The sequence below is a fragment of the Dama dama genome, chromosome 9, assembly GCF_033118175.1.
Source record: "Dama dama isolate Ldn47 chromosome 9, ASM3311817v1, whole genome shotgun sequence".
Classification (NCBI taxonomy): Eukaryota; Metazoa; Chordata; class Mammalia; order Artiodactyla; family Cervidae; genus Dama; species Dama dama.
The window spans coordinates 18,045,163-18,158,191 of record NC_083689.1 but is presented as its reverse complement, the minus strand read 5'-3'; the positions used below and the strand labels follow the sequence as shown (position 1 = coordinate 18,158,191).

Here is a 113,029-nt window from a genome sequence, read left to right as displayed (position 1 = left end):
TCGTCTGTGTCTGTCAACTGATGCTCTCTTGGGGTCTGGCTTTTGTCTCACCCAAGGCATCTTGCCATCACTTGTCTTAATTAATTGTGCCTTTTGATAGAGGTAGCTTTGGGGATTCACGTGCATGCTCAATTGTGGTTGATTCTTTGCGACCTCATGGACTGAAGCCCACCAGGCTCCTCTGTCTATGGAATTCTCCAGGCAAGAATACTGGAGTGGGTTGCCATTTCCTCCTCCAGGGGATCTTCTCAACCCAGAGATTGAAGCCACACCTCCTGTGTCTCCTGCATTGCAGGTAGATTCTTTATCCCCTGAGCCATCAGGGAGGTGGGTTAAAGATGAGTCGGGTTGGAGGGTAGTTTGGAGTGAGTTGAGTCGGTCTGGGGATCCGTTGAGTTGGAGGTTGAAATGACGAGAGGATTGAGTTAAGGGCTTTAAATTGGATACTGGATTGAATCGAATTAGGGTTGACTTAAGAAGTAGATGGGCTTCCCTGATGGCTCAGAGGTTAAAGCGTCTGCCTGGAATGAGAGAGACCCTGGTTCGATCCCTGAGTTGGGAAGATCCCCTGGAGAAGGAAATGGCAACCCACTCCAGTGGATTGGGTTCTGGAGGATCCCATGGAGGGAAGAGCCTGGTAGGCTACAGTCCATGGGGTTGCAAAGAGTCGGACATGACTGAGCGACTTCACTTCAAAGAAGTAGATTGAGTTGAGTGAAGGTGAGTAGGGCTTAGTGTGAATTTGAGGTGGGGGATTACCTATTTGGTAAGTCAGAATGGGATCAGTTAAGATGAGTTGGCTGTGGGATGACTTGTGTTGGGGATTGGATGTTGGGCTGAGGATTTTAACTTTGTTTTTGACGCGTACACCCTGCTTTATGTTTGTTTATTTTTGGCTGTACTGGGGGTTTGTTGCTGCACGCAGGTTTTCCCTCATTTCAGAGAGCAGGGGCTACTCTAGTTGCAGCGTGCAGGCTCCTCCTTGCAGTGGCTTCTCTTGTGGAGCAAAGGCTCTGGGACACACAGTCTTCAGTAGTTGTGGCACAGGGGGACTCTTGAGTTCTGGCTGTCGGGCCCTAGGGCATCCAGGCTTTTGTATTTGGAGCATGTGGGCTCAGTATTTGGGCCTCACAGGCCTTAGAGAACCGGCTCCATAGTTGTGGCTCCGTGGCATGTGGAATTGTCCCAGACCAGGGATTGCACCTATGTCCCCTGCATTGGCGGGCAGATTTTTATCCATTGCGCCACCAGGGAAGTCCCTGGGTTGAGGGTTTTGAAAAACAGATTGATTGGGAATTCCCTGGTGATTAAGTGGTTAGGACTTGGTGCTCTCACTGCTGTGGCTGAGGTTCAATCCCTGGAGGCGGAACTAAGATCCCACAAGCCACTGGCTTGAGTTGAGATGTAATTCACGTACCATCTAATCCACCCACTTAAAGTACATAATTAAATGGTTTTTAGGGTATTCACAGACTTGTGCAACCATCACCACAATCAATTTTGAAACATTTTCATCACCTCGGAGAGAAATCCCATATCCATTAGCAGTCACTCATCATCTCCTCCAACCCTTTGAGTGGTAGAAAACCACTAATCTTCCTGTCCCTGTGGATTTGCCTGTTCTTGACATTTCCCATAAATGGAATCATACAACATGTGGTCCTTTGTGTCTGGCTTCTTTCATTTAGCATAATTTCACAGTTCAAGTTGCAGCATGTATTAGAACTTCATTTCTTTTTGTTGTTGAATAATAATTTACTGCATTTTGTTTATCCATTCATCAGCTGATAGACATTATTGAGTTAGGAGTGATGGAGGGCTGGTGTGCATTAAGTTGGATCAGGTGGGATTGGGTGGGCAGAAGTAACAGGTTGGAGTAAGTTGCCTCTTCCAAACTAGGGCTTGCATGCATGCATGCTCAGTCATGTCTGACTCTTTGCCAGCCCATGGACTCTAGCCTCCCAGGCTCCTCTGTCCGTGGGATTTCCCAGGCAAGAATACTGGAGTAGGTTGCCATTTCCTTCTCTGGGGGATCTTCCTGACCCAAGGATCAAACATGAGTCTTCTGCGTCTCCTGCATTGGCAGGTGGATTCTTTACCACTGAGCCATGTGGGAAACCCAAACCAGGGCTTACTCTACTATTTCTGTCAGCAGGCTCTCTAAGGCCACCTGGATTCATTTATTCATTCAATAAATGTTACTAAGAGTTCAAATTCTATGAAGAATGTTGATGCCCAGAGGTCATCCATTTGTTTACTTATTCATTCATTTGTTTATTTCTGTGGCAGTATTATTACTCAGCACTAGGCATGTTTTTAGATGATGGGGATGAAAGAAAGATGTGGTATCTGCCCTTAAGATCTCACTCCTGCAGAAAACAGATTATACACAAATAGCTGTGTAATATGATTTCAGGTGGTAGTGATTGTGGTGAGGGCTTCCCTGGTGGCTCAGATGGTAAAGAGTCCGCTGGGAAGATCCCCTGGAGAAGAGCATGGCAACCCTCTCCTGTATTTTTGCCTGGAGAATCCCATGGACTGTAGCCCGCCAGGCTCCTCTGTCCATGGGATCACAGAGTTGGACACGACTGAGTCACTAACACTTTCACTTTCAATTGTTGTGAAGGAAAATCAAACAAGTTGCATGGATAGAGACTGATGGAGTGATGGCTTGTTTGAAATTGGTTGGTCAGATGAGGCTTTGCTGAGGAGCTGGTATTTCAGCAGAGATCCGAAGGATGTGGGAGAAGAGCTATATGGAGGTTTTTTGGCCACGTGGCTTTTGGGATCTCAGTTCCACGACCAGGGATTGAACCCAGGCCATGGCACTGAAAGCCCGAATCCTAACCATTAGGCCACCAGGGAGTTCATCATGTGCAGTCTTAAGGAAGTATCTGACACACAGTGTAAGAACCCAGAAATCATCAAATACCCACGAGGGCTCTTGAGAGGATGGTGTTTCTCCCAGTCACCTCTTCTCTGGTTGTGTGGCTTTGCTGATTTCTTCATCCTAACTTCTATCAGTCCAAACATTGACTTGGCCCCCCCTTCTTTTAGTTCCTCTCTCAAACATCTTTGACTCAGGAATGCATATGGTGGGCTTCCCTGGTGGTCCAGTGGTTAAGAATCTGCCTTGCAATGCAGGGGGATGCAGGTTCAATTCCTGTTCTGGGGAAATCCCACATGCTGCAGAGCGACTAAGCCCATGCACCACAAATACTGAGCCTGTCTGAGCCTGTGCTCTAGAGGCTGAGAGCTGCAACTACTGAAGCCCACGAACCTAGGGCCGGTGCTCCACAACAAGAGAAGACACGGCAGAGAAGTGCACGCACTGCAACTAGAGAGTAGCCTCTGCTTGCTGCAAAGAGAAAGTCTGCATGCAGCAACAAAGACCCACCACAGCTAAATTAAATAAATAAATGCATCTTTTAAGAAAAAAAAAGAAGGCCTATAATGGGAACTTCCCTGGTGGTCCAGTGGTTAAGACTCCAAGCTCTTAATGGAGGGGACTCAGGTTCCATCCCTGGTCAGGGAACTAGATTATACATGTAGCAACCAAAATCCTGTGTGCTGCAGTTAAGACCCAACATAGCACCCCCAAAAGAATGCTTAATAGTGTCACCAATGCTGTACGTTATTTTCCTCTTCCTGGGCACACGTAATTGAGATCACATCTCCCAGCTCCCCTTGTAGTCAGGTTGGGGACAATTGGGTCTTGGCCAATAGGATGTGTGTAGCCATAAAACCTCCCACACAGCCCTCCTTGCTCTTTCTCTCCATTCCATGAAGACCTTGGAGATCACATGTGTCAGAAGAGAGTATCACATGTGGAACTAGAAAGGCTGCTTCCATTAGTTATTTACAGCTGACCCTTGAACCAAGGCTGGGTTTAGGAAAGCCAACCCCTGCATAGTCAAAAACCTGCACGTAACTTTATAGTCAGGCCTCTGCATCCATAATTATGAATCCATGGGTTCAACCAACCTCGGATCATTGTAGTACTGTGTGAGCATACTAAGTCACTTCAATCATGTCCAACTCTTTGCGACCCTGTGTACTGTAGGAGTCCACCAGGCTCCTCTGTCCATGGGATTCTCCAGGCAAGAATACTGGAGTGGTTTGCCATGCCTTCCTCCAGGGGATCTTCCTGACCCAGGGATCGAACCCACATCTCCTGTGGCTCCTGCTTTGCAGGCAGATTCTTTAGTGCTGAGCCAACAGGGAAGCCTGTGGTACTGTATATATTTTTTTTATTGGAAAAAAAAATCTACATATAAAAGAACCTATGAGTTTAAACTCATGTTCAAGGGTCAATTGCACTTGGAAGAATGCTGTCAGGGAGAACTCCATTAGATGTGATCAAGAAATTACTTGTTTTAAGCCCTTGAAATTTTCAAGAGTTGCTTGTTACAGCAGCTATCATTAATTATCCTAATACAGTGAATAAATCCAAGTTTTACTGAAGGTCAGCATGTAAGCATGTGTGCAAACCAGGAGGTCTCATTGCAGGAAAATCAAACTAAAATTTACTATTGAATATCATTATCTTCAAATGTGTCCACCACTGTGAATTTGTCACTGGAAGTGTGCTCTTCCCAAGCCCAGATTTCCTACCATTCTCTCGCCCCCTACCATCTTTCCCTCTCTGATAGCTCTCCTTACCTAAGTCTTTACTTCTTCCCTCTAAGTCTTTCTGCTCTTTTTTTTTTTTTTTTTTAAATTTTTGGCCACGCAGTGTGGCTTGTAAGATCTTAGTGCCCTGACCAGGGATTGAAACCACACCCCTGCAGTAGAAGCACAGAGCCCTCAACTACTGGAACACCAGGGAATTCCCTGGATCAAATTTATCTTGCTAGATAGAATTTATCTCACTTTCCTATGAAGAGCAATCCCCTCAACCCTTCTTTCAGACCCTGTCTCCATGCCCACATGATCCATGATTAGTTCAACTCACACTATTAATAATGATAATAAAGATCGTTGATTGTCTCCATGCCAGACACTGTTCATCAAATGTCTTCCCTGAATGCTTTTATTTATTTCTCATCACCATCTTTGAGGAAGGTTCTGTTGTGCTCAATTGCTCCAGTCGTGTCTGACTTTGCAACCCTATCGACTGTAGCCTGCCTGGCTCCTCTGTCCATGGAATTCTCTAGGCAAGAATACTGGAGTGGTTAGCCATTCCCTTCTCCAGAGGATGGCAGATTCTTTACTGTCTGAGCCACTAGGTTCTCTTACTACCTCCTTTTTGCAGATAAGGGAGCTGAGAAACAGAGGTAGAGAGTAACTTGCCCAGAGTCTACAGCTAAAGATTTTGCTAAGCAAAAAGTCATCTTCTCCCTAAAGGGAATTATTTCCAACATAATCTTAAAAATTACACCCAATAACAGCCCAGGGTTTGAATGCAGGTCAGCCAGCATCTGCTTTGGCAACGGCAATCCCATGCTGGTACAGGTATTTTGGAGAGGAGGACCAATTAATAGTGTAATGAGGACTCTTTAATTAGGTAAAAGCTCATTAAAGAATTAGAAATCTGCCCTGCTAAATTAAAGGGTAATTGACAAAGATGTAAGGAGGGAATTCTAGGCCTGGCTCGCCTCTGCTCTGTGTATTTACTCAGCATCATCACCAGCACCCAGGCGGCTGCTAGGAAACCCCCAGCTGATTTGCATATTCAGCAGCCATAAGTAATCACACCACTAGTGCTTCTTGAGTAATTACTCTCGAGGTGGTGGTGGAGGTGGGGGCATGGGACGGCCAACAGGGAGGCCTGCCTGTGGCTTTAAACAGGGCTGTAGAGGGGGGCTGGAGCAGGGGAATTTACACATACTCACTGACAACATTGTCAGAGATACAAACAATGACATACACAGACCAAAGGCAGGTGGAATCAGACCCTCATCTTGTCACCTCCTCCCCTCCCCTTCTGCCACCAAGAACTGCAAGTCTGCACCCACAAGCAGACTCAGAGAGGCAGACCTGCCTTACACACACCCCTACATCCTTAGCCAGATGCAGATATGCTGAAATGCATAACCGGCCACAGACACAGTTATGTCTGGTTGCACACCCAGAGCCCCCCAGACAACCATGTTCACAAACCCACACTCAGAGATGGAGCCACCTCTGGAGGGAGATCCTCATTGTCACACACAGAAGTACCACATCCTGGGGCCTGGCAGATGCTAGATACACAGATGGACGCACAGTCCCACACACAGACTTGCCACCAACACAAAGCCACAGATGTGGGTCCAGGTAAACTCCATCATGGTTGTTTCAGAGACAACCCTTGCTCTGCCCACACATTCATTCATTCAATCCACCAATGTTTTTTTTAATATTTAATTTATTTATTTTGCTGCACTAGGTCCTAGCTGCAGCATGCTGAATCTTTCATTGCAGGGGTCCACAGTTTCTAGTTTTGGCATGGTTGTGACGCACGGGCTTAGCTGCCCTGCGGCATGTGGAATCCTAGTTGCCTGACCAGGGACCTAATCTGCATTGTCCCAGGCATTGCAAGACGGATTCTTAACCACTGCACCACCTTGGAAGTCCCAACAAATCTGTATTAAGTACCTATCATGTGCCAGGCACTGTTTTAGGCTCCAGGGACCCAGCCGTGAACAAAACAAAGATTCCCTGCCCTTGTGGAGTTAACACTCTAGTGGGGCTGATGGGCAGTAAGCAGATATATATACATGATGTGTCAGGTGGCACTATGAAAATAAGGCAGGGAGGAGGACTAGAGGGGTGTTCTTTAAGACAGGGTAGTCAGGGAAGTCTTCCTGGAGAAGGCATCTTTGAAGTGGAGGCTAATACAGAGAGACAGAGAGGGAGCCAAGTGACACATCACACAGCCAGGCCCAGAGGCAGTGAACCACTCAGAACCACGCCGATCCCCACCTGGTCACACAAAGAGGTCCTGACCCCACAAGAGCAGACGTGTGGCCTTCCGTGGTTAGTGTCCCAGACATATCAGAAGTTCCTTTCGAGAGGACTGGCCCTGACCCTGAAGATGACTGTGTAGCACAGGAGAGATGGGAGGCTGAGCCGACGAAAGACCAGATTGACATCAAGAGATTGTCTTGTCCCTCCGTGATGTTGGTCTCATCTCCCTTATGTACGCTTTTCCTTCCTTGCTATATTTATTTTACAGTATTTTTGTGTTGAAAAACTACATAACATAAAATTTACCATCTACCATTTTTAATTGTACAGATCAGTAGTGGTAAGTATGTTCACACTGCTGGGCAACAACTTTTTCATCTTGCAAAGCCGAAAACCTATACTCATTAAACAACTCTTTATTCCCCCCCACCTCAAACCCTGGTGCTCACCTTCTATTTTGTTGTTATTGTTTGTTTGTTTTTGGCTGTGCTGGGTCTTGGTTGCTGTGCCCAGGCTTTCTCTAGTTGCAGCGATGAGGGACTCCTCTCGAGTTGTGGTGAGAGGGCTTCTCATTGCAGTGGCTTCTTTTGTTGCGGAGCACAGTCTCCAGGATGCCTGGGCTCAGCGGTTGTGGCACACAGGCTGAGTTGCCCCATGGCATGTGGAATCTTCCTGGATTAGGGAATGAGCCCATGTCCTCTGCATTGGCAGGTGAATTCTTAAGCACTGGGTTACCTAGAAAGTCCTGCCCCTAGGAATTTGACTCCTCTAGGGACCTCATATAAGTAGAATCATGCAATATCTGTCTTTCTGTGACTGGCTTATTTCACTTAACCTAATATCCTCCATGTTCATCTGTGTTATAGCCTGTGTCAGAATTTCCTTGCTTTTTCAGGGTGAGTAATGATCCTTTGGGTGGTTGGCCCACATTTTGTTTATCCATTCATCTGTTGATGGACACTTGCATTGCTTCCAGATCTTGGCTACTGTGAATAATGCTGCTATAAATATAAAAGTGCAAGTATCTCTTTGAGACCCTGCTTTTGATTTTTTTGGATCTATACCCAGAAGTGGAATTGCTGGATTGGGTATTATTTCTTTTTAGAAGTTGTTTTCATTCAGACACACATTATGTACAATAAAATGCATTGATCTTACGTGTTCTTGTGGAGGAATTTTGACAATTGTCTATACACCCTAAACAAGATATAGACTGTTTGCAACACCCAGAAAATTCCTCATGTCCTTTCCCATGCCTCCCCCAAGACACACCCTCTTCTCAGATCCATTCCATGTGTGACAAAACCTATGAATGAAACATGGAAGTTGTGCAGAGGCTGTGTGGCATAATGTTTAGAGCCAAGTCACACGGTGCAATTGTCAGATCCTTTGCTATAACAGATGTGACCTTCACCACACTGAGTCTCAGTCTCCAGAGCTGTAAAATGGGGTGAATAATAGCACCTACAGCATCAGATTTGTGTGAGGATTGAATCAGTTAAAAGAGATCACACACTTGGAACAATGTCTGCCATGAGGTAAATGCTCTACAAATGTTGTATTTAAGTGTTGCATATATAAAAATATGCATATATATGAGACACTTAAATGCAACATATATATCCACATATGGAGAGAGAAAAAGAGAAATTTTATAATGAACACACATATGCCTACCACCCAAACTAAGAATAAAGCATCATAACCACAATCGAGATCCATGGGTTGGGAAGGAGCAGGGCACGGCAACCCACTCCAATGTTCTTGCCTGGAGAATCCTATGGACAGAGGATACAGTCCATAGGGTAGCAAAGAATTAGACAAGACTTAGCATACATGCACACAAGAGTATATTTCCGCTATGGCATTTCCCTTCCTTCTCCACGAAGGGTAGATGATTTCAGTGAAGAACATGGGTTTAATTGTGGTTGAAAGTATATACTATAAAATTTAAACCATTTACCCATTTTAAATATCTGGTTCAGTGTCCCATCCCCTCCATCATCTCCACCACTCACTTTCAGAACTTTTTCATCTTCCCCAGCTGAAGCTCTGTCTCCGTGAAACCCTAACTCCCTATTTTTTCCTTTCCCTAGGTTGTGGGAATTTTTGACCTCATTATTTCTCCATGTTTACCTCATTCAGGAAGTTGTATCCAGGGGTGATGCACAACATGATTTGGCAAGTTTCTAAACTGTCTCGCATGGGTACAATATTGAACACGCTCTTTTGCGACTTGCTTCGTTAGCTCAGCCAGAGATTTTTTTTTTCCCTCTTCTCCATGTAGACACAAGTATTTCTAATCTTGTCTTTTTAATTGCTTTGAAAAGGTTTACCGCAACAGAGTTAGCTGTTTTCTTACTCACAAACTTTTAGGTGTTTCCCATTTTCTTCCTCTGCAAACATCCAGGCATGTGTGCACATGGATAAGAGTATCCAGGGCGTGCGTGCTAAGTCACTTCAGTCGTGTCTGATGCTTTGCAACGCTGTGGACCGTGGCTGACCAGGCTCCTCCATCCATGGGGTTCTCCAGGCAAGAATACTGGAGTAGCGTTGCCATGCCCTCCTCCAGGGGATCTTCCCCTTCTAGGGTGTATAAATATATAATAAAACAGGAAATTCTAGGTCAGGGAGAAAGTACATGTTCATCTATCCTGAGTATGATCTTCATGCTGGTTGTCCAAACTTCACTGTGTACGTTTCAGCTCACCACCCTTCTGAGGCTCCCTGTTGGCCCTGAGACAAAGTCCAAGTTCTTCTACCTGCCCCTCTGGTCTCACTTGTCACCATACCTCACCAGAAGACATAGCCTCCTGCAGCCCATGGCCTCAGGTCCTTTGTACCTGCACTTATTTCTGCCCAACACACCCCGTCAGCTCTCACCCAACCTTCAGGTTGCAACTCTTGTGTCACTCTGATGCTGACACCCCCAGTCAGCAAATCCCGCCCCACTCCTAACTCTCAATTATTTGAAAATGGGGTTGCCTCAAATCCAGTGCAGGCTGGGCCCAGATTGAGTGCCCGGTCTCTGCTGCTGGCTAAACGGAGGAGTCCTTGCATCTGCCTTGGGGCTAGGGCGGCAGCTGCAGAAACACCTGGGCTCCAATTCCAGTTCCAGTTTCCTGGCTGTGTGACCTCAGGCAAGTGTCTTAACCCCTCTGAGTTCCTCACGCTTCTCTTCTGTGAAACCCTTCCCAGGGCTGTTGCAGGGGTTCAGATGAGCCCCAGCCAGACCTGGCTCAGTATAGACCCCTCTTGGTAGGAGCTGCTGTGGTTCAGAGCCAAGTTCCAGCCCCACAACCTTGGACTAGGACTTCACTCCTTCCTGGCTTGGCAGGGCTGGGAAGCAATGCTGGGTCTCCTTGTCCCGCCAACTCAACCCTCAATTCCCAAGCCTTTAATGAGAACCATATGCGCTGGACGCCTGCCCACCCACCCGCCTGCCCTCCTCAGCCTCCTCCCCCAGAGAGGCCTCCTGAGTCATCTGGTCCACTTCCCCCCTCCCAGCTTCTCACAGCCTCATTCCCACGCTGCCCCGGCCTGGGGTTCGCGTGTCCAGGATGTTTGTTGTCGTGTCATGGGTCCCTGTGGATCTGTATGTGTGTCTGAGCTGTCTGCCTGTACTGTTTGTGTGTGTGACCATGTCTGAATTGTGGGCCTGTGGGTAGGCTTTAAACAATGTGCCTCTTTTTGTGTGTCCTTGTGCTGCATGCAGTCTACCTGTCCTGTTTTGTGTGATTGTCTTGTGGGTTTGTGCATGTTACTGTATTTTAAAAAAATGTTTACTTATTTATTTGACTTAGTTGCGACATGCAAACTTATAGTTGCAGCATATGGGATCTAGTTCCCTGACTAGGGATCAAACCTGGGCCCCCTGCATTGGGAGTGCAGTCTTAGCCACTGGACCACCAAGGAAGTCCTGCATGTTAATGTGGTAACAATCTGTTTTACAAATCTCTATGTGTGTGAATCTGTGTGCATGAGCTGTGTGCCGGAGCTGTGGGGTTTGTGTATTTTTTGTGTTGGGGGTCTGTGTGTGTGTTGGGTCAGCTGTGTGAGTGCTGGTTCCTGGGTAACTGGCTGGTTCACCTCTGATGCTCTTCCTCCCTTTGATGGGTGTGTGTTTGTGCCGAGGGTGGGGGGTGGTTTCTGTGGGCTCTTGTGCCTGGAACATGTATCTGGCTGTATGTCGATGGTGGTTGTGTGTACTGGTTCGGGGTGACACTGTTCGGTCTGAGCATGGCGTTGTGCCTGGACCACTCATGGGGGTGTAGTGTCCCTGGGTGACTGTACGCTCATGCTGTGCACTTGTGTGTCAGTTGACTTGAGGCCAGTCCTGTGCAACTGGGGGACAAATTCCTATTTTCAAGTGATCATTCAGTGTGTGTGTGTGTGTGTGTGTGTGTGTGTGTGTGAGATACCTGGGGAGGAGGGATTTCCTGGGGTGGCTACAGTCCCCCGCTGAGAAAGGCCCACAAGAAGGAAAGAATGGGGCTGGATGGTGGGAACAGCCTGTGGGGAACCCCAAGTTCAAGGGCTCAACCTTGGAGCCTTTTCCAGGACACGGAAAGAGAGGTGGGCTCCATTCTGGGTGAGCAGTGGGAGGGGCGGGATTGGGAGCCCTGGACCGGAAGGGCCCTGGAATGATTGCCATGGAGATGCGGAAGCTGGGGATGGGAAGAGATGAGGCCTCTCTGAGCCTCAGACTTTTTGATCTTAACATGGGGATAATACTTCCTACCTCAAGGGTTGTTGGAGGAATTCAGAAAAGCAATGGAAAAGACTTCACCTGGTGTTGAGTCCCAAGTGGGAGCTTGATGAGTGGGGTGGTTGTTATTAAAGAGATGTAGGAAATTCCCTGGTGGCTCAGTGGTTAAAACTCCACACTTCCATTGCTGGGGGCATGGGGTTGGTCCCTGGTCAGGGGCCCACAAACTGTGAGGCATGGCCAAAAATTAAAATTAAAAAAAAAAGAGAGAGAGATGTAGACCTGAGTGGGTAGTCTCACATAGCCTGGAGTATTAGAGCTTCATGAATGATGAGGTTTTCTCCATACAAAGAAGAGGAATGCATGTTCCAAGCACATGTCAATCAGGGATTAGCTGTGGGAAATAAGAACCAAAATCAGGGAACTTTGTGCTCCTAGGAGCTTCTGCCTCTATTATTCACAGGAAGGTGGGGAATAACATACTGGGAACCACTGACTTCAAGAATACACTGTATTGCATAAATAAAATCTGGTCCAGTCATACAGTGGAATACTGTGTGCTAAGCTGCTTTGGTTGTGTCCAACTCTTTGCGACCCTATGGACTGTAGCCCTCCAGGCTCCTGTGTCCCTGGGGCTTCTCCAGGCAAGAATACTGGAGTGGGTTGCCATGCATTCCCCCAGGGGATCTTCCCCACCAAGGGGTCGAACCCACATCTCTTTGTCTCCTGTGTTGTTAGGCAGGTTCTTTACCACTATCTCCACCTGGGGAGTCCACAATGGAATATTACTCAGCCATAAAAAGGAATAAAGTTCTCACACATGCTATACCATGGATGAACCTCGAAAACATTATGCTCAGTGAAGAGGCCAGACAAAAAAGGACAAATAGTGTATGATTCTACCTATATGGAACATCTAACATTTTGGGAAGATGAAAAAGTTCTGAAAACAGTCTCATGGGGGAGGGATAATTGGGAGGTTGGGATCGACAAATACATATTACTGCATATAAAATCGATAACTCAGAAGGACCTACTCTATAGCACAAGGAACTACTCAATACTCTGTAATGACAGATATGGGGATAGAATATAAAAAAGAGTGGATATGTGTATATGTATAATTGATTCACTGTGAAGTACACCTGAAACTAATACAACATTGTAAATCAACTCTACTCCAATAAAAATGAATGAAAAATAAATAAATAAAAACTAAAAATTGAAAAAAATAGTGTTGATAGTTTTACAACACCACAGAGGTAATTAATACCACTGAATTGACCCTTAAAAATGGTTTAAATGGCAAATTCTATGATACATGTATTTTACTACAACTTAAAAAAATTAATACTGCAATGTACCATACTCCACTGAATTGTACATTTTAAAGAGCAAATTATATGGTATGTGAATTATATCTCAATAAAAGTTATATATATATATATATATATATATATATACACACACAAACACACATATATATATACACACACACACATATATATATATACACACATACATATATCTCTCCCTGGTTTTAACTTAGAGATTTGGAAGCTTCCATCATTGTCACTTGCAACTGCCTCTCAACAAAAGTGAGTGCCACTGGTAACTGTAGGCAGTAATATTCCTACAGGACAACCTAGTTTCTCGACAAACTGTGCTTGTGAGACATCACTGCAACACAATAGAAAGATGACGTCTACCCACCTTCACTCACTTCCTCACCCACATCTCATGCTTCTAATTGATAGCATCTCATTGCCATATGGAAATCTAGCTGCAAGAGAGTCTGGAAAACACAGTTTTTAGCTTTGAAGCTTCTGTAGTATAGGAAGGCACACTAGAGGTTTGGGATGGTGCTGAGACAGTTCATTGTCTCTTGGTTTTGATACACAGAATTTTTTCCCTCTTTCAAAGGTAAAAGTTTCATATCCTCCACCCCTACCCCCTTGTTTTCTATCCAATATAGTTTAAATGAGGCTAACTCCTCTTTCTGGTTCCAGAGGGGTGATCTATGAACCAGAGGTCTGGTCAGGCTACACAGTCAAGTCCTCTGAAATATGATTGGCTCAGAGATAGGCACGTAACTTGAGATGGGCCAATGAGAGTCATTATTTTGCAAGCTCTCTTTTTGCTAAAGCTGCTGAGCTTGGAAGATGAAAGCTTCTGGGAAGTATCTACGTCATCTCCTGGCTAAAAGAGATCCCTTATAGAGAATAGGGATTAAAAAGCAGAGACATCACTTTGCTGACAAAGGTCTGTTTAGTCAAAGCTAAGGTTCTTCTAGTAGTCATGTATGGATGTGAGAGTTGGACTATAAAGAAGGCTGAGTGCCAAAGAATTGATGCATTCAAACTGTGGTGCTAGAGAAGGCTCTTGAGAGTGCCCTGGACAGCAAGGATATCCAACCAGTCAATCCTAAAGGAAATAAATCCTGAATATTCATTGGAAGGACTTATGCTGAAGTTGAAGTTCCAATACTTTGGCCACCTGATGCAAAGAGCCAACTAATTGGAAAAGACCCTGGTGATGGGAAAGATTGAGAGCAGGAGGAGAAGGGGGCAACAGAGGATGAGATGGTTGGATGGCATCACTGACTCAGTGGACAGGAGTTTGAGCGAACTCTGGGAGATAGTGAAGGACAGGGGTCCTGATGTGCTGCAGTCCAAGGGATCACAAAGAGTCGGACATGACTGAGTGGCTGAACAACAATAACATAGAGAATAGCAGAGATGATACATGGGGAGAGACAGAATTCTGATGATAGAACAGAGTCCCTGGATCCACCCATGCCTGCATTCCATTACCTCTGGATTTTTTTTTTTTCAGTTATGTGAGATAATAGATAGTCTTTACTGTTTAAGACAGTTCAAGTTGTCTTTCTGCTACTTGCTATCAAAGGAGCACTGAATAATATATGGTGGGATTAGCAAGAGCAAAGGCATGGATAGACATGCATGGCTTAAGTTCATTTACTCATTAAATTATTCTTGATCATCTTGTCCATGTCAGGCCCTGTGCAGAGTGAAGGAAAACAAAGACCTGGACTGTTTCTTCTTCTAGCTGGACACATAGAGGGGTCATAGGTGAGGAAAGCTAATGGACCCAACAACACCTGATGAGAGTTGGCAGGGATCCACTGCTCACCTACTCTACCTCTGCACACTGTGTCGAGCCGACTGCCGGTGCCAGACCCCAAGCCACCTGGCCCCACAGTTTTGTCGTACAGGGTCCTTGAGAAGCTGATCTCTTTTCAACGCTGGGGCTCAGTTCTGACCACTACACTAACCACAGAGGAAGGCAGACACCACGCTCATCATAGCGTTGACCATGGTGCTGATCTCGAAGCTGACGACGGTACAGCCAGGACGCTGAGCATGACCCTGACCACAGTAAAACCTGATCATGATTTTGATGGTAGCATGGCCAGGGTGTCCCAAGCTAGGTCAGAACCCTGACCACAGCATGACCAGGACAGTGATCGTGACTCTGAGCACAACACAGCCAGGAAGCTGACCACCACACTGACCACAGCACAGTTAAGACCAGTAGCGACCACAGTACTGACTGCAATGCTGACCCCAGTAGAACCAGGATGCTGACGGCAGCACAGATCACAGTTTAACAGGACACTGACTACAGCGTGATCAGGACACTGAAATTGGCCACCGACCACAGCTGTTGAATGTATTGGTCAGGGTCCAGTCAGAAAAACAGAGCTCACACACCAGATAGTTCAAGAGCAGGGATTTAATATGGGGATTTAGTCACAGAGATGGCAGTTAAGCTTTAAGAGTAAACACGAGAAAGTGAATCTACTCAAGAGTAGCAAGCTACCACCTCCAAGGGCTGAAGCAGCAAAGGAAGGAGGGGGTTACCAGGGTGATGGCCACCTGCAGGAGCTGAATGAACCATGGTGAGGACTCCCAATGGCGCTGATGTCCAAACTGACAAGTACAATCAGGACACCGACTATGACCCTGACCACAGTATGACCTGATCATAATTTTAATATATCCTTCATTGTAGTAATGCCCTCTGGGAATTGAGCGCTGACGAGGTGCTTTCTTTATGCATGAATCACAAAGTCCCCAACAACTCAAGAGGAAACAGTTCTCCCAAGAGAATGAAAGCTCTTTGCCTGGCACTGCATGGCCGAGAAGGGACAGACCAGGGTGGAACCCAGGTCTTATCATATAACAAGCTCTTTCTCCTTGCTTTAGGGGCTTCCCTGGTGGCTCAGAGGTTAAAGCGTCTGCCTCCAATGCCGGAGACCCAGGTTCGATCCCTGGGTTGGGAAGATCCCCTGGAGAAGGAAATGGCAACTCACTCCAGTATTCTTGCCTGGAGAATCCCATGGTTGGAGGAGCCTGGTAGGCTACAGTCCACAGGGTCACAAAGAGTCGGACAAGACTGAGCGACTTCACTTCTCCTTGCTTGACAAAAACATCCATAACTTGTTATCTGTCCCACACAGTAGGATCAGCAAAATTCCATGCTTCCCCATTCCCAGTATTTATGATTGATTCCTCTATAATCTGATGGGCTTGCTCCCTCACTACCCCTTCCCCCCAAAAAAGCCATAGAGGGACTTTGGAGAGAGAAGATGATTGGGGAAGCCGATGAGGGGGGAGGCAGAGAAAGGATGGAGGCAGGACAAGGACGCCCTTCATATGCAAATAGCTTCGTGTGGAGGTGGCGTTAACACCGATTCTCTTAGGATTCTAGTCTTCTGTCTTGGGCCATTGAAATGAGAGGGAGAGACTGTCCCAGGTGTGGTGGGGGAAGGGAGACTGAGCCCGAGGACCCCTGGAGAAGAGGAGGAGGTGAAAACAAGGTTCCCACCAGCTGGACACCCGCTTCGGCCTAGTCTAACGATCTCCCGCCCCCTGTATCTGTCTTCCTTTTTGTCCCCATCTTCCACCCCACCCCTCGCCCGCCTTGTCATGGCCGTGACCCCTTCCTGCAAAGAAGAGTTTCACAGACCCTGCCTCAGTTTCTCTGTTCACTCCTGACTTCTTTAAACATGAGGCCTCTCAAAGTCTCTTTGGCTACCAGGCCTTCCTCCTACTACTCCGTCCCTAGATCCCTCTCCCACCCCCCACTGACAACGTAGGAAATGTCCTGGGAGGGGGAAACTGACAGCCACGTGATGGAACCTCACTCCCCACCCCCATCTCCATGACCACTCCCTCCATGGCCTTGGGGTTCTGGGTCGCGTCCCCAGCTACCCTCCCCTTCTTCCTTCCATCTTCCATCTTCCTTCCCCCTCCTCCCCACCCCCAGACCCAGCAAGATCCGCTCCCGAAAACGAGCTGGGGGTTGGGCGGGGGGGCGGAGCCCGCAACAAAGACTCTGAGCGCGCGCGGGGGGCGGGGGTGGGGCGGGATCCCAGCCGCCGGCGAGGCGGGGGAGGCGGCGGCGGCGGAGGGTCGCCCTGGCCGGCGGGCGGGCGGGGTCGCGCCTGGTGGCGGTCCCCGGGCCGAGGCGCCGCTAGGGCGGGCGGGGGACGGGACGCCGGGCCGGGGGCACGTCATGTGGCCGCTTGCGGTCCCGCCGCCGCCGCCGCTGCTGCTGCTGCTACTGTGTTCAGGCCTCGCCGGACAGGTAGGGGCCCGGCGGGCAGGTGCGGGCTGGAGGGCTCCAGGAGGGGAGGGGGCTCAGGGGGACCCGCAGAAACGGGGCTGGGGGCTCCATGCCCCGCCCCGGGGCGGTGAGGCAAGGGGGGGTCGCCGCGGGGGAGGGGCTGGGCCATCCACCCTGGCTTTGGGAATAAGAAGGGAAGCTTTAAATTCAGCTTCAAAGCATCCTAGGTTGGGGGGACCACCTGGCTCCAGTTTCGGGGTTCTCAACCTCTCGGTGACCCGGAGCCCACACCCGCCATCTCGCTCGAGCTTAGTGGGGTTGTGGGAGGGGACTTCAGGGGGGTTTGGGCATTACTTGTCCTTCACTCCCCCCACCACAGCCCCCCACTCCTCACCAGCACCCCAGTGTGGGCAGGGGGTGGGACTCACCTGTGTGTGACTGATGGGGATGTGTGTGAGGTGCTGGAGGGGTGCTGGGTAAACGTGGGTGCCTTTGTGTACGCTTGGGTGTGACTGAGAGTTTGTGTGTGTGGCTGTGCAGGTGTGGGGCTGGCTGTGCGTGAGTCGGGGCAGGATTGGGAGAGGGTGTGTGTACGTGAGGCAGAGTCTGAGTGTCACAGCTGGAAGCGGTGACTTGAAGGGCTGTTGTGACAGTGCGAGGCTTGTGAGTCTGTGACCCGGAGTTGTGTATCTGTGCGTGACTGGCAGAGTGACAGCAAGTGAGGTCTGTGTTAATCCCAGTGGTATTTGGGCAGCTGCGACCGTGTGTAAAGGACTGTGTGTGTCAGTGTCCCCATGACTCTGTCCATCTGCCTGGGTGTTCTACAAAACGTGTGTGACCAGGTGTGTGGCTGTGTGGGAGCTTTGGGTAACTGTGTCATTCTGTGCCCAAGTCATTCTAAAAGGGGGGGTGTGTGGGGCAAGGACTGTGTGTGCGGACGTGTATATCCATGTGTGTGTCTGCACTGCACACTCCATGCTTTCATGGAAGCATGTCTCGTCTCCATGCTCCCTCACCTCTTGAGCAGGCTTTGCAAAATGAGGGGTGGTCCCAGCTTTCTAATGCTATTGGGAAACCTTTTTCCTCCCCCATCTTGGGGGTGGGAGCCCCCTAAGTTCTCATCTTTAGAAGCTCAGAAGGAAGCTGGAATCCAAAATAATAGAATAATAATTAGGATAACAGCTAACACTTATTAAATGCTTATTATGTGCTGGGCACTGTTTCAAGCACACAGAATGAACTAAGGCATTTAATCAGCAATTAATGGGTGCTCATGTTACCTCACTTTACAGATGGGGAAACCAAGGCACTGGAAAGTTAGGGCACTTGCTTAAGCTCAGACAGTTAGGGTGTGGCAGAGCTAGGACTGAACCAAGGCTGTCTGGCTCCTGAACCCACACATTTACCATCCTGTTAAATAATCCACTCCATGGGTGTGGACAGTGCCTGTGTAGACACTAGAAGAGTTTCTAGGTAGAAACTCGGAGGAAGAACAGTCCTGATACCGTCTCCTTTGTGGTCAAGAGAAGAAAGAGGGACTTCCCTGACAGTCCAGCGGTTAGGACTCTGTACTGTCACTACTGAGGGCCCAGCTTCAATCCCTGGTGGGGGAACTAAGATCCCACAAGATGCGTGGTGTGGCAAAAAAAAAAAAAAAGAGAGGGAAGAAGGAAATCAGACTCCTGTGCCCACCCGGGGGCCTGGGGACTTTGGGAGGGATGGAGATCAGACTCTAGGTAGAAGGATTTCTGGGCCACAGAGGACCTCAGGAGGCCCGCTCCTTCACTGTTTCCCCATCACAGTATCCAAGTACTGGCTGGGATGGGGAGTATGCCTAGTGCCATGCATCAGGCTGCACTCTATAGGTGCTCGATTGATATATGAATCCCAAAGAAGTAAAGAAAGTCAGCTGAGGGAGAGACAAGAAACCAAAAGATGCCTACACTCAAGAGAAGGGTGGATAAAAATGCACCAGGAGGGAAGTTGAATTGGGTTTCCAAGAAGGATCCTTGGAACCACCATCTGGGGACTCTTCCCACACCCCTGCTAACCTTTAGGAAACTCTAGATTTTCTGTCCTATGGCCAAGATTGTCTAGGGGTGCGGGAGAGTGCAGTGAGAGGTGCTGTTGGGTGACCCCAGAGGAGGGTGGGAGATGCTTGGGGGCGGGGCTCACATGAAGATTCGTGGAGGAGGAGCTAAATGAGGCTGTTTGGGGGCGGGACTAAACTGAGTCCGTGGAGGCGGGGCTAAATGGTGAATGGGGCGGAGCTTAGCTGGGGTAGTCAGTTGGGGTTGCTGGTCGGGTTCTACCACTAGCTACAGTGGGCGCTACTGTGTTGTGTATCCCAGCTTGCCCACCCAGCCTAGCGCCCCGGGGAAGAGAGAGGTCTGGAAAATGGACACTCTGTCCCCTCTGAGTCTCCTCCATTGTTTCCCAGAACCTCCTCCTCCATCATTGATGGGCCCTGGGCTCCACCAGGGGTCCTTTCTGGAAATCATGCATTTGTCCATTCAGTCAACAGATATGATGAAGCACTGGAGATGCAGCCCTGAACCAAGTCATCAAGTCCCTGCCCTCCTGGGGCTGACCTTGTAGTAGGAGAGACAGACGAAAACCGAATAAATATATGATACAGTGTGAACAACTAAATCAATATATAATACAGTGCAAGTGGTATGAAGAATAATTAAACAGGGTAAAGGGGGTTAAGGGCTTCCCTTGTGGCTTAGTGGTAAAGAATCCACCTGCCAAGCAGGAGATGCAGGTTCTATCCCTGGGTGGGGAAGATCTCCCGGAGAAGGAAATGGCAACCCACTCCAGTATTCTTGCCTGGAGAATCCCATGGATAGAGGAGCCTGATGGGCTATAGTCCATGGCGTCACAAAAGAGTCAGACATTACTTAGTGACTAAACAACAAAGGAGGTTAAAGAATGATGGGGGGGGGGGGGCCAGCTGTTTTAGCAGGTGTGATAGAGACAGTGTCTCTAAGGAGGTAGTATTTGAGGCTCCCTGAGAAGGTGAGAGAGATGCCTTCTGTGTCCAGGGGGGAAGCTTTCAAAGCAGGAACAGCAAGTGCAAAGGCCCTGAGGTAGGAATAAGCTTGGAGTGTTTGAGGAGCAGCAAGAAGGCTGGTGTGGCTAGAGAGAAGTGAGTGAAGGGGAAGTTAAGGGGGAGATGAGGCCAGGGAAGCCAAGAAGGACCAGACCAAGTGGAAACTTGTGGGGTGTGGATGGGAGCTTGGATTTTACCCTGAGAATAGGAACGTAACATGTCAGAGGAGTTGTCCATCCATCCAGGGTCTGGAGCTACCAGAGAGTTTGATAGCTTCAAGGTGCACCATCTTTACTATTAGAAAGATGCTCCCTTCCTGACCACTGGGAAGTCCTCTTTCAGATCTAGCTACATTGGGATTTCCCAGGTATTCTAGTGGTTGAGAATGTACCTGCCAATGCAGGGGACACCGGTTCAATCCCTGGGCTGGGAAGCTGCCACATGCCATGGAGGGCTACTAAGCCTCAGTGTGCCTCGGTTACTGAGCCTGCATTCCCTAGAGCCTGTTCTCTGCAACAAGAGAAGCCACCGTAATGAGAAGCCATTGCAGTTTATACTGCATGCCTCAGGGCCTTTGCACATGTCATTCCCTCTGCCTGGGACACTGTTTCCCTAGGTAGCTACACCTCCTCTGAGCTACACCTCCTCTGTGCTGTTTTTCTTGATAGGCTTTGTCACTAGATTTCCAGGATTTGTTTATTCACTTATTGGGCTTCCTAGGTGGCTCCGTGGTAAAGAATCTGCCTGCCATGCAGAAGACATGGGTTCAGTCCCTGGGTCAGGAGGATCCCCTGGAGAAGGAAATGGCAACCCACTCCAGTGTTCTTGCTTGGGGAATCCCGTGGACAGAGGAGCCTGTCCGGCTACAGTCCATGAGGTCACAAAAGAGTCGGCCATGACTTAGAGACTAAACAACAACAAATTATTGTTTCTCTCCCCCTAGAGGGGCAACTTATCGGGTCTGATGATCTGTTGTATCAGTGTTTACAGCAGAGCCTGACACGCAGTAGGATCTCAAAAACTATCTGTGGAATGAATGGATCAGCCCCTCCTCCTCCTCCCCCCACAGAGTCTCTTTCTTTCTCAAACAGTGGGACTCTTGTGCCAAGGGAAGGTCAGGGAAACAACCCTCCCCTTGGGCTATCCCATACCCATTTTAAGTCAACCGTTTGCTCCTGGATCGCAGGCATTAGGAAAACTCATCTTCATCTGTGCCTAAAAATTCCAGCACTCCAGGGCACCACTATTTAGGATTAAGATGCTGTTCCCCCAGGGCTCCATTAGAAAATGTAAATGTTTCGGGTGGAGGGAAGTAAAAGGAAATCTCGAGGACTCCCAGATAATTAAGTGAATTGGACGTTTTCTTCCTAAGGGGTTGCTGCTGAGCTCAAGCTGAAGGAGCTGGGGCGACATCTAGTGGTAGAATGAGGCTTGCGCAGAGACTGTGTGTGTCCCGTTGACTCTGGTGAGGATGTGCAGGCAGATGCCCTTGGCGGGGGTGTGTCAATCAGAGTCCTGGCTAGGGTGTGAGAACGGTGAGGCACCCGCCTTGAGTGCAAAATTGAAGGAGGTGCCAATAGCTTCAGAAACCAATGTTTTTTGAAAAATATTTATTTTTATTTTTTGGCTGGGGTGGGTCTTCACTGCTGCACGCAGGCTTTCTCTAGTTGAGGCAAGAGGGGGTCTACTCTTCGTTGGGGTGCTCGGGCTTCTCATTGTGGTGGCTTCTCTTGTTGTGGAGCACAGGCGGGCTTCAGTAGTTGAAGCCTGTGGGTTCAGTAGTTGTGGCGCAAGGACTTAGTTGCTCCGTGGTATGTGTGGGATCTTCTTGCACCAGGGATCGAACCAGTGTTCCTTGCATTGCAAGGCAGATTCTTAACCACTGGGATACCTGGGAAGCCCCCAAGATAAATATGTTAATGCAATATTTTAAGAAAATCAAAATCAATGCAAAAAAAAAAAAAAAAAGAAACCATGATAAACAGAATAACAAAATTTTAAATAAAGGCAGAATCCAACACTGCTTTTGCATGACTCACTTCACTCTAACCCTGCCCCAATAGTAGTGTGTCTGTAGTATCCATGCACATATGTGTGTATGTTTAGGAAGCATGTACTTGGCATTGGTCCAACTGGGCACCAGGACACACATGTGCCATATTGACACCTATGGGTATATAGACACAGTGATTCTGTGTCCATACAGGCTGACCACATGGATGTGTGTAGATTTCTCATGATCTCAGCAGCTGGTGTTAGCAATGACTCTGTGTCCCCAGAATTTGGTGGCCAGTGCTTGGGAAACAGTGACTGGCTGTTTTCATTTATTCATGCATTCATGTATTCATTTAGAAAGCATGCATTGTGAGTCTTCCATATTTCGAGCCTTATACCAGACACTGAGGCTGGGTGACTGTTTGAGCTCTCAAGGAGTGAGATGGAAGATTTAACTTCTTTCAAGTTGAGTCTGGCTGTGTTGGGGAGAAGGGCATTGTGGCAGGGGCAGGAGACTTGGTTCGCATTTTTCCAGGAATTCATGTCTGAGAACATTGACTTATCTTCACTTCCAGAACAGAAGCCTGGTCTGTTTCACAACCCCATCCGTTTAGAGTGATAGTTGCTCAGTTGTGTTCAACTCTTTGCGACCCCATGGACTGTAGCTCTGTCTCTGGGGCTTCCCAGGCAAGAATACTGGAATGGGTAACCATTCCCTTCTCCAGGGAATCTTCCTGATCCCTGGACCAAACCCAGGTCCCCTGCATTGCAGGCAGATTCTTTACCATCTGAGCCACTGGGGAAGGCCTCATCCATTCAGAGCTCAGTCACAAATCAAGGAGAAACCAGAAGGAGCAGAGAGGAGTCAGAATAGGTTCCATGAAGTCTGTGCAGAGAAATTGACTTGTGTTGCTTCTGGGAAATCCAGTAGGTTCTCAGTGCTGGTTTACTCTTAAAAAAAAAAAAAAAAAAAAAAAGTGTTACTATTTTTAAAAAATAAACTTTATTTATTTTTAGTTAATTTATTTATTTTTGGTTGTGCTGGGTCTTTGTTGCTCTGGGGCTTTTATATAGTTGCGATGAACGGGGGCTACTCTCGAGTTGCGGTGTGCAGGCTTCTCATTGCGGTGGCTTCTCTTGTTGCAGAACCCGGGCTCTAGGGCGCTTGGGCATCCGTACTTGCAGCATACCAGCTCAGTAGTTGTGGCTCCTGGGCTCTCATTTTAAGGTGTGTAAGGCAGTTCTTCATTGTGGCCTCAATTTGCATTTCATTAAGTGATGTTGGAAAAAGAAGAATTAGTGATGTTGAGCATCTTTTCATGTGTTTGTTTGCCATTTGTATATCTTCTTTGGAGAAATGTCTAGTCAAGATTTTTGTCCATTTTCAAAATTGGGATGTCTGCTCTTTTTGTTGTTTAAATACAAGGTTTTTAAAGCCAGGAATGAGACATGGTTGGATTCGTAAGAGGGAGGGATCCTCTGGTTGTAACTTGGAAGACAGGCCAGTATAGGGAGAGTAAAGGTATGAAAACAGAATTATCACAAGAGCTAACAAAACCGGAGGCAAGTTGGTGGCAGCCATGCGTAGGGCAGGACCAACATTTAGGGGGCAGGGGGAATGTACCTCTCATTGTATAGTGTCCAAAGTCCTCAGCCAGGCCTACTGGATCTTTTGGAGTCTTCTCTTGGAATTCTGAACCAGGCAGGAAAGCAGAGATGGCAAGACAGAGAATTCCAGGGAGAAAATGCTTCAACACCATTTCTAAACACTTGCTGTAACCAAGCAAATAAAACAAAAAACAACTCAAGGCAGGCACAGGCTGGAAGATTAACACCATGTGTGTTCTGAGGAATGCAAAGCTGTGTACGTGTGGACAGAAATTCATGCCTTTCCTCTGTGTGAATGAAATATGGAAGCCAACACGGTCCCTTCAACAGAGGCCACTTGGCTTCTTGTAAAGGACACTGAGTTTTGCTTGGTTTATGTTTTCTAGCTTTTCTACTGGACATTCTAGCATTTTTACCTGCTGCACATCAAACAGAAATGACATTTACGTTTTATACTTGGTTGTTGTTAAGTTGCTAAGTCGTGACCGACTCTTCTAGGACTCTATGGACTATAGCCCGCCAGGCTCCTCTGTCCACGGGATTCCCCAGGCAAGAAAACTGGAGTGGGTTGTCTTCTTTCTCCAGGGGATCTTCCCAGATCAGAGACTGAACCCGGCTCTCCCGCACTGGCAGACAGATTCTTTGCCACTGAGCCACCTGGGAAACCTCTTTATGCTTGGTACTTTAGTTCATATTTTTGAGTGAACTTCCTTCTTGACATAAAACATATCTACAAAGAGGTATGCAAATCATAACAGTGCTCTTTAGAAATTGTCTTAAAATGACATAATGTGACCGGTACCGGGTTGAGAGACAGAACTTGGTAAGAATCCGGAGCCCCCCGATGCCTCTTTTAGTTGCTATCTGCACTTTCACATTCCCCATCCACCTAGTGTAACCACTGAGCCGGCGTCTCTCACTATGCACTGGTTTGACCTGCTCTTCAACTTAATGAAGTCACTAAATATATAGTTTTTGGTGCCTAGTTTCTTTTGCTCAGCATAATGCTTGTCAGATTCCTCCATATTATTGTTTTATGGTAGATTGCTTTTTTCTATTGCTTTGTGGTGTTCCATTGTGTGAATACATCGAGTGTGATATATCCATTCTAATGTTTCTCGGCATTTGGGTTGGTGAAGTTTGTGGCTGACACGAACATTCTTCAATAAACACTCTGACGCATACCTTTAGTGATGCTTGTTTGTATTTCTGTTGGGTGTACATATACAGTAGATTCTCTTTTTTCAAAGTGATTATGTTCTATAAAGAATTAGTGAAGACTGAATGCTGAGAATACTGAGTCACCACGGGATTCGATTCCTGCAAGGCTCTGGTCACATTTTTGTTTACCAAACAATATGCAAACCCCTTTTATGAATGTTGGTGTTGAAAAATGCTTTATTTAATATATGTTGCTGATTCACTGGCATCAGACTCATGGCCAAAGGCATTCTTTTTTGAAAACTTAGTTAAATTAATTTATTTGGTCTTAGCTGTGGCTCGCGGGATCTTGTGTCATGTGGGATCTTTCCTTGCGGTGCATGGACTTTCTCTAGCTGTGTCTCTAGGGTTCAGTAGTTGCGGCAAGGGGGCTCTCTCATTCTGGCGCACAGGCTCCGGAGCATGCAGGCTTATCAGTTGCAACACTCAGGCTTAGTTACTCCTCAGCATATGCGATCTTAGTTCCCCCAACCAGGGCTCAAACCTGCATCCCCTGCATTGCAAGGCAGATTCTTAACCACTGGACCACCAACTGAGTCCCCCAAAGACACTCTTGAGCAAAGCTTGTCAATGAGCCCTATTTTCTCTCGAAGACACTTTACAACCTTCTTTTGCCTAGAACCTAGACAGAACTTAGCAATGTGCATGTGGTCCCTTAAAACAGCAAGATCACCAATAAAATACACGAGAATGTGAAAATTTCAGCATCAAGTAGACTGTGAGAAAGAACGTTGTTTGCAGTTATGAGAACTGAAACAAGAGGCCCACAGCATGGCTGCACTGGATCTCCATTGGGAACCTGCATGTCAGTGACTCATTTTTGCTACCCTGTGAACATCCATGGATCACCACAAAAGTTCCAGGAGGATTGATTTTGGGGTTATGGATAAATTGTAGTGAGTAGGTGAGTTTGACAACTTGGAACCCACAAATAGTGAGACTCAAGTATATATACCTAGGAGAAGGACTGCTGGGTCATAGGGGAGGAATATGGGCTTCCCAGGTGGTTCAGTGGTAAAGAAGCTGCCTGCCAATACAGGAGATGCAGGAGACACAAGTTTGATCCCTGGATCAGTAAGATCCCCTGGAATAGAAAATGGCAACCTACTCCAGTATTTTTGCCTGGAGAATCCCATGGACAGAAGAGCCTGGTGGTGTACAGTCCCTGGGATCACAGAGAGTCAGATATGACTTAGTAACTGAACACATACACAGGGGAGGAATATATTGAACTTGAGGAGGTAAGTGCCAAACAGTCTTCCGAAGTTTCAAAGACTCTTCAAAGAGTTTACCAATTTACTGTCCCACTGGTAGTGTCTAGGCATTCCAGTTGCTCTTCATCATTACCAACACTTGGTGTTGTCTTTCCGTTTCACTTTAGACATTCTGAGGACTTCCCTGGTGGCTCAGATGGTAAAGCATCTGTCTACAATGTGGGAGACCTGGGTTCAGTCCCTGGGTCGGGAAGATCCCCTGGAGAAGGAAATGGCAACCCACTCCAGTACTACTGCCTGGAAAATCCCATGGATGGCAGAGCCTGGTAGGCTACAGTCCATGGAGTCGCAAAGAGTCAGACACGACTGAATGATTGAACTGAACTTAGCCATTCTGATGGGTGTATAGTGGTTTCACATTTTGGGTTTAATTTACATTTCATGATGACTAATAATATTTAAATACCTTTTCACATGTTTATTGACCACTTGAGTATTCCTTTTTGTGAAATGCCTTTTTAAGTCTTTTGCCCATTTTGCTATTAGGCTGTCTGCCTTTTTCTTATTAATTTGTAAGAATATGTGCTTTGTATACATCCAAATGTTGTATCTGTATTTCTGTTTCTCATATCAATTAAAATTAGGATATCAGTTCTTTGCTGGACATAGGATTGCAAATATCTTCTCCTACTGTGTAGCTTGTCTTTTCATTCTCTTAATGTCTTTGATAAATAGAATTTAATTTGAATGTAGTTTATTTCTTACTATGGTATGTTCTTTTTTTTTTTTTTTTTAACAAATGAACTTCAATTATTCTTGGCTGTGCTGGGTCCTCGTTGTGCTGCTTCTCTGGTTGCAGCTTGCAGGCTTAGTTGCCCCTCAGTATGTGGGATCTTAGTTCCTTGACTAAGGACCAAATCCACATCCCATGCTTCGGAAGGATAATTCTTAACCACTGGACTAACCAGGGAAGTCCCTGAATGTAGTTTAAATAATAATGTTTTCCCTTCAAGGTTAGTGCTTGTTGGTGTCCTGTTTTAGAAATCTTTGCCCACCCCACAGTAATGAAGATATTCTTCTATATTTACTTAAAATACTCATTGTTAATCTCTCACATTTAGATGTAAAATCCACCTGGAATTGATTTTTGTATATGACGTGAGGTACAGATCCACGTTTATTCTTTCCCCTTTGAATAGGGCCGAATGACCCAGGAACAGGCCCCAGAGTCTGGGCCAGATTCCAGGGGGTCTTGGAAAAATTTCTTTGCATCTCTGTGCCACTATTTCCTCATTTAAAAAATTGGAATTGTAACCCTGTCTACTTCATATTGGTATTCTGAGGGTAAATGAGTTATCACACATACACTGCTACAAACGGTGCCTAGCTCATGATGTTGTTGTTGTTGTTCAGCTGCTAAATTGTGTCCAGCTCTTTGCAACTCCATGGACTGCGGCACGCCAGGCTTCCCTGTCCTTCACTATCTCTCAGAGTTTGCTCAAATTCATGTCCATTGGTTGGTGATGCTATCTAACCATCTTAGCCTCTTCTCTCCCCTTCTCCTCTTGCCTTCAATCTTCCCCCAGCATCAGAGTCTTTTCCAATGAGTTGGCTATTCGCATCAGGTGGCCAAAGTACTGGAGATTCAGCATCAGTCCTTCCAATGAATATCCAGAGTGGATTTCCTTTAGGGTCAAGTGGTTTGATCTCCTTGCTGTCCAAAGGACTCTCACAAGTCTTCTCCAGCATGATGGTTTGAAAGCATCAATTCTTCAGTGCTCAGCCTCCTTTATGGTCCAACTCTCACATACATACATGACTACTGGAAAAACCATAGCTTTGACTATATGAACCTCTGTTGGCAAAATAATGTCTCTGCTTTTTAATACACTGTCTAGGTTTGTCATAGCGTTCCTTCCAAGGAAAGCTCATGCTGCTGCTGCTGCTGCTGCTAAGTCGCTTCAGTCATGTCCGACTCTGTGCGACCCCACAGACAGCAGCCCATCAGGCTCCCCCCATCCCTGGGATTCTCCAGGCAAGAACACTGGAGTGGGCCGCCATTTCCTCCTCCAGTGTATGAAATTGAAAAGTGAAAGTGAAGTCACTCAGTCGTGTCTGACGCTTCGCGACCCCATGGACTGCAGCCTACCAGGCTCCTCCATCCATGGGATTTTCCAGGAAAGAGTACTGGAGTGGGGTGCCATCGCCTTCTCATGATAAGTACTCAATAAACCTTAGCAGTTATTGTTGCTGTTTCTGACAGTTACAAACTTTTTTTCCTCCTGATAATTTTCAGGTCAGGGAAAAAAGATTTCTCCTCATGGCTCTGGTATGTTCAGGTTGCTGTAATAGAATAACATAGACTAGGTGGCTTACAGACAACAGAAATCTATTTCAGTTCTGGAGTTGGGGAAGTCCCGGATCAAAGTGAAAGTGCTGGTAGGTTTGGTGTCTGGTGAGGACCAGTTTCTTGGTGTCTTCTCACTGTGTCCTCATGTTGGAAGGGAGAGGGAGCTCTCTGGGGTCTCTGTATAAGGGCGCTAATCCCATACAGGAGGGCTCCACCCTCAGGACCTAATCACCTCCCAAAGACTTCACCTCCAGACACTACCACATTGAAGGTTAGCTTTCAGCATGTGAATTTGGAAGGAGTAGGGGGCTACTGACATTCAATCTGTAGCACTCCCCAGCACGATGTTTAGAGAGGTGATGGTGACAGTGAAAAAGGGACACTTTCTGGAGATTTTTCTACATCAATTTCAGCTGGCATTGGTGACAATATGAATGGAGGAGTAGGGACAGAGAAAGAACACAAGAGGGGCGTAATTGATAGTTTCTGACTGTGGGTACATCTGGGCCGGGACCAGGGCAAGCAAGAAATCTAGGATGTAGAATTTAAGGAAGGGACTTCCTTGGTGGCCCAGTGTAAGACTCCGTGCTTCCACTGCAGGGGTTGTGGGTTCAGTTCCTGGTTGGGGAATTAAGACCTCACATGCTGCAAAAAAAAAAAAAAAAAAAAATTAAGGAAGAACTCATTCTCATATGTCAGTACAGGGTTCCTTGCGGGAGGAAGCTTTCAGGGAAAGTTTAGGGATGGTCCCCCTTTTAAACAGTTTTTTTGAGGTATAATTTACATATCATTGGTCTTTGGTAGCTCAGACAGTAAAGAATCCACCTGCAATGCAGAAGACTTGGGTTTGATCCCTGGGTCGGGAAGATCCCCTGGAGAGGGAAATGGCAACCCACTCCACTATTCTTGCCTGGAGAATCCCATGGACAGAGGAGCCCAGTGGGCTACAGTCCATGGGGTTGCAAAGAGTCTGACACAATTGAGCGACTTTCATTTTCACTTTGTATACCGTTACATCCACCTAACTGTGCAACTCAATGACTTTTAGTAAATTTTCAAAGTTGTGCAAACATCATCCCAATCTAGTTTGAGGACATTTATATCACTTGCAAAAGATCCCTCACACCTGTTCGCAGTTCATTCCCACCCATCCCATTTCAGACAATCACTACTCTAATTTCTTTGTCTCTATATTGGCCTTTTCTGGACATTTTGTGTAAATAGAAGTCATACAAAATGTGGCCTTTTGTATCTGATTTCTTTCACTTAGCAAAATATGTTTAAGGTTCACCCATGTTGAAGCATAGATCAGTCGTTTGTTCCTTATTATTGTTTTTAAACATGTATTTAGTTTTGGTTGTGCTGTGAGGTCTTTTCTCTAGCTGCATTGAATGGGGGCTACCCTTTGTTGCTGTGTGCAGGCTTTCACTGAAGTGGCTTCTCTTGTTGTGAAGTGCTGACTCTAGGGTGCTCAGGGCCTGTGGGCTCAGTAGTCGAGGCTCTAGAGCACAGATGCAATAGTTGTGACACACAGGCTTAATTGTTCTGCCACATGTGGGAACTTCCTGGATCAAAGGATCGAAGCCGTGTCTCTTGCATTGGCAGGCGGATTCTTGACTCCTGAGCCACAGTGGTATGGATGTATTCACCAGTTGATGGATGTACCACAGTGTATGGTACCACAGTACCACCAGTGATGAGCGTTTGAATTGTTTCATTGTGAGCAATGCTGTTATGAATATTCATATGCAAGTCTTTCCGTGGACATATACTTTCATTTCTCTTGAGTGGATGGAATTGTTGAGTCTTATGGTCAGTTTCTGTTCAACATTTTAAGAAACTGCTAAATTGCTTCTCAAAGTAGTTGCAACAGTTTTTTATTTTTTAAATTAATTTTTGGCTCGCTGCACTGGGTCTTTGTTGCTACGCATGGGTTTTCTGTAGCTGCAGTGAGCAGAGGCTACTCTTGGTTGCGGTGCAGGGGCTTCTCACTGAGGTAGCTTCTCTTGTTGAGGAGCAGGGACTCTAGAGCGCAGCTTCAAGTTGTGGCGCATGGGCTTAGTTGCTCTGCGGCATATAGGATCTTCCTGGATCAGGGATAGAACCCATGTTCCCTGCATTGGCAGGTGGATTCTTACCCACTGGGCCATCAGAGAAGTCTGCAACATTTTATGTTTCCACTAGCAAGAGGATTTGGTCTCTTCACATCATCACCAGCACCTGCTTCTTCCTGTCTTTTTGATTGAGGTTTTTTCTGGTGGATGTCATATGTGATTAGTCCTGTGAAAGACACAGGTGGAGATGTGCACGGAGGAGATGGGCATAGGAATTTGAGCTGTAGGTGGAGATATGGCCTATAGAAATACCTTTGGGAGTCTCAGTTGTAGATTCAGTCAGTTCAATCATTCTTGAGCACCTGTGCATGCGTGCGTGTGTGCTCAGTCGCTTTAGTCGTGTCCAACTTTTTGTGACACTTTGGATTGTAGCCCACCAGGCTCCTCTGACCATGGGATTTCCCAGGCACGAATACTGGAGTGGGTTGCCGTGCCTTCCTCCAGGGCATCTTCCTGACCCAGGGATTGAACTCGTGTCTCCTGCATTGCAGGCAGATTCTTTATCTACTGAGCCACCCAGGAAGCCCCTTGAGCACCTACTATATGCCAAGCACTATCCTAAGCTGTAAGGATGCAGCTGTGGAAAACACAGGCATGTAGGCGCCCTTGTGAAGCTGAAAGTCTAGTGGAAGAGACAGACCAGAAACAAATAAAAGTACAATACAATGTCACATGGTGATAGATATTGTTAAAAAAAAAGTAGAGCAGAGTAAGTGACAGACAGGTGGTAGTGGTTCTGGTGGGTGCTGTCGGAGATGAGGTGGCCAGGGGAGGTCTTTGAGGATACAATGGTCAGATCATTCAGAGTCCAGGCAGGGAAACAAACCACTCCAGGTGTTTCAAAGAGAGGAAATGTATTAATAATATAGAGAATTAGTTTGTCGCGAAATGGAAGAGTTGAGAAGCCACACTGATGGAATGATCAGGGAATCCAGGAATAAGCCACAGCACAAAGCTACTGGAGGGACAAGACAAAAGGCGGGTGTGATGAGGAAGAGGCTCGTGTGTGGGAGCTGGGATCATGGGATCATAAGAGAAGGTATGGCCACTGTCAGAATACACACTCCCACCCTAAGCAGAGAGAGAAAGAAGAAATACCCTGGCCTCTCCCTTCCTCCTCACTCTCCAGTCTCCCTCCAGTGCCTCTCATCGGGTGGGACTAACAGGAAGCCAGGGTACCAGAGAACCTGGGAAATGGAGTTTTCTGGAGAAAGGTAGGGTATGGCTCTGACCTACACAGTGATAGCCCAGAAATATAAGTGAAATAAAGGAATAAACCTTGGACATCCAGTGGTTATGACTCTGCGCTTCCACTGTAGAGGGTGTAGATTCAATCACTGGTCAGGAAACTAAGATCCCTCATGCCACATGGCATGGCCAAATAAATAAATAAATACAGTTAGGGATGTCCCTGGCAGTCCAGTGCTGATAAAACTCTGACTTCCAATGTAGTAAGCCCGGGTTCAATCCCTGGTTGGGGAACTAAGGTCCCACATGCCATTTGTCCCACATGTTTAGTCATTCAGTCATGTCCAACTCATTGTGACCCCATGGACTGTAGCCCGCCTGGCACCTCTGTGCATGGGGAATTCCCAGGCAAGAATACTGGAATGGGTTGCCATTTCCTTTTCCAGGGGATCTTCCCAACCCAGGGATCGAACCTGGGTCTTGAACATTGCAGGCAGACTCTACCATCTGAGCCAACAGGGAAGCTCTCACATATCATGGTACAGCCAAAATAAATAAATACAGTAAAAAAAAAACAAAAAAAAAGAACAAAGAACATGCCTATCTCTGTCAATAGTGAAGACAGCAAGTGCAAAGGTCCTGAGGTGGGAGTGTGCTGAATGGAACCAAAACCCTAGGAGTGAGTATGATGGATGGGCCTAGCACAGAATACAGAATGATAGGGGCTAGGAACCTAGGACAAAGCCCCAGGAGACATTTAGGAAGAAGGCAGGAGACAGTGATGGTGCAGCATTGAATTCAAAGGACAAATGACTTCCAAGAAGAAGGGGATGATCCATGAGGGCTTACCTGTGAGAGTGACTAAATGAGGCTGTGGGATGAACAAATTGTAGGGTCACTGGTCCTTTAGTGAGAGGACTGTGGGAAGCACACAGGAAATGGGAGGTGAGGGAGCAGAGACAGCAAGTGTAGATATAAGTGTGGCCCACTCCTTCAAGGAGTTTGGCTGGGAGGAGCTAGTGCAGTTTCCTATATCACCAACAGTTAGCGAATGCGAGTGTCATCCTGTTCCAAATTCCCTAAACCCGGAGGGCTTGGAGCCTAGTGGCTTGGGGATCTGAAATCAGACCCACCTAGGTCTCAAATTTATCTCCTGGCTCCTCTCTGAGTGGTTTCCTCTCTTGTAAATAGGGAAGATGCTGTGCTTTTCATGGGAGAATTCACCCAGTACTCAGCAAGTGTATTTGCAAAGTGTTCAGCACTCCTAAAATGCAAGCTGTAGTACAAGTAGGCAAAGAGACATCTCATTTTTCTAAAGCTCATTATCAGTCGCAGATAATAACAATGTCAGCTATTTATGAAACACGATGTCCCAGACACACAGCAAAGTGCTTTACAAGCACCATCTCTGCCCAACCTACTCTGCCGCAACCTGCACACTGGTGTCTTTCCTGTTCCTTGAACACTTGCTTCTGTCTCAGGGCCTTTGCACTTGCTCTGCTTCCTGCCTGGAGCTCTTCCTTCAGATATCCAAATGGCTCCCTCCTTCACTTTCTTCAGGTCTCTGCTCAAATGTCACTTTTCCCAACCACCTCGATTAAAGTTTTACTCCCCTACTTAGTCCATATGCCCCTTCCTCTCCACCCCCATTTGTTGTCTGTCTGATCCTATTGTTGTTCAGTCACTCAGTCTTGTCCAGCTTCCTGTGACCCCATGGACTGCAGCACACCAGGCTTACCTGTCCATCACCAACTCCGGGAGCTTGCTCAAACTCATGTCCATTGAGTCGGTGATGCCATCCAACCATCTCATCCTCTATCATCCTCTTCTCCTCCTGCCTTCAGTCTTTCCCAGCATCAGGGTCTTTTCCAATGAGTCAACTCTTCGCATCAGGTGGCCAAAAGTATGGGAGCTTCAGCTTCAGCATCAGTCCTTCCAATGAATATTCAGGGTTGATCTCCTTTAAGATTGACTGGTTTGCTCTCCTTGCAGTCCAAGGGACTCTCAAGAATCTTCTCCAGCACCACAGTTCGAAGGCTTTAGCTCTTTGGCGCTCAGCCTTCTTTATGGTCCAGCATGTGTACATGTGTACATGACTACTGGAAAAACCATAGCTTTGACTAGAAGGACCTTTGTCTGCTACAGAATGTTCATCTCCACAAAGGCAGGGCTTTTTAAATCTGTTGTTCATGGTGCTTGGGACATAGTAGATACTCAATAAATCTTTTGCTTGATTGTCAGGACAGCGGAGCCATTTACAGGCGCTAGGTCCCCAGGTCCTTACAACCATCCACGTTGCAGATGAGGTAACTGAGGCAGAGAGAGGTCATTGCTGGAGGTCAGATAGGGGCAGAACCTGCCTCTCCGGATCGTTAAGCTCAGAAAAAAAGGATTGTTCAAGACCCCCACCGTCCCTACCCCCCATGCCCAGCGCTTCTCCCGAGGGCGGTGAGCGGCCACTACCCAGGAAAGGCCTGAGTCATCGCCGCCTCCAGACGGCGGCGGCCGCGGGCTGAAGGCGACGGTGGCGGCGGCCACGCGAGGTGATGCGGGGACGCCAGGAGGGGGCGTGAGTGCAGGGAAAACAGAGGAAATTAAAACCGGCCGGGCTCTCCTCCTGGCGGCCTGGCCGCCCCCGCCGCCGACTGGTGCGTGGGTGGAAAGTGGGGGGCACCGCTTTCCCCCCTCCTTCGATGGGGCGGGCCCGGGAGCTGGTCTCTGGGGTCTGGAGGAGGGTCCGAAGCATCAGTTCCCCGCCCCCACCTTAAGTTCAAGTTGTGAGTGGAGACCCGCCTGGGACTTGTCTGCAAAAGGCTAGTTCCTGTCTCAGCCGTCGGGGGTGGCCATGCCGCCCCTTGGAGTCATGTGGGGGGGGGGCGTGTCCTCCTGCTGCAAAAGTGACCCCATTCCCGAACCTTCATCCGAGTAATCACATCTATTGGTCTCGGACGCGCCACTCTAGGCTTCCCTCGTCCGAAAACGACCAAGTGGTCCGCAGAGTGGTCCTGGTACCGAGGTGCCCCTTCCCCAAGGAAAGGAGACCCTTGGCCTTCCCATTCAAGGGAGCGCACCAGAGTACCCCCACTCCATGCCTGGGCTCCCAGTTTTTAGGGAGCCGGGGTCGGTGTCCTAGCACTAGGTGGATGGGGACTTGTGACTCCGGCCCTCCCTTCCACCCGCCAGCTTTGGATGGTCGGGGTGGGGCACCCGGGGGTCTAAGAGAGGGGCTGTTCGTGGAGAGTGGCCCGGGAATACCTCACTGGGGTTGGCGGGGCTGCGGGGGGGGGCTGGGGGCGGGGACACCGCTGGGGGCGGGGCCGGGATGCCGCGGCAGTGGGGGTGGGGCAGGTGGGGAAGGCCGCCGAAGGGGGCCCCTCGCGGGATGGGTGGGTCCCGCGCAGAGCGGGGTGGCCAGGCGCAGGGCGGTGTAGTCCGGGCGCCCCCCGCCCCCTGCCGGGCTCCGGGCCGGAGCCGTGACGTCACGGCGGCTGGAAGTGCCCGGCGCGGAGGCGCGGGAGGGGGTGCGGGGGGGGCCGAGGCGGCGCTTTATAAGCGGAGCCCCGCCGGGCGCGCAGAGCCGCAGCCCGCGTCCCCGAGCCCCCCGGCCGGCCTGGCCCCGGCCCGGCCCCCAGCTCGCGCTCGCGTCCCCTGGGGCGACTGGGCTGCGAGGGACCGAGCGCCAGGCGGCGGGCGGCCGCGGGGCATGAGGCGAGGGCGCGATGTCGGTGCCGCTGCTGAAGATCGGGGCCGTGCTCAGCACCATGGCCATGGTCACTAACTGGATGTCGCAGACGCTGCCCTCGCTCGTGGGGCTCAACGGCACCGTGTCCCGCGCGGGCGCCTCCGAGAAAATCGTGAGTGGCCGCCGCGCAGGGGGCGCTCCCGAGGGGGGGCGTGGTGCCCGAGCCGCCGCCGCAGCCCCCAGGGGCCCCCGCCCCCCTGCTTTCCCCGCGCGCCCGACCCCGGGGGCGCCCTCCCCGGGCTAGGGGCTGGACGCCGAGGCGGAGGCGCCCTGGGACCCCCGGCCACCTCCGCGGCGCCTTTATTATTGTTATGATTATTTCTTAGGCTTAATGTGCAGTGTCCGAGTGGCAACAAGGTACTAGGCTCGCTCCGGCCCCGGGGCACAGGCGGCAAGGGCTGCGGAATTGAGCCTGGTCCGGGCTGATTGGGGCAAAGAGGGAGGGTAGATTCGGGGTCTGGGAGGAACCCAGCCTCTGAATGGGGAAGTCTCGGGGTCTCAGAGCGTCTCCACTGTCACAATCTCTCCCTGCTCCTGTCTTGATGTCTCTGAGTAGTCCCGTCTGTCTGTCCGTCTGTCTGTCTCGCTCCCTCTCTTCTAGCTTTGTCTCTCTCTGTTTCCCTGTCTCTCTCTGTCTCCTTGATTTCTTTTTCCTCTGGTTTGTCTCTGTTTCCCCTCTCCGTGTGTCTCTGTTGAGCTGTCTCTGACTTGGTGTTTCTTTTTTTCTGCCTCTCCTTTCCTCTCCCCTGTGCAACCCCGCCCCGCCCCCCCAGCCTCTCCCTTCTAATTACCTGTCTCACCGAGTGCTGAAACCCTAGGAGGCAGATGGGGGTCTCAGACTCCCAGGGAGGGGAGTGCGGGGAGCAGGGCCTGGGGCTCTGTGCTGCCTCCAGAAAGTCCAGGTTTGCTGCCTTCCCCATACCATCCTATCCCCCTCTATCATCTTCATCCTCTAGCTTCCCAAGTCATAGAATTTGGCTGGGGCGGGGGGGCGCGACGGGAGAGGGCAGGATGTGTGTGTGTGTGTGTGGGGGGGCTCCTTCAGGGTTAAGAATGGTGGTCTTGGTATCCTGGGAAGACATTCTCCTGGACAAATTTCCCTCAGGCTCCTCTAGGTATGCCCCATACCCCTCATTCCTTGTCCTCTTCAGTCTGGTTTTGGGACTCCTCCCAGTATCTGGATCTGGGATTCATGGGGTCTCCCTCTCCTGCTTGACAGCCCCCCAGCTTCATCAACTCCCTTCTTGAGCTGTCAATGGCCACCACCCTGAAAGGAAAGAGGTCTTTGCTCCCAAGGGTTGCATGCAAGTAGAGGCAAGGTGCCATGTCTTGCGCTCAGGCTTCATCAGCCCCTGGAGGGAATTGTCACTCGGCTTGGCCCAGGTGAGGGCTTTCAGTCTGAATCCTCAGAAAGTCAGTGTGTGAAACGATGTCTTTCTGTGTGTCAGTCACATCAAGCAATGTCCTGGTGTATCTATCTATGCGTGGGTTTTGGTGTGTGTATGGGGGCGTGAGTGGAGGTTATGAGAAAGTTCATGTGCTTTGCTGGCATTAGGGCACAGATGTGTCTGCCTGTATGTAAGGGTGCATTCCAGACTGAGTGGGTGTGTCCCTGGGTACTCACTGTGTCTGGGTGTGGATGTGTCTAAGCGTGTATCTGCAGTTGCATGTCCCTGACTGTGGGTTTGCATGTATGTAATTGCATGTGTGCATATGTTTGCCTACATGACTCTCAGACAGACTTCTTGCTGTTGCCTTTGGGGTTGGGGTGGCGGGGGGAGATGCTGTCGCATTGAAATCCGAAGCCGGATTATTCCACTCCCTTACCATCTAAAAAGTGTGAGTCAGTGTAAATGTGTGCTTGTATCATGTACAGCATATGGGTAATGTCTGGGGAATGTGTACATAAGTGTGTAACAGCATGTCTCTGAATTATGACTGTGTGTGTGTAAATATGTCTTTGCAGATATGTACATGTGCATATAAATGTGAACATGTCTGTCTTTAGAAGTGCATGCATATATGTTCAAGTGTTTATCTACGAATGGTGTGTGTGTCTAGTTTGTATGTGTGTGGGTGGATTCCTGTGTGTGTTAATTTTTCTGTAAGTGTGAGGGCATGTGTGGTCTGATGTGGTTTCCACTCTGGCCTATCTGTAGCTGACAGGACCTTGATCCAATGCTTCCATGAAGTTACCTGCTAAAAGCTAATCCCACCCTTGATCCCCACCCCCATCCCTCAGTCTCACTCAGCCTTGCTCGAAGAGCTCTATGGAATGAGATGCCGAGGAACTCAGGGTAGGACCTAGATGGGGACTGTGACATGAGAGTGCTCTAGAAAGGGTCTTGGGAATCTGTAGACATAGGTTGAAATGCAGACTTTCCCCCCAACTTGCTCTGTGACTTGCACTCCGGGCCAGTGACATGACCATTGTAGGCAGAAATTTCCTCATCTATAAAATGGGAATGATAATTTCTACCTCACAGAACTGTTGTGGGTAAGAGGTCTATCATCCAGGTCTTCATTCATCCACCCTTTCATCTATCTATCCACCCAACTATCTTTATACTCATCGGTTCATCTACCCATACATCTGTCCACGCACCTATCCATCCATTCATTCATCCAGCCAACCATCCTCCCACCCATTCATCTCTTCATCTTTCCATTTGTCTCTCCATCCACCTCTCCTTCCATCTATCTTTCCAGTCACCTATTATTCATTATCTGTCTCTTAATCAATTCTTCCATCCATCCATCTCTTTTGTTTATTCGGTAAAATTATCGAGTACTTCCTTTATGTCAAGTGTGTGTATGCTTGAAAATCCCAGTTCAGTCCCTGACATAGTAGATGCTCAGTGGTAGGACTCTGAGTCAGATGAATCTGGGTTTGAATTCTGGTCCTACAAGTTACCAGTCTGATGTCCTTGGGGAAAATTATTTAATCTCTCTAAGCTCCAATATCCTTATTTATCAAGGAGGGTCCCCACTAAACCACAGGATCCATGAGGACATCTGTGTTTTACTCATTATTGAAACCTAAGACCTGATGTATAGTAAGCCTACAACAAGTATTTGTCAAGTGGCTGAATCAACAATTGCATCTTCATAAGGATTCCACCTTCAAATAAAAACAAATGGCTAGGTTCAGTAAGGAGAGGTTTCTCTGTTTGCCATTACAGCCAAGCACATAATAGACATGGAAGAAATATTTGTCAAGTGTCTGAATCATTAATCCACCTTCATAAGGATTGAGGAACAATGAAAGGCACAGAGTAGGTGTTTAATAAGGAAGAGTTGTAGGAAGGTACACAGCAGCAGCATGGTTAAGCTGAGGGGTTCAGGAACCCGGGTAGTGAGAATTCCTGGTCCTGAAGCAGACAATTGGATGCTGGTGCTTGACTTTAAAAAGGGTCTCTTGGAGGACGAGATGAGCGCAGATCCTCTGGCCATTCTTCACCTCCCTGATCTGATCCAGAGAAACAGCTTAGCATTCGAAGAGATTCTGAGAGATACTGTTACAAACCATCTCTGGAAGAGAGGGGGAGGGGGAACTGCCTCTGCTACTACCTTTGGCCAACTCCCAGCCATAAACCATCCCTGCGGAATGGGAGCCTTCAGCGGAAATGGTTTCTCACCTGGGGGTCATAAATTCAGAACCAGACTAAGCATTGTCAGCCCCACTGCCAGCGGCTGCCGTCATTACGGGGCCTGAAGTGAGTTACCTGCATCTTATATGTTATGCCCTTGTCCATCCCCTCCTCCTTGAGGGATGGAGGGAAGGAAGGGGAGATGAAGGAGGAATATTCTGTTTGGGGAGGACCCTTTTCCTCCTGGGAGAAACAGGGACGGTCTGGCAATTTCAGCAAGAGGCTTTCTGAGGACTTCCTAGTAAGAACCAAAGTTCGGAATCCTTGTCTTTTCTTGATGGTTTTCAGTGGGGAAAGGACCCTAATACTCAGTCAGTTGAGGCAAGGAAGGACTGTAGCAAGTGGCCTCACTACTCCGTGGTTTAACAGGGCATTGGTTTATTCTGTGCTTGCCCTGTGCATCCATGTTGTCTGGTGAGCTCTGTCCGTGGTAGGGACCTGGAATGAGGGAGGCTCTATGGTGACAGGATCGTTGAAACAGGGACAGCAAGGCACAGCATAGCCCCCCTCTCTGCCTCCTGAAGCTTTCCCCTGGAAACCCCGTGTTACTTCTGCTCACAGTTCATTGGCCAGCACAAGTCACATGGCATGCTTAACTCCAAAGTGGGTGAGACAGGAGGTCCTACTATGACCTGGAACAGAGAGAAATGGCCAAATATTTATGAACAACCCTAAATATGGCTGTATACTACTGATCCCTCCTCCTCTTATTCTATATCAAGAATTCTCTTGGAGATTCTCTCCATTCATTCAATCATTCAACAAATATTTATTGAGCATCTATTACGTGCCAGGCACTCTTCCAAGTGGCAGGGATATGACCATGAACAAAACAGATATCTTGTCCTGGTGGAACTGACATTCTAGGGCAGGAAGAGGGACAAAAAGATAAGTGCACAGATAAATTGATAATACATACATAGTGATACAGGGCTTCCCCCATAACTCAGTGGTAAAGAATCTGACTGCAATGCAGGAGATGCCGGGTTCAATCCCTGGGTTGGGAAGATCTCCTGAAGGATGGCATGGCAACCGGTATTCTTGCCTGGAGAATCCCTTGGACAGAAGAGCCTGGTGGGCTACAGCCTGTGGGGTCCAAAAGAGTTGGACACAACTAAAGTGACTGAGCTCACACACACACACACACACACACACACACACACACACACACACAGAGTGATAAATGTGTTGTGAAGAAGCACAGAGCAGTATAAGAGGAGTGGAGAGTCTTGGGGAGACTATTTTAGATTCAGTAGATGTCTCTGAGGAGGTGACATTTGAACAGAGATCTGAAGGAAGTAAGTGGAGGTAACAGCAAATGCAAAGGCCCTGAGGTGGGGATATGTTGGAAATTTTGGAGTGACGGTGAGGAAACCAGTGTGGCTGAAGCAGAGTGAGTGAAGGGGGAAGCGAGAAGAAATGAGGGCAGGGAGGTGGTGGGAGCCACATCATGTTTGGGGGAGAGAGACTTGTAAGGATTTTAGATTTAACTTGCAACTTGTTGCACATTATCCGTCTTCCTTTCATGCTTTCCTTTTCAGCATTGCACTTTTTAAAAACAATTTATTTATTTATTTTTGGCTGTGCCTTGGTCTCCATTGCTGCACTTGGGCTTTCTTTAGTTGCGGCAAGAGGGGGCTGTTCTTTGTTGCAGTGCTCGAAATTCTTATGGTGGTGGTTTCTCTTGTGTCGTACGGGCTATAGGCACACAGGCTTCAGTAGTTGCAGCACACAGGCTTCATTGCTCCACTGCATGTGGGATCTTCCCGGGCCAGGGATCGAACCCTTGTCCCCTGAATTGGCAGGCGGAGTCTTAACCACTAGACCACCCAGGAAGCCCTCAGCATTGCACTTTTAACCTTCTGTTGCTCACAGTGTGGTTGATTTATTTATTTTGTTGTCTGATCCTCCCCCCTGAAATGCCAGCTCCATGAGGGCAGAGATTTTTTAAAATCCATTTTTGTTGACTGTTTTAGCCCCTGTGCCCTAGCACTGGGGCTGGCACACAGTTGGTGTTCAGGAAACAGTTGTTAAGTGAATAAATGAGATGCCGGGGGGTTGCTGAGCACAAGCCGGATGGTGACTCAGGTGTTCACAGTTTTTCTCTGGCCCCTGTAGGATGGACAGACTGTGGGAGGTAAGGGCAGGAGCCAGGAGACTGGCGAAGAGGCCACAGCCCTGGTCCGGGTGAGTGATGATGGAAACTGGACCAGGGTGGGAACCAAGGAGGTAAAGTATTGTGGATTTCACCCACACCTGCCTATTCACCTGCTCCTAATTGTGGACTTATGGCTTCTCAAATGTCAAAATGTCAGGAAATAATTGAGTACCTGTTTTGTACTGGGAAGGGTCCTGGACTGTGGAGTATAGAGATGAATAAAGCCCTGAGTTCAATCAGATCACTGTCTCATCCACAGGACTTGTGACACGTCATGGTATGCATGGAGACAGGGATATTTCTAGAGTGTTATGGGGACATAGGAGAGGGGCGCTGAAATCAGCTGGGGTGCGATGGAGGTTTCCTGGAGGTGGTTATGTCCAACTGAGTCTTAAAGTGGAGAAGGAATTGACCAGGTGAAAGCAGAGCAGGGGGACTCCAGACAGAAGGAACAGCACGGAAAAAGACTCGGAGGTGAGGAGCATCCTGTTGAGGACAGAGAGACGCAAGCAGTTCAGAAAAACTGAACACCTGAGTCACCATCCCTCTTGTGCTCAGCGCCCTCCCTGGCATCCCATTTATTCACTTAACAGCTTTTTATTAAACACCAATATGTACCAGGATAGGAAAAGTGTGGAAGTGGCCTGAGTGGCCAGTGGGGACCATGTCATGATGGGATTTGGCCTGAGGTGCCTATATTTCATTCTTTTAAATTTTTTATTCATTTTTATTTTTGGTTGCACCGGGTCTTCCTTGCTGGTGAGGGCTTTCGCTAGTGGAATTGAGTGGGGGCTACTCTCTGTTGCGGTGTGAGGGCTTCTCATTGCGGTGGCTCCTCTTGTGGAACAGAGGCTCTAGGCTTATGGGCTTCAGTAGATGCAGCATGTGAGCTCAATAGTTGTGGCTTGTGGGCTTTGGAGGTCGAGCTCAATACTCGTGGTGCATAGGCTTAGTTGCTCCATGGCATGTGGAATCCTCCCAGACCAGGGATCAAACCCATGTCCTCTGCATTGGCGGGCGGATCCCTGCACCACCAGGGAAGCCTGCCTTTACTTCATTCTGAGTGTCAAAGAATGGGAGACCTGGAGGACTTTGGAGGAGGAAAGGAATATGAGGCTGCCTGTTGCATTTTTCTAGAGACCTAATTGTTAGCATATCCTTCTAGACTGTGAGTGTGAAATTTGTCTCATTTTAAATTTTCCCCATCTCACTTGCGCCAAATCTAAACTCCTTACCTGGCCCAATTCAGTAAACCTCAATTTCTTCATTCATAAAATGGGGACAATAGAATATAGACCATATAGCATTGTGTTTAAAAATGTGCCCGGCATGTGGAAGGAGCCTCTGAATATTAGCTATTATTTTTTTTTTTTTGGTTAGCTATTATTGTTATCACAAATCCCTACCTGCCTGAGTTTCAGATCTAGGAAGGACCACTTTTCCATCCCATGCTAGTCTTGTTCCTGCCTCTAGAACTTGTTCCCATCTTCTGGGAACATCCTTCCTTTAGTCAGCTCCTTCTCACCCCTCTGAGCTCCCCTGGCCTCCCCAGCTAAAACACTCCCGCTTTATTATTTGAACCTGTTCTGTTATTTTCCCAGTACTCATACTGATCTGAAATCATGTTGGTAACTGTTTTCCACCAACAGAATGGTACTGCCATGCAAGCAAAAACTTTTGTCCCTCTTGTTTATTACTGGAATTGTCTCATTTGGGGCAGTAGGTATTTCCTGAATGTTCTGCCCCATGACACTACTGCCCCTTCTTTCTGCTAGTGAAACTTCTGAGCCTTGATTGTGTCTTTCTGTGACTATATGAGTTTGAGCAAACTCCAGGAGATAGTGAAGGACAGGGAAGCCAGACACACTGCAGTCCATGGGGCCGTAAAGAGTCAGACATGATTTAGCAACTGAATAACAACAACTCAATCTTCTCCCGTGGCTCAGAAGTGCCTGTTTCTTTCACTTTTCTATTTAATTAATTAATTAATTTGGCACAGTGGCTCGTAGGATCTTAGTTCCCCAATGGGGGATTGAACCCTCACCCTCAGCAGTGAATGTACAGAGTCCTAACCACTGGACTGCTGGAGAATTCCTCAGAAATGTCTGTTTCTTAAAAGTTTTTTCCCCCTTGTGTCTTTGTTTCTCAACTCTTCTCTGTTTGAATGGATGTCCAACAAACGGGCACATTGCCAGCAGCCCCCATAAAAATATGAAGTGATCTTGCTACCAGAAAGCAATCGTCCCCGACTAGCAATCTCTGAGCTCTTCTGTGCCAAGTCCTGTGCTGGGGACTGGGGATACAGCAGTGAACAAGGAAGACTTGGTCTCTTTCCTCACAAAGCTTTGTAGGGAGACAGTTAACCCGGAATTGTGCAAATAGCCATTTGCACACTTCTAGATAGTTAAAAATTAGTGGGGGCTGTGAAGGAGAAGATGTGGAACTGTGAGGACAGGAAGTTGGGAGGGACTGGTCACCTTTCCTGAGGAGGTGATGTTTGCCGTGAGACGTGAAGGATGAGTAAGAACTGGGTAAAGACAGCTGGTAACTTGGGGGGAGAGAGGCCAAGAGAACAGGGCATGTAAAGGTGCTGGGATGGAATGGCAGGTGTTCTGTTTGAGGATCTGGTGAGATAGGCAGGGACCATAGCATCGGGTGCTGCTGACTACCACCCGAGCTTGAGGCGACACATAGAAATGGCTTGAAATGCTGCCTTTGCCCATCCAGTAGGCACCACTAACAGCACCATGGACAGCTACCAAGGGAGGGTAGTCTGGACCTTGGGGCTGCTTGAGTGCAGTTAAAACCGGCTTCCTTCTCTTCCAGAGTGAAGCTCTGGTTTTTGGCTCTTGGTGTCTGCATTCCCCCCAGCATCCTTCTCACCTCTGGCCCTGGGTGGCTAACGCTTCTTTGTGAAGCTCCAGTGAGGAGCAGCCGCGAAGCTGGGCGAGGAAGAAAAGCAGCCTTCCGGGGGAGGTTCAGGCGCTTGGAGAGAGTTTGATGTGGGGTTGGGTGTCTTTGTGTGTGGGAGTGAAGAAGTTGCCACTGAGAGATCTGAGGGACCAGGCTGGTTCTCAGTCCTCTCTTGTCTCAGCCTTGATGCTTCTCTATTTTTAAACATTGTCTTTTAAGTCTCTCTCTGTGTCTCTCTCTCTGTCTCTCATATCTTTGTCTCATTAGCTATCTTTATTCCTCTTTCTTTGTCTTCACTGTGTATCGCCATCACATAATAGAAAGTGAAAAAGTGAAAGTCACTCAGTCGTGTCCGACTCTTTGCAACCCCATGGACTGTACAGTCCATGGAATTCTCCAGGTCAGAATACTGGAGTGGATAGCCTATCCCTTCTCCAGGGGATCTTCCCAATGCGGGGATTGAACCCAGGTCTCCCACATTGCAGGCAGATTCTTTACAAGCTGAGCCACAAGGGAAGCCCATCACATAATAGACATTTAATAAATGGAGGCTTTTTTCCTTTGTTTATTATTGGTATTTATTTGGTTGCACTGAGTCTGAGTTGCAGCATGCAGGATCTTTTATTAATAGTTGCCACCTGTGAACTCTTGGTTGCAGCATGTGGGATCTAGTTCCCTGGCCAGGGATCGAGCCCAGGCCCCTTCGCATTGGGAGTGTGGAATCATAGCCACTAGGCCACCAGGGAAGTCCCCTCAAAAAGTGTTTGTTGAGTGAATATTGATGGTTATCTGTCTGCCTGTGTCTGATGTCTGCCTCTCGTTGTCCCTGTCCCACTGTCTTCTCTCCATCTCTCTCATGTCTCTATCTCTGTCTGTAAGTCTCCTTCCTCCTTCCTGGGTGTCTCTGTCTTTATGTGTCTCTTTCGTCTCTGGTTCTGTCATCTCTGCCTCTTAGTGTATTTGCCACTATATCTCTTCCATGTCTAGCTCTTGTACCATGCCCTGTGTGCGTGCTTAGTCATGTCCGACTCTTTGTGACCCCGTGGACTATAGTCCACCAGGCTCCTCTGTCCATGAAATTCTCCAGGCAAGAGTACTGGAGTGGGCTGTCATTCCTTTCTCCAGGGGATCTTCCCAACCCAGGTATCAAGCCCTCATCTCTTGCATCTCCTGCGTTGGCAGATAGATTCTTTACCGCTGTGCCACATGGGAAGCCACGTCTGTCTCAGTCTCTGTCTATCTATGTCTCTCTCTAGGATTCTGTTTCCATTATTGCCATAGTTGCTGTATCACAGTCCAGGACCCTGACAGGGGTTAGGAGTGAGGCTCAAATTCTCAGACCTGAAAGGGCTCCTGAGACAGGACAGAGCCGGAACCTGTGTTGGGCAGGATTCAGTGAGTGGGACGGGACAGGCCAGGCCATCATCAGCCCTTGAAGGCCCTGGAGGGACAAGTGGGGAGTGTCTGTACCCCCGGTGATGCTGGGGATGCGGGCCATGCTTTAATGGGAGTCTGGGGTGAAGGGTGGGTGGGTGCCCAAGCTCTCGGCAAGCCTGAACCCTCCCCCCCCCCCCCCACCACCCACTCTGCTGCCCAGGAGGGTGTCCCTCTAGGACCCAGGCACCAGGACCCAGCACTGGCTCCAAGATGGGACAGCTGTCTGGCCTACAGCTGTGGAAGCTCATTTTGAACAAGGAAGATGATTGCAGGAGTGATTGGGGGAGGGAGAGCGAAGGGGAGGGGAGCAAGGGCCAAAGAGGAATCAGGCTTGATGGTTGCCGCTGCCGCAGTGGGTAGTTTGCCTGGGAGATGGGGAGACCGGGCGAGGCGGGAAAAGGCAGAGGAAGGTCTGTCGGCCCAGCCGCGGTCCATCTGTCCCCACTTCTGGTCCTCCCTGGTGTGAAGCTTCTCCGCCCATCTCTCGCTGTCTCTCCCTCTGCCTGTATTTCAGAGCCTGAATTTCTTGACTCCCCCTGTGTCGCTTGGTCTCCCTATTGCTTGTTGCCGCCACCTGCCCAGTATTTCAGTTTCCCTGTGTCTCCCTGCCTGCATCTCTCTGTCTCTCGGCCTGCCACTCCGCCTGGGTCTCTGTGTATCTCTGAGCTTCCTCGCCCAACCCCTCAGTGCTGCTGCCATCATCAGAAGCACAGCTAAATCTCCAGCAGTCTTTTGGATTGCTCTTTCTTTTGTTGTCATTTCTGCGATGCTCAGGGGCTGCGGACAAATAGAGATGGCAAATTCCCAGGAAATGATGGGATCGTGTCCTTCCATAAAGGGATATTTACAAAGATATCTCAATTAGGACTAATTAATTAAGCGAGCCACTTCCCCTGGCCTCTCCCCCACCCTGCGGTCCCGCAGCCTCCTGGGAGAGAACCAGCCAATGAGGTGACGGCAGTCTGGTGCTCAGACGGCGTCTCAATGTTTAATTTATAACAGCCTTCTCCCTGCTGCCCTATCCATCCATCCAGAAGAGCAAGGTGGCCTCGGGTGCATAGACTCAGGCAGAGGCTGGAGACCTACTGGTCCCCCCAGAGCTGCACTGGGTCTTTGTGAGATCTAGTTCCCTGACCAGGGATTGAACCCGAGGCCCCTGCATTGGGAGCTTGGAGTCTTAACCACTGGACCACCAGGGAAGTCCCCGAGTGCCAAGTCTTGATCCCCTATTTGCTCCTCTGTAGCTTCCCTCCCCCAGGGCATAGCGCCAGGGTCCCCATTTCTTCCATTGCTCTAGTCCCACCAGGTCCCTTGGGATTACTTCTTATCTCTGCCTGTCCCTTCCCACTGCACACAGTCTATTGAGGCAGCCTTCAGCATAGCGTCCACCAGCGATGCTGCCTTCAGTATAATGGCAAAGACGATGATGCCCCCCTTAATGTGATGCCAGAGTAGCATCAGGGCGATAAACATACCTTGAAATGTGACTTCAGTTCTGCAGACAGGCACTGGCTGGGGCATTTGGTGCAGTGAGAAGGAAGAGAAATTTGCTCATTCTGGTGAGCACATTCTCTGGCTATTCTGGGAGACCAGGAATCCCCAGCCCTGCTGGCCAAAGCTGGCTCCATTAGCCCTTGTAAAGTGCCATGTGACCTCAGCAGGACACTGGGCTTATTAGTAAAGCACAAATTCTGCAGGAATATTTTAGGACTGACTGCCATGCTAATGAATTGGTTGAGGAGACCTAAGAGTACAACTGACAGAACATATACAGATGTCAGTTCCTGCTGAGAGGAGTGTGGAAATATTCGCTGTTACAGGCAGCTGGACACAAGTGAACATGGAGAGTTATATATTAATACATGGAAGGGCAGGGATCTTCTTGAATGGACACAAATGTGTAACATGTTTGTGGCTCCCGATTAGACATACATATATGTACATGGCTGTGCAGGATGGCACACAGAGGGTCATGGTGTTTGTAAGGGGGCGTTCACTGTGGCAGTGCAGCTTCTGGATTAAGCAGTGTGCATTTATGTACGTGGCTACACAGTACCACGTGAACTTGACTCAAGAAGAGAGGTATATAGATACACATGTATGCAGTGTACATCTGATGTATATAAAGATATGTTGTGGTTGTTTAGTTGCTAAGTCATGACAACTCTTTTGTGACTTCATGGACTGAAGCCTGCCAGGCTGCTCTGTCCATGGGATTCTCCAGGCAAGAATATTGGAGTGGGTTACCTTTTCCTTCTCCAGGGGATCTTCCCAACCCAAGGATTGAACCCACGTCTCCTGCATTGGCAGGTGGATTCTTTAGTGCCAAGCCACGTGGGAAGCCCATATATGGGCCTTATATATGTATAATACGTATATATATATTTAAGAGTCCTTATGCAGGCTGACTTGTCGGCTCACAAATTGCATATAGGAATAGACGCTCGTGAATACATCTAAATGAAGGAAATGTTCACATTTCCTTCTATGGACAACAGTGCAAGAGGCATGTATATTTGCACTCACCCGGTGATGCTCACCAGCATTCCTCTCGATTTATATTCATATGCACCCATCCACATGACTCGTCACAGACATGTCCAGATGTTCCATGTGTGTCCAGAATGCAGATGCTCACAGGTGCCTGTGGATGAACACTGATGTCCACAGTCACAGAGCCCCCTGATTTACCCCAGTACCCACATGTCATTGTTTGGGATGCAAATGACTGATCCCCGCCCCCACCCCCAAATTCCCCAGGGTTCCTGGCAAAATGAGATCTCAAAGCCAGCATGAGTGACCTTTTCGGACCCTATTTAGAGAACCATGGAGGAGAAGACCCGAGTTACATGAGTGCAAATACAGAGCCCCGAGCCAGCCTCACTCAGGCTGTCTTAGCTGAGATGCTCCCCTGTTTGACACCCCCCTCCCATCAGGGCCAGTTATGGCCGCCAATGCTCAGATATTGGCTTAGAGTGGCGCCCAGCACAGGTAGAACTCAGCGTGTGTTAGGGACTATATCACTGACTAGAATCATCATTATGAATATTCTTTTTAAAAAACAATTATTTATTTATTTAGCTGTACCAGGTCTTAGTGGCAGCACAGGGATCTTTAGCTGCAGCATGCCCACTCTTAGTTGTGGCATGTGGGGTCTAGTCCCCTGACCAGGAATGGAACCCAGGCCCCCTGCATTGGGAGCACAGAGTCTTAGCCACTGGACTACTAGGGAAGTCCCCTATTATGAATATTTTTGAAACGCAAAGAGCTTCTTTATCCTCTGCATTTCGGTCCTGGCATTACCATGGTGTTCCAGTAGCCTTCCAGCGTCGTCTGTTTCTCTCCCACTCCGAGAGTCAGTCCTTTAAAGCCATGGTTTCCTCTCCCACAGTGCACTCTTTCCTGACATCTCTCTTCATTCTCATTTGCCTCCAAACATCACAGTTCCTGTCTGTCTGCCTGGGGATGGGTGGATGTCGGAGCATCTGTTTGGAATAAAAAGCCCCCTAATATGGCCCCATGAAGTAAGAGTTTTAGATAAAGAACACAGGGAGTCTCAGAAAACCCAATAACTGGGGCTTCAGGGACTCGGGAAGCTGTCATTCACTCACTCATTTAGCAATTCAGTTAGCAAATATTTATTCTCCACCTACTAGGCACCAGGTAGACAAGAAAGACAGGGTGTTTGCTCTCATGGAGCTGATATTTTAGTGGAAAGAGACCAGTAACAGGGCTTCCATGGTGCCTCAGCGGTAAAGAATCTTGACTGCTAATGCAGGAGACACAGGTTTGATCCCTGGTCGGGGAAGATCCCACGTGCCATTTAACAACTAAGTCCATGCATCACAACTGTTGAGCCTGTGCTCTAGAGCCCAGGAGCCACAACTAATGAAGCCTGCGTGCCCTAGAGTCTGTGCTTGGCAACAAGAGAAACCACCACAATGAGAAGCCTGAGCACTGCAATTAGAGAGTCGCCCCCCCACTTGCTTTAATTAGAGAAAAGCTTGTGCAGCAGCGAAGACCCAGCACAACCAAAAATAAAAATAAGTAAATAATAAAATTACACATAAGAAAAGAGACTGGTAATAAATGAGGGATTATCAGCCGGTAACAGCTCTGTGCAGATGTAAACCAGGGTGAAGGATGTGGTGGAGGTGGGGCTCCTATGGATTCAGGCGGAAACCCTCTTTTCTGTCCCACCCTCTACTCTGAGGAGTCTTCATTTCTGCACTCCTCACTCCAGCCTCCACTCATGGCTTTGGTTTCTGCACCCCCTGATCCACCATGCATCTCCAGCTCCAGGGCCCCACTGGCCCCCATACCTTTTAATTGCCTTGACCTCCATGTTCCAATTCCATCTCCCTGGACTAGAGAATTTGTCTCTTTCAACTTGTATCAGGAATCCACTTGTTGTCCAATTTGTCAGACATCCTGGGTTCCTGGGGACATGTGGTTTGGAGGTCTCCCACTCAGTAAGGATTTATAAGTAGGAGTTTTCTCTTGGAAGGGTCACTGGGAAGGGAGGCAGTGCTAGGCATCATCACTCATTCACTCATGAATGCATTCACTCCACAAACTCTGACTGAATGCCTAGAGTCTCAGGCACTGTTGTAGGTGCTGAGACGGAACTGTGAATATGATGGGTCTACCTCAGTCTTGTGATGTGTGTATCATATGGAGACGCAACAAACACATAAGCAGATATACAAACAAGTTTGTTTTAGAGAGATAAGTGCTGTAATGAAATGAACAGGTAAAAGAAAGTGACCAGAGAACTTTATTTTTCAAGATACCAGGATAGGGCTCTTTGGGGAGGTGACTTTTTTTCCAGCTTTATTGAGATATAATGAACATATAACATTGTGTAACTTTAAGGTGTACAAGAAGATGATTTGATACACACATGTATTACAAAATGGTTTTCACCATAGAGTTAGTTAACACCTCCATCACCTCACATCATTACCATTTTTGTGTGTGTGAGGTGAGAACATTTAAGATTTCTCTCTTAGCAACTTTCAAGTATATAATACAGTGTTGGTAACTATTGTCACCATGCTGTACATTAGATCCCCAGAACTTATTCATCTTAGAAGTTTGAAGAGGTGACATGTCAACAGACACCTGACAGATGACAAGGAGCCAGCCATGGAAAGAACTGGGAGAGGGAAGACCATTCTGGGAGAAGGAAGAGCATTCTGGCAGAAGAGTGTTCTGGGAAAGGGAAAGAACTGGGAGAGCAGCATTCTGGGAGAGGGAAGGAACTGGGAGAGGAGCATTCTGGGAGAGGGAAAGAACTGGGACAGGAGCATTCTGGGAGAGGGAAAGAACTGGGACAGGAGCATTCTGGGAGAGGGAAAGAACTGGGAGAGGAGCATTCTGGGAGAGGGAAAGAACTGGGAGAAGAGCATTCTAGGAGAGGGAAAGAACTGAGACAGGAGCATTCTGGGAGAGGGAAAGAACTGAGACAGGAGCATTCTGGGAGAGGGAAAGAACTGGGACAGGAGCATTCTGGGAGAGGGAAAGAACTGGGAGAAGAGCATTCTAGGAGAGGGAACCTCAGTGCAAATGCTCTGACATGGGAATGAGTTTCATGCCTTCTGGAAAGAGGAGAGGGCTGGGTGACTTCAGAGGAGGAGAGGACTAAGGTCTTACAGGTTGGCAGGGGACACTTCATGCAGGGCCTCACGGGCCAAAGTGAGTTGTTGGGTTTTATTCTATTCTAAATACAACAAGAAACTGCTGGACAAGTTGCAGTGGAGAGGGGAGCCATGATCTGATGCACATTGTTTAAAGATCCATCTAACTTCTGTGATGGGGAAAGGATACCATTGAGTGAGCGTGGAAGCAGGGAGATCAGGGAGGAGGTGACTGCAATGGTCCAAGCAAAAGCCAGAGGTGGCTGGGCTGGGAAAGAAGCACCTGGAAAAGTGACCAGTGGGCAGATTGGTGTGTTTCTTAGGAGAGAGCCATCAGGACTTGCTGATGGACCCGATTGATGTCTGGGAGGAGAAAGCGAGGAACAGAGAAATAGGGTGATGTTTGGAGAGAACCAGAGACCTAGGGACCATTTCTAAAGGTCAGGGTTGTTGGGGGGGGGGCGCGGTGTGAATAGAGCAGACCAAATACAAGCTGGGTCACCCTGCCATTAATAACCAGGAAGATATAATGGCCTGAATTTCCCTTCTAAGTTCTGTGGAGGGCATTTCATTCCCCAAGATTTACCCTCCACACTCCTTGGAGGGCCTGTTTTCTCTTGGTCATCCCTGCCTCTATCTTCCCACTTCTACAGAATTATTATTCTCCACTTTGCGTCTTGTGTCTTTTGGTCTCTGTTCTGACCTTTACCTGGATTGAGAGCTCAGTCCTTGAGGTCATGGAGATTCTCAAATGCCAGAGCACATCACTCTAACCTGATCCTAAAAGCAGTGTGGCCATTTATCCAATCATTAATTTATTCAACAAATAACCATTGAGGACCTACTATATGCCTTTCTTGGGAGATAAGATGGTGAGCCAAGCAGTGCATGGAGCCTCCTTCAAAACAGAAAGACAGGTGATGACCAAATTTTACAAGTAAATATATATAAATGGCATCTGTGATAACAGCTTGAAGAAAGATTCTTGGTGTCAAAAGAGCCTCTAAGAAGAGGATTTGATCTAATTTGGAAAGTCAGAGGAAGTAAGAGTTGAAATCTGAAGCAGAGAACAAAGGGTATTCCAGGCAGAGAGAATTGCTTATGCCAAGGCTCTGGGATGAGGCAAACTATATGACAGACCAAAGATGGCCTTGGAAGGGAGAGACAATGTAGCATGAAAGCAGAGAAGTAAATACATGGCAGGCCTGCAGGGCCTCGTGGCTGTGTTAAGGGGTTTTATCTGTATTCTAAGAATAAAAGAAACCTGCCAGTGAGGTTTTGGTTGGGAGAATGATATCATCAGTATGCATTATAAAAGTTCCCTACCCTCCTACACTGTTGGTGAGAATGTAAATTGGTACAGCCACTGTGGAAAACAGTATGGAGGTTCCTCAAAAAACTAAAAATAGAGTTACCATATGATCCAGCAACTTCACTCCTGGGCATATATCCAGACAAAACTATAATTCAAAAAGATACATGCATCTCTGTGTTCATAGCAGCACTATATGCAATAGCCAAGACATGGAAACAACCTTAATAATCATTGACAGATGAATGCATAAAGATGTGGTACATATACACAATGGAATATTATTCAGCCATAAAAAGGAGTGAAATAATGCCATTTGCAGCCATGTAGATGGATCTAGAGATTATCATAGTAAGTGAAGTCAGTCATAAAAAGAAAGACAAATACTATATGATATCACTTATATGGGGAATCTAAAAATATGACACAAACAAATTTATCTGCAAAACAGAAACAGATTCATAGATACAGAGAACAGATATATGGTTGCCAAAGGGGAGGGGCATGGGGGAAGGATGGATTGGGAGTTTGGGATTAGCGGATACAAGCTATTTTATACAGAAGGGATAAACAACAAGGTCCTACTGTATATTACAGGAAAACTATATTCAGTATCCTGTAATAAACCATAATGGAGTAAGGAATATAAAAAAAAGGTTCCTGAGGCTCTCATGTGTGGGGTGAACTGGTAAGAGAAAGGGTAGATCAAGACTGATCAGATAGACTTTTTTAATTGTGAGGGTGGCTTGGACCATTGAGTGATGATACAGCGTGGAGAACCCTGCATGAGTTGTAAAAGTATCTAGGCTTCCCCGCTGGCTCAGAGGGTAAAGTGTCTCCCTACAATGCAGGAGACCTGGGTTCGATCCCTGGGATGGGAAAAATCCCCTGGAGAAGGAAATGGCAACCCACTCCAGTATACTTGCCTGGAAAATCCCATGGATGGAGAAGCCTGGTAGGCCACAGTCCATGGGGTCGCAAAGAGTTGGACACGACTGAGCAACTTCACTTTCAGACCAAGTGAGAGTAGAAATGGGGGTGGGGATAATGCCTGGGTATCTGAACCACTGGTCAGGGGTAGGGAAGGGGATAGAGGAGGTAACATAGGAATATGGATCTAAACTAGGTTCAGGAGAGAAGATTGCATTTCATTTTGAGCATTTTGGGACTGAGATGCTTTTGAGATGTCCAAGGGTCTTGGGTGAGGGAGAGGGGATCAAGGGGCCAGATATATATATGTATTTGGAGTTCTGAGGATGTACATACATGCAACTGATGATAGGAGATTTGGTAAGAGTAAGTACCCTCAGAGAAAGATCGAGGGAACAAGAGAGCATAAGACTGAGTCTGGAGCACTAATTCTCAACTTGGAGATGATTCTGCACCCAGGGAGACATTTGGCATTGTCTGGGGACATTTTGTTGTCACAGCTGAAAGGGGATACTACTGGTGTCTAGCGGGTAGAAGCCTGACATACTGCTGAATATCCTACAATGCACAGAATTGTTATCTGGCCACAATATCTGTCATGCTAAGGCTGACTTATCCTGATCTTGAGTAACATTTAATGTCCAGGTGGAGGAAGGTGAATCTGCAAAGGAGATGCACTAGGGTGGGAAGAAACCATGCAAACATGTGTGATGGCAGCCAGGGAAGGAAATGTATCAAGAAAGAGAGAAAAGTCAACAGAGTTGAACCCTGATGAGAGGTCAAGAGAGATGGCAGGCTGAAAAATGGCCGTTGTGTTTAGAAACATGGAAGCCATGGGTGGACTTGGCAAAATCTGTGTCGGTGGTATGATGGGGTCAGAAACTAGACAGGAGCAGTGGAGGTGCTAGTTCAGGAAGTGAGGAGACGGAGGCAGTTAGTGTAGGCAACTAAAAAGAGGAGGAGAGGAGTTGGAGACAGATGGAAGGAGGAGTCAAGTAAGGGGTTTTGTTTTTTCATAGGAGAGACTTGAGTTTATTTAAAAACCAATGAGAAAGTTCTTTACTTACAAAACAGAAACGGATTCACAGACTTAGAGAACAAACTTATGGTTGCTGGGGGGAAGAATGGGAGGGAGGAAGAGATAGTTAGGGAGTTAGGGATCGACATGTACACATTGCTATATTTAAAATGGATAACCAACAGGGACCTATTGTACAGCAAGGGAACTCTGCTCAGTATTATGTGGCAGCCTGGATGGGAGTGGGGCTTGGGGAGAATGGATGCATGTATATGTATGGCTGCATCCCTTCACTCTTCACCTGAAGCTATCACAATATTGTAAATCAGCTATACTCCAATACAAAATAAAAAGTTTAAAATGAATAAGATAAGTAGATAAATATAGATAAAAGAGATCGTATAAGAAGGCAGAAGACTCTTGAGAGTCCCTTGGACAGCAAAGAGATCAAACCAGTCAATCCTAAGGGAAATCAACCCTGAATATTCATTGGAAGGACTGATGCTAAAGCTGAAGCTCTAGTACTTTGGCCATCTGATGCGAAAAGCTGACTCATTAGAAAAGACCCTGCTGCTGGGAAAGATTGAGGGCGGGAGGAGAAGGGGACGACAGAGGATGAGATGGTTCACTGATTCAATGGACATGAGTTTGAGCAAACTCTGGGAGATAGTGGAGGACAGGGGAGCCTGGCATGCTGCAGTCCATGGGGTTGCAAAGAGTCAGACACAACTTAGCGACTGAACAACAACATAAGAAGGCAGAAGAGGACCAAAGCAAGAAGAGCTGCATGATCTTTGAAATGAAGGGCAACTCCTCTATTGTAACGGAGGGAGGGGCCAGAATGGAGCAAATGTTTGTAAAATATGTCAGGGGAGAAGAGAGGTTCTACTTTATGGCTGTTATTTCCCCTGGGAGATCAGGGAACATTGGAGGAAAATGGAGAACAGTTTGAGCCTCCCAGTTTAGCTCAAGTTGCCCCATGACAGTGTGCAGGTGTTCGTTCCCATTGTACCCACTCATGAAGAAGGCCCTCTTCAAAGTCTGCTACTGAGCTCCTGGCCTCAGATTGGGCCTCTGAGCCTAGAGAGAGATCAGATGGGGAGGGGGCGTCCAACTCCAGTGTTTGAGTTAAGACTCTTGATGGATTCTCGTAAACTCCCCAACTCTTGAAGATTAATGCTGCTTGTAATAGCTTATCAAGAAAGCCTTGCAATAATCCTTGAAAGACCCATAAAATCCACACTGGTGAATTTTAGATAATGGCATTGGAGAGATAAAATCCCCCTACCCTCATTAATCATGGGACACACCAATCATTTGAAGTGGACATTCATTCAAGAGGCCTAAGCACTTGTTGGGGGAAGTGATCCATGAGTAAGGAGATGCTCAGAAAGAGGAAATGTCAGCTGTGGGTTTACCACCGATTGTTGAAAGTTGAGCTTGGGTAAGGGGACTCAGATCCTGAGACAGACCTCGGGGAAGCTGGGTTCTGAGTCAGAACAGGCTTAACTCAGGTTCTGAGACTGGAGATTAATTCAAGTCCTGCAGAGCAGAGATATACCCATGAGGTCTTAAGATACTCCACTGTTGACTCTGAGACAGTCTAGGGTCAAGCCCAAGCCCTGGATCAGCAAAGACTGAACTTCAGTCTAGGGATAGACCAAAGATAAACCTGGTCCTAGGAGACCTAGGAGCCCAGGAATGAACCCAAGTCCTGGATGAATCGAGGCCACAATTCAAGCTTGAGATAGGCAAGGTCAAATCCAGGTCCTCAGATGGACCAGAGTTGAACCTAAGTCCCGAGATGGACCAAAGGCTTCCCTGGTGGCTCAGATGGTAAAGAATCTTCCTGCAGTGTAGGAGACCCGGGCTCTACCCTTGGGTCAGGAAGATCCCCTGGAGAAGGGAATGGCAGCCCGCTCCACTATTCTTGCCTGAAGAATTCCATGGACAGTGGAACCTAGCGGGCTCCAGTCCATGGGGTTGTAAAGAGTCAGACAGGACTGAGCAACTTAACACTTTCACTTTCTTTCACTTCCCTGAGATGGACCAGTGCTGACCCCATATCCTGACACCAGAGAAGAGGTTATGAGGGTAGAAAAAGAAAATGTGCTTCTCTTGGTGGGGCGGGGGGATGAGGAGAGCAGGGATCTCCCTACCTATTGAGCCACTTTGCTCAAACCGTTGAGTACCGCTGACTAATGTCCATTGTAAATGACATAGCATGTCCCAGGACTAATGAGGGGAAGTGATTTTTATTTTCCAATGCCAGGTCATCCTAGGACGTAAAGTTGAAGCTAGCTCAGGGCCTTGAGCCCAGAAACATATTCAGCAGAGCTGACAGCTTGGGAATGCCCAAGGTGGCCATGCCTCCCTCCATGTTGACTGTGACCACTGATGGAGACTAGAGGGGTGCTTTCACTTCACGCAGACTCATCACACACAAGGGGTCAATTCACACTACAGCACACAGACACACAGCATCCAAACCCATACATGTTCCTCAAACCCACAGCAACACGCTGTGCACACACATGCACATTGGTACAGTAGCTGTATATAAATCCTTGCACACACACACATGGGCACAGAATGAATCACAAACACACTGCCAGCCAGCCAAGGCAGCGCATTCAGACACAGCCTCATGTTTACCGCAATGCCACGACTCTAGGGGATGTGGTGTTCTCAGAGAACAGTGCCCCCCGGAGTTGTGCAGTGCAGTGCAATGCAGTGCCTGGCCATTCACATTCACGTTTTTTTTACCCACCTACAGAGCCTTGCACACTCTTACTGAGTCCCTGTTTTATACACTGGTGTGTGTAGTTCCATACACTTGCTGATGCTTGCACTTAGGCCTGTACCTGGCTACACACTCACGTGGGTTCTTGGCCGCACAGACACAGATGTGCCACTCATCCATCTCACACACTCAGGCTCTGTGCCAGTCAGCGCAGGCCAGGCTGTCCTGCATAACACACAGCCCCCAGATCTCAGGGGTTTAGCACAACCAAATGAGCAGTTGCTCATGCTACATGCTGGTTGGCAGGGGTTTCTGCTTCATGTGGCCAACTGCTGGAGGCTTCTCATCCACAGGCACTTCCCCAGTTACTGAGGCAAGAATGTGGCAAATCATGCACTGGCTGTTACAGCTCTTCCCCGGAGGTCACTTCCACCCACATGGCATTGGCTAAAGGCAGTCTCAGGGCCACACTGGGGAAGTAGAGTCTTATCCTGAGCCCAAAAGAGAACTGGAAACTTTGTGAACACTTCTACCAGCTGCCACAGTCTCTTTCACATTTGAAGAGATACTCACAGATGCAGGTCCACACACACACACACACACACACACTTTATTTCTTCCCTTACGGACTAGTCTTTGGGATCTAATCCCCTCCATGGGACGGGACAGGAGGGGTTTGCCTCCAGAGCTCCTTTGTCTCATTGTATGTCTGAGGGGGTCTCCCAGTCCCTTCAGAGCTGGGGGGGGGGGGTCCCAGGGTAACAAGTTTCAAAGCCAGAGCTATTGTCAGAGCTGAGAGAACAGTACACACGCCTTCTCTGCCCCCAGAGTGGGCGGTATTTTTCCACAGACACAGGGGAAGAATAGTAATAGGCATTGAGAGATCTCCATATTGGCCGAGAACCTTCCTCATCTCAGCAGCTGCATTAGAAGAGGAGCCCCGAAGGGAGAAGGCAATTCCAGAGAGAGCCCAGTCCTCTCCACCCGCGCGTCCTCTCGTTGCCACCAGGACCCTCTCTTTCCCCTCTCACGGCCCACCCCACTCCTCCTCTGACTACTTGAATATTCCGAGGCAGGAAACTCATGAATATTTATAAGGGCCTGGCAGTGAGGGAGATAAAAAAAAAAAAAACATTTGGAATTTATGAACCAGGATCCGTCTATAAATAACAGGCCTGTGACTGGTGGGGCTCTTCCCTCACCCACCACATTCCTTCGACTTCAGCTCCAGCCCCATCCAAGCCTCCCCGAGCGGTCCCTCCCCCCTTCACACACACACACGCACACACACACACACGCACATGCACACACACAGAGCTTGGCTGTGGATGCGTGAATCCTCGTTGGCCTGTGCGCTGTCAAACACACACTTTCCCACACAGCTGAGCACACACACATTCCCACCTGTCTGGGATCAGGTCCGCTGCCTCCCTTCCACACACAGGCACTCACATGCAAAATTTGCCTGAACATGTCCAGGCAGCCTCCTCTGGTGTTGGCATCCGGACAGATCCAGGCATTCAGGCTCAGACCAGCAGAAACAACTCAGAATCCCATACGGTCACACATACACCCAAAGAGATGCTTGTGGGCCACTCTCGGACCCACCGAGCGTGGCACTTCCCTTGGCGGGTCTCCGTGTCCTCATCTCTGTGGGAAGTTGCTGAGAGTCCCTGCCTCATAGGGTGTTGGGCAAATTTTTTTTTTTTTTGGCCATCCCATATGGCATGTGGGATCTTAGTTCCCTGAGCAGGGATCAAACCCGCACTCCCTCCATTGGAATCATAGAGTCGAAGCTCCAGTGGCGCAATCGGTTAGCGCGCGGTACTTATATGGAATCATAGAGTCTTAATCACTGGACCTCCAGAGAAGTCCTGCTATGCAATTTTTTTTTTTTTTTTTGGGATAGGAAAGTAGCACTTATTGTGTATGAGTAGGTGGCTCAGTGGTAAAGAATTCACCTGCAGTGCAGGAGACGTGGGTTCCAGCCTGAGATGAGGCTGACCCTGCTTAATCTCCTCTCCCTGACCTGCCACCTGCAGTGCATGGAAAAAGAAGGCATTGATGCTACCAGAGGGGCTTCCCCAATGGCTCAGCAGTAAAGAACCTGCCCTCAATGTAGGAGACACAAGAGATGCGGGTTCAGTCACTGGGCTAGGAAGATCCCCTGGAGGAGGGCATGGCAACCCGCTCCAGTATTCTTGCCTGGAGAATCCCATGGACAGAGGGACCTGACAGGCATAGGGTCGCAAAGAGTTGGACACGACTGAAGCGACTTAGCACACACTCATGAGTAAGGTGGGGACAGCAGCCAGGCTCTCGTGAGCACAGGGCCCACCATTTGTCCAGGGGGCCATGATTAAGGATGCATTTGACCCCGCAGCCATCTGGAATGAGCCACTTTTCTGCCACCTTGTTTCTAAGTTCATCCACGTTAAACTTAGTAAATCCTCACTTCTTGGAGATGTAGATCTTCTGGCGGCCAGGGAACTTGAACTTGGCCCTGCGGAGGGCCTCCATCAAACACTCCTTGTTCTGCAGCTCGGTGCGGGGGGACATTATGACCTGCCCAGTGTGGACCCTGGCCACTGTGCCCTGGGGCTTTCAAAGGCACTTCACACCCCTGTCTGGAGGCTAGACTGGGGCTAGCATGCCATTCATGAATGTCTACTGGAAAGGACTGTCTCCAAGGTCCCTTAGGGCAACCTGTATAGACAACAGGATGCCTACACTACCAAGGGGGCTGCTGTTTGCCCCCCTTGCACACTGGGCCCCCATGGGGAAAAGGGCACAGCTGGATTAATTGGCAGCAAATATGCACATTTTTTAAAGTAACCAATGAATACCTGTGGTATGCAAGGTACTATCCTAGGCACTGGTGATACCGCAGTGAACAAAAACAGGTGAAGACCGCTGCCTGACATTCCAGAAAAGAAGGATAACACACAAAATTAATGCGTAAATGATGTAGTGTGTTGGAAGCTGATAAAGCAAAGAAGGAAATGAGTGGTGCTGAAACATTTGTTGTTCTGACAGGGGTGAGGTGGGGGGACCGTCAAGGAGGTCTCTTGAAAGAATGACATTAAATAAAGGAAATGGAAGGACATTTTCCAGGCAGGGGGAATAGTGGTTGCAAAACTTGATGTGGAAGAAGTGTGCCTGGGGTGTTGTAGGAACAGTGAGGAAGCCTGTGAGGCTGGAACAGTGAGTGGGGGGGAGCATAGAGTAGGTGAGGGCAGAGGGGTGACAGGGGCAGATTATGCAAGGCCTTGTGGGCTGTGGGAGAGCTTTGCTATTTACAAGTGAGGGTGGGAGTCATAGAGGCTTCTGGTCAAGAGGGAGAATATGATCTGACTTATGCTTGTAGGCGGCCTCTAGCTGCTGCAGGGGGGAACGCTCTGTGGGTGGCGAGATGGGATCCAGGGGACCAGGGCAGAGGTGACTACACTATGTCCATCCAAAGAGCAAAAAGTGCACAGATTCTGAGTGTAGAGAGGTAAAAAAAGATCGGTTTCCCAGGTGGCGCTAGTGATCAAGAACCTGCCTGCCAATGCAGGAGATGCAAGAGACGAGGGTTCGATCCCTGGGTTGGGAAGATCCCCTGGAGGAGGGCATGACAACCCACTCCAGTATTCTTGCCTGGAGAATCCCAGGGCAGAGGAGCCTTGAGGTCCGGGCTACAGTCCATAGGGTTGCATAGAGTCAGATATGACTGAAGCCACTTAGCACACACACACGTAAGAAAAAGAGACATTTAAAGTTGTTTCTAAATGAATGCATTCAAAGGATTCGTTCTTTAATTCCAGAAATGTTTATTGCGCACCTACTGGGTGCCAGGCCCCATTCTGGCTTGCAGATACAGCAACACACAAAGCGATAAGCATCCTTTGGATGCTGCCCTTGGAACGCTGACAGCATCACAGGGGAGACAGACAAGAAACAAGATAAATTTTAATGTAGGGTCAGGGGGCAGTACATTTTATGCAATAAAATGCAGCAGAGCAAGCCTTGGAAAGTGATAAGGGCTGCACATTGTAGGCTGGGTGGACCGGGCAGAATTGGGGATGCATTTTGAAGCGAGAGCTGTTCTCGGGATTAGCTGATGGATGGCATGTGTAGGTAGAAATGACAGAACCTGGTGCCTGGGTGTGAAGATGAGCTTTGAAGGGACACTCACATAAATGCCCTCTCCTGTTGGAATGTTCATTGTTTCTCCCCATCTTAGGTTGGGTTTGTGAGAAGCAGAACCCAAGACGGGGGTTTGGAGCACATGACTAATTGTGAGTACGGGGAGGGGTAAAGAGAAGTGGGACCAGGAAAGGGGACTCAGGTACACTGGCCTGATCCACAAGGATGGGGGGAGCTCTGGAATGTAAATTGCATTGCCGAGGGGTGGGCTTTGGCATCAATCAACCATTGGCTGCTCCTGGGGGTGGAGGAAGCCTCTGAGGCATCTCAGGCATGTGGTAGCTCCCAAAAGCCAAGGGCAGGTCTCCAGAGAAGGTCAGCAATGCTAGCTCTGAGCTTCCACTCTCAGCATCTGTGGGGCGGGTGTGCCCCATTATAAGAAGATCTGGGCAGAGCCCCAAGAACATCTACACCCCCAGGCTCTAACAAAGAGGGTCACGGGAACACCAGGCATTTATGCCAATCACAGCGCAGATGTCTGACACCAGAACCCGTTCTTAGCTCTCTTGGGATGAAAATCAGGCCAACTTGGCACCGGGGCTCCCTCGACACAGCTGAGATCCTTTCTGGATTCATTAACTGCCGGAGGCTCAGCCCTCTGCTTCCCAGACTTGCCTGGGAATTGCAGAAGGGAGCTGTGAGGAAGAGATACAGCCCGGAAGCAGTTCTGAATAGCTCACCTCATTCTCCCATGGTCCTAGAGGACAGCACTGCCATCACACCCATTTGGCAGATGTGGAAACGGTTGCACAGAGAAGTTGAATCACTTGCCACGGTCACATAGCTAGAAACTGGAGGAGCCTGAATTGGAACTCAAGTCTTCATGGTCTGGGATCTTTGTGCTTCTGAGACACATTCAACTGCCTTAGACCCCATGTGTGTTAGTCACTCAGTCTCCAGGCAAGAATACTGGAGTGGATTGCCGTCCCCTTCTTCAGGGGATCTTCCTGACCATGGGATCAAACCCAGGTCTCTTGCACTGCGGGCAGATTCTTTACCATCTGAGCCACCAGGGAAGCCCACCTTATACCGCGTGAGTGTGTGCTAAGTCGCTTCAGTCATGTCCGACTCTTTGCAATCCCAAGGACTGTAGCCCGCCAGGCTCCTCTGTCCATAGGATTATCCAGACAGGAATACTAGAGTGGGTTGCCATTTCCTTCTCCAGGGACTCTTCCTGACCCAGGGATCGAACTCATGTCTTTGGCATCTCCTGCATTGGCAGGTGGGTTCTTTACCACTAGCGCCACCTGGGAAGCCCTTAGACCCCATGACCCCTTTGAAACCTGAAACCCCTGCCTTCACCTGAGAAGGGATGGGAAGAAGGGAGGAAATCCCTGAGAGAATAGAACAGAGTGTGTGGAGGGTGGGAGAGAAGGAGGTCACCTGGAGGACTCAAGAGTAGGTAGGAGGCATTCATTTGTTCATTCATTCATTCATGTCCTGGTGATGCCTGCCTATTCTGTCCAGCATGTGCTGGTGTTGGGGCCACAGCAGGAAAGAGCACCTAGTTCTGCCCTTTCAGAGCTCATAGCCTGAAAGAGCACGCAGACACTCACCCAGGCAAGAAAAGCTATGAGATGTAAGAACCTCGTAAGAAGGGAAGGGTGGGGACTTTGGAGACACACACATAGGGGACCTTGACCTATCTGCAGAGATGGGAAGGCTTTTCAGGGGCAGTAATGTTTCAGAGGTGGCCTTCCCAGGTGGCTCGATGGTAAAGAATCTGCCTGCTAATGCAGGGGATTCGGGTTCAATCCCTGAGTCAGGAAGATCCCCTGGAGAAGCAAAGAGCAGCCACTCCAGTATTACTGCCTGGGAAATTCCAGACAGAGGAGCCTGGTGGGCTACAGTCCATGGGGCCGAAAAAGTCAGACATGACTCAGAGACTAAACAACAACAATGTTTACTCTGAACGCTGAAGAATGCAGAGTTTGGACAGTCCTGGGGTAGCTGGTAGATGGCAGAGTAGAAACACCAGCCTCTCTACAGCGCCACAGAATTTGGTTTGTAATTCCAGCTCTACTACTTAATTTACAGAGCAAGCAGCAGCACTTCAGGGTCTTAAAAATTATTGTACACATGTTTATTGAGCACCTGTGAAGTGAAAGTTGCTCAATCGTGTCTCTTTGCGACCCCATAGACTATACAGTCAATGGAATTCTCCAGGCCAGAATACTGGAGTGGGTAGCCTGTTCCCGTCTCCAGGGGATCTTCCCGACCCAGGGATCGAACCCAGGTCTCCCACGTTGCAGGTGGGTTCTTTACCAGCTGATTGCCACCAGGGAAGCCCAAGAATACTGGAGTGGGTAGCCTATCCCTTCTCTAGGGTATCTTCCCAACTCAGGAATCGAACCAGGGTCTCCTGCACTGCAGGCGGATTCTTTACTCACTGAGCTATGAGGGTTATTGAGCACCTACTATGTGCCAAGTGCTCTTCTAGGCACTGGGAACATGGTCGTGACCAAGACATAAGGTCCTTGTATTTGTACACCTCTTCTCTAGGGGGTCATACACTACACCAGCCAACAAATATAGTTTGATCTCTGCTGTGACAAACAAGTGCCAGGCAGAGAGTTGGGGACTGAGAAAGTCTCCTTCCCAGTTAAGAGTCACCTAAGTTTAATGTGGCTGATAAGGGACTAGTCACCAAAATTTACAAACAGCTTAGGATGCTTAACAGCCTCAAAACAAACAGCCCACTCAAAAAATGGGCAGAAGATCTGAATAGACATTTCTCTAAAGAGGACATACAGATGGCCAACAGGCACATGAAAATATGTTCAACATTGCTAGTTATTCAAGAAATGCAAATCAAAACTACAATGAGATATCACCTCACACCAGCCAAAATGGCTATCATCAAAAAATCCATAAAGAACACATGCTGGAGAGGGTGTGAAGAGAGGGGAACCCTCCTTCCCTGTTGGTGGGGATGTAAATTGGTACAGCCACTATGGAGGACAGTATGGAGGTTCCTTATAAAACTGAAAATAGAGCTACGAATGACCCTGCAATCCCATTCCTGGGCATATTCCAGAGAAAAACATGATCTGAAAGGATACATGCACCTCAGTGTTCACTGCATTGGCTGTTTACAATAGCCAAGACAACCTAAATGTCCACAGGCAGAGGAATGGATAAAGAAGGTAGGGGTGTGTGTGTGTGTGTGTGTGTGTGTGTGTGTGTGTGATGGAATATTACTCAGCCATTAAAAAGAATGAAACAATGCCATTTGCAGCAACACAGATGGGCCTAGAGAGTGTCATACTAAATGAAGTAACTCAGACAAAGGAGAAATATCATAACATCTCTTACATATGGAATCTAAAAAGAAATGGTACAAATGAACTTACAAAACAGAAAGAGGCTCACAGACTTAAAAAATGAACTTATGGTTGCCAGGGGGAATGGATAGTTAGGGAGTTTGGGAGGGTTATGTACCACTGCTATATTCAAAATGGATAACCAACAGGGACCTATTGTATAGTACATGGAATTCTGCTCAGTGTTATGTGTCAGCCTGGATGGGAGGTTTAGGGAAGAATGGATACATGAATATATGTGCTGAGTCCCTTCACTGTTCACTAGAAACTACCACAACATTGTTAACCAGTTATACCCCAATACAAAACATGGTATCTGAGGGAAATTGACCCCTGAAAACTACATTTCCCAGGTTCCCTTGCTCACTGGCTTCCTGTTAGATTTGGCCAATGGGAAGCTGTGGCAGGAGTTGTAGGTGGGAGGAAGAGAGAAATTAGGGGATTTCTGTCCCTGTTTCTTAGCTGCTGGCAGTGATCTCATGTCCCCTCCTTGGGTCCAGCTCGAGTAACCCCCTTTGCCCTGCCAACCTTGCAGCTTATTACAATTGCTATTCTTCTGATCACTTTAAGTTCCCCACTTCCCTCATCCAGCCCTCTGGGTCCTTGGCACCACACTTCCCATATTAAATTTTCTCCATGGAACCATCTAGCATGGCTACCGTCTCCCAACAGACTGATGGCATGTCAGGTTCTGCTACTTTCCTCTCTGACCTTTGACTTAGGACACCCCCTACATCCCAACTGTTGTGAGATGAAAGGGGACGACCCTATCAAGGGGTGACCTTCCACAGTTCTGTTATTTCTTTTAATATTGTTTTGTTTTCGCTGTGATTACCTTTAGGATTATCTTTAATTTATTTCAAGGGATGTGTGTGTGTATGCTTAGTTGTGTCCGACTCTTTGCAACCCCAAGAACTGTAGCCCACCAGGCTCCTCTATCCAGGGAATTTTCCAGGCAAGAATACTGGAGTGGGTTGCTATTTCCTACTTCAGGGGACCTTCTCCACCAAGGGATCGAACCCAAGTCTCTTGCGTCTCCTACAGTGACAGGCGGATTCTTTACCACTTCACCACTTGGGAAGGCCCCTGCCTTTTTAAAATTAATTAATTTGGCTGCACTGGGTTGCAGGATCTTTCATTGCAGCACATGGACTCTCTAGTTGTGATGCGTGCGCTCAGTAATTGCATGGGCTCAATTGCTCTTAGTTCTGAGATCAGGGATCAAACCCATGTCCCCTGCATTGCAGTGCAGATTCTTAACCACTGGACCACCAGGGAAGTCTCCTTCCGCAGATCTTATCACTCGTGGTTTGAAGCTCTGTGTGCCACTCACCTCCACTACAGTCCTAAGAGGTGGGTGCTGCTGTTGGCCCTGTTTTAAGATGGGAAACTGAGGCACTGTGAGGTTCAAGTTGCTTGCTGAAGGTCACGTGGCTAGGAGGTGACTGGGAATTTCCTCGGACATAGACGTGCATGCATAATGCCGCCCAGGTGACTCTAGTGGTTTACCTGCCTGCCAATGGAGGAGATGCAAGAGACTTGGATTCAGTTCTGGGTTAGGAAGATGCTACAGGGAAGGAAATGGCCACCCACTCCAGTATTCTTGCCTGGAGGAATGACAGAGGAGGAGCCTGGCGGGCTACAGCCCACAGGGTCAAAAAGAGGTGGACACGACTGAAGTGACTTAGCATGCACGCATGCACATGAATGGCACTTGGCAAGGCTGGAGATAATGTTAACCATTCCATATGAGGCCGGATCTCTGGTGAGTGCAGGTGATGCTGAAACTTCACTTTGGACGGACGTGGGAGCCAGCAGCCACAATGCGTGCTGATTAAAGGCCCTTCTGAGACCCGCCACCTGGCAGAACAATCCCCAGGCTCCTGCTGGCTCCTGTCCCAGCCCCGGAGGAGAGGGGGCAAAGGGCCTCTCTATAGCAGCTTTGGCTGGGAGCAGCTGCTTCGTGCTTAGCAGGATCGATTTCCCTTCAAGTGGCCCATTCTCGCTAACAAAGGGCTCCGGTGACCCTGGTGGCCAGCACTGCCTCCTCCCCTTTCTGAGCGGAGGATGTGCCTCGTGGCTGGGGCTGTTTTCTCTGAGATCTGTTTCTTTGAAAGCTCTGGAAAACTCCAAAGCAGGGCCTGAGTCAGCCCCGTGATGTGTTCAGTTGAATCTTGCTGGTGGATTTTTCTGCCTCTCTGTCTCACCCTGGCCGATCCACCCTCAACGATCTTCCTGACCAGACCTTTTCCCTGCTCACACGTGGTTATGGGCTGAACAGTTCTCCCTCTCCTCCATCACTGCAGATTCATATATTTGTTTTGTTTGTGGCTGCGCTGGGTCTTTGTGCCGCCGGCTTTCTCTAGTTGCGGTGCTCAGGATTCTCACTGTGGTGACTTCTCTTGTGGAATGCGGGCTCAGTAGTTGCCCCTTGGCATGTGAAACCTTCCTGGACCAGGGACTGAAGCTGTGTCCTCTGCCTTGGCAGGTAGTTTCTTAATCCCTGGACCACCAAGGAAGTCCCGCATCTGTACTGTTCTTAGTGCTGTAGTACAAGTGGGGAAATGGAGGCCCAGAGTGGTTAAGTCATTTGCCCAAGGTCACACAGCAGAGCTGAGAGTGGAACTCAGGCAACCTGGCCGCAGAGTTGGCCCCCTGAATCACCATGCGCTGTTGCCTCACCTTGGCTGGGGGAATTGAATGCCCATCTTTGAAACCCTGGAATATGTATCTCGGGTGTAACCAAATGATCAAAGCTTTGGACCCCAAATTAACTTGCCACCCCCAGAGGCGCCCATGGAGCCTCCGGAAGTCAATTTCAGACAGTGCTGATGCTTCACTGTCCCTGTGAGTTATTAGCCAGCAAACTGTCACCTCCTGACTGCACTGTCCAGCCTTCAAGGCCTCCCTTCCTTCATCCCTTGCCCAGGAGCCTCATAGCGAATGCTTCCATTTTGTGCCAGGGCGTCCCTGGCTCCTAGCGTGAAATTCCTGAGCCAGCCACGGAAGATCAATTTCCCCCAAGACGACCTTTTCCACGCACCGCTGCATTGATTTCAGGAATCCAACCTCAGCCAATGGGCCCATCCCCCACAGCGGGGGCTGTTGGCAGCAAATTTATGCCCAGGCCAGAAATTGAATTCCTGTAAGTCAGGAGAAGTGTCGGAAAAGCTCACCCAGGCTCATTTTTACTACTGACAAACTTCAGGCGAGAGATTAAACCTGGCTCGGTGTCTTTCAGCTGCAGGGACCGTGGTTGCAGGGTTGGTGGCGGGGAGCAAGACGACCTCGACGTGTACATTTTTCTTCCATTCCCTGGCTGCACCTTGGCCTCCCAGAGCTGAGGAATAAAAAAAACAGTGAGACTCCCAATGCCTGCCTGGCTAAAGGGCATTCCCTCTTCTGACTAACTAATGTTAAAAAGGAGCACGCTGTGTGTACCCAGAGGCAGGTCTCTTGATCCCCGTGGCAAATATTGAGCCATTCAGAGGGATGGGAAGTAAAACTTCTAATTCATTTCTGGGTTTCCCAGGTGGCTCAGTGGTAAAGAATCTACCTGCCAATGTAGGAGACACAGGTTCGATCCCTGGGTTAGGAAAATCCCTTGGAGAAGGAAATGGCAACCCAGTCCAGAATTGTTGCCTGGGAAACCCCATGGACAGAGTAGGCTGGTGGGTTGCAGTCCATGGGGTCTCAAAAGAGTCAGACACAATTTAGTGACTAAATAGCAACAGTAACAATTCATCTCCCTCACCAGCCATGTCACTTTTTGCACTAGGTCCTGAGGCTGCTTCAGCCTCGGCAAACTTCGCAGGGTTCTTCTAATTAAGCTTCCTTGGGCTATGACAGAGAGGACATCAAAATGTGGATAATTCCATAGTTCCCTCACCCCTCCACTCCGCCCCTGCCTGAAGGCTGGGGAGGGAGAGACAGAGAAATCAAATGATAGCACTGGCAAGGAAGAAACCCCCATCTTGCTAGAAAGATCTCTCTCACTTGCCTTTAAAAATGAGACATCTGATGCAGACGTAGCCACTTCCCTTTGGTACAAAAGCCCCTAAATATTAAAGAAATGAATCCTTGATGTCTACAAAGAAAGGATCAAAAACGAACCTTTCTGAAAGGAGAAGAGCTTTTATTTCTCTGTGAACTTTTCTAGATCTAGCCTCTGGCAGGAATGCCTGTGGAACATAAGAGTGCGGAGGATAAAGAAATAAATGACTGTCATTCATGTGTTCATTCATTCAGGAACTGTCTGTGCAGCAGCTACTGCATGCTAGGCATCAGGCTGGGAGCTAGGGAAACCTCAGGGAGAAATTAGAACCTGGTTCCTGCCCCTTCAAAGCCAGTGGGACCTGCTACAGAATCTCTGATCAGTAGTCCTCTAAACTGCCAAGGTCATGAAAATTGAGGAAAGATGGAGAAACTTCGACAGACCAGAGATTAAGGGGGTGCTACAACTAAATGCAATGTGGGACCTGGATGGGAGTCTGGACCAAAAAAGGGACATGAGTGGAAAAACGTGTGTGTGTGCTCAGTCGTGTCCCCCATGTGACCCCATGGACTGTAGCTCGCCAGGCTCCTCTGTCCATGGGATTCTCCAGGCAAGAATACTGGAGTGGGTTGCCGCTTCCTTCTCCAGGGGATCTTCCCAAACCAGGGATCAAACCTGGGTCTCCTGCATCGTAGGCAGATTCTTTGTTGTCTGAGCCACCAGGGTACCCCTGGAAAAACTGGAGGAATCTGAGTAAAGTCTGAAGTTTAATGAGTGATGTGCCTGAACTGGTTTCTTAGTTGTGACCAATGTCCCATGAATACGTAAGAGGTTAGCAACAAGGGAAATTGGGTGAGGGGTGTATGGAAGCCCTCTCTTTACAACTTTTTTGTAAATCCAAAATCCTTCCAATATAAAAAGTTTATTTTTAAGAAGTCAGCAGGAAGGACTTCCCTGGTGATCCAGTGGTTAAGACTCCACTCTTCCAATGCAGAGGGCAAGGGTTTGATCTCTGGTCAGGGAACTAAGAGCCCACATGCCTCACAGTGTGAGTCTGTGCTAAATCGCTTCAGTTGTGTCCGACTCTGCAACCCCATGAACTGTAGCCCACCAGGCTCCTCTGTCCAAGGAATTCTCCTGGCAAGAATACTGGAGTGGGTTGCCATTCCCTCCTCCAGGCAATCTTCCCAACCCAGGGATAGAATCCATATCTCTTACATCTCCTACACCGGCAGGCAGGTTCTTTACCACTTGTGCCACCTGAGAAGCCTGAATAAAATAAAATAATAAATAAAGAGTTAAACAGTCAGCAGGGGACATAAGACAGTTCTAGAACAGTGCTGTTTCCATTTGTTGTGTTTCAGTCACCCAGTCATGTCTGACTCTTTGTGACCCCATGGACTGCAGCACGCCAGGCTTCCCTGTCGATCACCAACTCCTGGAGCTTGCTCAAACTCATGTCCAGTGGGTCGATGATGCCATCCAACCATCTCATCCTCTGTCGCCCTCTTCTCCTCCTGCCCTCAGTCTTTCCCAGCATCAGACTCTTTTCCATGAACTGATATAAAAACTCCCACTGACTGGGCTTTCACAATGTACTACACAGTGTGACTAACTCTTGACATGTACTAATTCATCATTTTGACAAGAGTTTTGAGAAGCCTGGCCATTATGATCCCAACTTTTAGATGAGGAAGCAGAGGGGTGAAGAAAGGCACAGAGGGGTTAAGCTACTTGCCCAAGGTCACACAGGAAGGAGTAGATCAGAAATGGGGCTGAAGCAGCCTGTACTGATGAACTCTATAGCCGCCTGTTCATGCACAGGTATTTAGTGAGCGGCTAAGGTATCTTAGAGGCTGATAAGAGAGACAGAACTCTTTTAGGGCTTTCAGGGATCTTAATTCAAGCAATTGGTTAGTTTTATTTGTTTATTTTTTTGGCTGCTTGGTATGCAGGATCTTAGTTCCCTGACTAGGGATTGAACCTGTGTACCCTGCATTAGAAGCTCAGAGTCTTAACCACTAGACCACCAGGGATGTCTCTTTCCATCCTGTCTCTCTCTGCTGAGGGCACGCAAATACTTATCTCCAGTCAAACCCTCTCTCTTCCTCGCCCCAACTACCTAACTTGGCATTTCCACGTGGAGGTGGTCAGAGTCCTGTGAACTCTGTCTTTTTTTATTTTTTTGGCTTTGCTAAGTAGCATGCAGGATCTTGGTTCCCAGACCAGGGATCAAACCTGTGCCCCCTGCAGTGGAAGCTCAGAATCTCAACCCCTGGGCCACCAGGGAAGTCACAGGCTGTACCTGTAAAACACAAGAATCTGCCCGTTTTCTGTCTCCATTCCATCTGCCCTGGGGCAAGCCCTCACACCAGAATGACTTTGGGGTAAGCAGCATGTTCAAAGGCCCTGGGGATGATAAAGAACTCAGGAGGTGCTGGGGATCTGAAAGGAAGATGGTAAGACTCAGGAGACTCAAGTGAGAGTCTGTTTCCTCCCAGAGGGGTCTTCTTAAATGGGGTGTTCTTGAGGGCTGGAGACAGAGAACTTGTCCTCTATCGAAGCAAGCTGGTATGAGGACTGGAGTGGCTCTTGTATGGCAGCCTGGATGCAGAGCTCTGCCCATAAACCCTGCTCTTGGGGCTATCCATGGGGATCCGAGGTGATTCCAACAGTCTGGGCCATACTCCAAGGGAATGGGCTGTGTTTGTAAATTTTTGCACAAGGCAAGCCCTCTCACACCTTCCCTGTACCCCAAGGAGGGCAGTCAGTCAGTCACAGAGATTTGTGTCTCTTCTCATCTCTCCCAAGAAAGTCTGTTCCATTCATTATTGGCCCCCATTGGCACTGTAATGGCAGAGCCTAGGATCTAGGAATATGTGTTTGGACTGGGGCCCAGAGGTCACTGGGGGTCTTCTGCCATGGCTTGGGTGGTTTCAGAGGGGAAGAGGTTGTATGTGCCAGCCTGAATAGCTTCTCAGGGCAAAATGGGTAATCTACATTGGAAGGATATGAAAGAATAAATGAATCACGGGCTTCCCTGGTGGCTCAGTGGTAAAGAATCTGCCTGCGAGTATGGGAGATACAGGTTCGATCCCTGATCTGGGAAGATCCTACATGACTTAGAGCAAGTAAGTCCGTGTGCCACAACTACTGAGCCTGTGCTCTAGATCCTGGGAGCCCCAACTACTGAAGCCTGCATGTCCTGGAGCCCGTGCTCTGCAAGAAGAGAAGCCACCATGATGAGCCTGCACATCTCAGACAGAGAGTAACCCCTGCTTGCTGCAACTGTAGAAAAGCCCGCAGAGCAACGAAGACCCAGCACAGCCAAACATAAATAAATAAGATTATATTTTAAAAAAAGAATAAATGAGTTGGGAATTTATGCTGGTCCAGTGGTTGAGACTTGGCACTTTCACTGTCGAGGGCTAGGATTCCATCCCTGGTGGGGGAACTAAGATCCCGAAAGCTAAGTGGTGCGGCAAAAAAAAAAAAAAAAGAATGAATGAATGGATTTACAGCCGCCCCCCTCCCCACATCCCATCCCAGCCCCTCCCCTGGCCACAGGCTCTCACCGGCCAGGCCCCAGCTGCTCAGACTGAGGGAGACCCTGGTTCTCCATCTCAGCATGGGTGAGCTGATGTCTTCTTTAAAGCCTGTCAAGCTTATCACTCAGGGGGGATTTGCCCAATACCGCTAGGTTTGACAGGGGCAGCCTGCTATTATCTCAAGCCCTCCAGAGGGACTTAGGACCCGTCACAGCTGAGATGAGGCAGACAAGCACGTCCCTGATCATTCATCATGGCCCTGCTGCCATCCCCAGAGTCAGGGGAGCCGCAGCTGCCTCCGTGCCTGCCTCAGCCAATCTACCATTTAATCTCAGCCAGTCCCTCCCTGCAAGAGATGGAAACCCATCTGGTGGCGGAGGGGAAATGCATGGTGGGTCTGCGAGGATGTTTGCTCTCTGACTCACCAGCCCATCAGCGTCTAGTTACTCAGTATTGATCATGCCAGGGCTGGGGGATTCAGCAATGACCAAAGCAGACAGAGCTTCCCTATCTCCATGATGCTTTCTGTCTGAGAACAAAGGTAGGCTTTGAGCCAGTGGTCACACCCAAGAGGTCCCAATGGCCATTGTTTTTTTTTTTTTTTTTAATTATTATTTTATTTTGAAAGGATATGATTTTATTTATTTATTTTTTGCTGTGCTGGGTCTTCGTTGCTGCTTGGGCAGCTTCGTTGCTGCGTGGGCACACTCTAGTTGCAGCTTCTCACTGCAGTGACTTCTCTTACTGTGGAGCATAGGGCTCGAAGGCTTCAGTAGTCACCGCTCCTTGGATCTAGAGCACAGGCTCAGTAGTTGCGGCGCAGGAGTTTAGTTGCTCCGTGGCATGTGGGATAAGATCCCTAATCAGGGATGGAATCTGTGTTTCCCGCATTGGCAGGCGGATTCTTTGCCACTGAGCCGCCAGGGAAGCCCCTAATTCCTTTGTTTTTCTTTTCTCCCCCCATATTTATTTGTTTGGCCTCATTGAGTCTTAGTTGCCCTGTGGTATGTGGGATCTTAGTTCCCCAACCAGGGATCGAAACCAAGTTCCCTGCATTGCGAGATGGATTCTTAACCTCTGGACAGTGAGGGAAGTTTCCCCCAGTGGCCATTGTGATCAGGGCTGGAAGGAGGACAGGGGAGCTGTGGTGTGTGGTGATGAGGACTGTGCAGCCAGATGGCCTGTGTTCGAACCTCAACTCATCAAAGGCGAATAATGACAGTCCTGTCTCTAAGTGTCGTGGTGAGAACTCCATCAGTTAAAGCATGCAGAGTGCTTAGAACAGTGCTTGACACACAGTAAGAAGAACTAGAAGTATTAGGGGGAAAACAAAGGCACAGGATGCCTGAGAGGTGGGTAGCATGGGGAAGGGACAGTGGAGGCTGCTTTTGGAAGAGATATTTATGCCTGAGCCCTAATGGGGAAGGGTTAGCTAGCCATGAGATGGGGCAAGATTAAAAATGGTTTTTTTCTTTTTCAATTTCTTGGCCATGCTGCATTTCATGCGGGTTCTCAGTTCCCCGACCAGTGGTCCAACCCATACCTCCTGCAGTGGAAGCTCGGAGTCCTAACCACTGGAGTGCCAGGGATCTCTCTGGCAAGAGTTCTTTTTAAAAAAAATTTAAATTTATTTTTTAACTGAAGGGTAATTGCCTTACAGAATTGTGTTGGTTTCTGCCAAATATCAACATGAATCAGCCATAGGTATGATTCTCTCCCTCTTGAACCTCCGTCCCACCTCCCTTCCCATCCCACCCCTCTAGGTTGTTACAGAGCTCTGGTTTGAAGCAGGATGTATGGAAAGAGTAACATGGAAACTTCATTACCATATATAAAACAGATAGCCAATAGGAATTTGCTGTATGATTCGGGCAAGCGTTTTGATGGCAGAGGGTCCAGCCAGTGGACTGGTTTTGGGGGAAAAGCGTGATGTGTTCCAGGAAGAGTAAGATGACTGGCAGGGGTCCCCAACCTCCAGGATCTAATGCCTGATGATCTGAGATGGAGCTGATGTAATGATAGAAATAAAGTGCATAGTAAGTGAAGTGTGTTTGAATCATCCTGAAACCATCCCTCCCACCTGGCTTGGTCCGTGGAAAAATTGGCTTCCATGAAACCAAAAATGTTGGGGACCACTAGCCAGAGGATGGGCCACAGAGAACAGGGTCGTGCGAGCCTTGTTGATTGCCTGTTACTAAGAAGCAGGACTCCTTTCCACCATATTATGTCAAGGAGATGGTCTGGAACCAGAAGCCGGCCAAGTTACGTGGCAAGTAAGATGGAGCAGCATCTCTGTCCCTCTTTGGCAGGATTTGATGCTCTCTTTCTTTATCTCTCTGCCATCCGGCTGTCTGTGAGTCTTCCTCATCTTGCATTCTCAGTCCCAAATCAAATGGACTTTCAGTGACTCTTTGTTTTTTTTTTTTGGCTGCACTGGATCTTTGTTGCTATAAGAGGGCTTCCTCTAGTTGGGGTGAGCAGGGGCTACTCTCTAGTTGAGATGCTCAGGCTTCTCATTGTGGTAGCTTCTCTTACTGTGGCGCACCGGCTCTAGGCGCTCCAGCTTCAGTAGTTGCAACATGCAGGCTCAGTAGTTGTCGTGCTCTGGCTTAGTTGCTCCTAGTTATGTGGGATCTTCCTGCACCAGGGATTGAACCAGTGCCCCCTGCATTGGCAGGCAGATTCCTATCTACTGGACCACCAGAGAAGTCCCCCTGCTTTTTTTTAGATTTTTTTAAGTGGGCCATTTTTTGAAAGTCTTTATTGAATTTCTTACAATACTGCTTCTGTTTTATATTTGTTTGTTTGCTGTTTGGGCTGAGTGACCTGTGGGATCTTAGCTCACCGACGAGGAATAGAACCGGCACCCCTGCTTTGGAAGGCAGAGTCTTAAACACTGGACCACCAAGGAAGTCCCAGCACCAATTCTTCCTCATCATCCAGTTCCATGCCTGCATCAAACTCAAACCATTTTGACTTCAGGAAGTCATTGAATTGTCATTAGAGTGTCATGAGGATTATAATAATAACAAAAGCAAACCCTTATGTAGCATTACTATCAATACATGCTGATGACTCTTCTCCTTGCTCACACATATAGTCTTGACTCATTCAAGCTTCCTGGCAACTCCGTGAGGTAGGTAGAGTTATCATGTCCATTTTATAGATGAGGACACGGAGGCTCATAGAGGTGAACCCACTCACACCACAGGGGAGGGGCCACACCAGTACATAAACCCAGACAGTCTGACCCTTGGACCATCTGAGTAGGGAGAAGGAACATCCAGAGAAAAAGACTCATTTCTACCGTAAGGATGTTGTCTGGAAAGATCCTGGTGACATCACATGGGCTCCTTTTTTGGGGAGGACCGTGGGAGAGAGCCTTGCCTGTTCTTGGTACTAAAAATAGTTAAGTTTTCTCCTGAGCATCTGGCATGCTTTTGTTTCAGGACACTGGGAGCCGCATAAATGACCAGCTTTCCCTTTTTGAGTTGGCTGCTAAGGAGCTGGGAGCCAAATTTATGGCCCGACCATATGCTGGTTGTTCAGGTTTTTAAAGGCTGGGTTTTTCTTAGCCTCCCTTCGAGCTCTAGTGTGTCTACTTTTTCTCTTTCTTCCCTTTCTCCCTTGCAAAGACAAAACTTTAAGGGACTGGAAAAAAACTCTTCACGAGAACAGTCCGTGTTTATTGTAGAGAACTTTTGCTTCAAGATACATTTAAAGATGGCGATAAAACTCCCTGCTTGGTCTCAATTTTAATGGGTGCGTAGTATTTTCCCTGGGCTTCCCTGGTGGCCCATGTGATAAAAGAATCTTCCTGCAATGCAGGAGACCCAGGTTTGATCCCTGGGTTGGAAAGATCGCCTGGAGAAGGCAATGGCTACCCACTCCAGTATTCTTGCCTGAAAAGTCTCATAGACAGAGGAGCCTGGTGGGCTACAGTCCATGGGGTCGCAAAGAGTCGGACACAACTGAGCGACTAACACGCACACACACAGTATTCCTCCCTGTGGAGTTTTTAGTTTATTTCATCTACTTCTGGTGCACTGGGTCTTCGTTGCTGCATATGGGCCTCCTCTAGCTGTGGCGGGTGGGGGCTACCCTCTAGCTGCGGACCTCGGGCTTCTCACTGTGGTGGCGTCTCTTGTTGCAGAACACGGGCTCTAGGCGTGAGGGCTTCGGTAACTGCAGCGCATGGACTTAGTTGCCCCATAGCATGTGGAGTCTTCCCAGACCAGGGATCGAACCCATGTCCCCTGCACTGGCAGCACGATTCTTAACCACTGGGTCACCAGGGAAGTTCTGCTGTAGAGTTTATCAATCAGCCTCCCTACTGACAAAAGGCTGGAGAGGGAAAAAATTCCATTTGTCCAATTTTAGACAGCATTTTAATGAGCATTCTTAGAGCCATCGAGTGCTCGTCCACACCATTTCCCTGGGCTACATTCTTAGTGTGGGATTGACTGGGTTAAATACAAAATGCAGACGCCTGAAGGCTTTGGCACTGGATTGACAGCCTGCCCTCCAGAAATATCTAATTCCTGCTCTCCTCTTTAATTGGAGCTATCGTGCGGTATTTTACATATCCTTGTAAACCACTTGCGGTCCCCTCCGGAACGAGGCGGGGAACAAATAAATATATGAGCCCCAAGACACTTCTGCTTCCTGATTAAATTATACAGCCTCACATGCAATAATATCTTTGACTCATTAAGAGACAGCCGCTTGCTCTGTTCCTGTTGGCTAAACCCCTGAGAGCCAGCACTGAATGGTTGGCTGCCCCTCCCCCCAGGATTCTCTGGCCATCGCTCTGCTGCCAAAAGAACCAGGAATTGTTTTCTGAACCAAGACGTAGGTGATGGAGCTGTAGGCTGAGCTGATGATCCCGGACCTGACAGCTAGAAAAACTTTCCCTGCGTGTCTCGTCCTTAGTCCTGGACTGGTTACAAAGACTGCTGTTTAATTGGGGCAGTAGCCTGGGTGAAAGCATTTGAAAAATTCTGGCCAGAAAAGACAATTTGAGGAAGAGCTAGTTGAATGCCTGGCTTATGCTCTTAGAGCCCATTAGCAAGAATATTAAACTTGGAACCAACCGCTCAACTAACAGAGTGGCTGTCTTCCTCCAGTGCGTTTGCCACGTTAGAGGTGAGACGGGCTACCAGACCAGAAGTGTCTGTACCAGGAGGGCTCTCACACCTGCTGATGCAAACATTTCTGTTAGTGATGTGCTCAGTCGTGTCTGACTCTTTGCAGCCCCATGGACTGTAGCCAGCCAGGCTCCCCTGTCCATGGAATTTTTTTTTTCCTGTCCATGGAATTTTACAGGCAAGAATACTGCAGTGGGTTGCCACTACCTACTCCAGAGGATCTTCCTGACCCAGAGATTGAACCCTCGTCTCTTAAGTCTCCTGCATTAGTAAGCAGGTTCTCTACCACTAACGCCACCTGGGAAACCCCTTCCATTAGTTATAGGTGTTCTCTATTCCTAGGACTGTGACCTCCAAGAATTTGTGACTTTGGTTCCAACCTCAACCCAGTCTGGGGAACTGGTATTTAGATACTCAGACGCTGAGCCTTCCAGGACATTTCAGCAATTCCTGGGGACCTGAACCTGACTGTGTATTTGAACTTGAACCCCACGGGTGAAACTCAGATTCTCTGCCATGCAGAGATTTGGCAGCCAAACCCCAGGCATTTAATTGTGCTGCTGCAGAAAATACTCCGGCAAGGTGCATCCAACGCAGACAATTACTTTAGGCAAGCCATGAAGGTCTTCTCTCCGTGCCACTTAAATCTTGCTTCTCTTTTACAATTCAGTATTTCATATGTTGAGAGAAAATGGCTTGTTTGCTTCAAAGGACACGCTACAGAATGTAAGAAAGAGATGTTAATTATGTTGAACCGGGCTGCTTTGTCTCTGCATAAATGAGAATCTTTAGGGGATTCCGTCCAAATTGCTTGGGAACCAGGGCCAGGGGAGCACAGATGGAGGTGTTTGAACTCACATTCTTGATTCTGTTTTTGTTTGTTAAGAAGTGTATTTGCCATGAACAAAGGTGAAACTAGTTCTGTGTTCTCTTAGACCCAAGGGGGAAGGCATTCCTGGGTCACTCTTCTTTTCTTTTTAAAATGTTTATTTTATATTGGAGTACAGTTGATTTACAATGTTGTGTAACTGTCAGGTGTATGTACAGCAAAATGATTCAGTTATACATATACATATGTGTGCTGCATGCTTAGTCACTCAGTCGTGTTTGACTCCATGGACTGTAGCTCGCCAGGCTCCTCTACCCATCAACTTTCCCAGGCAAGAATACTAGAGTGGGGTGCCATTTCCTACTCCAGGGGATCTTCCCGACCCAGGGATCAAACCCCTGTCTCTTGTGTCTCCTGCATTGGCAGGCAGATTCTTTACCATTAGCGCCACCTGGGAAGCCCCACGTATACATATACTCTAAATCTTTTTCAGATTCTTCTCTGATGTAGGTTATTACAGAATGCTGAGTAGAGTTCCCTGTGCTATATGGTAGGTCCTTGTTGATTATCTATTTTATATATAGTAGTGGGTGTATGTTAATCCCAGCCTCCTAATTTATCTCTGCCTTGGGGTCACTCTTCTATCCTTGAGCTATCCTCCTTTTTTAAAAAAAAAAATTGTTTTTTTTTTTTTTGTTGTTGTTTTATTTATTTACTTACTGCCCATGCAGCATGTGGGATCTTAGTACCCCAACCAGGGGTTGAATCCACACACCCTGCATTGGAAGCCCAGAGTCTTAACCCCTCTGGACCACCAGGGAAGTCCCTTGGGGCATCCTTCTTGTTTTAGACCAGGTGGGCTTCCCTGGTGGCTCAGATGGTAAAGAATCTGCCTGCAATGCAGGAATACTGGGTTCAGTCCCCGGACTGGGAAGATCCCCTGGAGGAGGGCACGGCAACCCATTCCAGTATTCTCGCCTGGAGAATCCCATGGTGGGCTACAGTCCATGGGGTCGCAAAGAGTTGGACACAACTGAAGCAAATTACCGTGCACACACAAGTTAGGAGGGGACAGTGCCCAGGCTCTCATGAGCGCAGGGCCCAGCATTTGTCCAGGGGGCCACAATGAGGGATGTCTTTGACCCCACAGCCATCTGGGATGAGCCCCTTTTTGTCGCTGTGGTTTCAAATTTATCCGCATTAAACTTAGTAAATCCTCACTTCTTGGAAATGTGGATCTTCTGGCGGCCAGGGAACTTGAACTTGGCCCTGCAGAGGGCCTCAGTCACACGCTCCTTGTTCTGCAGCTTGGTGCGGGGGGACATTATGACCTGACCACTGTGCCCTGGGGCTTTCCAAAGGCACCGTGCATACTTGTCTGGAGCCTAGATTGTAGACAGCATGCCGGTCATGAATGTCCACTGGAAAGGACTGTCTCCAAGACCCCTTAGGGCAACCTGTACAGACAACAGGCCATCTACACTACCGAGGGGGCTGCTGTCTGTAGCCAGTGCACTCTGGGCCCCCATAGGGAAAAGAGCACAGTCGGCTTAATTGACTGCAAACCACCTGGACCATTTCTGCTCACAAGGGAGGCTGGGAAGGTAAGTGGCTTCATTCCCTCATGGGGGAGACGTAGACTCTCAGAGAGGTGGTGGTTGTTGTTCAGTCACTCCGTCGTGTCCAACTCTTTGCGACCCCGTGGACTGCAGCACACCAGGCTTCCCTGCCCTTCACCATCTCCCAGAGTTTGCTCAAACTCATGTCCATTGAGTCAGTGAGCCATCCAGCCATCTCATCCTCTGTCACCCCCTTCTCCTCCTGCCCTCAATCTTTCATCAGGGTCTTTTGCAGTGAGCCGGCTCTTCGTATCAGGTGGCCAAGGTATTGGAGCTCCAGCTTCAGCATCAGTCCTTCCAGTGAATACTCAGGGTTGATTTCCTTTAGGATTGACTGGTTTGATCTCCTTGCCGTCCAAGGGACTCTTCAAGAGTCTTCTCACAGCACCTCGTACAGTGGGGGTTCCCTCAACCTCCAATATGTGTATATAAGGTGCAAGGAATGACTAATTACAATAGTTTCAGTTGGCATTTATGAATGGTTTGTTTTTCTTATAAATTAGTGGAGGAGTCAAGCTCGTCTGTACAATGATACCACTTGTTCACATTCCAATTAGCTTAAAAAAAAAAAGACTTTATTGAGTGGGAGAGAAAATAGGTGGGCTAATAGCTGGAATCTCTAGGATTGCTCATAATTCATAGTCTGGCTTTTATCTCTGCTACAGCTCATGGAAACAGCCTCTGCTCAGTGATAAGCAGCAGCTGTGCAAATAGTCCATGGTAGTGGGGCTTTGTTTCTCTGTAAAACACTTGGGGTTTTACTAGACTGTCCTTCCTGTCTGTAGGGATGCATTATGGATAGGACCAGAATCTTCTAGTTTCTTCCCATCTCTTCAGTGTCCACCCATCTGCCCTGGTCTCCAGGTCACCCTCGACACCCCCAGTCTTGTTCCCCCCACAGCAGCCAGGGGGCGCCTGTGAACACCTGAGTCACGTCCTGTCCATCCTCTGATCAGAACCTTCCATGGCTCTCACTTCCCTCAGACCAAAAATCGGTGTCCTCCCCACAGCACATAAGCACTGCATAGGCTGTCCTGTCTCATCCCTGTCCTCATCTGCCCCCTTCCCACTTTCCCCCTTGTTCCCTCTGTTTTAGCTATAGCCTTCTCCGTGTTTCCCAAACACACCAGGTGTGGTCCTGCCTCAGAGCCTTTGCACTTGCTGTTCTCTTGGCTTGGACCATCTTTCCCTTGATATCACCAAGGCTTCTCCCTCATTTCCTTCACGTCTTTATTCAAATGACACCTTCTCATGAAGGCCTTCCTAGGGCCCCTAAAATTGCAAGCTTCCCAAGTGACTCAGTGGTAAAGAATCCTCCTGCCAAAGCAGGAGACAAGGGGTTCAATCCCTGGATAGGGAAGATCCCCTGGAGAAGGAAATGGCGACCCACTCCATCCAGTATTCTTGCCTGGAAAATCCCATGGACAGAGGAGCCTGGCGGGCTACAGTCCATGGGGTCGCAAGAGTCAGACATGACTTAGTAACTAAGCAGCAACAACATTGTCATTAAAATAAAAAAGATTGGAACTTGTGACTGGCTGGAAGTATGTTCTGGGGAAGCTCAAGGCGGCATGATGTATGCTCCATCCAGTGAGGATTTGATGCAATTCCTCCATATATTGATCAGAATTGGAGGGGTGGGCTTTGCTGTGTGGTGCAGCATGTGTCATCTTAGTTCCCGACCCGAGATCGAACCTGAGGCCCTTGCAATGGAAGTGCAAAATCTTAACCACTGGACCACCAGGGATGTCCCACTGGTCAGAATTTGTGTGCCCAAAACGTCCCTTCCTCTCTCCCCTTCTCCTGGCTCACTCATTCCTCCAGTTCAGGTTATGTGTCCCTTCCCTGGGATACCTCCTCTGAGACTCTCAGCCTAGGGAACACCCCTTGTCACGCTCTGCACTTTCTTTGTAGCATCCACTGCAGCATATAGTTCTAAGGGCTTCGTTGGTGGCTCAGACAGTAAAGAATTCACCCGCTATTCAGGAGACCTGGGTTTGATCCTGGGTTGGGAAGATCCCCTGGAGGAGGGCGTGGCAACCCACTGCAGTTTTCTTGACTGGGAAATCCCATGGACAAAAGAGCCTGGCAGGCTATAATCCATGGAGTGGCAAAGAGCAGATACGACTGAAGCAACTCAGCATGCGTGCACATAGTTCTGGAAGCATCAGTGGGATTCCATACTTGAAGTCTGCTTCTTCCACATCCGTGGGGAGCAATAGATACACTTTCTTCATCTCTCCTCTCTTCCTAGTTCCTATCGCAGACCCATGCCTGGCATACAGTAGGCACTCATAGATATTTTCTAGTAAGTTTGGGAAATTATGGCTGAGTTCCCTGATGCACATGAGCATTTCAAAGGCTCTGATAAGTCCTGCACTTAAAAAAAAACTCATTTTACTCAGCATTACACAAACATATTTGACCACAGAGCACCCCTTTTCCTCGCATGCCTGGTAAGGTTGCCAGGGTTCCAAGAAGCCAGGTTTGGGAAACAGCTGTAATTGATAATTGAATTATCTGAGTGGCATCATCTAACTTGAAATTTAGTGTAGGAGTCTGAAAATGATGCCTTCCAGGCAAAGACTTGAAGGTGTTGGTGAGGACTCTGTCACCCTTTGGCCATTACCTTGCTCGGGCTTCTAGGGAGCAGGAGTTGGGGAAGGAGGGCATGACATAGGTGGAGGGTTTTTGTTTTTTTTTTTTGGTATTTATTTGGCTGCATTGGGTCTTAGTTTCTTTTCATTTTGATGTACAGACTCTAGTCGTGGCACATAGGCTTGGTTGCTCTGCAGCATGTGGGATCTTAGTTCCCCAACCAGGGATTGAACCCGAAGTCCCTGCATCGCAAAGGTGGATTCTTAACCACAGGATCTTCAGGGAAGTCCCCTGGTCTATGTTCTAATGGTGATTATGGAGGCAGTGGTGTGTGCGTGTGCAAATATGTGTGAGAGAATGAATTCTCATCTTGTGGAAGGGCTTGTATCCCACAGTTCCTTGCTGTGTTCCTTCACCCCTCGTACCTCAATCTTGTTACCTGTAAAATGGGGCTTTCCCTGAGGAAGGATTTAGATCACACACCCCTGGCATGCAGAGCACATGGTCTGGGACATTCCAAGCATCCAGGGAGGGGCATCTGTCATCTCCCTGGGATCTCCTTTTTCTCCCAGGAGGTGGGGGGGTGAATCCCCCTTGGGGTTCCCGCTCTCTGACCCTGATCTCCCCGCAGACCCTCTTCCAAAGCCCAGAAGAAGGCTGGCAGCTGTACACTTCAGCCCAGGCCCCCGATGGAAAATGCATCTGCACGGCTGTGATCCCTGCACAGAGCACCTGCTCCCGAGACGGCCGAAGCCGGGAGCTGCGGCAGCTGATGGAGAAGGTAAGAACCGTACAGGTTCCCCTGCGAAAATCTCTCACTTCTCCACCCTCCCCTCTGCTTCCCACCAGGTCAGCCGGGGCCGGATCTAAGCCATGATTATGCAGAGCTGGTGGGTAACCTGGCTGCCCTCCGGGTGGGTGGTTTAGTCAAAAATCTCCTTGTGCTTTTTTGGAGGAGAAGCTGAGTACTATGTGGGGACAGGGAAGGTGAACTCCAGTGGCAGCATCTGCATCTCTGGTGTGTGAGCTCCAGCCCCACCATGTACCCAGCCTCAGGACTCAGCTGCTAAGAAGGGTCTCACCCTCCATCCCAAGATACATGAAGATTTCTTCCCCTTCTGATTGTGACTGATATAAACTGGTCCCCATTCAATCCAAGGGCTTCCCAGGTGGCTCAGTGGTAAAGAATCCACTTGCCAATGTAGGAGATGCAAGTTCGATCTTTGGGTTGGGGAGATTCCCTGGAGAAGGGAATGGCAACCCACTCTAGTATTCTTGCCTGGAGAATTCCAGGGACAGAGGAGCCTGGCGGGCTACAGTCCAAGGGGTCAGAAAGAGTCAGACACGACTTAGTGATTAAACAACAGCAATTCAATACAAGGATATTTGGGTGCCCTTTACAGGCTGATTGCTGTCTCTCGCCACTACCCAGATGAACTGCTTATGAGTCACTTCTGATGTCAGTGTTGAAAGGGACTAGCCACCTCCCACCATTCTCCTATAGAGGAGGAAGCTGAGGACAGAGACCCTTGTTGGCACCGAAGTCTTGTCTGCCTGTGACACTAGAACTGTTCAAGATGACCATGTGGTGTCCTCTGATTGTTTTTATTTTTTCTTTCTTTTTTAAATTATGAAAGTATGATAAAACATTTACAGGAGACTTGGAAAATACAGAACAAAGTTACGTATAATTTCCACTATATATTACAACTTTTTAAAGCAGGTAAATTTTTTAGTTGGAGTTTTAATATCAAAGTCTAAAAAATAAATAGAATGAATAGACAAAAAGTATAAGGATATAGTAGACCTGAAAAGCACTATGAATCAATTTAACATAATAAGATTTATACTGGGCTTCGCTGGTGGCTCAGATGGTAAAGAATCTCCTGCAATGCAGGAGACCCAGGTTTGATCCTTGGATCGGGAAGATCCCCCGAAGAAGGGAATCTCCAGTATTCTTGCCTGGAGAATCCCTTACACTTAGGATCCTGGTGGGCTACAGTCCATGGGGTCGTAGAAGAGTCAGACACTACTGAACGATTTTCACACGCACACACAAGATTCATACAATTTTCACACAACAGCAAGATACAAATTGTATTCAAGTTCCCGTAGACTGTAAACCAGGATACACTAAACACATCCAGGGGGTGTCCCCTGATGGTTGACAATGACTCTTAAAATGTTTTGTGACGTCCAGGATGGTCAGGCTGTTTTTTGGCTTTCTCAGAACTTCCAAGTGTCACATGAATAATGGTTCAGGAATGTCTGCATATTTCAACAAGCATCCATTGTTGTCTCTGAGTTCACCTTGACTGGGAGGAGCTCACCTTAGCCAGGGGGAGGTGGGACCTAGGGGGTCCTCGGGCTGATTCAGAGAGGTCAGGGCAAGGGAAGTTTCATTCCATCATTTACCCGTATTTATTGAGCATCTCGTATTTATTGAGAATTCAGCTGTGGACAAACCAGACACTGGGTCTGCCTCTGAGGACCCCACCTGAAGGAGGCAGATGAATAAGAACATTCCAGGTAGTAGTCACAACTGGAAAAAAATAACCACATAAGGGAGAGAGGATGAGTGGCCCCTTGAGGGAGGGTGATTGGGGAAGGCCACTCTGAGGAGGTGATGCTGGAGCTGAGACATGAAGGATGAAGAGGAGCCAGCTGTGGGAAGACAGAGGGACAGCGCTCCAGATAGAGGGATCAGCAAGTGCAGAGGCCCATCGGTCATGGACAGATGTGAGAGTTGGACTATAAAGAAAGCTGAGCACCAAAGAATTGATGCTTTTGAACTGTGGTGTTGGAGAAGACTCTTGAGAGTCCCTTGGACAGTAAGGAGATCAAGTCAGTCAATCCTACAGGAAATCAGTCCTAAATATTCATTGGAAGAACTGATGCTGAAGCTGAAGCTGAAGCTCTAATACTTTGGCCACCTGATGCCAAGAGCCGACTCACTGGAAAAGACCTTGATGCTGGGAAAGATTGAAGGCAGGAGGAGAAGGGGGTGACAGAGGATGAGATGGTTGGATGGCATCACTGACTCAATGGACATGAGCAAATCCTGGGAGATATTGGAGGATAGAGGAGCCTGGGGTGCTACAGTTCACGGGGTCGCAGACTCAGACATGACTTAGCGACTGAACAGCAACAACGGCCCTGAGAAGGGAAGGAGCTAATGAGAGTGAAGTGGGGCTGGCGGTTGGAGTGGATGAACATGGAGAGGAGGCAGGCGAAGGGGCAGAACCAGCTCGCAGGGTCTGCAGGAGAAGGTGACTCAATCTTCCTTTTGAAAAACTCCCTCTCCAGACTTTCCCAAGGGTCCAAAAGTTAAGATTCTGTAGGGGGCATGGGTTTGCCTCCTGGATGGGGAACTAAGATCCCATATGCTTCTCAGAGTGGACAAAAGATAAAAGAAAAATTCCCTCTGGCTGCTATGTGGAAATGACTGCTGTGAATGAGGGTGGAGGCGAGGAGAGCAGGGAGGCAGGGAGCGGTGGGAGGCGGTGGTGGCCAGACCAGATGGATAGATTGGGCGTGCCTGTGGGAGGTTGCTGGTAAGGTCAAGAGGAGAAGGTTGGTTGGGTGTTTGGCCTCTGGCCCCACCAGGTCTTGTCTGTGGCATCCCTGGGGATGGGGACAGGAGTCTGGTTCGCCCTAACCCGCCCACTTCCTAGGTTCAGAACGTCTCTCAGTCCATGGAGGTTCTTGAGTTGCGGACGTACCGGGACCTCCAGTATGTGCGCAGCATGGAGACCCTCATGCGGAGCCTGGATGCGCGGCTCCGGGCAGCTGACGGGTCCCTCTCGGCCAAGAGCTTCCAGGTGCGTCCTTCAGGGTTCAGGTCAGAGGTCAAAGGAAGAACTGGGATTGGTGCCCATTACTTCCAGGAAGGACAGAGGGTTGACTGGGATCTGCGGTCCTATGTGGGCGGAATGTCAAGAGTCAAGTGTGCATCAAAGATAAGGGGTGGGATTGCTGGCACCAACTCTGTGGACATGAGTTTGAGCAAACTCCGGGAGATAGTGAAGGACAGGGAAGCCTGGCATGCTGCAGTCCGTGGGGTTGCAGAGTCGGACATGACTGAGCGACTGAACAATTGTGGGTGGTGGGAAGGAGGCTCAAGAGGGAGGGGATATGTGTTTACATTTGCTGATTCACTTTGTTGTAGAGCAGACGCTAACACAACATGGTAAAGTGATGATACTCCCATAAAAATAATACTCCTCCCCCCAACATGAGTGAAGTTGTGGGTTGAAGGTTGGATCCAGGTCTGGGTCACCGGTCAGGGGTCGGGGTCAGCGCGGGTTCCCTCTCGGGGGCAGGAGCTGAAGGACAGGATGGCAGAGCTGTTGCCACTGAGCTCGGTCCTGGAGCAGTACAAGGCGGACACGCGGACCATCGTGCGCCTGCGAGAGGAGGTGAGGAATCTCTCCGGCAGCCTTGCCGCCATCCAGGAGGAGATGGGCGCCTACGGCTACGAGGACCTGCAGCAGCGGGTGATGGCCCTGGAAGCCCGGCTCCATGCCTGCGCCCAGAAGCTGGGTATGCCTCGATGCTTGACCTTGACCCCTGACCTCCACCTCCAACCCCAATTCCCTCTGTGTGTTCAAAGCATGGTTTTGACCTCTAACTTCTAAACGTTGATCCTTGACTTTCCTACCCAAGGCCAAAAATAGACCCCCAAACCTGGAAATGGCCCTGACCCAATCCCTCCTCACCCCCAAGCTAACTCCGCCTTGGGACCAGATCTCTGGATCTTCCCTCAGCCCTGGTCCCAGCGCTTCAGTTTGACCACACCCCCTCATCCTTGCCCTGTGTCCCTTGGGCTCTTCCCATCCTCCACCCTCATTCCCCCTGTTGCTGCCTCCCAGGCTGTGGGAAGCTGACCGGGGTCAGTAACCCCATCACCATTCGGGCCATGGGGTCCCGCTTTGGCTCCTGGATGACGGACACGATGGCCCCCAGCGCGGACAGCCGGGTGAGTGTGCCCACGCCGGGGGTCAGAACCTGGGGGCAGGGAGACATAGCCCGTGGCCCTCCATAGGTGCCCAGTGACTCCACATCAATGATTATCTTGTCCTAGGGTCTCCAGGGCCCTTGACCTCCCCCTGACTGTCTAGCGACCACCAAGTGACCAAGAACTTTCCAACTCTGTGAATCTGCAAGTCAGCTGACCTCCAGTGACTGTATATAGACTAATGGTTACTAGTACCACTGACCAGCTCCCAATGAGCACTGATCTCAAAATAACCACCAGTGGCCAGTGCCTTCCAAGGACTAGGACCTCTGAGCACCACTCGATGACCTTTGAACTTCCAGTGACCCCCATGGTCACAACTGCCTGTCACCTCTGGCCCATAGGAACCATCCATTAACTGCTCAGTGACTATTCTAGTGACAGATATTGGTCCCTGGGCAGCCACCATCATAGGTCGTTCAGTCGATAAGTCGTGCCTGTTTCTTTTGCAATCCCATGGTCTGTAGCCCACCAGACTCCTTTTTCCATGAGATTCTCCAGGCGGGAATACTGGAGTAGGTTGTCATTTTCTTCTCCAGGGGATCTTCCCCACCCAAGGATTGAACCCGTGTTTCCTGCATTGGCATTCTTTACCACTGAGCCACCTGGGAAGCCCATTATAGCCACTTCCCCACTGTGATCACTGACCTCCTGAGGCATCATGGTGGTTCAACCAAGGGGTTAAAGAGCCTGGGTTTGAGGGGAATTCCCTGGCTGCCCAGTGGTTAGGACTTGGTGATTTCACTGCCAGGGCCCAATTTCGATCCCTGGTCAGGAAACTAAGATCCAGCAAGCCACACAGTGTGGCCCAAACCAAAAAACAACCACCACCACCAACAGCAAAACAAACAAAAAGAGCTTAGGTTTGGGAATCAGACTTGGATTTGTATCCCACTTCCACCAGTTCTTAGCTAGGGAATCTCGGGCAGGTTCCTTAATGTCGCTGAGCCTGAATTTCCTTATCTTCAAAATGGTTATAATAATGTCAGTCTTACAGTTTTTAAGATATTTAACCCAATAACCAGCACTAGTAAGGGCACTCATAAATGCTAATTGCCTTGGTGACAGTGAATGATGTTGACGGAGAGGATGGTGGTGACATGGCGTCACCTCCTGTTACTGGGATTACCCACAGGCAGTGGATTCAAGTGACCTCTCGCCACCCCAGGGCAGTCTCATGACTGTGAACCGTCCCATATCCAGTGACCAGTCAATTCCTAGGCCCAGCGAGTCCCCGGGGACTGCAGTTTCCCCTGATTCTTGGGGATCAAGCCCTGTCCTCCGAGTGTCTGAGGCCAATGGCACTCACCCAGTGACCCCAGTCACCAGGATGTTGCCTGGTCATGAAGGGTCACCAGACGTCCTGTGATTGAGTAATGACCACTCAGTGACTGTTGACCCCTCATGACTACGTGATTGCCGTGTCACTGTCGGGACCCCTGGTCATCGGCGGTGGCCCACCAGTGACCAACAGCTCTCTCGCAGGTCTGGTACATGGATGGCTATTACAAAGGCCGGCGCGTCCTGGAGTTCCGCACTCTGGGAGACTTCATCAAGGGCCAGAACTTTATCCAGCACCTGCTGCCCCAGCCATGGGCCGGCACCGGCCACGTGGTGTACAATGGCTCCCTGTTCTACAACAAGTACCAGAGCAACGTGGTGGTCAAGTACCACTTCCGCTCCCGCTCCGTCCTGGTGCAGCGGAGCCTCCCCGGGGCCGGCTACAACAACACCTTCCCCTACTCCTGGGGTGGCTTCTCGGACATGGACTTCATGGTGGACGAGAGCGGGCTCTGGGCCGTGTACACCACCAACCAGAATGCGGGCAACATCGTGGTCAGCCGGCTGGACCCGCACACCCTGGAGGTCGTGCGCTCGTGGGACACCGGCTACCCCAAGCGCAGTGCCGGCGAGGCCTTCATGATCTGCGGCGTGCTCTATGTGACCAACTCCCACCTGGCCGGGGCCAAGGTCTACTTCGCCTACTTCACCAACACGTCCAGCTATGAGTACACGGACGTGCCCTTCCACAACCAGTATTCCCACATCTCCATGCTGGATTACAACCCCCGGGAGCGCGCCCTCTACACCTGGAACAACGGCCACCAGGTGCTCTACAACGTCACCCTCTTCCACGTCATCAGCACCGCCGGGGACCCCTAGGGGCTGCCGCTGCTCACGCTGCCACACGAGGGCCACGGGGCCCTTTCCACTCCGCCTGTGTCCCTCCGAGTTTATCTGTCTCTGTCCTGCCCTCTCTTTCCCTCCCTCTCTTCCTCCCGGTACTGTTTTTCTTCTCTCCACCGTTGCACCCAGCTTTCATTCTCTGCCTCTGTATTCTATTGGTGCGTTTTCTCTGGGTTGTCTCTTCTTTATGGTCTGATTTTGATACACCTTTCTTTTGTTTTGATGCCTCTGTCTCTTTCATTTGATCTGACTCTCCAGGTCTCTCTCTCTCTCTGCTTATCTGTCTCTCTCTCCCCTCCCTCCCTTTTTTGCATCCCACCCAGACCCTCTTCTCCTCTCCCCACGTCCCTTCCTCCCAGCCCAAGGAGTTGAGTGCATGGATCTGTTTCTTTTTTCCTTTTTTTAATTTACACTTTTTCTTTCCGGGTTGCCGGAATAAACGGGACCTTTGACATTTGACGCTTTAATTGCTCTGTGTGTCTAGAAGAGGCAGAGGAGGTGAGGTGGAGGGTGAGCCTGGAGGCCCATCCCAGCTGGGTCCCCTTGTCCGAGGACACAAGCTTTGTGAATAGGGGCAGGTAAGCACAAGTCTGGGGCGTCCTAGGTGGTGCTAGTGGTAAAGAACCTGCCTGCCAATGCAGGGGGCATAAGAGATGCAGGTTCAATCCCTGGGTCTGGAAGATACCCTGGAGGAGGGCATGGCAACTCACTCCAATATTCTTGCCTGGAGAATCCCATGGACAGAGGAGCCTGGCGGGCACTACAGTCCACAAAGTCACAAAGAGTTGGACATGACTGAATGGACTTGGCATGCACAAGCCCAGCTTGAGGGTGGGGGTGAAGTGGGGGGGTGTTGGAGGTAGAGGGTGGGGTAGGAGGGATGAGGGCAGGGGTCATGGTAGGGTGAATCCTTTGGGAAGCCAGGTGAGGAGACCCAATCCAAAGCTGTTTCAGTTGATCCAAACAATAGGATCCAAACAACCGCAAATTCTATCATGGCACTGAAGACTGGCCTCAAGTGAATATTGTCAGTTTTTTTTTTTTAAGGCATTTTTTGATGTGGACCATTTTTAAAGTCTTTATTGAATTTGTTACAGTATTGCTTCTATGCTGTTTTTGTTTTTTGGCCAGGAGGTATGTAGGATCTTAGCTGCCCAACCCAACCAGGGATCAAACCTGCCCCCCTGAACTGGAACATGAAGTCTTAAATCACTGGATTGCCAGGGAAATCCCATTGTCATGGATTTTTTTTTTTTTCTTCTTTCACTCATTGATGACATTGGTGCACCACTGGTGATCATCTGGCAACTTTTAACTTTTTTTTTTTTAACAATTTGGCTGCTTTCAAGAATATAGGTATGATGGGACTCCCCTGGCGTTCCAGTGGTTAAAACTCCACTCTTTCCACTGCTGGGGCTGTGGGTTCCATCCCTGGTCATCTGGCCGGGGAACTAGGGTCTCTCATGCCTCGTAGTGTGGCCAAAAGAGAATATCAAACCAGTCAATCCTAAAGGAAGTCAACCCTGAATACTCACTGGAAGGACTGTTGCTGAAGCCGGAGCTCTGAAGACCGACTCATTGGAAAAGAACCTAGTGCTGGGAAGGATTGAAGGCAAAAGGAGAAAGGAGCAGAGCAGAGGATGAGATGGTTGGGTGGCATCACCGACTCGGACATGAGTTTGAGCAAACTCCAGGATAGTGGAGGACAGGGAAGCCTGGCGTGCTGCAGTCCATGGGGCCACAAAGAGACATGATTGAACACCAACAGCACCAGGAGAGTGGGACACAGAATAATTTTCCCTCTTTCTTCTGTTTGGGCTTTGTAATTTCAAAGCCATTTTGTATAACTTGCACCTGAGTTATTAGTTCTGAGTGAGCTAATAACAAAAAGGTAGCAACAGTCTGAGAGTGCGTGGGGGTCTTCCACTGGACACACCCACACCCGATGCCCTGGCTTGGGCAGGGGTAGTCCTCACTGGGGACCAATGTGGAGATCGGAGCTCCTAGAGGCCAAGAAATGGGCATAGCTAGCAAGTCTCAGAGACAGGAAGGGTGTGTTGAACTAGTCGGGAAGAAATTGAAGAAGTCAGCAGAGTCCAGGTCCTCAGAAGCTTTGTTGATGTGACTGAGGTGGGGTGGAAGGGGGTCACCGAATGGGAAGGACACAATAAAGGCTTAATTTAGCCAGATCCTTGGTGGCCTGGGCAACAGATGGCAAGGCGAGGGGGAAGGACAGTCACCTCAGGAGCTGTGGCCAGGAACAAAGACAGTGCACCCCATACCCCCACCTTCACCCCAATGCATAGCCCCCACCCCACCGAAATCTCTAGCAGAAACATCATGCAAACAGCCCCATCCACCCGGGCTCCCCATCCCTCCAACCCCACCGCCCCCTGCTGAGGCCACAGAGGTGACCAAACCTGCTCCTGTGGGAGGAACCCTCCCTCCCTGTCTCCCCATCTCTAATTAATGGCCTCTCTTGATGAAATCATTTCTGCTCTGTGCTGGCATCTCCTGGAACGCGGGACACTGAGGCTGCATTGCCAATGAAACCAATGAATAATAAATGTGACTGCCTGATGCATGCATTTAAAACCAATTTTTAAAGAAATCATCAAGAAAAGCAATTAATTTCCATTTAAATGAGCAAATTTGACATGAAAATAATCGATTCCTGGATAAGTACTTTGAGAGGCACTTTGCTCTGTACCTGCTTTAAAGAAAACACACACCCAAAAAACCCACCTTAGAACATCTGTACCCCACCCCTCCAGTCCATATTGGGCACCTGATGCCCACAGGTGCCTGGCATCAGAACAGCGCCTTCTCTCACACACAACACAGGGGCAGGCCCCACCCTCCGATACTTTTGCATTGGTGGCTTTTGTTCCAACAACCCTGAATATTCATTGGAAGGACTGATGCTGAAGCTGAAGCTCCAGTACTCTGGCCATCTAATGTGAAGAGCTAGCTCACTGGAAAAGACCCTGATGCTGGGAAAGATGGAGAGCAGGAGGAAAAGGGGGCAACAGAGGATGAGATGGGTGGACATGAGTTTGAGCAAACTCCAGGAGATAGTAGAGGACAGGGAAGCCTGGCGCTTCTGTGGTCTGTGGGGTCGCCAAGAGCGACTGAACAACAAAGGATGGGCAGGAGAAATAACCCCCCACCCCTTGACCCTGGCCTGGGTCACATGTCATCCGCCTGTGTCCAAGGTTGCCTGCTGATCCCATCTTCCCCTATAATGGACGAGACTGGCTTCAAGGGGGAAGCTTTGCAGACCATCTACTGGCAGTACCGAACTGTTCAGTACTGTACAGAACTGTTCAGTTCAGTACCGGAACTGAAGTGACCACAGAAGCCCAAGCTGCTGCACATGGAGGCTGAGTGGAAACCAGCCCCTAGGGTAGTTTGGGTGGGGAGGCACCAGACCAGTGGTGTAGACTATACTCTCATCATCCTGAGGGCCTGGGATCCAGGGGCCTGGATTCTGGGCAGGAGTGGGTGGGTGGGAGTGTGGAGCAGGTGACAGAAGCCACAGCTTCTGAATTATGGATGCTGAGTGGGCTCCAGGGCATGTTTATCTAAGAGCAACTTTCTTCTGTGTTTGGGGTTTGGCTGCTGCTAGACAAAGGAAGAGGGAGGTCCACGGAGGCAGGTGGTCATGCTCAGACGTGGGGACCCCAGGGTCGCACAGGACAGACGCACACTTAAGGACAACACGGGGCACATGTTCCATCCCTGGTCAGGAAACTCAGATCCCGTAAGCCAGGTGGCAAGGCAAAAAAAAAAATTCCCTACCAGCCCCACACAGGAAAATGCACCCGCACCCTTTCTTGGGCATTTGGTGTTAAGAAAGGGGCACAGGCCCACTTCTCAGGTGGTACTTTGGAGGAGAACCCTGCAAACCTTTCTGCCCCCAAGTACTCATTTCCAATCCTTCCCAGAGTCTCCACTGGACCAGGACAGGGGGCGATGGCTCCCCCAGCCCCAGAGAACAATAGTGGGGCCTCTGTCTGCTTCGTGGCCCCCACAGACGGTGGGAGAAGGTTCTGTCTGGAGGGGCAGCCAAGCAGCCAGCTCTGCCCAGCCTACAGATCTGAGAGGAGGCTCATTAAACCTTCCTAAAAACAAGCGCGCTGGAAGGCAGAGAGCAACTGCTCCAGAAACTGGCCAGATGGGAGTTGGCCTAGGTGACTTTTTATGAGCAACTCAGGCCTGTGTTCAGAGACTCAGCTCTGGGGGTAGGGGGGGCTCTTCCTTGGGGTCAGACCAGGCAGGGCCTATTTTATTGGGTTCCCAAGCCCTGCTAGCCCACCACTCCTAAGATCCAGGCTGCTCCCCATTAAGTGTGCGTGTGGGGTGCAGAACAGACATAACTCCCTCTCCAACACACCCATGAACCCCCTGACTGACTTCTGAGCCTCCTGCCCAGGGCTGGATCCAGAGGCAGCTCTGAGGAGTCATGAAGAACAGGTGGGCCACGCCCCCAGCCCCCACCTGAAGATTCCCGCCCCCTCCCACATCTGCTACAGGGATTTCTTCTGCTCAAGACGCTCCCCCCACCGGCCACAGGAAGGCTGGGCAGGACCCCTGCTCTCAGAGACATCTGGCAGTACCCCTGCTCACTGGCCCCCGTTGCCATGGTAACAGCATCTGCAGAAGGTGCCTGGGTCCTGGCAGAATGCTTACGGTGATGGGGAAGCAGGCATCAGAGCGTTGGGAGTAATTTGTTCCAACTGAAGTGGGCTGGGGCGGGGGGAGGGGGGTGGCACCAAGGGTGAACAGGGGCTTCACTCTGGTTCTCCTGCTCCACCTGACCTGCTGAATGCAGAGCTGTGCAGTCAGGGCCCTTGCATTCTAGAACATTCCTCAACACCCAAGTTTGAGGACTGCTGTTGTTCCACTTCCCTGAGAGTTTGCTGCTGCTAGGAAGCACCCCTGGCCCAGGAAAGGAGCAGCTTCCCCGGGAGGCAACATGGCCTGGACACCTGGACGCCAGGGGTGGCGGGAGATGATCGCTGCCCCGAGGGTGGGAAATGAAATGCCAGACAGCAGAGCAGTGGTTCCAGGTTTAATCAAGGGTGGGGAAGGTGCTGCATGGCTGCTTAGAGAGGCCCCATAGCAGCCAGCAGCCTGGGCCCCACGCGGAGCATATGCTTTTTACAACTGAACAGAGAAACAGGGCCTAATCAGCAACAACTCAAGGCCCACCTGCCCCCATCCTGGACCTGGGGCGGCACGGGGGCAGCTAACTAGGCCTTCTCTTTGGGACAGGTCACCCCCAACCCTGGCTCTGGGAGCCCAGGGAGCCTCTCCACCCTGTGCCCTTCTGAAGTCGATTCCTAAAGGGGAGGGGGGTCTAGCAGGGACAGCCCCAACGGGAGCGGACAGGGAGCACCCGGTGGTGAAGGGCCTCCTCTCGGCCATCTGGGATCAATAAATACTGTGTGACAGGAGAAGGGAGGGGTCCCCACCGGTCGGCCGGCAGCGGGGAGCAGAGTCTGCGGGCCCAGCCACCCCGTCTCACCCGTCTACCCCCGGGTGGCCAGGCCTGGGCCATCGACACCCCTCACTCCGTGCGAAGGATGATGTGGATGCCCGAATCCGTGAACACAGGCCCGCTCATCTCCCCTGTCCGCAGCGCGAAGGAGGCGTCTTCAAATGGCTTCTGCATCTGACCTGGGGGAGGAAGCAGGAGAGATGGCGTGTGGGGTCCAGACCTGCAGGCGGGACCGGGCAGACGGGGCTCCCACTGCGCCCCCATTCTGACTCATCCGTCACGCACTTTATGGCCTTGTCATGGCACCTGAGCTGGGCGCAGCTGGGGGCGGCAAGGCTATTAGGGAGGCCCCGGGAAGCCTGAGGACAGCATGACGAATGAGGGCAGAGTGGCTGTCTCCACTATGCACTGAGAGATGAGTTTTAATGATGAACTGGTCTCCCCAGGCCCGGTTCCTGGGCCCTGCCACACTGTCTGTCCTGCCTGCATCCTGGGGCCGCCTACAGCCCCTTGCTGGCTCCCCGACACCCCTCAGCCTATTCTGGGCCCTTCCTTGATGCTCTCGAGAGCCCAAAGATGGAGGGGGGCGGCGGCGGCGGCGGCCTGGTTCCCTCTGCTCCTCCCTTCCCACAGCCCCAGGTGGAGAGGCCTGAACTGGGCAGGGCTGCCGATCTGACCCCCTCCTCCCCTCACTCCTGGTTTCTCCCCCCAAGAGGGTGGGCAGAGGATTCTGGGGGATGTGCTCTGGGACTCTTAGGGGCCCCAGCTTTGCACCTCAACAGGAGGAGAGGGAAATGGCAGGGAGCACCCACCTTGGTGGGCCCGTGATGGGGACAACTGAGCAGAGAGACACAGGCGGACGCCCCACCCCAGAGTCCGCCACCCGGGAGAAGACTGCAGCCTGAGGAAGGGACCCTGCTGCCACCTGCTGGGCCCAGGGCACAGTGCAACATGGGCCATCCCTCTAGGTGGGGTGCGGGCGCCAGTGGGTCAGGGGTGCCCGTTCCTTGCGCACCTCTGCTGAAGGCACCCAGGTCTCCCCTGGCCTTGGCGGAGCTGCAGTCGCTGAACTGTGAGGCCAGGGATTCAAAGTCCTCCTCTCCAGACTTAATCTTCTGGATGTAGCCTGCAAGAAGGACACAAAGGGAGGCCTCCTCGTCAGGGTGGGGCGGGTGGGCGGAAGGGTCCAGGCAGGGCAGCACTTCACTCAGAAAGGAGCCTGCAGCCCCTGCCAATCATGTGTGCATGAGTGTGCATGCACAATCAGAGCCGGAGCCATACACACCACCCATGACGTGCATGCACCCTGTGACCCTGTGGTGACCTCAAGAGCAGCTGGTCTCATACCCCAGTCCTACACCCCACTCTCTGTCACTTTCCCCGCCCCACCCCCCCCATACACACACACACACACACACAGGAACACATAATGAACATGGCATGGCCTCTTCCTACCCCCACACACACTGAGAAAATCTACCTCCAGGCTCTGTTGGGGAGGACAGCAGAAGACAGGACAGATGTTAAATAGGGACACTGGGGACTTTCCTGGTGGTTAAGACTTCCCAGTGGTTAAGACTCGGGGCTTCCAACGTAAGGGGCACAGGTTTGATCCCTGGCTGGGAATTAAGATCCCACAGCAGCGCAGTCAAGAAAATAAAAATAAAAAGGGACACTGGGACGCCCCAGGGCAGTGGTAGGAAAATTTTCTAGAGGCTTCTAGGACAAAGGCAGGAGGCCACAGCACTAGCCCAGCTCTGCCACAGGAGATGGCTGAACCCTCAGCCCGAGGGCTGTCCAAAGCGTGAGAAAGGCCAGGGCCACTTACTGGGGTGTCATGAAGAACCCTGGAGGTGGCCTGGCTGGGATTTGGCAAGGGACAGGCGTCAGACTGCACCCCGGGGCAGCTGACATGGGTCTTTTCCCAGCCGCCTGGATGGGGTGTGTTGGCAGCGCCCCAGATTCACCCTCTGTGCAGCCCAAACTAGATACCGACTCTCCCTGGGGGGACAGGGAGACTGGGTTGATGGGACGGAAGGAAGAGGACTGAGGGAAAGGGCTCCCAGCGTCTGACCTAAACGAGGCTGTGACACGCCTGGTACCTTTCTGAGCACCACACAGACACTGCTGATTAATCCACTTGGTGGTCAGAGACCCACACACCCAGCCAGACCATCTGCCTGTTGCTGAGCTGGTGGGAACTTCACCTTGGCCCACGGATCTCCAGCTCTGGTCTAACCTGTCATTGTCATCCATCTGTCCGTCTGGGACGACATGACAGCACACCTGTCACTCCACTCCGCCATCTCACTACAGGTCACGGCAGTAACTCGTGTCCTGGTATCTGATCTGCCTGGCTGCTTCCACAGCTGTGCCCGTGACCGCTGCCTCCCCTGTGTCCCTGTGCCTCTGAGCCTCGACCATCGGTCACTTGCCAGCCGGTCACAGGGACACGAGGCACAGTGCCAGGCACCGAGAGACACCTCGGCAAACGGCACCTGCTGTCAGCACTCTGCTCTCCCTGCTGTGGGCCCCGCCACTTGGATTGCCCCTGCTTCTTTCTGACCCGCGTGCCCCGGCCCTCCTTGTCTGCACCTTGTGGCCTGCGCTGGCTGCCACCGCACTGCATTGCCTGGTCGGACAGGCTCTCTGCTGTGACACAGCCCCGCCCCCTGTGGCCTGCACCCTGTGGCGGCTTTTTCTGGGGGGCAGTATGGGGGAGGCTGCACCCTGCAGCGTGTGGGATCTTAGTTCCCTGACTAGGGATCAAAGCCAGGCCCTCAGCAGTGAAAGCCCGGAGTCCTACGCACTGATCCGCCAGGGAAGTGCCTTCCTCAGCAGAAGGCAGAAGGGCAGTGCCTTCTGCCGTGAAAACCCGGGTGGGCTCCCAATAACCCCCGCGGCTGCCAGGTGGACCCCCTGTACCTGACGCACCCACGGGTGACTCCAATCTGAACTGGATGGCACAAGGACTCCCCTCCTCCATCTCTTCCTCTCCCTGGATTCTGGTTATGTCTTCTGTCTCACCCGAGCAACACTGAGATATGTTCCCCCGCCTTTCCTGGCTGGACTCCAGTAAACCCAGCCAGGGAATCCTGAGTGCAGCGCCCCCCAGTGTACCTGCCCGCCTCCAGGTACTTTGCGGGAGCACCGCTGCACAGGCCCAGCATTTGGGGAGTCGGGCCCGATCCTGAGCCTGGTTCAAGCACCCCTTGCAGCATCCTCCAGCCACTGGGGCTGGAGGCACAGCTGCAGGGATCCCCGAAACTAGGCGGCCTGGCAAGGGACGCACACACATAGTGTGTGTGCATGCAAGCAACAGCAGCCTAAGAACTGAATAAAAGCCAAGCTTTTCTCCCCATCGTTCACAGCACCCACATCTTCCTGTGATCAGCAGCTCTCAGAATATATTCTGCTTCAGGACTTCCCTGGTGGTCCAGTGATTAAGAATCCGCTTTGCAAAGGGGGGACATGTGTTCAATCCTTAGTTGGGGAAATAATATCCCACATGCCTCCGAGCAACTAAGCCCACAAGCTGCCACTAGAGTCTTCATGCTGCAGTGACAGATCCTGTATGACCCAATGAAGAGCCTGCGTGCCTTCACTATGACCTGATGCAGCCAAATACATAAATACGTTTTGTTTTAAAAAAAAAAAAAAGAAAATATTCTGCTTGGACGGGGCCCTGATTTTTTTTTCTTACTTTTTGGCCACGCCCCACGGCATGTGGGATCTTAGTTCCCTGACCAGGGATTAAACCCGCAACCCCTGCATTGGAAGCATGGAGTCTTAACCACTGAACCACAGGGTAAGTCCCTGAAATGACTTTTTAAAAAGAAACAAGACTTCCTTTCTGAGCTCTCCTTTCTAAAGCTGACCTTTGGGAGTCTGGCCACAAGTCAAGGTGAAAGGCTAGGGACTTCCGTGGTGGTCCAGTGGCTAAGAGTCCACACTCCCAGTGCAGGGGGCCTGGGCTCAAACCTTGGTCAGGGAACTGGATCCCACATGCCTGCCTGCTGTAACTACTGAGACCCAGTGCGACCAAATAAATAAAAATATCTATTAAAAAAAGGCTCCCCCAAAGCTCTTTCTCCATCACATGCACTGAGGTAAGGGGTGTGAGCACACAGGAGGTGGCAATCTGCAAGCCAAGGAGAGAAGCCTCAGAAAAAACCAAATCAATCAACACTCTGATCTTAGACTTCCAGTCTCTAGAACTGTGAGAAATAAATGTCTGTGGCTAAGCTACCCAGCCTGTGGTATTCTGTTGTAGCAGCCAGAGTTACACCATAATGATTCCAGGGACAGCGAGTGAACAAGTGGAGTGGTCTCTGACTCTAAAGAGGTTTAGAGACAAACTAGGGAAGGGGTGTGGATGGGGAAAAGGTGATGGAATTAGGTATGTCTTCCTCAAGACCCAATTCCAGGGACCACCCTGGTGGTCTAGGGATGCTGTGCTACCAATGCAGGGGGCAGATTTGACCCCTGGTTGCGGAAGCAGATCCCACATTCCCCAACTAAGAGTCTGCATGCTGCAACTAAGACCAGGCACAGCCAAGTAAATATTATAAAAAAAAAAAACAAAACAAACCAAATTCCAGGAGGGGATGTCTAGAGACCAGAGACCCCAGCCTGAAACCAGAAGCCTGGAAGGGAGCTACCCACCGTGAGTGGGGACACTGGGTGGAAGGCACTCATTAACCCTTTAGACCCTGGGCACGGGGTACGGGGATGGGACTCACACTGGGGCCTCTCTGCGACCTTGGGCACGTGGGGATGGAGGAATGGGCACCAGGCAGGGAGGGCTTCTCTGTGGCCTGGCTTCCTTACACAAGGACACTGGCAATGACAGGTAACCGGTCCCCAGATCCCTGAGAAGCCTTTGGCCGCAGCCCAAGAGCTGCAGAGGAGCTGGCCCAGAGAAAGAAGCCTCGGCAGAAAATGTGAACACACTGGTTTTCAAGGCAACTGGGGAGCACAGGTTCTAAATGGTTACGGAGGGACCCAGGCTGCCAGCGACAGACTGTGCCACCAAAAGGCTGATCTCGTCATCACCTGGAACAAACTCATGATAAGAGGGGAGGGGGGAGAAACATCCTTCTTCATAAAAGAGAAAACCAGGCCCCGATGCCCAAAGCTTGCTGACCTGGCACATGGGTGTCTGGTGACCAAGTGTACCACAGTCTGCGCCATCTTACTACACCCTCATCATGACCCCCGAGGGGGCCCATCTCAGGACACTGAGTAAGACCACATGCCAATGTCAGTCGAGGGTCTGCATACTGAGCCCACCAGGCCTCCCATGTCCTGGCCCAGAGCTCCACCCATGGACCATGAGCAAGCAGGAGAGGCTGCGGTAGGCAAAGGCCTTGTCCTGACCCTGGTCCCCACCACACACACCTACAAGACTGGGGTCAAGGCTCTACCATGCAGATACCAAGTGGCTGACACTGAGCCCACTGCTCTGCTAAGCGTTCAGTGGTCAGCTGGCCCCTGGATCTTCAGGCCACCCTGTGCCCATTCTACAGATGAGGCCAACTGAAGCTCTTAGAATGAAGAAGACACTTGCTTGAAGCTACACAGCTGGCTTCCCTGGTGGCTCAGCTGGTAAAGAATCCGCCTGCAATGCAGGAGACCCCGGTTCGATTCCTGGGTTGGGAAGATCTGCTGGAGAAAGGATAGGCTACCCATTCCAGTATTCTTGGGCTTCCCTGGTTGCTCAGCTGGTAAGGAATCCGCCTGCAATGCAGGAGACCTGGGTTTAATCCCTGGGTTGGGAAGATCCTCTCGAGAAGGGAATGGCTACCCACTCCAGTATTCTGGCCTGGAGAATCCCATGGACTATAGTCTATGGGGTCACAAAGAGCTGGGCATGACGAGGCAACTTTCACACTGCTGGCACCGAGATCCAGCTGTGGGCCAGTCCAGGGTGGGTCACACTACTTCTGACCTTACCCGCTCCCTGCCCCTCTAATCTATCACCCAGTCCTCCTGACTGTGCCCACTCAAGCTCGCTAGAATTGACTCCACCTGCCTCCTACCCACTCCAAGTTCAAGTCACACTGTTTCTAGCTGCAGTTTCTCCCACGGCCTTCACCAGGCCCCCTGGCACAGGGAGGCATGTTCGACCCCTGCTAACACTTCCGAGTGTACACTGATTTAAGGTGAGGCCCCAGGGCTCAGCTGCTTACTGGGCGCACCCACAGATACCCCTTCCCCAGACCCAAGCTGACCTTAGTACTCCCAGGCTCCCACTGCAGTGTCAGCCCCACTAGACACGTCCTTGGCCCTCGGAGATGGGACAGGCGGCACCACTCCCAGGCACTCCCTAAAGCCCAAAAGCTTTTCTTCCAAGTGATGCTCAGATGTCCCCATGTCTACCTGCCATCTCTGGCTGGGACTGTCCCCCAGGCTTCGGTCTCTGGCCTGCTGCTCTGCTCAGTCCAGATCCTCTCATGGTTGCCTCGCCAAGGTCTCTTCCTCCGACCTTCAGACCTAGTGAGACTCTCCCCAGACTGCGCCTCTTCCCGAGTCCCCTCGGCCAGTGATGACATCTCCTGCCACTCACTCTCCAAGTGCCCGTCACCTTCTGTGCACTCTCGTGTGGTCCAGAAGCCTCAGAACTGGGACCACTTGAGCTAAAAGGATCCAAGAGGTCATCTCGTGGTTTCTTCTGAGCTTCCCGCCATGTCCTCTTCCCCTGAATGGCGGCCAGACCCCACACATCACTTACTGCTCACTGCTGGCCCACCCAGCCTGGGGCTGGACCTTCCGGCTTTCCTTGCCCGTCACCCTCCAGCCACATGGCTCTTCCTGAAAAGCCAGGACTGTAGGGCCCTTCTCCCAGGGTCACATGGCCATGTGTTTCCTGCAGCCTCTGGAAAAGGACCCAAACTTTTGGCCTCAGTCTGGACCCTCCTCCACCTGACTGGGACCTGCCCTGATGGGTTTCATCTCTCTTCAGTCCCCTGCAGTCTTCCCCTGAGTCCTGCCTGCAGCCCCTCCCCAGGCCTTCATTTCTGCTGCTTCCTCTATCAGGAATCCTTCTTGCTTCCTCTGGGTTCAGGAGTCCCAGCTGTGGGCGCTACTGTGGGCCATGCTTTGTGTCGGGTATGCAATGGGCAAAGAGACAGACCCAGCCCTTGCCCCAGGGAGCTCGGGAGGCGAGCTATTTTTCTTTTCCATTTTTTTTTTTTTTTTTGGGCTGTGCTGGATTGAAGCATGCAGGCTTCTCTAGTTGCGGCACACAGATTGAGTCGCCCCAAGGCATACGGGACCTAAGTTCCCTGAGCAGGGTTGGAACTCGCATCTCCTGCACTGGAAGGTGAATTCTTAACCACTGGACCATCAAGGAAGTCCCCAGAAGTAAGCTCTTTAAATCTGCCTTCAAGATTCTGTGCAAAAACTTGTCTCCACTCTACAAGACTGAGAGGTGGGTGGCTAACAGGTGCCATTTATCATGCTGGGGACTGTATGAACAGGTGTGGGTGTAGGTGTGTGTCAGTTAATATCCCACAGGACAGTTATGTGGCACAAAACAACAGCCAATATGGACTAACTATGCCAGGCCTGTGCTAATAACCACCATCATAATGGCCACCAGCAATCACAGAACATTTACTAGATGCCAAGAGCTGTTATTCATGCTTTACTGTACTAGGGCTTCCCTGGTGGCTAGAAGATAAAGAATCTGCCTGCAGTGCACGAGACCCAGGTTCAATCCCTGGGTCAGGAAGATCCCCTGGCGAAGGAAAATGGCAACCCACTCCAGTATTACTGCCTGGAGAAATCCATGGACAGAGGAGCCTGGTGGGCTACAGACCATGGGGTCACAAAGAAACAAGACTGAGCGACTAACAATTTTTTTTCTTCACCCTATGTGGTGCGTCCTATTATCTTAACACTAACTTTATAAGTGAAAAGACTGCGGCTGAGATGTTAAGTAGCTTGCTCAAGGTCACACAGCCATGACCTGGCAGAACTAGATGGGCACTCAGGCTGTTTGGGCAGGGGTGAGACACTGGTTCTGTGGGGTCGGAGGGCCTGGGAGGTGTCTGGATCTCTGGTGAGAGAGGCTGAGTGGATGATGAAACCACACTTGTGATCCAGGCCAGCACTGGCCAAGAGAACTTCCTGCAAGGATGAAAATATTCTGCAGCTGTGCTGTCCAAAATGGCAGCCTATAACCAAGTGGGACTACTGAACAGTGTGGCTGGTGTGACTGAGGAACCAATCTTCAATATGACTTAAATTGAACTAACTTACATGAAAGTAACCACATGCAGGTAGAAGCGGCCACACTAGATAGCTCTAGACCAGGATGCTGAGAACTACAGCCGTGGGGTCAAATCCTGCTGTTTCTGTAAATAAAGTTTTATTGACACATGGCCATGCCCATTTGTTTACACATCACCTGCAGCTGCTATGGAGTTACCAAGCAGAGCTGACAGAGACTGTATGGCCCACAAAACCTAAACTATTTACCATCTGGTCTTTTAAGAAAAAAGTCTGCCTACCAACTGCTACCCTAGACTGTGGAAGAAACACAGAACTGAGTGAGGAACAGGCTGCTCAGAGCCGAAGTAATTCAATGACTCTGTCGGCTAGTTCTAACACTGCTACCTTTCCAACCTCCCTCCTGACCCATTCACATACGTGCCCCAGGACCCTGCTTGATGACACTACTCTCCCACGGAATGACGACCCACACAGTGACAACTGTGGGCCACCCATTACACCATTTCCTCTCACTGAGCTTTCACAATGGCCCATGAAGGGAAGGAGATGACGATGTCCATTTTACAGAGGGGAAAACCGAGTCTCAAGGAAGTGACATGCATCTCTCAAGGTCAAGGAGCTCCTAAGGGCATAGTGACCACGTGAACCCAGGCCTGCCAGCCCTAAGGCTGCGTCCTCTCCACCAACCCTGGCCCCCTCTCAAACACCAGCTGGGGAGGAAAATGAGAGGCAGCCGTGGGAGCCAGGCTCATGCCACCAACAGGCGCTTATAGGTCGGCCAAGGCCACAGCTGACAGCTAAGCTGGCTGGGGTGGAGGATCTCATGTGATTTCTGCAAAGCTTGCACTGCCCTTGGGGAGAAGGCCCGTCCTCTTCCCCCCAAGCCTGGTCTCCAAGCCCTGCTCACCATTGATCAGCTCCAGGGCCTCCTCCTTGGTTCGCGTGATCTTCTCCTGCCGCCAGGAGGAGGGCCGCCGTGACTGGCTGTGTTTGACCAGCAGGTGTGAGCAGCGGACCCTGGTGGGCTCCCCTTGTCCATTTTTGCCACTGCCACTGCTGTTGCCACTTGGCCGCTCCCACTGGCTGGCGTTAGTGATGTGATTGAAGTAGTACACCCGGCCTGGAAGGGGTGGGGGGGGGAGACAGAATTCAGCTGGGACCTGCTCAGAGGATACCACCGTCAAGTCATGATAAGGAACTGGCCAACAAGATGCCTTCATTCAGCCAGCCCACTGCCGTCCACCAGTGTCACCAGGACTTAGGGAGCTAACCCTCTAGATGGGAGGCAGACAGACAATAAACAAGCAAGTAAGACCACATAATAACTTTGGTCATTAATAACTTCAAGGGGGGAAAATAACCCAAGGTGAGGAAGAGAGGTTCAAAGCGTGCACTCAGCAAGCCAGACTCCCTGTCCAAATCTGCCACTCACTCCCTGTATGAGCTCCCTTCTCCGGGCCTCAGTTTTCTCACCTGTAAAATGGAAATAACAACAGTACTTGCCTGAATGGTTTTTGGAAGGACTGTATGAGTTCACATCTGTAATGAGTTTAGGATAGCACTTGACAATTAACACATTATCGACTGGGAGATTTTTGCAGAAACTAATGCCTGTGGCTGGCGATTTGTTATATAAGTGAATGTTGAGACACTCCAGTCAATAACATTCGGGTAACAAAAGACATACTAATACATCTCTGGTCAAAACATGGGCTTCCCAGGTAGCACAGAGGTAAAGAATCTGCCTGCCAATGCAGGAAGCAAAAGAATCTTGGGTTCGATCCCTGGGTTGGAAGATCCTCTGGAAAAGGAACTGGCAACTCACTCCAGTATTCTTGCCTGGGAAATCCCATGGACAGAGGAGCCTGGTGGGCTATAGCACATGGGGTCACAAAGAGTAGGACATGACTTGAGCATGCACATGTCACTGTGAGGCATCTAAGAGTGCAACAGCCACTAGTACCTCCAAAACAAAGCAATTTTCTGCTTTGTTTATTCTGCCGCATAAACTGTACCCATGTGTGTCAGACACAAAAGCTTTGTCCTTTTCCCCTACCGAACTGGGGTCCAGCATTACTGGGGTCAGATGTTATCCAGAGACTAAAGAGCATGGAGTGAGGGCTGCCAACAAGAAGCTTGAAGTAGGACCCAGTAAAGACAGGGTGTCACTCCTGGAGCAGAGTCTGCCCTGGTTACACGGAGGACTTGTGCTGAACACCGTGAAGGGCTGGATGTCACCCTCAGGGAACATTGTCAGGACTGAAGTGGGCAGAAATGGCTGGAATGTGAGCCCCAAATCGGGCAGAGCATCAGCTTTACATTGTAGGTCACATCCACAGGTCAAGGCTGCAGGGTGGGGTGGGGGCTGGTGAGAGCTGAGCCACTGACTGCCTCAAAAACCTTGGCAATAGGTTCCATCTCCCTGAACCTCAGTTTTCTCATCTGAAAAGTGGGGGTGAGAGAATAAGGACATCAAACCTCCGGGGGGTTAATGTGGAGAGTGGATGGTGCTGTGTGCAAAGTGCTCTTGATGTTCAAAAAATCAAATTATTACTGCTACTATGATTGCTAGGCTCTATGGAGAAAGAAGTGTGAAATATTGGAAACTGCATCTTGGTAGTTTGCAGCAAGAAGGGTAGGGGGCTCTGGAGTCAGAATGACTGGGTCCGAACCCAGCCCCCACCTCCTGAAATCAATGACCTTGGGCGGGTTCCTTGCGTTTTCTGGCCTCGAGTTTCCTGATCTGCAAAACGGGGGTAACTATTACCTCTCTCCCCAAATTATGGCCAATTAGAGAAAGCACACACCCAAAATGCTTGGAACTATGCTTGGTCCTGAGATAAACGTTCCCTATTCTTGACATTATTATTGGGGAAAAGCCCTAAATCGCGTTCCGGAGCACAAGGGCAGTTCTCAGGTAGAATACCACCGGCCGGATATCGCAAACTCAGAATATGGTGTGGATGGCAGCAAGCGTATTAGCAGAAGGAGGTTGTGGATCCGAGGCCGAACAACACCCTAGGGCCCCGCCCTGAGCATGATGTTGAGGTGTCCTCCCCAAGGGGTCCCCCTGGGACCAGGGGTTGCATAGACGTTCCCTCAGGACTTCTGGTGCATTAGCCCGAACGAAAATGTCAGTCACCCCGGCAGGGCCAGGGCCATTGCCTGAGGGAGTGCCGCGGGATCACCATCCCCCTGACACCCCGGGAGCACCCTGGAACTCCCCGGCCACGCCCCTTGCCTCAGTTTCCTCGGAATTACCCTCTCCTCAGGCTCGCAGCCCCCACGGGGTGGGCCGGGGCCGTTACCCGAGGACGACGCGGAGGAGCCAGGACCCCACGGGAATCGAGCGGCGGCGCCGCGCTCGCGGGGCAAGCTCGAGCCCTGCTTCTGCGGGCCCTCGCGGCCCCGTCCCAGCCCCGACCCCCGCGGCACCTGAGCTGCGGCTCATGCGCTTCTCCCAGCCGGGCGGCAGCTTCTCCTCGTCCGCCATCTTCCCTCCTGCCGCAGAGCCCGCTCCGCCTCCGCCGCACCGCCTCTGCCGCCCGCGTCCGCCCACCGCTGCTGTCGATTGGCTGAGCCCGCCCCGCACGGGGTCCTGGCGACAGCACTCATTGGGCACCTTAACTGTCCGGACTGACTCTCTGGCTTCCTATTGAGCAGAAGCAGGGGTGGGCGGAGCCTCCCACCTTTAATCTGGGCCTCGCCCCCGGTCGGCCTCACGCAGGTCCCGCCCTCTTCCTTTCTTCGGCCGCTAAATGGTGGGAAAGGGACGCGAACACGCCTTATCAACGCCCTCTGCTGAGCTTCCGAAAGTCCCGACCCCTCCTTTGCGTCCTTCGCCACAGAGCCCATCCGATTGGTTACTACTGCAGCAATTCCCGCCTTCCTAAACCATAGCCCGCGGGCTGCAGCCTCCCATGCGGAAGTGTCTGGCTTGTGTGGAGGTAACAGCAGCGAAGGAGGTTCTTGAAAAAGGCGGTGCTGACTTTGGTGTTGCCATGGCAACGCCGTTACCTTGGTGATGAACAGCTAAGAATCCAGAAGCCTATATTTGGCTCCTCCGTTCTCCCTCGTCCCACCTGTTTACCCCAGATGTCCAAAGCTAGCCCACCTCCTTTTAATTTTTTTGTGCAAGACTCTTTCCCTATTTTACTAACCCAAACACCTTCCATTTCCTTTGAAATCTACTTTACTTCACTAATTCCTTCCCACTTTGGCTTCTGCCTCTGTCCCGGGTGACTAGTGGCTGTTGGCTTTGCCATTCAGATGACAGGGTGGCTTTGTGGGTGGAAATTTGTGGGTGGAAGCGCGGGTGGGAGGATAATGAGCTCAGTTTGAATCAATTTACTTTTTTAATTTATTTTTTATTGAAATATCAGTTGAATAAGTCAATTTAAAATGAAGGCTGTGGCACTCAAGGGACATTGAAGAGGTGGTTGGAGACCTAGGGCTGTAGATTGACGTGGGAATTGGGACACCAACAGGGAAGAGTCAACTACAGTTCATCTATAGAAGGAGGAGAGTGAAAAAGCTAGCTTAAAGTGCAGCATTAAAAACACTAAGATCATGGCATCTGGCCCCATCACCTCATGGCAAATAGATAAGGGGAAAGTGGAAACAGTGACAGATTTTATTTTCTTGGGCTCCAAAATCACTGCGGATGTGACTGCAGTGATGAAATTAAAAGACACTTGCTCCTTGAAAGGAAAGCTATGACAAACCTAGACAGGGTATTAAAAAGCAGACACATCACTATGCTGACAAAGGTCTGCATAGTCAAAACTACAGTTTTTCCAGTAGTCATGTATGGATATTGAGAGTTGGACAATAAGGAAGGCTAAGCACCAAAGAACTGATGCTTTTGAATTGTGGTTCTGGAGAAGACTCGAGAGTCCCTTGGACTGCAAGGAGATCCAACCAGTCCATCCTAAAGGAAATCAGTCCTGAATATTCACTGGAAGGACTGATGCTGAAGCTGAAGTTCCATCTGGTGCCATCACTTTGACCACCTGATGTGAAGAGCCAACTCCCTGGGAAAGACCCTGATGGTGGGAAAGACTGAGGGCAGAAGGAGAAGAAGGTGACAGAGGATGAGATGGTGGGATGGCATCACCGACTCCATGGATATGAGTTTGAGCAAACTCCAGGAGATGGTGAAGGACAGGGAAGCTTGGTATGCTGCAGTCCATGGGATTGCAGAGTCGGACAGGACTTAACAACTGAACAACAGAGCATAGAACCTTATGTAACTGTTGAAAAGAATGAGGTGCAGTGATGTGAAACACAGGGAAACACGTCTAGGACAAATTACAGAGGCAGGATGCAGCTGAAGGTTAAGAGTACTCAGGAACCAGATTGCTTTGAGTTCAAAGCCTGGCTCTACCACTTGCTGTGAACTTAACAAATTACTTAACCTCTGTACTTCCGCTTCTCTATCTGCAAAATGAGGGAAAGAAAAAAACATGTCTCATGAATATCCTTGATGTAAAGATTAAATGAGTTCATCTATAGAAAGCACTCAAAAACAGTGTCTGGTCCATAGCAAGGGTAGGTATTGCTGGGTGAAAAAAAAAGCAAAACATAGTACAGCATAGCAATTATAGTATGTATGAAAGCATAATAAGGGACTTCCCTGGTGGTCCAGTGGCTATGACTTTGTACTCCCAAAGTAGGCGGCCTAGGTTCAATCCCTGGTCAGGGAACTAGATCCTACATACCGCAACAAAGATCCAGTGCAGCCAAATAAATATACATTTAAAAAAAGAAAGCATAATAAAACCAAAAAGATCAACAAAAATTAACTTTGTATATTATTAGAGTATTATAATTAACTCAAAACTGTGTAAAAATAGTTGTGTATCACTGAAAATTTCTGGATTTATCCAAATATGTTAATGACTAATACTGGTGACGCAGGTGAAGGAAGAAATGAGGAACTTAAGGTATAACATTCTGACTTTTTAAACAAGCATGTATTAGCATAATAATAATCTTTTTTTAAAGATAATTTTAGATTTAGGGCTGGACTGCAAAAGTAGTATAGTTCTCAAAGTCCTTCCCCCAGCCATCCCTTACATTAGCATCTTTCGTAATAGAATAAAGGCTGTCAACCAGGGGTGATATTGTTCCCCAGGGGACATGTGGCAAGTTTAAGACATTTTTCGTTGTCACAAAAGGAGGGGCTATTTGCATTTAGTGGGTGGAGGCCAAGGATGTTACTGAACATCCTGCAATGTACAGCCTCCACAACAGAGAATTATCCCCCCAAATGTTAACAGTGTCAAAACAGAGAAATTCTGCCACAGAATAATGATGAAAACTAAGAAATCAATATTGGTCCAATACAATTAACTAAACTAGATTTTAAAAGAATTTCCTGTTTCCCTAGTAATATCCTCCTCCAGGATTTGACCATTTCTAGGCCTTCCCTTGTCTTTCATGATCTCAATACTTTTGAAGAGTACAATGGCTTTCACTTTTTTTTTTTTAATGGCTTTCATTCTGATGTTTGGACATGATGATGTCTGTCTGATCTTTTCTCGTGATTTATTGAGGTTTGGACTTCCCTGGTAGCTGAAATTGTAAAGAATCCACCTGCAACGCAGGAGACCTGGGTTCGATCCCTGGGTTGGGAAGACCCCCTGGAGGAGGGCATGGCAACTCACTCCAGTATTCTTGCCTGGAGAATTCCCATGGACAGAGGAGCTTGGTGGGCTACAGTCCATGGGGTCACAAAGAGTTGGACACGACTGAGCAACTAAGCACCACCAGCACATACATCATTGGGAAGGACACCACAAAGATGATATGCCGTTCTCAGTGCATTGTACCGGGCGATTAATGACGTTGCAATGTATTACTGGTTGTACTAGAGGTCTATTGCTGTCTACCATGTTAGCCTCCAATCTAGTGGATTAACATTTGCCATCTCAATTTCTATGGGTCAGGAATGGAGTGCAGTTTAGCTGGTGTCAGCAGGAGCGGCAGTGGTCTTATCCCAAAGCTTGACTAGGCAGGATCTGCTTCCAAGCACCCTCATTTAGTTGCTGGCAGGATTTAGTTGCTGACAGTATGGAATTGAAGACCACAGTTCCTCACTGGCTATTGGCTGGGGGTCAACAGGGCAGCTCACAACATGGTTATCTGGCTGGCTTTCATCAATGAGCAAGAGGGCAAGATGGAAACTACTTTTCACGACTAATCTCAGAAACAATATCCCATCACTTTTGCCATAATGTTAGAAGTTAGGTCTGGCCTAAGAGGAGGGGATTATACAACAGTATGAGTGTGGTCCCAGCTCATTAGGGGCCATCTTAGAGGTCACCTCCCACACCTGGTCGTATTTTTGATCACTCGATTAAGACAGTATCTGAACTATTTTCCCTTTTGTAATAAGTAAATACTTTTGGAAGATACTTTTGAGTCTGTGCAAATATCCTTCTACTTAAACTTTCACCCCCAAATTTTAACATCTCTTAGTGCATCTTGCCTACAGCAATAATTACTATGGTGTTGTAAGGATTGGTGATTTTTTTTTAAAAAGCATTGGTGAGTTCTTCTTTTCCTCTTTCCTTCTACAATTAATTGAAATCCTTTTGTAATGAAGGGTTATCCCTTCTTCCCCACTCATTTACACTTTCAGCTATTTATTTCTATGAGCATGGGCTTGAAGATATTTATTTTATTCTTTGGGTTATAGTCCAATATTATTCTTTTGTTGCTCAAGTTGTTCTACATTTGGCCACTGAAAGCTTTTTCACAGGTTGGCCTCTGTGCTCTTTCAACATGCTTCCATCGTTTTTGAGTACTTCTTACCTCAAGATGCTCCACCCTGAGCTTGAATTTTCCCTGCTCTAGCTCAGGAATCAATCACTTCTCCCAGCAACCCTGGTTCCTTTTATTGGAGAATATTGTTTAGAAACCAAGATCTGGGGCTTCCTTGAAGGTCCAGTGGTAAAGAATCCACCTGCCAATGCAGAAGACATAGGCTTGATCCCTGGCCCAGTAAGATCCCACATGCCGTGGAGCAACTAAGCCTGTGCACCTCAACTACTGAGCCTGTGTCTAGAGCCCGGCAGCTGCAACCACTGAGCCCTCAAGCTGCAACTACTGAAGCCTGTGTCCTAGAGCCTGTGCTCTGCAACAAGAGAAACCACTGCAATGAGAAACCCATGCACTGCAATGGAAAGTAGCCCCCCTCACCACAACTAGAGAAAAGCCTGAGCAGCAATGAAGACCCAGCAAAGCCAAAAATAAATGAAAAGTAAAATTATATATATAAAGAAACCAAGACCTGGAACTATTGATACTGGGGTATCACTGCTTCTGGTCCCTCTAAGTGGATAAACAAGGAAATGTATGAACATATGCACACATCTGTATTTCTATGTGTGTCTGTAAACATTTTAAATGAAAACCATGAGTTCATACTGATGCCTCCGACTCTAATCAGTCCCATGGGATTCTATTCACCCTCTTTCACAGTAACTTCTTTCTTCAGCAGCAAGACACCTGGCTTAATTATCTGCAATATATGTATATTTATATTTATATGTATAATTATCTGCAATATATGTATCCAACTCTGTGTGTGTACAGATGTATATTAGTAAGACTGGATTTGAAATTGCAAAATCATTCTGCTGTGAGGAACATATTTACCAACTACAGTACAGTGTTTGTAATTCTTTTTGTCTTTAGCATTATAGTATCAAATCAAAATACATTTTCCAAAATTATTTAGATCAGCTCCTTTCTCCCCCACCTCCTTCAGTGGAGTCTTGTAATTCACTTATATATATGGATCTGTTTGACTTGGCTGCATTTGATCTTTCTATATCCTGGTTGACAAATTTGGAGTACTGCATCCACCACCATAATTCCAGGTGTGGCAATTCCATCACCACAAAATTCCCTCATCCATACTGCCCTTTTACATGAAAAAAAGCAAAAAAAAAAAAAAAAAAATCAATAAAAATACCAATTAAAAAAAATGAGACCAAAAAAATCATTAATATAGAAAGATGAAAAGCATAAAAAAAGAAAAAACTACTGAATGGTATACAAATATTATAGAATGTATAAATTTTCCAATTGTATTTCAGAAAATTTCTGGATTCACTCAAATGTTAATTATTGCCACTGTCAGTAGGGGTGTTATAAAAGTAAGAAACTTAATTTTTTTCAAAACATATGGATTTTTTTTACAAGCAGATATTAGCATAGTAATTTTTAAAAAAATTAAATTGGGGACTTCCTGGGGGTCCAGTGGCTAAGAATCTATGCTCCCAATGCAGGGGGACCTGGTTCAACCCCTGGTCAGGGAACCAGATCCCACATGCCACAACTAAGGGTTTG

The 113,029-nt window shown here is 49.3% G+C and overlaps 2 protein-coding genes and 3 non-coding genes across 6 annotated transcripts; 2 read left to right on the top strand and 3 right to left on the bottom strand.

Moving 5' to 3' along the window:
- Window positions 1-15,833: 15,833 nt before the first annotated feature.
- Window positions 15,834-15,905, top strand: TRNAW-CCA (transfer RNA tryptophan (anticodon CCA)). The gene has a single exon. It is a non-coding gene; the product is annotated as a tRNA-Trp (tRNA).
- A 1,194-nt stretch (window positions 15,906-17,099) lies between these two features.
- Window positions 17,100-90,382, top strand: OLFM2 (olfactomedin 2). 2 transcript variants are annotated; one of them, XM_061149248.1, is made up of 6 exons: window positions 17,100-17,212; window positions 83,356-83,505; window positions 86,399-86,545; window positions 87,047-87,266; window positions 87,596-87,702; window positions 89,227-90,382. In XM_061149248.1, exons 1-6 carry the CDS (start codon window positions 17,141-17,143, stop codon window positions 89,902-89,904), a joined length of 1,374 nt encoding a protein of 457 aa, XP_061005231.1. In that variant the 5' UTR covers window positions 17,100-17,140; the 3' UTR covers window positions 89,905-90,382. The 2 variants fall into 2 exon arrangements, with proteins under 2 accessions (XP_061005231.1, XP_061005230.1); XM_061149247.1 differs by lacking the exon at window positions 17,100-17,212 and adding an exon at window positions 35,627-35,790.
- Window positions 60,157-60,291, bottom strand: LOC133063010 (small nucleolar RNA SNORA70). Its single transcript, XR_009694323.1, has one exon. It is a non-coding gene; the product is annotated as a small nucleolar RNA SNORA70 (small nucleolar RNA).
- LOC133063011 (small nucleolar RNA SNORA70) lies at window positions 79,937-80,071 on the bottom strand. The gene has a single exon (XR_009694324.1). It is a non-coding gene; the product is annotated as a small nucleolar RNA SNORA70 (small nucleolar RNA).
- A 4,607-nt stretch (window positions 90,383-94,989) lies between the features above and the next one.
- PIN1 (peptidylprolyl cis/trans isomerase, NIMA-interacting 1) lies at window positions 94,990-107,218 on the bottom strand. Its single transcript, XM_061150254.1, has 4 exons — window positions 107,105-107,218; window positions 104,577-104,789; window positions 96,447-96,557; window positions 94,990-95,610 (listed from the first exon to the last, which is right to left on the bottom strand). The coding sequence occupies exons 1-4, from the start codon at window positions 107,160-107,162 to the stop codon at window positions 95,501-95,503; spliced, it is 492 nt and encodes a 163-aa protein (XP_061006237.1). The 5' UTR covers window positions 107,163-107,218; the 3' UTR covers window positions 94,990-95,500.
- Between the last annotated feature and the right edge of the window lie 5,811 nt (window positions 107,219-113,029).

Bases quoted from the DNA above. Each gene is read 5' to 3' on its own strand.
- PIN1 (XM_061150254.1), bottom strand. From the start codon at position 107,162: ATGGCGGACGAGGAGAAGCTGCCGCCCGGCTGGGAGAAGCGCATGAGC. The intron at 104,790-107,104 runs GTGCCGCGGGGG...CACCCCTTCCAG, and splicing joins GCGCATGAGCCGCAGCTCAG to GCCGGGTGTACTACTTCAAT. The intron at 96,558-104,576 runs GTGAGCAGGGCT...TCCTTCTTGCAG, and splicing joins GGCCCTGGAGCTGATCAATG to GCTACATCCAGAAGATTAAG.
- OLFM2 (XM_061149247.1), top strand. From the start codon at position 35,656: ATGTCGGTGCCGCTGCTGAAGATCGGGGCCGTGCTCAGCACCATGGCC. The intron at 87,267-87,595 runs GTATGCCTCGAT...GCTGCCTCCCAG, and splicing joins TGCCTGCGCCCAGAAGCTGG to GCTGTGGGAAGCTGACCGGG. The intron at 87,703-89,226 runs GTGAGTGTGCCC...GCTCTCTCGCAG, and splicing joins CCCCCAGCGCGGACAGCCGG to GTCTGGTACATGGATGGCTA.